At 35.3% G+C, this 144,179-nt stretch overlaps 2 protein-coding genes across 7 annotated transcripts; one reads left to right on the top strand and one right to left on the bottom strand.

Moving 5' to 3' along the window:
* Positions 1 to 28,824: 28,824 nt before the first annotated feature.
* AlkB (alpha-ketoglutarate-dependent dioxygenase AlkB) lies at positions 28,825 to 45,456 on the bottom strand. 2 transcript variants are annotated; one of them, XM_069818000.1, is made up of 6 exons: positions 45,381 to 45,456; positions 45,016 to 45,121; positions 40,243 to 40,396; positions 34,996 to 35,074; positions 33,923 to 34,116; positions 28,825 to 29,183 (listed from the first exon to the last, which is right to left on the bottom strand). In XM_069818000.1, exons 2-6 carry the CDS (start codon positions 45,083 to 45,085, stop codon positions 28,847 to 28,849), a joined length of 834 nt encoding a protein of 277 aa, XP_069674101.1. In that variant the 5' UTR covers positions 45,086 to 45,121; positions 45,381 to 45,456; the 3' UTR covers positions 28,825 to 28,846. The 2 variants fall into 2 exon arrangements, with proteins under 2 accessions (XP_069674101.1, XP_069674100.1); XM_069817999.1 differs by having other exon boundaries at positions 45,212 to 45,427.
* An 18-nt stretch (positions 45,457 to 45,474) lies between these two features.
* On the top strand, positions 45,475 to 90,772 carry Vha36-1 (V-type proton ATPase subunit Vha36-1). 5 transcript variants are annotated; one of them, XR_011330909.1, is made up of 7 exons: positions 45,475 to 45,608; positions 45,848 to 45,965; positions 53,010 to 53,157; positions 59,722 to 59,937; positions 77,058 to 77,302; positions 79,908 to 79,968; positions 80,077 to 90,772. XR_011330909.1 is itself a non-coding variant. In XM_069818004.1 (6 exons), exons 1-5 carry the CDS (start codon positions 45,568 to 45,570, stop codon positions 77,282 to 77,284), a joined length of 750 nt encoding a protein of 249 aa, XP_069674105.1. In that variant the 5' UTR covers positions 45,475 to 45,567; the 3' UTR covers positions 77,285 to 77,302; positions 80,554 to 90,772. The 5 variants fall into 5 exon arrangements, 4 of the variants coding, with proteins under 4 accessions (XP_069674105.1, XP_069674104.1, XP_069674103.1 ...); XM_069818004.1 differs by lacking the exon at positions 79,908 to 79,968 and having other exon boundaries at positions 80,554 to 90,772; XM_069818003.1 differs by lacking the exon at positions 79,908 to 79,968.
* The last annotated feature ends 53,407 nt before the right edge of the window (positions 90,773 to 144,179 follow it).

Here is a 144,179-nt window from a genome sequence, read left to right as displayed (position 1 = left end):
ACGTGGTGTGTCTAAAAAGTTCGGTGAATGGTGTCATATCTGAACGGCAACTTGGTGCATGTGCTTGCGCACCGTGTAAACATCAAGTTCTGCTACAAATTGGGGAAGACTGCAACGGAGACACATGGAATGTTGGTGCAGATGTACGAGAGGGAAGCTGTGAGCAGAAAATATGTTTACGAAAGGTTTAAACGCTTCCGTGAAGGGAAGGAAACAATTGAGAATGGGCCACGTTCAGGTCGGCCATCGACAAGCAGAACCCCAGAAATGATCGAGAAACTGCGACAAATGCTGGCACAAGATCGGCGACTGACTCTAAGATTGATTGCGGAGGAATTGGACATTAGCAAGGACACGGTGCACACCATCGTCCGCGATGATTTGGGTAAGCGGAAGATCTGCTCCCGATTTGTGCCGCACAAGCTCACAGACGAGCAGAAATCAAAACGGATGCACTCGATGTGGGTCTCTGGCGTTTCGTCAGCCCACGCGAGTTGTGTGGATATAAAGAGAAAAGTTGAGACGGTGTCGGGTGGAGTTTCCAGGTAGCTCAGTTGGCAGAGCACTGGTACGTTCAACCAGAGGTCCCTGGATCGATACCCGGCCCGGGAACAATTTTTCCCTTGAAATTATTTGTCACTGTCCGTTGTCACAGCAGTGAGTTTGAAGATGTATATCGCCTTCTGTGTCCAAACAAGCTCGATTTTTTTTGTAGCCGTGTACCTCGACAAGGCCGATTCATAGAGATACGTAGTACCAAAAGGCAGTAAGATGAATTTAACTTTTGAACTTAATATCAAAAGATCCTCCCCTAACTGAGCCCAAAATTCCACAAGTGATTTGCTTTTAAATGATGCCTGACACCATGTTTATAAGTACCTCGTATTCTGCCGCAGTGAGGGCTGCTTGTTTTGACTTTACTGGAAATGGATCTACAAACCAATCATATTTCTTTCGAATCGATTCCTGAGTGTCCCTTGGCAAGTATGAATTCATATTTTGAAGCAAATTGTCAAGGTGTTATTTTATTATTGCTATGAATGAGTCATTCATTGTTGTGTTATTTAATTCTAAGTTTGAAATCAATTATTCTCGACGCTTTGTATGTAGAACGCTATCTTTTTCTTCAGCGCGGCAATTTTGTCATTAGCATCGAATATAGTCTTCCATTTACCTTGTATGGATTTGTTGAATTAGTTAATTTAAAAAAAAAAAATGTCTGCCAAGTAACATAATTTGCACAACCATTCCTGATCATTCAAATAATCTGGTAGCAAATTATTTTGGTCATTCGAAAGTAAAGAAACTTCCGTTCAAAGTTCAAGAAAACGGGATAACGCTTTATCACGCGACAACCATCGCACTTCTATGTGTAATAACAATAACTTGTGTAGGCCTATACTTTCCATAACTTTGTACAGAATACTGAGTAGCCTACACTGGAAAGATCGTGCCTTAACAAAGTTGATAATTTTGACGACGTTGTGTAGTACTTGCTTTAATAACGCTGGCATTTTTTTTTCGTTGCGAGAGCATGTTGGTGTAGTACACAATGACTACTTGTGCAGTTTTTTTTAAACTTTCTTGATCCTTGTAACAGCGCCAGAAACAGGACTTACCATGGCCTTTGCGCCATCTGTGCACACGTCAATGCAATTGTCCCAAGGTATCAAGTCTTTAATGAAATTTCAGTACCGCTTGTAGAGGATGGCAATGGCTTGCAGAACAAAATATCTTCATGAAAGGACCTGATAATTCGTACCGCACAAACATCATTAACACAGCTAATCCGGCAACGTCTGTAGATTCGTCAAGTTGTTGCAAAAATTGCATTTGACTGATACGGGAAATTATGATATTTTTAACATCGTTTGATAGATTCTGTATTCAATTACGCACAATGTTATTTGATAAAGACACAATGAAGATCAAGTTTGCAGTTTTATCGTCCACCATGCACTTCACTACCGTCACTAATAGTGGTTTCATAAGAGTTTCAGCAAGAGTGAGGTTTACCAGCAAGAGCCAGGTCATGACTAATCAAATACGACGCTTCCAGTGCTTTCTCGTTATTTGTTTTTTACACGAGATAAAAATATTGTCTGAACTGCATGGAGTTCGTCAGTTTTTCTTTTAAAGTACCTAGTCTGTAGTTTCATTTGTGAATTCAGGATGAATTTCGAAATGCCGTCTCTAAGGTTGGCAAGGAACATAGAACTATTGGGCAAAACTTTGTTACATATCTCACACTGTGGACGTCCATCAGCTAACTCAGTGAATCCCATGTCCAAATATGAATTCCAGTAATTTCGTTTTTTAATTCCTTTCAATAGGCTTACCTCTACAATAGACATCGTAGACTCTGAAGCAGGATCATCTTCAACATATTCCGAACTCAATCTCAAGGAATTCACATTATCTGCTTTTAAAGTATGGTTACAGCATTTATTATGCCCCTTTAACTGAGCACTGGCTGATAGCTGATGATTCTCGGGTATTACGGAGCCCATCTTAAGCCACAGTTCCATTTCAAGGAAAGTTTAGCTAACACTTCTGCAAACAAATTAACATGCAGGTATATATGTTTTAGGCAACATAACAGTCAATAGATTGTAGATTCCACGTATCACGATTAACAAACGCTGCCTAATTGGTATATAAAACATAAAATAAATTTCGAGAATCATCAAGTACTTAGCAGGCAAGAAACATTGAGATAGTTCCAGTAACGAGTAGATCTATTATAGGTGCTTTCATCTAGCAAGAAAACTCAAACTATTTTCTGAGAAAGTATTTTCGCTTGATGAAAGTAGTTTGCGTTTTTCTTGCTAGAGACTAGATGGAAGCAGCAATTTTTGTCAACTTCATAACTGCCGCGGACGGAGCCCCTGAGAATCACTCGCGGAGCCCCAAGGGCTCCGCGGAGCACACTTTGGGAACTGCTGCTCTAGAGTATGCCATTAGGAAAGTCCAAGATAACAGAGAGGGCTTGGAATTGAACGGGTTACATCAGCTGCTTGTCTGTGCGGATGACGTGAATATGTTAGGAGAAAACCCACAAACGATTAGGAAAAACACTGGAATTTTGCTGGAAGCAAACAAAGAGATAGGTTTGGAAGTAAATCCCGAAAAGACAAAGTATATGATTATGTCTTGTGACGGCAATATTGTACGAAATGGAAATATAAAAATTGGAAATTTATCTTTTGAAGAGGTGGAGAATTTCAAATATCTTGGAGCAACAGTAACAAATATAAATGATATTCGGGAAGAAATTAAACAACTCTGTCAACTCTGAAAGTCTTCATAAAATAAATGATCACAATAGCGTCTTATTAGAAATCTTCTGGGAAAACACAGTAAATCCGAGGTCAAGTCCACTGTCTGTCTGGAATTTTAACAAAACCAATGTCCATGAATTACAAACGTTTCTACGACAAAAGCATGATGACTTTCTAAGGACTGAAGGAAATATGGAAAATGTGTGGCATAAATTTAAGAATATAATTTTCGAGGCATTAGTAAAATGTGTACCTTCTAAATTAATTAAGAAAAATCCGGACCCAGAATATTACACTAATTATATTTGTTACTTAAAGAAAAAGACAAGGCGCGCATTTAGCAAACGTAAACGAAGCCATGAGCATTGGGAAAAATATATCGAATTAATTAAGAAACTTGTGTGAAAAAAGGTTAGCTCAGGAAAATTTTCTAAAAACTATTTTAAAAGAAGATGAAAGTAACAATTGGAGACAGTTTTATAATTATGTACGCAGGAGAAAAGGAAAAAATGGAGTAGTGCTTTTACGAAATCAGAACGGAGAAAGTATAACTGATGACAAAGAAAAGGCCGACTTATTAAATTCCTATTTCATTTCGGTTTTCAATAATAATAATAATAATAATAATAATAATAATAATAATAATAATAATAATAATAATAATAATAATAATCCCGCTGATAGGAGTGGTTGTGTCACAGACCATGAATGTGAACCAAATTCGACTTTCAAAATAACTTCCAAAGGGGTTAGAGAGAGAATAACGAAATTAAAAAATCGGGTCTCGAGGACCAGATAGTATTGCTACAGAGATTCTTAAATTAGGTTCCGAGGCCATAATTCCATATTTAATGCGTATATTTCATGTTTCCATAAACAATGCAGCTATTCCATGTGACTGGAAATCAGCTATAGTGGTACCCATACATAAAGGTGGAAATAAATTAGATGTCGGAAACTACAGACCGATTAGCCTTACATCTGTCGTATGTTAAGTCATGGAGCATTTGATATCGGATTATATTCGTCATGTTCTAAATGCGAAAGACTGGTTTTACAACTGCCAGCATGGTTTTAGGGAAGGCTTCTCATGTGATAGTCAAATTACGTCGCTGGTTCAGGATCTAGCTGAAGAGGTAGATAGAGGCGGAAGAATCGATGCAGTTGTGATTGATTTTTCGAAAGCATTTGATTTGGTGCCACATGACATATTAATAGATAAGTTAAGTAGGCTAGGAAGAGATAAAAGAGTGGTGCTATGGATCCAAGAATTCTTAAAAGGTAGAACCCAGAGAGTTAGAGTAGGTCATGAAATATCGGAAATTGGAAATATAAGTTCAGGGGTGCCACAGGGCAGCGTTCTGGGTCCATTACTCTTTATAACATACGTAAATGACCTATGCCAGGATATTACATCAAATGTGAGGCTATTTGCAGATGACTGCATTATCTATAGAAAGATTAGAAATAATTCAGATGTAGATGCTATTCAAACAGACTTGAATAAAATTTATAACTGGGCGTTAAAGCATAGGATGAAAATAAATGGTTCTAAAAGTAAATCTATAACATTTTGTAAAATCCGAGAGGAAAAAATATAATAGAAAAAAAGATAATTTTCATTAGTTTTAATAATTTAACAAAAATATTGGTCTTGTAAACCAAAAATAAGGAACACCTTTTAAAACTTCAGAAAAAAGATTTAGTCTTAATTACGAATTCAGTGGTGTTGTAATTCTGCAAGAACAATGTTGTAAATACCTAGGAGTGTATTTAAACTCCAAACTTTCTTGGGGAGAGCATGTTGATAATGTTACGGGTAAAGCATGGAGGGCACTTCACTTTGTTATGAGAATCTTGAGAAAGGCTAGCCCCAAATCGAGGGAAATAGCATATTTAACGTTAGTGCGACCGTTAATGGAATACGGAACTACGTGTTGGGATCCCTATAGAATATATCAGATAAATTCCTTAGAAAGAACCCAGTATAGGGCAGCTAAATTTGTTAAAGGTAAAAGAGAAGATGGAAACGATACGATAAAAGAACTTAAATGGGAAACTTTGGAAAACAGACGTAGGAAAACTAGAATAACATCATTGTATAGAGCACATCTAGGTCAGAAAGCATGGGTAGACATAACGGCTCGGTTAGAAAAGCCAACATACTATGGTAGGAACGATCATGATTTTAAAATCAAATGTAGGAAACAGAAAACGGATGAAGGTAAATTCTCATTTTTAAATAGAACTATAAATGATTGGAATGACCTACCTGCAGCGGTCTTTGAGGGCTGTCCTTCCTTAAGGAGATTCAAGAATAATTTAAAAAGTTGTGTATAAAGTGAAAATTAAAATTAAGGTGACATTCAACATTTAATTTTTTAAGGTGACATGTATTTATCTAGCCTGACGAGTTTACTTCCTTGGTTTGAATTGTAAATTATTTAAAAATAGCGTGTAAGAGGGCCTTAGACTAGAAATGTTTAGTTTAAATGTAGTTCTGTTTATAAGTATGCATAAGGATGTAATTATTTGTCTTATTTGAACTGTTGTATCAGTGAAGCGAGGTGAGTCAGTGAAGTTATGGTTTTACAGTGCAGTGAACAGTTCTGATCAGTGATAATTTATAGCGTCAATGAAATGTGTTCTATAGTGTCAGTGAAATGTGTGCTAAAGTGTCAGTGAAATGCGTCATAGTGCCACTACAGGGAATGAGACGAGAGTAAAGTGAAAGACTATTGAAACTTATGTAGGACCTATACATAATTATGTAGGTTGTGTTGTAAAATTAGGTATTTTATTTTATGTTTTATTATTATTGTGTTAAATTGTATTGTGTATTCTTATTGTATTGTGTATAAAATTGTATATGTGTTGTAAATTGTATTGTGTATTGTAGATTTTATTGTGTATTGCTTATCATTTTATTGTGTATTGTTAATATTGTATATACTACTGCCACCCGGTGCTTGCCCACTTGCAGTGTAAATAAATACATACATACAAATAGGCTATGGGAAATGCCTGTTATTATTCGCTTGAGAAACTTTTATCATCTAGTCTGTGTCAAAAAATCTGAAAGTTAGAATTTATAAAACAGTTATATTACCGGTTGTTCTTTATGGTTGTGAAACTTGGACTCTCATTTTGAGAGAGGAACATAGGTTAAGGGTGTTTGAGAATAAGGTGCTTAGGAAAGTATGTTGTTGTTGTTGTTTTCTAATGCCAGGCGTTTGACAATAAAGTCATTTGACCTCTTGCACTCCAATATTTTTCAAAGCTATTATCATGACCAGCCACTGAAGCACAGATTTTGAGGTGTTCCGAATCCATTTCTTGGTTTGAGTTGCACAATGGGCAGTTAGGGGACTGATATATTCCAATTCTATGTAGGTGTTTGGCCAAACAATCATGGTCTGTTGCCAATCTAAATGCAGCTACAGACGATTTTCGTGGTAAATCGGGAATTAACTGTGGATTTTGATGCAGAGAGTTCCATTTTTTCCCTTGGGATTGTGTTATCAAATTTTGTTTGTTGAAGTTTAAGTATGTAGATTTAATAAATCTTTCACAGAGTAATACGTACATTTAGTAACAGGTCTGTAAGTAGCAGTGCTGCCCTTCTTTGCTAATGCATCCACATTCTCGTTTCCCAGGATTCCACAATGGAATACAATTCTTTTATTGAGTGATATTAATTGAGAGAGCATTTTAGTTATTTCTGCTGTTTGAGATGAAGGTGTGTGTTTAGAGACTATTGATAGAATAGCTGCTTTGGAGTCTGACAATATAACTGCATTCCTAAATTTATTGATGTGGCATAGAAGATTCCTGAGACTTTCACTTATTGCAATGATTTCACCATCAAAACTTGTTGTTCCATATCCAAGAGATCTATAAAGTGAGAAGAGACAGCACGTAACACCTGCACCGGCACCTTGTTCTCTGGAGATCAAGGATCCGTCAGTGTATAAATGAAGCCAGTTTTGTGGAGGGTACCTAATATTAATTATCTCTAAAGACAATTGTTTCAGTATTTCAGTGTTTACTTCTGATTTCAGTATTTCTTCTGTTAAATTTAGATTATATTCTATATTTAATAGAGTTAAAGGGTTTGGTTTAATTTGTAAGTTTTCTTTTAAATTCGGGATATTGATTTTCTGTTTTAATTCTTGAACAATGGATATGAAACTTTTTTGAGTTTTCAATCTAGAGAGAGGACTGTATGAATGCCAATTGTTTCCTGGTAATCTGATAAGTTTTTCATATTGAATCAGTGCTTTTTCTTCTATTGTCATTTTGATGCTGTTAATATTAGTGAGGAATCTCATAGAATCTATTGGAGTTGTTTTGATTCCACCAGTAATGAGTCTGAGAGCTTGGTTTTGAACATGTTCTATGTCGTTTATGAAAGGTGAAGTAATTAAAATTTCTCCGCAGTATGTCAGCACTGGCTGTATAAACAAATTTGTATGTAGTGTTCAAAGTATTCCTAGAGCACCCCCATTTCTTTCCTGCTAGTCTTTTTAGAAGGGAGAATCTTCTTGCGAGCTTTTTCAGAAATGTATTTCAAATGGTTGCTCCATGTTAACTTACTATCGAAAATAACTCCAAGATATTTGGATTCATAAGTCCTAGGAAGGTGTTGACCATTGTATTGGATATTGAATTCTCTTTCTTTTTTATCGAGTGAAAATATTTGGTAGTTACTTTTGCTTAAATTGAGTGTCATCAAATTTGATGTATTCCATTCATGTAGTTGATTTAGAGCTTTAAGAGCAGAATTTTGAATTTTGTCTCTATGTCTGTAAGATCCGGAAGTCCACAAAACTATATCATCTGCAAATAGTGCTGTTTTCATGTTTGATTCCTCTAATAGGGAGGGTAAGTCATTTATATAAATATTGAATAAAGTTGTGCTGAGGACAGCGCCCTGAGGTAGACTTCGATATGTTTGTCTGTAACTAGAAAGTGAGTTATTGAATTTAGTGGCAATGAATCTTTGACTAAGGAATTCTGATATCCGTCTGAACATATTGCTGGAGATACCTAATTTCTGGAGTTTTAGTAATAATTTATTTCTCCAAACAGAGTCATATGCTAACTGAAAGTCAATAAATATTGCCAAGGTATCTTCTTTCTTGTTAAAACTGTCTTTTATTTCCTGGCCGAGGCGTATGACTTGTTCATTGGTAGAGTGTAGTTGTCGAAAGCTGGCTTGTCTTGGTGATAAAAGATTTTGGGATTCTAAATACCAGGTTAATCTGTTGGAGATCATGGACTCCATGGTTTTTGCTATCATGCTTAATAGTGCTATTGGTCGATAACTATTAACATCATGAGCAGGTTTCCCTTTTTTGTGAATTGGTACAATGATTGCTTTTTTCCAAGCTGTAGGAATTGAGATGTTCCATGATAAATTGAAAATGGATAAAAGTACAAACTTGGCTTTTTCCCCCAGATATTTAAAAAATTCGGAATGAATGTTGTCGGGGCCAGGAGATTTCTTGGTTTTTAAATTTTGTATAGCTAGAGTTAATTCTTAGGAAAATATTTGGGGCTAAGAGGGGTGAAGTTACAGCGGAATGAAGTTAAACAACAGAGAACTGCACGGATTGTATTCTTCACCTGACATAATTAGGAACATTAAATCCAGACGTTTGAGATGGGCAGGGCATGTAGCACACGTATGGGCGAATCCAGAAATGCATATAGAGTGTTAGTTGGGAGGCTGGAGGGAAAAATACCTTTGGGAAGGCCGACACGTAGATGGGAAGATAATATTCAAATGGATTTGAGGGAGATGGGATATGATGATAGAGAATGGATTAATCTTGCTTAGGATAGGGACCAATGGCGGGGTTATGTGAGGGTGGCAATGAACCTCCAGGTTCCTTAAAAGCCAATAAGTAAGTAAGTAAAAATAAATTTAGTATTACTCAAAACAGTTTTGATACAGTTGCAATAAGACTTTATAATAGATTACCTTCTTATATAAAGAAATATTCTTTTCAAATATTTAAAAGGTCGAAAGGTCGCTCAAGACTAAATTGAAGGCAAATCCTCTTTATGGTCTTGAGAAATATTTTAATATTAATTGGTAGTATATTTTGTTTTTGACGTTGCTATACAATTTTTTAATGTCTCCAGCATTATCTATCTGTCTGTCTGTCTATTTATTGAAATATTTGGTAAAAAGAATTGTGAAAATTATCATTAGATATTATCTTAAATTTTCGAAGAATGTAAATAAGAAAATAAATACAATACAATATAGTACTTATAATTTTATTAATTTACTATTTATATTACTTACTTGCGTATAAATGACTTTTAAGAAACCCAGAGGTTCACTATCACCCTCACGTAAGCCCGCAATTGGTCCTTATTCTGTGCAAGATTAATCTAATCCTTATCATAACATCCCACCTTCCTCAAATCCATTTTAATATTATCCTCCCATCTACGTCAAAGATCTTTTCCCCTCAGGTCTTCCAACTAACACTCTATAATATGCATTTCTAGATTCACCCATACGTGCAACATGCCCTGCCACTATGTCGATAATTTACGAATTACTTAATTGTTAGGTATACTTTTACACTTTTGCACATGGGCACATGGATGGAACTACCTGTCAGAAGTACAAAAGCTTGTAGGATTCTAAAATAAAATTAATGAGAGCCATGTACAGTTACTGGATAGCATTAAAATGTCAAATTATGCGAAACCAGTTTCTGAAGTGTTGTCATATGTACCGTCTGCAAATGTATAACTTGCTAGAATAGCTACTTGGAGCTTTTTACATTTTCAGTTTTGTTAACTCTTGATCCCACACGGATGTTATTATTTTGTGTAATATCAATTACTAGATTCCTAAGGGTAGCAAACAGCGTTTATTGTAATGTGTTTGTGCCCAAATATATAAAGCGAAATTAAAGTAATAGCGCAGGTAATATTTCACGAAAAACAATTTTCTTTCCGCGAAATTGGGGGAAAAAAAAAAAAAAAAAAAAAAATATATATATATATATATATATATATATATATATATATATATAAAATGCGAAAAAATACGAATAATGTCTCTATTATATTATATTATATTATATTATATTATATTAGTAAAGCTTATCCTGAACACTATTAGAATTCCATTGCTTCAAGATACAGTGTTAATGCACAAGAAAGTGAAGTTAATACAGACGTAGTCTATAATTTCGCCACTGATGATTAGGAAAAAACTAATGTTGTGTATACCGGTAATAGAAAGAAAATAGAAAAGCTAAAAAGAAATTTTAATTTTTAAGAAAATATAAAGGAAGGATACAATTTATTAGCCATAATGCTTTTGAGGACTTTGAAAACAGATGCTCTGAAATCATTGATTACTTTTGGACGCGACATATTGAGAAAGCATCTCTAATGCTTCAGGATTATGCAAGCTCCAACCTGCACACTGTATCACTTCAATGGAGATATGGACTGACAACATCTCAATAAGTGTCCAGGCCTTCACTGCTTATCGGAAACCAATCGTTACTGGTAAGAACGACAGAAGTTGACTTTTCTCTAATTGTGTTGTTTGTTCTTCAGTTAATGTTTATATATTAACAGATTATGAGCCATTGGGATAAGTAAATAAATATTGAGTCCATATTTCCTTTTAAAATTCTTACCATAATGTGGACATATGTTAGGTACTTGCCAAATTTACACTTTCCATTATGATGCGAATGAAGCATCAGAATACATAATTTTATAGAAGTCATAAGTCACAATTGAATTATAGATGTCCATAAAATTAAACTAAAAAAATAAAATAATAAAAATAAAATAATAATAGTCTGTGTTCACAAAAATAAAAAAATTTCAGCAACCATTAGTCATGTTTATAAAAATACTTACAAATGGCATTTAGAGAACCCAGAGATTCATTGCCGCCCTCATATAAGCCCACCATTGGTCCCTATCCTGAGCAAGATTAATCCATGGTAGCATCATATCCCACCTTCCTCAAATACATTTTTATATTATCTTCCCATCTACGTCTCTGCCTCCGCAAAGGTCTTTTTGTGCTAAAGCCTCCCAACTAATACTCTATATGCATTTCTGTATTCGCCCATACGTACTGCATGCCCTGCCCATCTCAAACGTATGGATTTAATGTTCCAATTATTTCAGGTGAGGAATATAATGCGTGCAGTTCTGCATTGCGTAACTTTCTCCATTCTATAAAAATAAATTTAAAAATTCTATAAAAATACTGCACAGTATTAGAGCTGCCCAGAGTTCCCATGGTAACTGAGTGAGATCACTGATCAAGAAGAGTGAGATTCAAGAAAAATGAGCGATACAATAGATTTATTTAATACATCCATTTATTTCATAATAATTAATCATTAGCAAACCACAATTTTTTTATAATGCAAATTATTTTTGTGTAATATTCATCAGTTTTGTGAAAAACAACAGAACACAACATAAGTTAATATATTCCAAATGTTGCACTTAATTGTAAACAATACAAATCTCACTCTGTATATTGCAGTGTGTTTTATTGTAACGATGTTTGCTTTCTTAGCATTAGTCACCACTTATTTTGGTTGTTCGAATGCGTGGCATGGCTCAGTGATGACCATTTTCATGGTCAAAATAGATGAGAATATACCATCCACATTAAATGAAGGTCTAAAAGCTGTTTTATTTTTCCTTATCATAGAAAAAGGCATTCTTCGCCAGCATTAAAATGTGTAATTATCAAAACCAATTTTGCAACCTCAGATAGTCTCTTGTACGTTACATCTCCATTTCCTAGTTTCATCTAAGATAAATAAATTATAAATTATATCCATTCGATAAATGTACCGACTTGCTCCTCATTTTGGACTCTAGTACTTTTCCATTCATCTTCAAGGATACTGTCTTGTTTTAAAATTTTGTAATCCACAAATGCGTGAGACTTGGCAGGTTTGCAGTATATAAAAATATAGGTAGGCTACTTAAATTATAAAGGAAATAGTAATAATGTCACTAATATTCACTTATAAAACTGATATTGTAAATTTTAATTTAATTACATTACTTATTTACTGTATCAAGAAAAATTATATTAAAAAATTATCCACATCGGAGCATTACCACTCTCACGACCTCCATATTATAGTTTTTCTGTAAGAAACAAAATGTTTTAGGAAAAAGACTCATTCTTGCTCATTGTTCGTATTTTATTCCTTGAAGATTGGCTTTAATTGAAAATTAAATAATTGGAAGCTGAACAATGAGAGCATGAATAATAATTGACTGCCATCAGTGTTTTATTGCTATGATACAAGTGAAAGTTTCAAACATTCCAAATCAGTTGTAGTTGTGAGCATGATAATTATGGCATCTAACAACAAAACCCACTCACAAGAAAATGAAACCTATTTCTCCTCCAGAGCTTCTGAGAATTGGCATATAAAGGACTATACAAGAGATTTTAGGGCGAGCAACTCGAGGAAATCTACCTATGGAAGAGGAAGCTACAAAGTACGTGACATGAAGGCACCGTACACCAAGTTCCAGAGAAGTCACATTGTACCAAAACATACTTCTCCCATGTTCACTTCCAATCTGGATTTCCCTGGGCATGGAAGATCTTACACTCCTTGGGAAAATTATGCAGAAGAGAGAAAAGCGTATGAGAAACATCAGATCCCTATCAATATCATAAACCAGCAGATCCATCTGGAACAGCAACGGTTTTCGAACTTCATTAAGAGGCTTAAAATGGAGAAGTTACAGGCAAGTAATGTACCAGTATATGACCAAAACTGCCTGGAAGGAAGACTGCAACGGTGGAAAGCATTTATGGATCAGGCTAACAGCTTCACATCCAAAAGTGTTCACAACTTCCAGCCATCATTCCTTAAGGAGACACAAACAGGCCTCAATACACTGGTAGACCAACCTGAAGACAGCTTCGTTGAGCTTAAACACTTGTCTACTCCACCTCACTTGAAATGTTCTGTACTGCCCAAGTACAGACCAGCGACCCCTCCCGCATACTTGGTGAATCAGGGTATCAGCGTTGAAAATATTTTGGAGGTGGTGAAGAATAAGATGACAGCCATCCATGAAAGTCCTCCAGTTTCAGAGGAAGACAAACCAAAAAATTGGAGGTTTAAACAGAAAAGACCATACTATGCATCGGCTAATACCATCCAGAAGTGGAAAGAAAATGAGAACAAATTTAAGGTACATCATAAAGTAATATGCAAGGACAAGAAACATATCAAGGACGAGGATTTGAAGGACAAGAGCTTTCTAACATTGGTCCTCAAGAATAAGACTTACGATCAGTTGATAGTTTCTAATATCTTGCCAGGAAATCCACTCATAATTGTAAATGGACTTCACAACAAGTTAGCTTCATTAGAACAGAATTTTCGCAACACTAAATCTAAAGTATAAAACAGATAGGTCATATTTCTGTCATGAAGTGAAATTGTAAAGTGTTCAGTGTTCATATAAACATGCAATTATGAAATCTGATTTATGTTTATAATTGGCAGTTTTCTTTTAGAAAATTGCATCTTTAACAGATAAATACCGGTATGTAGATAAATCATTCAATATCCCAGAATCTGCAGAGAGACTTCTTGAAAGTGTCTCCATAAGTACTTACATAAATAATTGTCTAATATTTATGGTAGGTATGTCTAATTATAGCAACAATTTTTACACGTTAGTAAAAGGTTACTTTTCCAAAATTGAATAAACAAGGAGAGTAGGAAAAGTAGAATACAATATTTCTAGAAAAAATGAATAAATATATGAAGAGTGTATGGGATCTAGGGTGATCATAAATTCGATTTTGAAAGGGACTGTACATTATATTAATGCTATCCTGGTCATTTTTGCTGGTCGACCGGAAGTCTCATTCTCTTCTGTTTTTATTGAGAATTTGAAATTACCATGTTCTTAAAAAATAATTCATAACAATTCTTCATAATATGAAGATGACATCATATCATTAAGTGAAACTAAAAAGATGCTTCAACACTGTAAACATATTGGGTGAGAAGATTATTTCCTTATCATGAAGTGGCAAATTGAATGTTGGTCATTGTGATTCCATGCACTGGTTACACAGAGAGCATGTTACTGGTGGTTCAGCAGCCCCCAAACTATATTATTATAAGCAGGGACCGGATTTTTATGTAATATCGTTGTTGAAATATGTACATATTTATGTAAGAAAAATAAGCTGAATATGTACCAAAATATACAAAATCATGAAAATATTTAATATCAATATTTGACAGATATAGGATAGGTAAGACTCTCCAGTTGTGATTTCATAGAGCACCCGATTTTTTTTACCGCACACTTGACACATTACTATTTTTCCATCTGTAGTGAAAGCTTCGTCCATCACAATCCATGATTTCATTTTTGTCGTTAGGGTTGAAGATACAGGGGCCATTTTACTTAGTTAAAAACAGTAAATAAACTCACTTGTACTTTATACTGTAAGTACTAAAACTAGAGAATTGAGTGAAGTGAATGACACAACAGTACTCTAAGCACTGTTTCGCTTTACTGGATTAGGAAAAAATAAGAGGAGATGTGGGACATATGCATTTTAGCTGCTTCCTTAAGAAACAAAGTACTCACTAAAACCTCAAGCTATAGGCATTTACAAAATGTTGTTTAAAAAGTGACATTCCTGTCTCATTCATTATTCCTGGTGAGAACCATACTTTCTAATTGCTCGGAAAATCTCATTTCCATATAGGTCTACTAAATTTAAAGTAAAGAGGTAAGCAATAACCTGAAAAGCTGTTTATTTTAATTTTTCAACATTTTCCAGTTTTTTCCTTTTACAGCTTCTTTTCAAAAGTCGGCTACTTTATTGTGGCTCATGTCAGACTTGACACGGGTTTTCCCTGGAAGGATTAGGAAGAAAGTTGGTAAGGTTGCAAATTGCATGGGAACGGCTTGTTAAGACGTGTCCAGAACAACTATAGTTCGAGACAAATCATGTCGTCCTCGTCTTACTCCACCGCATGAAGGCAACACTACTTTCTGAGTGATTTTTACAATACAAGGTACTTGTATGAGAAAGGTTGCCTTTTGTTCATCTTTATTTATGTGGGAGGTATGGGGTAAGTGCCTCTTATTACTTCCTGGAACTAAGGACGTTATGTTTGTCCCAAAATATATCCTTTCTTGGATAGGTAAAAAGACTTTTTAAATCTGTGTATTTCAAATTGCAAACTACCCCAGCACAAGTTTTTTTTTTTTTTTTTTTTTTTTTTTCCTTTTAGAGAAGTAAAAATGAATAAAACTCCTAAACATGTAGATTTATGTAATACCAAGCCATAATATGTAATGTGGGGTAAATATGTGAAAATATGTTGTATCAAATTTTAATATATTAATGGTAATTACAAGATTCGCAAAGATTTGTTATTTATATACGGTTAGGTTGAAAGGATATAATATGTAATTACATATTATTGCTGATAGATGGCAGGACTGTGATCCATTTTCTAGTTGCACACCACTCCAGCAGGCTATGCTGTACATGGTGATTCAAAAGGTTACACACAAACTTAGGGAGCTTATAGAGGAGTCTAAATACAACTACTTTCGAATAGGAACTTATGGTCTAGGAAGTTATCTTGAGTCAGTGCGCGCTTGGGAATCTCAGGAATATTTTGCAGATATAAGCTTAGTTTGCAATGAGGCACTGGGCTCGATACATATGAAATGATGAAGACGTTCCTCTGCCACCACTTTTGAATGAATTGAGGTACAAGGTCTTTATACGAGACGTTCTTCCAGAATTGTTAGAGAATGTGCCACTTATTGTGCATCATTAGATGTGGATGCAACTAGACGGAGCACCTGCACACTTTTTTCTTCAAATATGTTACATACTAAATGACACATATCCCGGGGGTTGGATCAGAAGGGAAGTTCCAATAGATTGGCCAGCCCTCTCCCCTGATCTGACGCCTCTTGATTTCTTCTTCCGGGGCATATCAAAAGCCTCATGTACGAGACACCAGCTCCTGACCAAGAAACATTTCTCACCAGGATACTTGCAGTATCCGATGAGGTTTGTGAGATGCGTGATGTACATGGTAGGGTGTGCCAGAATTTCCTACGACGATATTATGCTTGTATTGAATGTGGTGGTCGCCAATTTGAACAACTTTTGTAAAAAAAAGTGTTGAGTAAACATTATCTTTGCTTAACTTAAATGTGTGATTGTCCATTATGTAGTTCCTGACATTTGCTGGCACTGACCCAGGATTACTTCCTAGACCATAAGTTCCTATTCTAAAGTAGTTGTATTTCAACCTCTTAAAAGCTCCTTAATTTTGTGGCAATCTTTTGAATCATCCTGTATATGATGTGTATCTGTGAAGGATTATGTCCTGTACAGCTCGATTCAGCGTTAATGGCCCCTGTCCTTGGTTGTTTGGCTAGTAAGCAAGCTGTGTGTTGCGTCATAAGAAAGAAATTTAATCACAAATGTGCATAGGAGGGGAAGAGAGAAGAGGAAGAATGAAAATAATATCTATGCTCAAAGCTGAGGGACACTCATGTCAAGAAAATATAAGTAATCATGACATTGTTTAGTCAACAGACGTAGTGGTTAGTAACAGGACATGTGGAAGAATATTGTGTTTTTAAGACGGAGTGTACCGCAACATGATAAGAAGGCAGTGTTAGGTATTATGACTATGCGACTGACCTGTGTGACCCAGCCCGCCAGTAGTGATGAGTAACTTGCTCTTAGTATATCTACTTACTTTTTACAGTGGTCAAAATCCCTGAATCAAGCTGTACTAGGGTGAGGTATGTGTAAGTGTATTGTATGGAATGAATGATGATGGAGATGAGGAAGGGAGAAGAGTCCCGAGGTAGAAATTTTAATCTGGAGGCAGACACTCTACCACAGAGTTAACTCGGCGGACCAAGTGTAAATGTCATGCTCGAACCCAGTGTTTGGTGCGAGTTGGCAGCGAGAAACCAAAGACAACTATACAAAAAAGTTTGCAAGGTAATCATTCCAGGGAAAATATTTACCATATCTTTCATCTGCTGATTTCTTTTTGGTTCAGAGGGAATGCTCGTCTTTATTTGCTGATTAAACACATTACTCATTTTAACTTGATATTTTATAACATGTACAATCATGGAAAGAAAAACTGGCCAGCCGAGCAAATATGTCTTTACAGCAGCCATGCTTTATGGCTGTATAGAAATTTGCATTGTATTATCTTCGTTTATAGCCTACTATTAACAAGTCTGTATATATGACTGGATTTAACTATTTTATGCTTATTTAATTAAAACTTGTATGAATCTAAAGTCAGATATCCATTCTAAATTTGTACAATATAGCACTTGAACAGCTTTTAAAATGTATTCGTGCTAAACCACGTCTGGTGCGCAGTGGATGCATCCATATTAATCTTTGAGATCTCTCCATGCCACTGTATCCTATCGCAATCTTAATTTCCTTGAAAGATGTTAACATGTAGATGTTTATCCAAGTTATAAACATAGAAATGGTCGAGTTTATGAGGGTGGCCAAAGTGGGTTTTTTCCCACTAAATTGAGCATTGCAGTGGCGTGCGGATCCTATTGCATTAGGGTAGGCTCTTCATGTTTGCATGCTACATAGGTATACAACTTACAATATCTCGAACATATTGATAATTTGATATTTGATATAATTTTAGTGAGTTCTGACATCAAACCAGAGCAGCAGCCAGAAGGAAGGTAAGAAAACAGAAACCTCCGGAAACTAATGATAAAATAAATTAGTAATTAAATAAATCATACCTTATTTACTTGAAGGTGAACTCCATTCTGCGTTCCTTTTTAGAAAACTCAATGACATCGCTGTGGAATGTAGGGGATTTTCGGATTTCTTTCAGCTTTTTCTCAATGGACATCAAGGCTAGACTGCTCAATCTTTCTTGCCCTTGAGTTGATCTTTGAAATGATTTAATCCGCTTAAGGGCAGAAAATGACCTCTCAGTAGATGCAGATGTGCTTGGTATGGTCAAAACCAGTAGGGTCAATTTGTACAATTCGACAAATGCTGTGTGGAGTTGTTTTGATTTTAAATGTGTTACCAGTTCATGAGGGTATTTTCCACGAAACTCCTCCATTGAATATAGGACTGTCAATTCATTTTTTAGATGGACTATGTCAAACATTGCACTGTACTTTACATTCAGTGCGTCCAGGGCGGAATTAGGAAAATTTAATTTATAAGACTGAAATTTGGTTGGATCAAGCAATGAAATAAATTCCTACTGAGGGAGATTTCCAAACCTATCTGTTTGTCACATTGTCTATTATTTAAAAAAATATTCTCCTGTATTTTATGACATTTTCCAGGCATTTTCTTTTTCGCTGCACTTCTTCACATTCGACTTCATTACAAACATCACTCCATAATGCATCAAATCTATCTCTCTCATGTAGAACAATATGTTTTGTTTCATTAACCAAATATCCAAATGCTTCGTTTGAAGAATGTTATACAGAATGTCAGTGTATGCAAAGATCTTTGATAACACATTTAGAAGAAATTTGGTCTCAAACTCTGAAAGGAAAGACAAATATCCACGCGCAAGAGCAACAGTTTCACTTTCCCATTCTGATGAGTTGCTGAGTATATTTTTTAAAAAAGTCCACCAGCAATTCACGGTTATCCTTTACAACATTGACTATTCTGGAAGAGAAATTCCATCTTGTGGGTGCATTTCTTGGAATTATTCTGTTGGAATATTCAGTAAGAGCATGCGCGCGTTTTGTAGACTTGGAAAAGAAGCTACTTAGTTCATTCAATGTTTGAAAAAAGATTCGGCACTCCTTAATACTCATAGCTGACTGAGATAAGACTAGATTTACGACATGACTGAAACAGTGAACAAATAGAGCTCTAGGATAAATGTCTTGAACTTTGGTTTTAAGTCCATTTATTTCTCCAGCCATCACTGCCGCACCGTCATATGTTTGACCAACTAATTTGTCTCTGATATAAGATCCCACTATGTCCATTACATGATTAAATAAACCATTAGCGGATCTATCTGCACTCACATCAACGAAGGAAATAAACGTTTCTTGAACCTGTGCTGTCTGGTCATGGACATACCTGAGAGTGGTGGATAGTTGTGATTTGTTGCTTACATCAGATGTTTCATCTAAAATAATTGCAACATGCTGGGTCATGGAAATGTTATTCTTAATAGATTCCATCAACACGCCACTGATAGCAGTTATCAGGTCATTTTGAATTCTGTTCGATGTGCCCTTAAATGTTGTAGACGACTCTAGATGTTCTCGAAGAGTAGTGTCAAGCTGCTCAACAAATTCATTGTGATGCGCCACATCTGATTTCAATTGTTGATCAAGTTGGGTGTCAATACGAACACTTCCAAAACAAGAAGCTGAACAACCGAACCCAAATGACACTGCGATCGTTCGTGTTTGACAATGGCATTGCTGAGATTATTTAAATTATTATAACCCTCTTTGTTCCACACACTTTGTTCGTTACAAAATAATAAGCATGGCCAACAAAATAATTTATTAAGATGACAGCATCCGGTTAGCCAATTAGTTTTCACATATTGGTTCACATTGAAATAACGTAAATATTCTCTACTCTTTTCTTTATGTAAAAACTTTAAGTTCGGAAGTGCCGGCACTGGTCTCCCCGCCACAGTTACAATTTCAACTTTTTCGCTAAATGATCTACAACCTAAAGGCTTTTTAAAAATCTGTTCAATTATACAGTGATCTTCTGCCATATTACAACAATATCGCACTAGTTATACCTCACTTTGTTCAAATAAACTCTATAACACACTCACTTTACCACCAGAAGTTCAAATAAACACTATAATACAGTAATTTCATCACCAAAAGCGCTTTCAATAGCGCCTACCAGCCTAGCGTATTAGGCAATGTACAAGACACGTAAATCAGGGCGCATGTGCCAGCTGTTCTAATGTACTGACTATGAAGGGAAACACTACGCTCAGTGCAGGGCCAGGTAGGCTGCGGTGCCGGGAGCCCAACTCTCCAGTGACGAAAGATGACGTGAGGGCAAGCATACAGCAGACAATAATTCAAATGCGACGTACAGTACCAGCCAAAAGGAAATGAAAATAGGATGCCAAGCCAAAGTTTGCTGAATATTAGTTAAGGACTCTGCAGACTTTCTTAAGTTAACAGTATTACTTTTAAATACAAATTTAATAAATTTCTTCCTGTCTGTCTGGTTAGGCGCAGGAGACCTAGCCTACCCAGAATGCACGCCACTGGAGCATTGGTACATTGGTTTCCTATCTCAAAATACTCAATTTAGACTTCTCTATCATCCATATTACAGTAAAACCTGCTTAAAGCAGAACCTGAATATAAACTGGAAACCTGCCTCAAATATAATTTTTCTCTGCTCCCCTGAAGTTACAAAGCATTTTCTACAATTTAAAATGACAAGAAATGGATTCGGAACACCTCAGAATCTGTGCTTCATTGGCTGGTCATGATAATATCTTTGAAAAATATTGGAGTGCAAGAGGTCAAATGACTTTACTGTCAAACTCCTGGCATTAGAAAACAACAACAATTTAAAATGAAAACGTATCTAATGCAGAAAGGGAACAATATTTCCAGTATCACTAGAGAATTATCATTGAATAAAACGGAATTCCTACCAGTATAATGCAATAAAATTAAGGGAGACTTGGACTGAGTTTTGAAAATTTTACAATTTTAATCCGATTTATTTCATTCTTTAACCATTTATTAGATACATTAAGAAGAAGGTGTGTGCACATTTTGAGCTCAATCAAACTGCTAGTTTCGCATTTAAATTTATTGTAATTAGTGATATAATCAAAATGTTCCATACACATTACATTCAAATATAGCAAATTCATATTTTTTTCATAGGGACTTAGATTCACTAAGCAATATTTTAACTTATTTTTAAGAATACTTAATAAATTTTACAGAAGAAAGAGTTTGTCCAAAGGGCTGGATTCGGGAAGAGTACCTAAAATGCTCATTGCATTTCTGCGTTGAATAGCAATACTTAAGCGTTGACGCAAATAAGTAATGCAGCAGCGATCACCAGTAATGGAGATCAAAATTTTGCCGATTTGAGATACCAAAACTTTAGTGTTATGGCTCCAAGAACCGAAGGTCTCCACAGCCAAGGGGATAAAGATATAATTGTCTAAAAGATGAGCATATTTATTGAATTTTTCCTTCACGGCTAATTCAGCAGCAGATGCTGCACATCTGGAGGTATTCGGCAAGTGAGATGGAGCTAGAGTGTCAACACAAGTGGAGTCTTAATTTATTTTAACATTGAGAAATTGATGATATCTAGTTTAGTTAGGGTACAATACATTTTCGAAAATAAAGCACTTATTCTTATTTTTTATTAACATAACAATTCTTTTAGTTCTCAATTCTCAAGATACTTAAAATTTCTCAATGTTATATCTTAAATAATATATGCATGGATAGTACCAATATTTTCATTGAGATTGGATAAAACTGCATGCGCATGGAGCATTTTGAACAAAAAAATGTAGTTTGGAGGAAAAGGTCAATTTGTGAAAAGAGATAGAATACTGACATATGGAGCTGGCCTATATAAAAATCGCTCTTGAAGCTCAAAGATGATGTAGAGGCAAAAAACTGCTTACTACCAACTTCCTAAGTTCCCAAGAAATATCTTCGTGCAGAACACCGAAAAATGATATTTCGGCCATTTTTTTTTTTTTTGTAAAAACTCAGTCTTAGTATCCCTTAAAACAGAATACTATAGAAACGCCACTCAATCACTGAACAGATTGTTGAGTGCGATGCAATTCTTGTTCTGTGGCGCTAGTACTGCACTGATAGCCTTGAGTTTAGACCTACCTTGCTGCAACTGTGGTCTGTTTGTGTGGTTGTGCTGAGAGTGTTATCCTTCAGACAATGTCAGGGAAGAAACATCAAAATCTTATCCTAGATGAGAAAATTAAACTCATAGAAGCAAGCGAAATTCAGAAGCAATCTGTTCCGCAACTGGAAGAATTTGCATTAAGTACAAATAATTCAGAACTGCTACTGTGTCTTCCATCAACAAAATATGTAATTGTGAAGGTTTTAGTATCCAGAAAAGTTATGAAGTAAAAGCAATAGAGAACTTTTGAAAAAAATAATGCTATACAGTTTTATAGCAATGGGGTGCATTTGATTTTTCAATAAATAGCTGTTTTCATACCGTAATGTATTTTATACTGTAATTACCTGTTTATCCTTCATTAAAGGTTCTTAAAATTTAAATTTTCAATGTGTGTACTGAAATAGCAGCACACACAGCCACCGGTGTAGCCCAGTTAGCTGAGCCACTTACTACCGATCTTGAGTTGTGCTCGGGTGTTGGTTCGATTCCCGCTTGGGCCAAATACCTGATTAGGTTTCTTCCGAGGTTTTCCACAATCATAAGGTAAATGTCAGGTAATCTATGGCGAATCCTCGGCCTCATCTAGCCAAATACCATCTCACTATCACCAATCCCATCGATGCTAAATAATTTACTAGTTGATACAGTGTCGTTAAATAAAAAAATTGCACAGAGGTGTAAAAAATCAGTCAACCTTGTATAAAACTGAAATATTCCTAAAACGGAAATTATTTCTAGTACCAAGCACTTCTGATGTAGGCAGGTTTTACTGTATTTTGACCCAAGAGGTTTCAGACACCCAGTATTAACAATAAGGATATATCAAATCAGAACTTAGCAATTTTATAATATAAGCCATCACTTTTATCAAGCAGCTATTACACAGGCTTGCCATAATATTTACCATGATTTCTGGAGACTGTTATTATTGGAGAGTCAAATTGTACAGCATTACTTTTGTTATTACTATTTAACAGATTTAAGATACAGGGTGAGTCAGGAGGAAAGGTACATGGTGTGAGGGGTGATAATATTGGTGATTCTAAACAAAAAAGTTTCTATGAACATATGTCCTGTTCTTAACAGAACCTGACATACAGCTGTTTGAAAATCACGGCTGTCAGTCTCATGTCCTTCATCGGCACTCAAATGCATGCGGACACAACCAAAATGACATTAGATTGTAGTAGGATCAATGAAACATATCCTGGGCATTGGATTTGTTGTGGTGAAGTCATTTCTTGGCCACCGTGGTCACCCAACATCACTACATTGAATTACTGTGTGTGGAGTTGGCTTAAGAGCAAAGTCTACAAGTGTGAAGTGGAAACTTCTCGCTTGCATTTTACATGCTTGTGCTCAAGTAAAGGAATGTCCGAATCAGCTCAGATCGGCAACACAGCAGCTGTCTACAAGAACTGCAAAGTGCATTGAAATTGACGGTAGACTTTTTGAACATGTTCTATAAAGAAAAGTACACAATTAAACAAAACATAAGATAACAATGTTTTAATTTACTATCAACTGCACTTTTCATATTCCTCATTGTTTCCATTAGTTTTCTCCGAAACTGTTAAGAACAGAACATATGTTCATATATACTTTTTTGTTCAGAATCGCCAATATTACCATCCCTCAAACCATGCACCTTTCTCCCTGACTCACCATGTATATGCAGTGAATGATAAAATTTTACAATACAGGCAAAATTGGAGTGAACATTTGCAGAGAATGGAAGAAACCCATATCCCGAAAATGGCCTTGAATTATCAACCTTTAGGTAGAAGAAACGTGGGAAGACCTAGAAAAAGATGGCAATGAGACTGTAACATGCCAAGGGGCTAATACTTAACAGGATGATGATGAGATGATGATGTTGGTGAGTCAAACTGTAGAGGATTATGTTTGCTCTTACTATTTAACAGATTTAAGATATGTGCTACAAAAAATATTTATTGATGAATTTTTGTTTAAAATACAGAGGTGGGTTGGCCTTTGGGAGGAGGATGGTATCTAGACTTCTTGAGCCCATCAGTGCTTTTCACCAGAAGTCATCTCTGTTTCTATAATTCTAAAATCTATTCTAATAAGACAAAATAGCATCCTGGAGTAAATAGGGAGGGATACAAGATAAAGTAGACATTTCCACCAAATCTGGAAGAGGCACCAGCTCTAGCTTAGAGGAGACTGTTGTACCTTGAAACACTTTTTATAGTTTATTATTATTATTTTTTTTTTAAATTTTGGGAAATGAAATTCTTTAAATGAAAAAGTGCTTGAAATAATTATTGAAGATTCCTTTACAACTTCCTGTACCTATTTTTCTGTTTTGCAGATCTATTAAGGATGGAAAAAATAAAATGGCGGGATATGTAATGTGTTCAAAGGTACAACAGATTCATGTACCTTGGAACATACCCTCTTGTATCTTGAAACACGTGGAATATAGGTGGGAATACAGCTGTAAAAATTCACAATCATATTTAAAATGTATTTGACATCATGAACCAGAGCAGGCTTCTCTGACTGAGATTTTATTTCCTAGAGGAGAAACTGCTTTAACACCTTTCTTCAAGGCATCCAGATCAACTGGGGGCCTCTTAATTCCACACTTACTTCGTGGCATGATCTTAAAATAAAAGAAAAACAAAAACCGATAGTACCGTGTACCTTGGAACATGTTCCATGGTACAAGATGTTTTGTGTTCAAAGGTACAAGAGGGTGCACGTTTAAACAAATATGGCTGCCAAAACTAGAGGTTCAAATGAATCACGGAAATTAACAAATGTCATTACTCACCAGATGGTAGGGAATACACTGTACTTGACTGATAGTTATAAATACAATTTGATATCATGTTAGAAAACATATAACAATGAACGAAATATTTACTTTTGGTACTAAAAAAATTGTTTTGTCTACAGAATTCACACTTTACAATAAATCAAAATGAAACTATGACCAGAGCTACTTAACGGCTTTCTCTATAACCTACTTCAGTTTGAATCCTCTAGATTGCAGCAAAAATTATAAATAAAAAATGTTCAAAGTACACTATATTCAGTTCCTTGGGGTAGGGAAGGGAGGAACGTCCTCCTCACATTTTTCTTCTTTTGAAAGTAAATACCAAATGAAATATATGCCTTGAAATTCGAGGAAGATTCGATAACTTTTAAGTTCACAGCTATAAGAAAACCTCGGTTGATGAGTTTTAAACGACGCGCACTCATGTGCTGCTAGAAAACTGTGAGAAGTATGCGAGATTGTTTGTGTGGAGAAAAGTCAATCCATTTCTCCTTTACTGCAGTTAACACACATAGACAACAGCACACTAGCGGCCAGAGAAAGAAGCAGAGTTTTAAAGCAAGTAAATGAAAGCATAGGGAGGAGATCCTCCTCTGAATCAGCGCATGGGCGGGAAATAGGAAGCGACTGGTCTTGCAGCAAGCTCGCTACCGCTGCCATCTAACGATGCTGCATTCAACCAGACTATAACACATCAAGAGGAGACACAATAAAAACAGTTTAACGCAAAGCTATGAAAGACATCATATAAACTTTTTTTTTAAATTATAAATCAAAATATATTATTCATTGCACTTTATATAAACTACTATTCATTGTTTGAAACTTTCGAGGATATCTCAAAGTTGAAGTTGGATTTATATAAAACAAAGAGGAAGTAGTTCTAAGTTTGTATCACAGATCTTTTTGGCCTCTGAAATTCACTTCCATTCATTGTCTACTAGACAGGACAACAGCCAAGTTGTCAGATTTGTACAAATATATTTGAAAGTACTGCAAACTACATTATTTTTAACATAAAAAATTAATCGGCCACTGGCAGCTTTGAACAATAATGGTAGTATGACTTTACAAGAATTGACATTCTTCAAAAGCATGTGATACTGAACTTGTAAAATGTACATGTGGCAACACAAACCACGTGGGTGGGTGCAGTGTTCTCGCATTCCTAACAGATTATGTGTCAATGATATTACATCTCTTGTAAAGCATTGTAACTACCACTTGTATGCTGACGACCTTCAATGCTACATCTCTTCCCGCTTAGACCAAATAAATGACGCTATAGATAAATTGAACGAAGACATTGACTCGATTGTGACATAGACAAAGAAATTCCATCTTAATATCAACCCTGGAAAGACACAAGCAATTATATTAGAACACAAACGGCAAACCGACGCTGTAAAGCACCTCGACATTTCCCCCGTTAAAGTAAGTACAATTCATATCCCTTTCAGTTCTTCAGTAAAAAATCTTGGCATTCACATGGATAATAATCTCAACTGGGACATGCAAATCACAGAAACCTGCAGAAAAGTATATTCTATTATCCATGTGCTAAAAAGGATAAATGTTCATCTTCCCTCTTGCTTAAAAAAGTCCCTTGTGCAGACGCTTGTATTTCCCTATTTTGACTATGCTGACATTTTACTGACTGACCTTTCCAGCGACAACAAAACGAAACTTCAACGTGCTCATAATTTGTGTGTAAGTTTTGTAAGCAATGTTCGTAAATATGATAATATTACCCCATCCCTGGAAACAAAAGGTTGGCTTAAACTAGATAAGAAAAGAAATTTACATTCACTTCTCCTTCTCTTCAAAGTCTTAAATTCTTCTATTCCTTCATACTGTCATCTCGCTTCACTTACCTTTCTTCCCACCAAAATCTGAACACATGCTCTCACCATGAAACAATACTAACAATACCATCCCATCGCACCTCCTCATACTCATCCTCTTTCACAATAGCCCTGCCAAGACTCTGGAATTCGTTACCTGCTAGCATCAGGGACTGTCGAAATAAACTTGAATTCAAACGCAAACTTACTAGGCATTTGGTCAGTAATTGAGACTCGTTCAGACATGGTTTCTTGTAAATAGTTCTCTTAATCTATCATAAAATATTTCAATATCCGGTAATTTCATCACTATAGAATTTTTTTATTGTAGGTTTAATTTGTGATTCAGTAAATACAAAAATATTCTTTGTTCTTAACTTCTATGATAAAATGTCTAGCTTTCATTAATCAGGTAATCTTGTCGTACTTTAATTTTTATTGTAATTGTAATTGTAAATTTAATATTAATTGTAATTTTATTGTTCATACTATAGTTGTAATCCCCTGGTAGAGGGGCAGAGAAGGCCTGACGGCCTTATCTCTACCAGGTTAAATAAGGGGATGCAAGCGATTATAAAAACCTCTACAAGAGAGGTCCTCTAGCCTCTGCATCTCAACTCCACTCTCACCTACTAGCGGTGGAACCTGTTAAGCTGAGTAACCCATGTCAAGGTTGTGGTATTAACCCCTTCGGCGACATGGGTCAGCGAACAAATGAGAGACGGGGGTTCTGTCAGAGCTGCTAAGGATTACCTCAACTAAGGTCTGACAGAATGATGCGAAGTGGAAGCAGGCTCCGCATCTAGATGCGCGGCGGAAGAGTTCTTAAGGACCAACGGCGACATCGGAGATCTAATTACTAGATACTGTGTAAGGAAAGGTACCCTGAAATAAAACCATGCAGGTTGGAATGCTGAAAGGTGGCAACCCCACCGTCCAACTATATCTGCACAGCCCTCGTAAGGCGGTCAGATGAAATCTCAATTACTGGTAAGCTACAGAATAATGGACCCCGATCGCATAATAATATGACGACTAAGCTATGGAAAAAGGACAATAACCCTGAAATCAAAAGCTAGAAAAGATACATTGTTAAACTTTTATAAGGTGATGTCAGTGCCCAGTTTACTATATGGAAGCGAAACATGGGTTATGAAAAAGAGAGATGCCTCTAGATTACAAACAAATGAGATGAAATTTTTGAGAAGTGTAGCAGGTTACAGGAAAATAGAACATAAAAGAAACGAAGAAATAAGAGAAGAACTTGAGATATATGAATTAAACAACAAAATAGAAGAATATAGAAATACATGGATGTCTCACATTTCAAGGATGCAGGAGGACAGGATACCATATAAGTTTTGGAAATATAAACCTCGGGGAAGAAGAGATATTGGAAGACCAGCCAAAAGATGGATGGACCAATTTCAGTAGCTGCTACAGGAATCAATTTCCTAATGCATGAAGGATGATGATGATGACTAAATAAATACTAATTATTTCTCATTCCCATTTCCGTAAAATGGTTCCGGTTACATGTTAATAGCTGGTCTCTTCCAACACATGTGATGCTGTGGTGTGCGTGAAAAATGCTGCGAGGTTGTGAATTTCCTTGTAATTGTTAATTTGTGCAATTATTCAACAATGAATGGAAGTGAAAACATATTATATTTTGGACAATTTAGGAAACTCAGTTTACAAAAACAGATTATTGCTATAAAAAAAGGGAAGGCCAACCCTAACACTACCTGGTCTTACATGTATGCATGTAGACTAATTTGTAGCATGTTTCCCTCAAGGTGTCATTTTGTGCTGTTAACTTCTTTCCTCCTCTTAAGAAGTATGCAGGATCCGCCACTGACTATATTCAAGGTACAACAGTCTCTCCTACTCCTCATCTCAACTCAAATGTAATGCAATTTTATTCACTTTGTTGTACAAGGCTTGTTACACCAGGTTTAAGAACTTGTCTCACATTCATATTGATTCTTGATGTCCGTAAATAAGATTCGAATGGTTTCCATAAAGTGCTGTCAGCACACTCAAACACCTTTTCACAAACATCGCTTCTATTCTGTTTCTCTATTATCAAGTCGTTCCAGGGGGCCTTATCTGTTGCTAGGATGCGAGGCACTCCATGGTAGCAAAGTCGACTCTGACCTGACATGATGACAATATCACCACTGCAGATCAGCATCGCTATTGGTTTCTCTTCCACACTTTTTCCACCCAACAGGAAAATTGCACTCTGACCAAAACTGTTAACAAACACATCAAGTAACTTCAATAGGTAGTATAACAAGAGGAGTTTTGTCAGGATCCGTCTGTGCTTATCTATTTAACAAATATTAGTAGTTCACAATATTTGTCACATTTATTTATTTAGTCTTTTAACGTTTTCGGCTTGAGATGGCTTACTCAAGCCGAAAACGTTAAAAGACTAAATAAATAAATGTGACAAATATTGTAAACTACTAATATTTGTTAAATAGATAAGCACAGACGGATCCTGACAAAACTCCTATTGTTATTGTATCCGCTTATTGGCCCTCACCATGCCTTTCAAATTCAATAGGTAGTGTCTACCTTGCATGGTTTCAGATCTTGCATTGTTACACACTGAGATCTTTTAGTCCCTCCACACTACAGCAGATAGAATGGCGGTCAGTCTACCAGCAGAAAAGTTGGTAGACTCTGTCAAAGGGGAGAAAACTTTACCTCCCACCCCCATTGTAATAAGGGTTGAAAATAACGGTCAGTGTTGGACTGTCTGTTCCTGTGTGTAAGTGTGTTGTGACAGAGTTGAAAATGTTTATGATAGAACAATCAATTCTGCAACCACGAGAAGCATATTCATTACTGTGAATGGTTACAGATTCGGTGTCATGGTACTGAAGTCCTTGTTGGAACATTTTTACCTTCTTATGGATGAAGCCTGGTTTCAACTGTCGTGTTACGCTAATTCTCAAAATTACAGAATTTGGTCATTTCAAAATTCGTGTGCAGTGAAAGAAATGAAACTGGATCGAGAGAAAATAGGCATGTGGCATGGATTTTGAATTAATTAATTAATTCATAGTGTTCTGCTCAGGGGAAGGTCTTTCACTGCAAACTCAGCATTCTCCAATATTTCATATTTTCCACCTTTCTCTTATTTTTGACCCTATTTTTTTTAAAGGTCCATTGTTATGAAGTTTATTGTTCCGATATTATGCTCCATTTATTGGACAGTTAAATTTAATGAAGAATAGCTGCTGAATAGTTTGATTTAACAGGGTAATGCTATGGCTCATACAGACATTTTCGGAGAGAGGATCATTTCTCAAGGACTATGGCCTATGACATCCTCTAATCTTACTCCACCTGATTATTTCTTTTGGGATGCTGCTAAGTTGGGAGTAGGTCTATATCAAGGCAACTCAAAAGAATTGATGACCTAAAATTGGTAATAAAAAATTACACAAATTCAGTGGCAAAATAAACTTTAATCAAAGTAAAACAAAATGAAATGAAATAAAATAAAATGTGTGGATCTACGCCTTAGACAGAAAGGAGACATTTTCTACATCTCATTTGAAAGGGGAAGTTCTATTATTATTGTTATTTGATATTCTCTATTTCTACTAATTTCTCTAAATTCACTTCAACCAGTCCGCCACTGTCCCAACACCAAAAGGGATTTGTAATCATTCGTGAATGGTTCTTTTTATGCTAATGCTAACACAGAGCCAGGGGTTACCACTACACTCCTCGTATCTAGCGAGTTCTCGCGTTTTCCCTACTGTAGAGGTACTTAAAGATCGGATTGTATAATCGAATTTGGATTGATAATGATGGAGACAAGAAACATAGACAATATAAAGTACATCAAATACAGTAACAGTGCACAGTCCAGTGTTGCTGCGATTAAAATGAGTTTATCTTTATTCTTTTAATATTATGTTTTATCAGTTCAGAGACTAATCTAATATCAAAATATTTGGAAGCAAGAAAGAGAATAACTTTATTGTAACACATCAGTTCAGAGACAAAGAAAAACACATTTTGAAAACTTTTTTGGGCCTGCTTTAGAAGTAATCAAGAGAGGTAATGCACAAAGCTCTGTGTAGCAGATACGTTTGAATGTCTACTGCTGAGAGTTTCTATGAACTAAACAATCTTTGCAATGTAAGAATTAAAGGATCTGTCGAGTTTCTCAGACAGACAAGTTTGATCAAAATCTAAAACTTAGAATTCTAAGCCACAAATTAATCTATTATTGATAAAAGGGAGAGACAATTCTGTGGAATGTTTTATGATAAGGAAAACTATAATAGCTGTGTTTTATCATGATTATAACAATCTGTGCTGAAGTTAGGCCTCTTAATACCTCAGTGATAAATAATAATTTTGCTCCACTACTGAATTCAATATTTGTTAAATGAATGTATATTACATTTCAGTTTATTTAGCTTATTTATGGCCAAAATTAAAAGTATCGATTTTTACCATTTTCTATACTAAGAATGTTGAAATTAGAACTGTTCATCACTTCAAAGGCTATAATTCTCAATATTTCTGATCATTAGAGACTTCTTTCTAAAACATAATTTTATGGATAAAAGGAAGAAGGAAAAATCTGGCTTTATGAAGAATGAAGGTAAATCAATAAAAACATGTGTATTCTTTACATAACAGACACATCTCGGTTTAGATAACCAATAACATCATACTAATTATATTAATACAAGCTTATTCATACAATTAGTTCCAATAAATTCATAAACCGGTACTAAAAGAAGATACTATTTCAAATCAATTAATACAATCGTATTAATATTCATCATCATGTCCACACCTGTGGAGTAATGGTTAGAGCGTCTAGCCGCGAAACCAGGTGGCCCAGGTTCGATTCCCGGTCGGGGCAAGTTACCTGGTTGAGGTTTTTTCCGGGGTTTTCCCTCAACCCAATATGAGCAAATGCTGGGTAACTTTCGGTGTTGGACCCCAAACCCATTTCACCGGCATTATCACCTTCATATCATTCAGACGCTAAATAACCTAAGCTGTTGATAAAGCGTCGTAAAATAACCTAATAAAATGAATAAATTCATCATCATCATCTTCAAACAAGTATTAGGCCTCTTGAATGGCCTGTTACGTCTCCTCACAACTGATCTTGCCATCTCTTTCTAGGTCTTCCCAGCGTTCTTCTTTCTCTAGGCATGTACTGTAGAGCAGCTTTTGTTATGCGTGTTTCAGGCAATTGGTCTACATGTTGTATCCAGTTAGTTCTATAATTGTTAATCATCTCGATTAATCTTTCCATTTTTAACTCCTTCCTTATATCTTCATTTCTCTTCTTATCTATCAAGGTGTAACCTGCCACATATCTTAAGAACTTCATTTCGCTGGCTACAATTCTACATTCTTGATCTTTTCTTAATGTCCAACTCTCACTGCCATAAAGGAATGCTGGTAGAACCATAACTTTCTAAAATTTTAATGAAGTTTCCTTCCTCACTGTGCTGCCCAATGTTCGTCATATAGTTCCGCAAAAATGATTAAAAACATTGATTTTAGTTTCAATCTCTGAGTTTGGCTTGTAAGTCACATTGCAGCCTAAGCATTTAAATGTATTTACTTGTTTACAATTATATTATTTAATTCAATTTTCACCGGTAATGGTTGTGATCCTACAAATGCCATAGTTTTTGTTTTTTCTGCTGAGATTTTCATATTAAAATCACTGGCTACTTTATTCAATCTGAAAATTGCTTTCTGTAGTTCATTTTCACTGCCACTAATTATCACTTGATCGTCTGCATAAAATAAGTTGTAAAATTTAGCTTATTAATGGTAAAATGTTCAATCTTAGTCATCCATATTTGTATGATTTCGTCCATGTATATATTAAACATAGTGGGTGAAAGGGGACACCCTTGTCGCACTCCTTGATTTATTTCTACCATCTCGTTTGTACTGTTTGGTATTTTAATCGCACTCCTTGATTTATTTCTACCATCTCGTTTGTACTGTTTGGTATTTTAATCATTATTTTATTGTTTTTGTAAAGACTCTGTATAGCACTAATTAGATGAGATGGGATGCCACGATTAATCAGTACTTTCCATAGTATGTTACGATCAACTCTATCAAAAGCCTTTTCGTAGTCTATAAAGGCAAAATATGTAGGAAGATTGAATTCTCGTCGCTTTTCAATTTGTATCATACCACGTGCATTCCATGTAGTCAGTTCAAAAAATTCTTTCAATTCCAAATCGTTTATTCCATTTCTGAGCCGTAGTCGTCATAGAATGAGCTGTCCGGCCAGTATCTGTTTGGAGAATCTAGTAACATTGGTGTTCCCCAGAGAGGTTACGAACCTCTTGCAGGGTAAGATTATGATGGGGCTGCCATCTTTAATATTCATAAAGATACAAAAATTGCTATCAAAATAAATGGAGAAATCATAGATTTTAAATTCATAAATGCAAGTGTTCAATAAAGTTGTCCTCTTCCTCTACTACTTTTTGTAATATATATGAATTCTATGGTAAATAAATGATAAAACTGATGTCCAAATAGAGGATACATACCCATTAATAGATACACTAAAATCGATACAATTCTTTTTGCAGATGATCAGGTATTATTAGCCACAAATGAAGATGATCTCCAAAAACCAATACATTTTTTAAATGTTGTTGCAAAAGACTTTAACATGGAAATTTCTGTGGAAAAATCTATGATGTGACGTAAATCTATGACATGGATCCATCAGCTTTATTTCTTAAACTAGCCATGCTAAGACTGTTACTGTGGTTAGCAACCATCTATATTTTTCTGATCATAAAATATGCAAGAAGTCTCGAAATTCTAAATTAAGTTCCACAAATAAAAGCACCATCATAGCAAACCTTATTATACGTAATGTATAACCAGGCATTTAGAAGCCCAAGGGACTAAAATTCCAATGTATCATAGAAAACAGCATTGTCTACAGCCAATTGCTTACCTGAAAGAAAACAAGGGCGCGTCCTTATCGATTTCAGAGTGGTCTGTGTGTCCTGAAAGAGTGGAGTCCAGGTGATAATAGTTCACAATAGCAGCCTGAGCAGAGAAATTGTGAAATCCAACAGCTTTGGCTACTAATTCACAAAGTTCTGCCAAGTCCTCAGGAAAAAGATCATGTGCATCTTCACTATACACCTGAAGAACAGGAGCAAAAAAAAATATCAGAAACAAGTGAACACTTAACAAATAACAACTAAAGGACATTGAAAGATACAAATAACCTTAAAAATCAATTACAGAACATTCAAGAAAAACTATTAAAGGATATTAACGAAAAACAATGAATGTAATAAGAAACTATACAGTTCAAATTCAAAACAATTAAAAGAAAAGTCTATGTAAGATTGAAGTAGGGAAAAAAAACTTCTCATCTACCGGTATTTTGTTTGCTACATATAGGTGGTAGAGGGTTATTTTACGACACTGTATCAACATCTAGGTTATTTAGCGTCTGAATGATATGAAGGTGATAATGCCGGTGAAATGAGTCCGGGGTCCAGCACCGAAAGTTACCCAGCATTTGCTCGTATTGGGTTGAGGGAAAACCCCGGAAAAAACCTCTACCAGGTAACTTGCCCCTACCGGGATTCGAACCCGGGCCACCTGGTTTCGCAGCCAGACGCGCTGACCGTTACTCCACAGGTGTGGACTAGCTGGTAGAAAGAAGTCATCAGCTGACTATATTAACACAGTCTAGTATATACAGTCATGAAGCTCAATACGTAGTAAATATGCATCCATAGATAGTTGCTAATACTAGGATTGCTACTATCGCCTCATTACAGACAATGCGAAATAGTGCCTCATAAACTCAAGCTTCGTGACTGTATATACTATACTGTGATATTATGTTAGGGTTCCAATTGACGATGTCATCATAGTTTTTCTCTCAAATGCGCCACAGTTGAAAAAATTTAATCACTAACTTCCATGTTTCAAATTATTATCACTCATCAAAACAAAAAAAAGTCGAGTTTCTTTCGCGAACCTCAGATTTGAGTATTTCTGACTTGCCTTTGTGTCCCAGTTATGATGGTAACCCAAAGTCGCCCATCTTAATTTCTGAAGAAGTGTTCTGCCTCTTTCTGGATCTCTGTAGCAAATAATAATAGACATTAACCTGATATACTGTACTGTTTCATTTTCATTTCTACACTATTCTTTGTGGCACCCAATCGTAATAATAAAGTCGTCACAATGTATAAAAATAAGGGATATTTGAGGATGTACTATTATTCACTCAGACAATAAATATAATTTTACACAAAGGAATGACATAATTTTACATTATATTTGAAGACCCTAGTGCAAGAACGAGATAATAACCACATTTGGTGAAATTGAGATTTTTACATAAACTTGTAGCCACTTCTGCCCTCTATCAGTCAGCGAAGCTATTTTTAACAAATAGTACTTATTTTGCTCCGTAGATAGAGTTTAATTTTCAACTGTTTTCTTCTTGAGTGCAAGATCTAGATAATAACCAGAAATATCCAGTTCTTGCATTCAGTACACGGACATTCATTCATGTCCTGTGAGCATACCTTCACACAGATTGAGAAGATCAAGCGCAAGAAGGAGTATGTCTTTGTGCCCGAAGAATGGTTTGATATAACATCATCAGCTTAAAAAAAAAAATCACTGTAGTGAAAGTGAACGAGGAAATGGTATTTGACTTGAAAGTATCATTTAAGAAAATAATAAAGAACGGAACACAATCATTTACAATCAATTGAGAAGATCAAGCGCAAGAAGGAGTATGTCTTTGTGCCCGAAGAATGGTTTGATATAACATTATCAGCTTCAAAAAAATTCAATGTAATGAAAGTGAACAAGGAAATGGTATTTGACTTGAAAGTATCATTTAAGAAAATAATAAAGAACGGAACACAATCATTTACAATCAGTAAATATCATAAATTCATTTATGAAGGGAGAGAAGTGTCTGCTTCTGTTGATCAGGACACTCTGATTCAATAAAAATTTTTGTTGATTTAAAATGAAACAGATATCTACATTAATTGCACCCAAGTAGTACCATGCTCCATTGCCATTGAAGAGAAAGAAGTACAATGACGTGATGACTTTGGCATGTAAGTACATTCCTCCTGTACATATGAAATGGTACAATGACCTCATTTGTGAAAGCAAGGATGAAGATTCTGGATCTGAACGTGAGATATCTTACTACGAGATTTAAAGACTGTTTTAAGGAACATTATTTCTTGATTTTTTTCGTAAATGTGATTAGTTTTCACGTTCTTACGTTTTAAGATAATTTATATGAATGACAAATAAAATTAGTACATATAAAAGCATTAATTTCTTATATTACACTCATTGCTACATTCTTTAAAACAACTGAGAGCAAGAAATGGATAATTCCAACACATATTTCTCCCTTTTCCTCATATTTCTGGATGAGCTACAAGCCAGAAAATTGAAAGGAAAGTGCACATTCATTTATACTTTCACACTAAATTCAAATAATCTACGAAGTGCAAATTTAATGTAGTGTAAAAACATTTTTCTCAGAACTTTACTTTTGGTCATTATCTAGTTCTTGCACTCATGTCTTCAATTGTAACTGCACAATTTAATTTACAATATAAAGAAGACATCTGATCAACAGGAATTTTAATGTCTGACACATGTCTGCAATTAAGTAAACATTTTTTTATTCGTCCATACTATAATATGTTAATTACATGTGACGAAACTGTACCTTAATAACACACATTAAAGTACTGCTATTCATTATGTTATAGCAACTATCGATTTCCAACTAAGCATATGCGATATTGATTAATATTGTAAGTGCAACAACCCGCAAGCCTTGAAAGCAGCAATCCAAAATGACAGGCATGAGCTTTACTCAATTGATAAACAAAACACTCAAATAAACATTAACCCAACATCAAACATTCCATTGGGAGCCAGTCTCCAGATAAATTTCACAAACTGCACAATCAACAACATGACGTATTTCCCTGCAAAAAATCAATAAAATACTGCATAGACGCAAAAGTGCTCTGTGCCTGCCATCTATTGCAATAGTCGAGAAACACTGAAAATACACTCATGGTCACCACTTCATTATCAGTAAAACAAGGTAAGATATTTGTAAAAACTCAAAACTCCAGTTTCTTTGAGAAGACCAAACAGATCGAAAGGCCTAATCCCTGAAGTTGATGATGATGATGACTCAAAACTCAGATATTTAATTATGGTCGAACAGAAACAGTCATATGCGTCTTGCCTATAATGGTACTTAAGATGCTATATGAAAATTATGAAACTCACGCTCATTTCATAAACATACTCGCATCTTAATATTATAACCACTACAGGCTCGTTACATAATACACTAATATATTATTATATTCTGGACCTCAGAACAAAATGGTTGGAAGTCACAAAAACGTAACTTTTCAAAAAAGCAAAAAAACCCCAAAGCAAGTAAATGAAGACCAATGGTCCCCCCATTCTTTGACATCTGAATTTAAAGAGAATACGGATTTTGTGCACTTCAATCTTTTTCCAGCTGATAGTGAAAAAAATTCTAATCAAAATGATGTGCTTATCTCAAAATCAGTAAGATTGGACTTCCATTCTTTTTGCACTGAGGTACAGATATTACATTATGTTCTTTTGATATAAGTATGTTTCTAATCAAATCAGTTACCAGTAATTATTATCATTTACATCATTCTATGACCACATATTACAAACTCCTCATTCATTAGGTCTTCCACATAATCTCTATGTTGTGATCAAAGCTTTATTAATTGAAAACATCATCCAGATAGAAGCGAATTTTAAGAAAACAATACCAATCATTGTTGTCTCCCATATTGTTCAACTTAGCCTCATGTGGTGTACTTCAAAATCTAACAGATCCTGACATCTCAAAAACATATGGATACAGACTATCCAAAGAACTTCCTAATTTATCTGCCCTTACATTTGCGGATGACTTCGCATTAATAAGTTCTTCTGAAAACCATTCTACCTTAACTAAGCTGAAAACAGTCTTGCCACTATTGGTCTTCAAATGAATCCTGATAAAAGCAAATGTATTATTCTACGAAGAGGCCAGTGAACAAATAGTCTCTCTACAGGATTCAGCTATTTCACCACTACAAAATAAACAAGAGCAAATACGATATTTAGATGTAGACTTTAATGATTAAATCTGTTTTGATAAAAGGTAAGTATTTTCATCTCTAGTTTCAGATCTGCATTCTTTAACACACTCACAGTTACTTAAGGCAGAACAAAAGATCAAGATTTTTAACGAATTTATATGGCCAAGACTCGTCTATCCCCTACAGTGTGCTCCTCTGACTCAGATCTCTAAAACATTTTAAAGAGAAGTGCTGTTAAGGAAATAGTGATGCTTCTTGATGACACGCCTAATGCTATGATCTACACTTCTGGAAAACTTCGAGATTTTGGGATCATTCGAGCAGAGTGGGAAGCTAGCATTCAACATTTAATATAATGCACTCAACTGTTACATGTAAATGACATCTATTTAAATTTTGTCAGAGATTTTAACAAAGAAAGACAATATGCTTTTTCTAATCTTAATATCTCTGAAGATGAATTTCTGAACTTAAAGAAAGAACAGCAACAGAAAGAAATCCTAAGAAAAAGATCTTTATCTTCATGGTGTCAACTGCCACACAAGGGTAAAGGAGTCAGTTTTTATGTGGAATGTCCTAAGACCAATTCCTGGATATTCAATAAAAAGGCCTGTCATCATCTGAATATATTAATGGAGTGGAGATGTCATGCAACCTTTCTAAAGTACAGTCGTCCCAGGTAGAGCATTCAACACAACCTGTTGCCGCCACCCAGGCTATGACAAGACCGAAACATTTGGACATGTGTTGGGTTTCTGCCGAAAGACTGAGTTACTACGGAACAACCTCCATCACTGAGTAAGAACAATGCTTGCTGATATCCTAAGACAACAGAAATTAGAAATCCATTAAGAAGTGCATTGTATCTTGGAAGATGATTCAACAAGATGAGCAGATATTGCTGTCATTAATAGGTAAAACAATACATGAACAATATTAGACCCGACTATCAGGTTTGAAAGAGATGCACAACAGTCAAAACTTGAAAAATGAATTATCACTGAAACATGCATTCCTTATTTTAGCAAGCAGTATAACATCATGGCTAATTGCCTGTCAGAACACGGACTTATTTTTTGGAGTTCGTGATACCAACTCCAAATACTTCTAGAACCTGTTAAAATCAATGGGATTCACATTTTACAACACTGAAAAAATCCTTAAAGAAATTTTGAAGGATTCAATTCAAATTTTGCAATTTCATCTTCATTTCAAGTAATATAATTTCATCTTCTCTCTAATTTTCTTTTGAAAATTATTGTGTGTACATCTTGATTATACATCTTGATTGTATGTATTTTCATTGTTTCACTGCGAACTTCTATGTATGTGTTTGTTTTCTGGATCCTTATGGTCACCCTTATTGAAGGGCAGATGGTTTTATTTAATAAATATGATATATATATATATATATATATATATATATATATATTTTAAAAAATGTTGCATTGCGCATTGATATGCAAACAGACTGACAAATCATGCCTGTTACAATATTGTAGGCCTAGTGTTCTTTGGAACAAGAATTTAATTACAAAATCGTGAATTTGAGATACACAGCATCAGCATTTTAGATCTAGTATAACAGCATTGCACAGAACGACGTTAAAATGTTTCTAGAGGGCGTTGTGTTTGTTGGAAGTAAATAATATTTTGTCAGGAGAGAGATGTGTTATTAAGGATTCAATATATGCTGGAAATGGAAAAACGACGTAACGTACATTAAGTTGTTATTCCAGAGAACGCCTAAATTCTGAATTACAACAAGGATTTTTAGGGATAAACCAAAATGTTATAGGGCTGCTGCTGCCGTTTGCTGCCACTGCCACCATTCATGACTACCACTAACATTACTACTATTACTATTTTGCCTGGTGCAAATAATGGAGACAGATCAAAATAAAAGTCAATGAAGAAGATCCCAGAAATATGGGAGAGTTGATGAACTAAACAGTAGGATTTAATACATGTAGGAAAAGAAAAAAGAAAGCAAAAACGAATAAGTTAATCACTATGGTTATAATTATTATTGTAGTTGTTATTATTAGTCTAAACTCATTACCTATATAACAATTTCAGAATACAGATGAATCAGTTTTTGTAAAATACTTACTTCGTACATATTTCCCACCATTTTTCTCCTTCTTTCAAATATCCATGGGGATCAATGTTTAGTTTTTGTGGTTTGCAGGTAAAATCCCTCATACATCGACAGACCCAGTATCTCTGTCCAAGGGCAGTGAAAGGATTGGGAATAAACAACAGACCTAGTAGAAATAAAAATAAGTTCATTAAATTCCCTAGTATACAGTTGTCAAATATTACTGACACAAGGAGAACCAATTGCTCTCAGTTGTCAAATGCTATATGAACCAATTGTTCCACTTTCCAATATAAATGGAAATTATTTAGCCATTTGTCGAAATAAGAAATAGACTGAAAGTAATAGTAGTAGTTGGTAAGGAGATGATAGAACTATTATACGAGGCGAGTTCTTAAAGTAATTTCCAAAAGGGTGTAGTAAGTAAACGGGAAGATATTTAGAAACCATTTTTGTTGCATTGTATTCCCCACACTTCAATTACTTCTCAACATAGTCTCCACCATTATTGTGGTATTTATCGAGTCATGGCTCAAGTCTTTCTATCCCCTCATTGTAGAATTGTGATGTGAACCACTACCGCACTGCTGTTTTCACTTCATCATCGCCATCAAAAAGTTGACCACCGAGGAACTTCTTGAGGTGCAGGAGAAATGAAAGTCACTCGGATCCAAATCTGGGCTGTTGGTCAATTTGTTCCCAGCCAAATTTCGACATGAGATTTTGGGTGTCACAAGCTGTGTGTGGCCAAGTGTTGTCATGAAGCAACACAACTCCATCAGTCAGCATGCCACATCTCTTGTTCTGCATTGCACGACAGAGCTTCTTCAAGGTCTGACAATAGGTTTCTCTATTAATGGTTTCACCCCGAGGCAAGAATTCGATGAGTAGGACTCCTTTTCTGTCCCAAAAACAGTACACATGATCTTGCGTGTTGACATGGTTTGTTTGAATTTCTTTTTCCTTAGCAATGCAGTGTGCCTCCATTCCATGGACTGCTGATTTAATTCAGGTGTCATGTGAGACACCCAAGTCTCGTCACCTGTCACGATATGGTCAAGAAACTCATCACCTTGCTCACTGTAACGTGTGAGAAAGCTCAATGCACGGAAGCTCGTTTGGTTTTGTGTTCCTCAGTGAGCATCTTGGGTACAATTTTCGATATCGTAATCGATCTGTTACAATTTTGTAGAGAACACTCCGCGACATTTGTGGAAAATTCAAGGAAAGCGAAGAAATTGTGAACCTCCTGTCCTCATGAATTTTTTCATCGACAGCACACACCAAATCGTCATTTATCAAAGATGGCGACTGGTACGCTGCTCGTCATGCACAGAGATGCGGCCCTCGTTGAACTTCCTAACCCCTCTGCTGACCATTCCATCACTAATGGCATCATCACCATATACCTCACAAAATTGACGATGAATGTCAGCTGGTTCGATGTTCCTCGCATTCAAGAAATGGATAACAGACCGCATCTCACAGTCAGCGGGGTGCTTGATCACTTTAAACATTTCAACTGATCACAACTAACTACACACACGGACTGAAGCTCTGAAACTGCATGCACAGCTTGCCTGAGGACTGAAGAAGAAAACACGCATACACAAAATAACGATTGCAGCGATGTGACGGCTATAATTGAAAACGGAACTTACTTTAAGAACACACCTTGTACTATATTATACAGCAGCAATGTCATCTTTTTCTATTACATGCTGTTCTTCAATTTCGTTCCAGCAACAGCACGCATTCAAACCTTGCCTTCCAGGATATCCCTTTATGCAAGACGTCACAGAGAAGTACAAATTTAAAACAGTTCATCACTCGATCTCATGCTAAAGAGTAAAGAACATTGAAGTCATCATTACAATATCCTTAATTACTTCAATTTTTACTTTTTATTTGAATAATAAAATAAAAAATATTGTCTCAGAAATAATATCAGTGTTCAGAAGCACGTAGGTATAGAGCAAGCAGTTTTTTTTTCTTTCATGAAACTTAACAAATCTAGGCTAAGGAGTCGACTAATAGACAATCATTTATGTTCAGTTTTAAGGACTGCAACTGCTAACGTAATATTACCTGATATAGAAAAATGTAATATCTAAAAAATAAACGTCATACGTCTGCAGCAGGTCCTTCAAGTGAGAAAAATGAACTCTTGTAATTTAAGAAAATGTGTTTCGACATTGCAATTGCAAGAAATCAGCAAATGGAATAAAAGTTTAGAAAATAACTACGTTTCTGTTTTTCAGTTCATATATGTATTTACGTACCAACATTTGTTTCTTTCTTTCAATGCTTCGTGACACAATATAATTTAATTACAGTACATACTGTTTTCCCTTAGAAGAAGTGAAGTACCGGTACTGTTAATTTATAAATAAACAGTCATGAATCATAACTGTATTTTACAAATAGGCTACTTCAATTTTTAAATAATGTTTATGCCTTTGTCCTTTGTCTTTTGTAGAAGTTGTTCTATAAATTCATTACAATTTATTTATTGCTGCTGCTGATCATTATTGTGCATGATGTATCTCAGGCACTTATAAATTGTCGCATTTGTATGATTGTGATTTTCCCTACAATTACAATCCCTTACTTACTGTAACACTTTCTACACCTTTCCCTGAATACTATGTAGTCGTATATGCAATCGTTTACAGAGGAGCATGTGGCATTCCCGGAACTTCAAAATCACAAGTTGCCGAGCTGATTTCGTGACACCACTGGTATATAAGATGGAAGGCCTTTTAAGGGCGAATTCTTAGCATAGTATGAATGGAAAATCCCTGTACTATTTTATTTCTTTGAGGTTATATTCCACAGAAATACCAAATGGTAACTTTTGATGCCATTATCTTTTAAACACATTTAGGATTCTCAGCTGCTACAAATATTTTGAGTAATATTTCTGTCACATTTGCAGTTTAAGAGTATCTTGATACTTTATTTATTAATAAATTACTTTAAGTAGCCCTGTCCCGCACAGTGGTGTCGCGGTCCAAGGCATCCTGCCTAGGACTCGCGTTACGGAATGCGCGCTGGTTAGAGTCCTCATGGGGGAAGAAATTTTCTCATGAAATTTCGACCAATGTATGGGACTGGTGCTCACCCAGCATCGTGATGCACTTGGGAGCTACGATAGGTAGCGAAATCCAGTTGCGAATACCAGCTATAACGGCTGGGGGGATCATCGTGCTAACCACATGATATCTCCATTCTGGTTGGATGATCGTCCACCTCTGCTTCGGAATGTGGGCGTGAGGCCAGCAGCCGGCTGGTCGGTCTAGGCCCTTCACGGGCTGTAGCGCCACGGATTCGGATTCTTTAAGTAGCCCTAATGAATGTTTGGCAATGCTGTTACCAAAATGTAGACACATCCTTCACCTTAAGACCTGAGTTCCACAGGACATAGGTAAATTTGTCAAACAGAATGTGCAGCAGGCAGTGTTTATTTACATCTGTTCCCTTCACTGCTGCAGAGAAGTTGTCACGATGTTGCAATTTTACATGCATGCATGCAAATACATGTGCATAGAGAATGCCCCAAAATTCGCTCACATGAAACCTGGATGAAAATGGAGACAAAAATGTTAATAAGAAAGTTTCGTCCGAAGAATGTTTAATTGCACAAGGTGGAAAAATGTACTGCCTTTACCGACAATGGTCACAGTTGTCCTATGCTGCTGCCCTAGATGCAGTTATGAGGATTCTGAGCAGTTTTCCTGGATTCAAGTAGGTTTAGATCAAGAATTACAATGGAGCAGTGTTGAGAAATCAGCTGAGTTTATACATTCACTCATTACTAATCCTAATGCTTTCATTAATATTGACAAATCTTTTGATGAGGTTGTGTTCGTGTATCTTGTAATTTATTAAAAAAAAATTTTAATGTGGAGAAAGTGAATAGTAAAGGAAATACTCGAACAAAGAATTGAAAGATGTAAATCTGTGTGTTGAAGTTTACAAAAGTGAAACGAAATGTAACAATTTTGAGAGAGTTTTAGAATTTGTGTATTGTCTATGACAATTGTTTGGACATCGGATAGAAATAGACTCCAAATAAATAAGGTAAAAGCATTCCTCCAGATTAAAGTCACTTCAGACCTAGTGTTTTCATGCTTGGATTTCTATAACTTCATCAGAGAAAGTAGGCCTATGAATATAATTATTGATGAATGACATAGTTGATACAATATATGTTTAAATGAGACTAGCCTATCGTTTGTAACTATCAAGGTATTAATGTTAGGAGAACAGAAATTATGATCCATTCAGTTTCGCTGTTAACTTTCATGTATAGGTGCAGTATAGTAGAAACCTTGTTTAATGATAAGTAATATTAACAATTTTGGGAAAACAAAAATGTCCGTATTTTTGTATCCAGTATTATGGCAACCCTAGCTCTCATTGTACGTTTCATAACCGAAAGCTATGCCGCACTGGACTGAAGGAAAGGTCTACTCTTCACTGTCATGCAGTCAGCTTACAAGCTGTTACAAAGCTAAGTAAATGTAAACTGTTGTATATATGACACTTAGCACATGAAAAGGTCGTTAAGGAGTAACTACAGCTGTAATCTAAGTATGGTTAGATGAGGGGATAGCTAAGTGACAGGAGACTGAGAATTGTGACAAGGTTAGAATAGGTTAGATGATGGATATCTAAATGATGAGACCGAGAACTGTGACAAGGTTGTTCTGAATAAATTTTGTCGAGAAGACGCGCGATCAACTAAAGTAAAAAATTACCTCGTATTTAATTACTTAATACCTGGTTTATTAGTTAGCTCATAAATTCTCCACTCATCGATTGGTTTTAATCCCATATACTTGCTCACCATTTGGTCACATTTTGGGCTTGCAGTTTTACCAATAACCTGTAAGAGAAATAAATTCCACAATTTTAATTGTAGTAATTTGTAGTAAATTTCATTATAACCTAAATCACTACTTTGCATGTCACTTACAAAGTCACTTTCATTGTTTTCAAAATGTTGACTAAAATCTATAATGTCTGATAGATCTGGAGGAGGACATTTCCTCTTATAAAACTTAAAATCACTCTTAAACATCTATTTATAGATACTTTTAAATCTCTATTTACACAAACTTTACTTGAACAATTATAGACATAACCTCAAATATGAATCACGAACAATCATACCAACATTCAGTAAAGTTTTACTCTCTTTACCGTAAGCAACGCTCTTTACACATAAAAGTTCCTCCCGGACTTTGCCGAATGTTGCCGAAACATTACGGTAGCCACCGAGTGGAGAAATGAGTAGTCAGCTGACTTGAACTTGTATAATTTAAAGGAAAAATGTCGGGGAAAGACAGGCTGCCGATATTTCCTTCGAGAGGGTATATATTTTGTAATTTTGTATCATTTGTTTTAGTCACGATACTCCATAAAGCCGAATGATGTTATAGTGTACATGGTGAATGTGTAATGTGTGTAGATTATCTAAACGTATGGGCGTACCTAGCCATGTCTGAATGTGCAACTGAAAGTAGGTCTTATGTTAAGGGTGAGTGTAGTCAGTCTGACAACAATATTTCGATTTTGTAAAGGTAAATGTGTTTGCCTTATTTTACCTTAGAGCCCAGATGATTATGAAGGCCAGGCTGAAAGGGGCCCAGAAAGGTCACAGCCTGCTCAAGAAGAAAGCTGATGCTTTACAAATGAGATTTCGACAGATTCTGGGAAAGATAATAGAGGTGAGATAACTGTGAAAAATATATAAAGTTTGCCGATGTCATTTTAAAGCATTGTGTAAATATATTTTCTTTTAATTTGGTTCATGATAAATGTAACTCAATAGGGATGTTGTCCGACAGTAACTGAAGTTATCCGGTGTTGGGATATTTTTGTTCTGAAACTAGAGTCCTTTCTCTGTGTCACTTACAATTACATTGTATGATCGTGGGACCAAATTTCCAGAATTGGGCGATGCATTTTGAAAGAAGAACTGTGGCAAGGAAAAGTGGGACAGTATTCACTCTAGTCTTTCACTAACTTACTTCTTTCACTGTGATTATAATAACCTAAACGTTTCTTGCTAATCTTGCGTCACCGATATAAGTTATGTTTCTTTCATTGATTTCATTGTTATTTGGGTAATTATCCAGGAAAACACCCAAGATGGCACAATTTTATTTTTTTTTTCCCCACTGACTTCTGTGAGATGTAGGCTGTATATATTGATAAATAGCCTACGTAGTTTTAATTTTCAGCTACAAATACTTTCAACATATAAGTCACTTTATACTTACCAGTATATGGTAGTGCAAGGTAATTATTTATTTTAACTGACTGCGCGTTTTCTCGACGAAAAATGTATTCGTGATTTAATTTGGGGAATACGTAGAAACTACTAAACTTGAGCGGAAAGTCATTTTATCTAAATGAAAATAACAACAGAATGGAGTATTACATTTTGTAAAATAGGCCTATTTAAAATTGTATCATTTTCAGAATGTAAAAGTTACTCAAAATGCGCGCAAAACACTATTTTTAATTTACAAGGAACCTGACACTTAGCTATCCCCTCAGCTAATACATTCTAACCTTGTCATAGTCCTCGGTCTCCTGTCACTTAGCTATCCCCTCATCAAACCCACTCTAACCTTGTCACAGTCCTTCCAAAATGTCCATTTTATATAGACAATATATAAAAGCTAACAAGATATATAGGAAATAAGTAATGTTCAATACATAGTAAAATCAATGCAACTACTCACCTACTAAACATCATATTAGATAATAGCCCTACACCATGCACAAGTAAAAATTCTCATAACTTCTTAATTATAGAAACAAATTTAATCACACAAAAAGTACACTTTGCACAAGAATCAAATCACCGTTCATCTGATGTACTAGCTGACATGCTGCCTAACATTGACTGAATGACATACACTCACCAAATGACACCATCTTCTATTGGGTTCGTACATTTCATTAATACTAGGGCATTCGAAAAGTAATGGCACCATCGTTACTGTTTCACACTAAATTTATTTAGGTCACTTTTTGCATGACATACTTCAGGTATAGTCTCCTGCCATGTCAACAATACGTTGCCAAATTCTTGGAAGACAGCGGACTCCATCTGCAGCAGCATTAGTCTAAAGCTCTTTGAATGTCAACTCTTTTGAAAATGAACACTTCACTTCCACCCTACTTGCAATAGTTCAGTATGGTAGGACTTCTCCCACAGGTTTCTTGTAATCCCCCAAAGCATTGAGTTGCATGTTTTTCTCTATCAACTTGGATTTTTAAGCACCTTCGTTCGTATCTTTAGGGTTGTATTGTTTACTACAAATCAGAAACAGCCACTGTATTTACAAAATATGGCTACTTCGAGACTTTCAGTATTGCAAATTTATTAAACAATCGCTGCTCAATTACATAGTACATGATTTCAATGGTCACTGCTAGGAGCACTGATTTACAGCATTGTTGCGATTACTTATCGAATGTCCTAGTATTTTAATATTTCATTTCTCATTTGTTTTCCTCTCGATTTCATTATTTTGTACATTATTCTCAAATCAAATTTACGAGTTCTGAAGTAGTTAAGAAACTCGCTGTCAGCTACAGTAATAATTATATCACTGGTCAACAAAATTAAACATATTTTTTGTTAAAAGATAAAGAATGGGTAACTCTTGTAGAATTTTTCGTGCTGATTTCAGATCTGTTTTCAGAATTTTTGAATCACCGATGGTTTTTGAGTAATTATATGAAATTTACTTCTGACTTTTATAGTATTGATAACTTGTAACATTTTACCTGAAATTATATTTATTTACCTAAAATGTGTATGAAATAGATTTTAGGCTATACTTCGCTTGAGAAATATCTCTTTTGAGTGTCCAGCAGTAGTCTGACAGAATATTAGAGCTCCATTTTCTGGTTATTGCCTTTCCATTTCAGAAAAGTTCTGGTGAAAATGCTTCCTATGTTTTTCGCTCACTACCCGAAGGTTTTAAGGAAAGAAAAAATAGATGAAAAATCCAAGAAGTTATTTTGAGAGATAGGGCCTACATGACACCCCATCACTTTATAGTTATGAATGAGCTCGCTGACAAGTTCTCTGTAATCTTCTGATCTGTGGTTCCTAGATAGAGACAGTCTGTTGACATATCATTGGAACTGGAAAAGGCATATGACGGGATCCTTTTAGCCAACCAGTTAAACTAATAAAATTACATGGAGCACAACAGATTTCGGGGGCCCAGTTCCTGTTCTTATCTATTTTGCAATCAAAAGAACACTCATAAGCTATTTTAACTAGTGTAATAAAATTCACCTGTGTACCTTCAAAGTTAATTAACCACAAACATTACAAAAATTGTTTGTAATTTACACAGTATTTCGGGGTATGTTTCACTTTATAAGATACTTTTACCACATTTAAAATTAGGACAGAGAAAACATGGGTTATGAAACTTGTTTTATGATTGTAAGTTCCAACTCAACTGAGAATTAATACTAACTCTCGTAGTCTTATGAGGAATAAAATTCATTTTTATGAGTTCTGACTTCACAGGCAACAATCGTCTAAAATTATAGGTCAATTGTTAAAGCAGTAAAATGAAATATTTGAAATATATTTTTTTCCATTAGCATGTTAAGGACTGTAGCTATATAGGTAGCAATAAAAAAATCAATTTTTCTAAAATTACAAAAAAATGGTGGGTAGTAGAAAAATTCTGACTTCATTTTTGGAATCAGCAGATGACATTACATAAGAAACAGTAGAAATTGTACATTTAAAAAAATCATTGTTGACCTGTTACGTAATGCACTGTTGTAGCTCTCCTCTACTTGCTACAAATTTAATATTCGAGAAATCCAGGACGCAATAGTAATTCGTCCTGGACCTCTCTTATGTCATGTTGGCAATCAGTAACAATTAGAGGGGAGCTACAACAGTGCATTAGAATACTAAGTAATCAAACGATTTTTATGTTGAAAATATTTGTGGCTGCAGACTAAAAACACATGCTTATCACTAGGTATATACATCTCACAGAAAAACCTGCGAAGCAACTTTTCTGGAGAATTACCATTATAATGTATTCTAAATAGTTCAATGCATTTGTGCAAAAAGCATTTGACTTCCATTCCACTATCATTTATACGAAATATATTTCGAGATACTGTATCTTCATGGAAATACAAGTTTTCACAAACCCTGTTACTGAATATTTTTGCATCCCATCTTTCTGTGCACACCTATATTATTAGATGACTTTTGTTCGTCACCTATTCACTACATCTCGATATGACACACATGACATATGTGGCATTCCAAATGATTCGCTAAGAGTAATAACATGGCCATGTAAATGAAACCATGCTTCGTCAGTGAAAAATATTAGTTCTGGATTCACTACACTATCAGCAACGTTTTGTGTAACCCAAATACAAAAGTTCATGAGACTCACAGTATCTCTTGGTAACAGTTCATGCACTATAGACCATGTTCCACTTATAGGGATTGAGAAATAAGTGATAATTTCAAGTGTAAATAATAGTTTTATAACATAACTTGATGTAAAAACTCTCCGAGTTTCAGAGAATGGTCAGTGCAACTCAATATATGCACTTTGAGTTACTCTGGTACTCAGCCTCCTGCCAAGTGTTCCATAACATTTGTGGAGTGACTAGCACAGCTGCATTTGTAATGTGTTGCCTCAGTTCTTCCAGAGCAGTGATCGCCAAAAGCTGTGTCGCGACACATGCCCCTGCCTCCACTCAAGCGTTACCATGGCATCATACCTCTACCCTCTGTTTACAGCCTTCACTTCGATATAAGTAAAGACATTTATCAGCAGCGAATGTACGTATGTAATGTTACAAGTGTGTAGGATAATATGTTTCGATGTGTTTTCTAAAAGAGAAAACAGATAATATGTAAAAACTTAATTTTAAGGAGCATGGGAGGAAAAGTGTTTATTTTGTGCAGATCGCAAAAATACGAGATACTTAATTTGTTGTAAAATTTTAAATGAAGTATAAAAGAACAAGGTACGTTGTCATTATTCTTCTTGATATAAAGACTACCACACCCGTATCTGTAACTTGAATATTTTATTAATAAGTGAACAATAAAAAGTATTGGCCTCTATGTCTTAATCGGGGTAAAATACTTCGACTTTTTTTCGACGTATGTAGTGTAATTTGAATATTTAATTAATAAATAAACAAGGCCTCTATGTCTTAATTGGTGTAAAATACTTCCACATTTTTTTCGACGTATGTAGTGTAATTTGAGTATTTCATTAATAAATAAACAATAAAAATATCGGCTTCTATGTCTTAATCGTAGTAAAATGCTTCGACGTTTTTTTTTTCAAATATGTAGTGTAATTTACAACTTCGTGACCAGCCTGGTACGTTTTTCTAATTTCAAATATCTGCTGATGTAAAGTACACGTTCTTTCTATGGTAAATAAGACAATTTATTTCATTTTATTAATGCTACGAAAATAAATGACTAGAAAGATAAAAAATTAATATAAAAAAGTGTGTATAGTTAATAAGTAGAAGAATATTATATTGATTTCGTTTTTTGGTCACAGTCCATCTCTGCACTGATATTCACTGCATTACCTGAGGAGATACTCACTTCACCCCTTTCCCTGCGATAGTGGTGTGCGGGTTGCATTTCTATTATGTTACAATTTCGTGGTGTTTGGCAACCACTGTTCCAGAGTGTCAACTCTACCACACTAGTACACAACACCCTTCACAAAGTCCCAGAAAAAAGTCAAAGGGGGTTCAGGTCAGGCGATCCTCCTCTTCCGATCAACCTATCAGGAAAGTTTGCATCTAAGAAGTCACGCTCTGAATGGGATGGAGCCACATGTTGCTGAAAAACCAATCCGATGTTAACTGGTCAACAACAAAAGTTGTGCAACATGTCCAGATACATATTCTCTGTGACTGTCGCCTTGATGAAGAAGAATGTGATGCGTTCGGGCACGGGTTCGATTCTCCCTTAGGCTGAGTATCTTTTTGAGTTTTTTCCGAGCCATTCTCCAATTATAAGGCAAATGTCAGGTAATCTATGGCGAACTCTCGGCCTCATCTCGCCAAATACCATCTCCCTATCACATATTCCATCGATGCTGAATGACCGAACAGTTGATACAGCGTCATTAAATAACTAACTAAAAAAATGACGGAATATTCTACAGAATGAACCAGGCTTGTTTCCACATTAAACATTGGTGCACATGTGCATGAATATTTAGCTGTTGTTAAACCATTGTTGCATGAACTTGGACAGTTTCTGCATCTTTTCAGATGTAAATTACAACATCTTCATCTGATCTTAAGTGGTGAGTATTTATTTCTCGATCCCTCTAAGCGGAACATAGTGTATTGTCGCTCTGTAAGGTTTCTGTAAGAATTTTAATGGCTCTAACGACTGAGGTTTCAGAGATGCCTGTTCCCTGTGTATGTTCTAAACTTTTTTCTATTTCGAGTTTTTCCTCTGTAAAATCATTACGTTTCTTATTTGTCCTTTTATTTAATACCTATCCTGTTTTCTTGATCTTTTTAAGGATTTATTTAATACCAAACCTGTTTTCTTGAACTTTTTAATGATGTTTAATGTTATGGTTTTATGCAGAACAGGAATGCCTGGAGATTTTATAGTAGGTAAATCTCGTCCTTTCCTACGAGCACTTTTGGAGTGTAAACTTTTTTTGGTGCAATTTGTATAAGCTATACTGTCATTAATCATAAAAATATAAATTTGTACCCAAATGCTTATTTAGGCCTACTTATGACTTTTAGAGAACCTGGAGGTTCATTGCCGCCCTCACATAAGCCCGCCATCGGTCCCTATCCTGATCAAGATTAATCCAGTCCCTATCGTCATGTCCCACCTCCCTCAAATCCATTTTAATATTATCCTCCCATCTACATCTCGGCCTCCCCAAAGGTCTTTATCTCTTCGGCCTCCCAACTAACACTATATACATTTTTGGATTTACCCATACATGCTACATGCCCTGTCCATCTCAAACATCTGCATTTAATGTTCCTAATTATGTCAGGTGAAGAACATACTGCATGCAGTTCTGCATTGTATAACTTCCTCCATTCTCCTGTAACTTCATCCCACTTAGCCCCAAATATTTTCCTAAGCACCTTATCAAACATCCTTAACCTCTGTTCCTCTCTCAAAGTGAGAGTCCAAGTTTCACAACCATACAAAACAACCAGTAATATAACTGTTTTATATATTCTAACGTTCAGCTTTTTTGAGAGCAGACTGGATGACAAAAGCTTCTCAACCGAATAATAACAGACATTTATACATTCTAAAGTTATATCGAAAATTATTCACACCATTATCCTTAATACTAAATTTTATTGCTTGAGTAAAATATACATTTATATTTTCATAGCGCTGTTTATTTTTTCGCCCTTCTCTCTCTCTCTCTCTCTCTCCCTCTCCCTCTCCCCCCCCTCTCTCTCTCTGACTCTCATGTAGAATCCAAATTTCAGAACCATAATAATGTGCAATTGAATGTAATGATGTGTATCCCTAATAATAATTTATTAAATCCAATTTTGAAGTTAGTAAGAGAGACGTGGAAAAATAATTGCAATATGACTTTAAATCAGGGCTTTATTGTTATTGAAGTTAAGTAAGTTTTCATTTCAATGTTATGATGTGTAAGGACTGTTTATGCCTAAAGGACATGCAGTAATATACACTTCTTTCTTTCATCTAGACAAAGACCCTGATGGGTGAGGTGATGAAGGAAGCAGCTTTCTCCCTAGCTGAGGCGAAGTTTGCAACTGGAGACTTCAACCAAGTAGTGTTGCAGAATGTCACAAAGGCACAAATAAAGATCAGGACGAAGAAGGACAACGTTGCAGGTTAGTCATGATGTGAGATTAAATAGGTTTTATCTGCATTTTCTATAATTATTTTAAGAGAAAGGCTTGAAGTTTATCAAAGACACTTGAAATATTTAATTCAATTTTTCTGAAATAAATTTTATCATGTCCTTTCATTTCTAATTTGTATATTATTATAATAATGAACTGAACAGAATCTTCATTAATTGATTAAAAACCATCAAGGTTTTTGTAGTACTATATTTTCTCTTAAAAACAACTTTCTCCAAATGTTGGTGATGTCATTATTGTCACAAAAATTAGCATCAGTGATTGTAAGAGAGATTGCAGCTTGCAGTGCACAGCATCACTTGATTCATGCAGCTTACTTGCCATGCACCACTGTTGGTGTTTCATATTGTATTCAGTATGTACATAGACTGAAGTTATGGCTCGCTATGACAATCATCGCCGAGCGAATAACACAACTCGATTAGCTGTAGGTGTAAATAAATGGAGCTGGTTTCTTCCCAATGTTCAGTGTGGGCTGCAACGCATGCCGATAAGAAAATATGGCTATAAAACATAATGTATTTAGCAATTTCTAACAAATAAATGATGAAACTTTAATTAATCATGTTTCCAATCATCCTGCCCTGTACAATACGCGTTCCAAAAAATACAGAGATACCCATAAAAAAGAAATATTGTAGAAGGAAGTTGGTGAAATTGTAGGCAAGATTGGTAAAGTATCTGTATTTCAGTACAGGTTAATTCTATTTATATTACAAAATGTTAGAGAAAGAATAATTTCAACACCTACTTGGAGGATTTATTAAAGAACTGTTTTCAGAACATGAAAGGAGTGATAGTAGGAGAAAGAAGAATAAAGTGCATAAGATTTGCTGATGATATGGCGTTGTTAGCAGAAGAGGAGATGATACTAAAGGATATGCTACTGGAGCTAAATGACAGCTGTGAGCAGTATGGAATGAAGGTAAATATAAATAAGACGAAGAGCATGGTCATAGGAAGAAGAATACAAAAGATAAACTTGAAAATTCTAAATGAGGCAGTAGAGCAAGTGGACAGTTTCAAATATTTGGGGTGTACTTTAAGTAGTAACATAAGCTGCTGCCAGGAAGTCAAAATGAGGAAAGCAATGGCCAAGGAAGCTTTTAATAGGAAAAGGAGCATCTTCTGCGGACCTCAGGAAAAAGAACTAAAGACGAGACTAGTGAAGTGCTTTGTATGGAGTATGGCATTTCATGGGGCGGAAACATGGACATTAAGACGAGGTGAAGAAGAGAAACGAAATGTAGATATGGAGAAGAATGGAATGTGTGAAGTGAACAGACAGAATAAGAAATGAAGTTGTGTTGAAAAGAGTGAGTAAAGAAAGAATGATGAGGAAAAGGAGTTGGTTGGGTTATTGGCTGAGAAGAAACTGCCTACTGAAAGATGCACTGGAAGGAATGGTGAACGGGAGAAGAGTTCAGGAGAAAAGAAGATATTAGATGATGGACATTAAGATATTTTTAAAGACAGTGTTTATGAAAAAACTGAATTTAGTGTTGTTAGAGCAGGGATGTATATAGCCTATAGAGTGTTAAGGCTTCCACCATAAATTGTCCATATGTTAAAATGTCCATGTGACAAAATGTCTACGAAATTAAAATGGCCATGACGTTAAAATGTCCATGAGATAAATGTCCAGGACCAAAATTTAATTTCTTAAAATTTATTATGTATATTACATTATTGCTCCTCTGGTACTTGAAGAGGAGCCCCATTTTCCAGGCAATCTCCAATCCCCCCTCAGATATATGAGAATTTCATCATTTTACTTGAAGATTTGGTTATTATTGACCATCCAGAGAATTTGTTGCTGATTAGTCAAATATGTTTTATTTACTGGCTCTTTTATTTGCATATGGCCTCCTCTTGCTTGTGATATTTGTGTCCACACTTTACAAAGTTACAAATTCGCCGTTCTTTACAAAGACAATAAATTTTAGTTCTGTTCTTATTACAGTCATGATGCTGGTATAGAAATCCTTTAAAAGCAAGAAGGGGTTTATCCTTTGGGAAGTTGTCACTTTAGGGTCCCTTTCCACTTCGCTTATAATTTATAATTACCACATTTACCATGAACAATTAATACGAAATTTATTGTTGAACTATTAACCTCATAAACACATTTATGCTATAGACTTCTCATGGACATTCTGTCCACATTCTGATGGACATTTTAGCAACCATGACATTGCAGAACCATGGACATTATGACTCAGGACATTTTGGTGTGATCATTTTGGATATGGACATATTTTTATGGACATTTTAATCATGGACCCTATTTCTGGTAACCGGTGTCAAGGGAATATTTTCCCCGAAATTCCAACCTTTAATAATGACGATTAATGTAACCAATTACTTGAGGTGATTTTAAAATCCTAATGAAGTGTGTTTTCATCATCATCATCAGCAGCAGCAGCACAACAGCCCACTATGAGCCTCGCCTTTCCTGAAGTGTGTTTTAAAACTAGTTTTAAGTTGATTTTATCTTGGACAAAAGCTTGAATATTCTAACCACTATAATTTATAATGAATGATGTAATTCATTTTGACACATCGCTTGCTCAGAAAATTATTTAAATATACTGCCCGTCTCTGTTTAAAACTTGACATAAATACAACAATGCATATTGTTGATATCATTTAGCTCTTCTTTACTAGAAAAATGAGACTTAAACTAGACTCCAACGCTAAATGATTCATCAAAATTATTGCCTGCAGTCTAATTTTCTGATTGGCATAATACTGTACTTTCGACAGGAAAGATGACTATGTTTACTGTAAAGGAAACAGCTCAGATGATGATCGCCAACATTGTACACTGGATGATGATCACCATAACAGAATCATAACATTAGATTAGTGCCAGCAAATTGTTAATCTCAAGCTACCAGTAGCTCGTGGGGATATTTTTGTTGACTCAAGCAAGATTGTCTGCACTGTAACACCTCTTGATTCTGTTCTGTTATGATGTATTTGGTTTGCTGTACATTCCAGTATGATCGGGGTAATGTAACTCCGCCTTCCAGGCGCCCCAACCTCACAAGTGGGTTACAATTAAGCCACGGCCAGGAGAGAAGACCAGAAATGTCGAAAGACAACCTGGTGGCATTGGATTAAAAAAAAAAGAAACATTCCAGTATGACTGACTGACTTAGTTTCATTGTTTAGAAGTCAAACATTTTGTTCTCATGTAAGGTTTGCAATAATGATGAGTACAAGTAAAATACAAGACTTATCATTTTCATTCAGAATGGAAAGAGGTTATTTCTTTACATTCATATGGGTAATAGTGTATGTTTGTTGTGAAATGCAAGTGTAGCTATGGGAAAGTAAGGAAACATAGAATGACACTACAAAACTCTTCATTTGGTGGCTGAAAAATCTTTTCATTCAAATCTTACTGTGAGAAAAAAAAGTGAGGCAGCCAAAATCCAAATTACTTGGACAACTACAATTTTATTAAAAAGAACATACAAGAATAAAGGATCAGCTGAGACATCATTCATACTATGTCACAAAGATCATAGCTTATAAAAAGAGAAATGATTAAGGAGATGTTTCTAGAAGCTTCTAATGCATTGTTTGACTTTTAAAAAATAAAGATGAGATGAGATAATATAGGGTGCGACAGTGGGATATGACTGTTTTTAGAATGCACTCATTGCTAGCGATTTAGAGTGAAGGAATCAGCAAAATCAGAGAAGTCATTTTGAATAATCGAAGATGGCTCAGTAGTTAAAAATTGTGTGTAGAAAAGATTTGTCATTTGAAGTGAGTCACAGAAGGAAACTATTGCTTCTTTTTATGAAAGCGGCTAGGGCAAAAGGACATTTTGCAAAACTATATGAAGATAAGTTGAAAGTAAATGGAAAATTCTACGGTGTGGAGTATTGCTTGGAAAATGAAGATCATCCAGAATTCGGAATACAGGTATACACGAAAAGTAAGGAAGAATGCAGCATGCAGACCAATAGTTAAAATAGGCAGGCAAAAAGGTTTTATAAATAGCTAAAATACGCAATAAAAGGCAATTACAAAAACCTTGCACTAGACCCACAACCTTGCATTTACCACAAAGGGATTTCGTCAGCAAGAAAAGCTTTACATAAGTCGAATGCATATTGAGATTTTCGACTTGATGTTGCAATTACTGTTGGAAACAAAGAAATCTTCCCAGTAGCCTTGGAAAGTGCATTTTTGTGTTTGGTTGTACTGATTTGTTGCGATATGAAATATTTCTTTTCGTAGTTCACTGACTGCTAACATATTTTGTATGTAGTACTGTACTGTCAGTACAAAATTCGTCAGATCCAGAAGTATTAACGTAACTTTGCAATTTACTGCGTAAAGGAACACTGAATTTCAGCATCTTGCTGCTAGTTACAACGATGTCGCAATGAAAACTGAAAGAAAAATAACCGTTAAAAATAATGTTAGACCCGCACTCATTCTTGCCTTGTTAAATAAACACAAGCGATAATTAAAACGCTTACTGTTATACATTTTTGCACGGCAGCACTCATTGTTGCAAAGAGAATATGAACTGACTGAAAGACAATAATATACATTCCGTGAAGTCACTTTCATTGTAGCGGTTATAGAAATGAATTAAAATATACCTGTAGGCAATTTTTAATAATAAATAATAGATAAATAATCAAATAAAGGCAAAAAAAACATTTATTTTGTAAATTAGGCATTTATATTAAAAAAAAAAAAGCAGAAAAGGGCAACATAAAACTGTGACATTTCATTCACAAAGGTCTAATTCGTAAAGATTTACTTTCAAAATGAAGCTGGATTTAACACATTTAAAAAGGCATTCTGCCAAAGTTCTGGTCTCTGGTGATGACATTAAGTTTCTACCATCAAAATTTCTAGTTACAAAATGCAACATTATTCCCAAGAAACTAGTTCAGTTAATTAAAATGTGTCTCAATGAAATGTACAGTGGAGTCCGTATAGGGCAGTTTCTGTCTGATGCTTTTCCAATTCACTGCTGGCTAAAGTAATGAGATGCACTATCACCTTTACTTTTTAACTTTGCTCTAGCCATTAGGAAAGTCCAGGGTAACAGAGAGGTTTTGGAATTGAATGGGCTACATCAAATGCTTGTCTATGCAAATGACGTGAATATGTTAGGACATAAGTCACAAACTATTATGGAAAACACGGGAATTTTACTTGAAGTAAGTAAAGAGATAAATGTTGAAGTAAATCCCGAAAAGATAAAGTATATGATTATGTCTCGTGATCAGAACATAGTATGAAATGGAAATATAAAAATTGGAAATTTATCTTTTGAAGAGGTGGAAAAATTCAAATATCTTGGAGCAACAGTAACAAATATAAATGACACTTGAGAGGAAATTAAACACAGAATAAATATGGGAAATGGCTGTTATTATTCGATTGAGAAGCTTTTGTCATCCAGTCTGCTCTCGAGAAAGCTGAAAGTTAGAATTTATAAAACAGTTACATTAGGGTTGTTCTGTATGGTTGTGAAACTTGGACTCTCACCTTGAGAGATAACAGAGGTTAAAGGTGTTCGAGAATAAGGTGCCTAAGAAAATATTTGGAGCTAAGAAGGATTAAGTTACAGGAGAATGGAGAAAGTTACACAATGCAGAACTGCAAGCATTGTATTCTTCACCTGACATAATTAGAAACATTAGATCCAGATGTTTGAGATGGGCAGGGCATGTAGCATGTATGGGCAAATCCAGAAATGCATATAGAGTGTTAGTTGGGAGGCTGGAGGGAAAAAGACCTTTGGGGAGGCCGAGATGTAGGTGGAAGGATAATATAAAAATGGATTTGAGGGAGGTGGGATATGACGATAGGGACTGGATTAATCTAGCTCAGGATAGGGATTGATGGAGGGCTTTTGTGAGGGTGGCAATGAAGCTCTGGGTTCTCTAAAAGCCTTAAGTAAGTACAACATGCTATAGTCGCAATGCTGTTATTCCTGGCGTGACTCCTCCTCTTTGCTTACGTCTTAGGAAGTCAAGGCTCTATAAAGGCTAGGTAGGTAGTATCGTTCGCACTTTTTGTTCTTTCGTTATCGAGCTACCAGACGAGGGATCTATTTGCCACACCGTTAAATATTATCATGTCGTAGCTCCTATGATAATAAATCAAACACACTGTAATTCAGCAAATAATTGAGTGGCAAATAACGTCCTCGTGTGCTTTCTGCGAACGCCAACGAAAGAGCCAAAATGGCGGGCGATTATATATTAAGTATTTATCCAGCCCTAGGAAATGCTTAACATCTTCATCAGTGAATCACAAGACGCAAATGTAGCCGACCTGCAACGTGATTGGCTGCCGGAAATTAGAGCAATAGGACTATAAATTCTACCATGAAAATTCTAATAAAATGCTAAATTTGATTATTGCTAAAATCTATCATCTGCATCTTTTTCACTCAGTTGGCTTTGAACTTAAGATAACTAGCTCGACCCATGAGGCTGACCAATCCAGTCTTTATTCCTTCTTGTCATGTTTTGTGCCTTGCAGGTGTGACTTTGCCAGTATTCGAGAGCTACCAGGATGGGACTGATACGTACGAACTGGCTGGCTTGGCTCGTGGTGGGCAGCAGCTGGCAAAGCTGAAGAAGAACTACCAGAGTGCTGTGAAGTTATTGGTTGAGTTGGCGTCACTGCAGACGTCCTTTGTCACATTAGACGAAGTGATAAAAATCACCAATAGGAGAGTCAACGCTATAGAGCATGGTAAGTGATGCAACTAACAAGGTGAGGTTGCCAATGGGAAATGCGTTAGTTTAATGTAACCTGTACCAAGTTGTAAGATTCAAAAAGTAGACTCCAACGCATAATAATGTAGGCTATAATTAGTTATCGGACATCATTGCTTTTGACTTTAGGTTATATGAACTCTTACTATATAGATTGCCTGTTTAAAAAGTGAGAGATAATAGGTTTGTTCGTACAGCAAGTTTGTGATGGTTTGAGAACTGTATGCAAACTGTCCCAACTTCACCTAATGTGCATGATCGGTTTGAAAAGCAATTTCAAACCATCTGTGATTTGAGCTGTATGAATGCATTTCCAAACTGGTAGGAACCACTGCCGTCTAAATGCGTATTTGAACTTGTGACAGCAGAATCAATTAATTAAAATAATGTGATACTTCAAATTGTTGAGGGAGATTCTCTGCTACATGGCAGGTTACACGGAAATAATAAATTCGCTGTTATTGTACCTAGGGATAATATGTTGAAAATAAGTTTCATTTTAGGGCCTGTCTCTTTCCTCAGATAATTTCACGAAGTCTAACTTATCCCCATTGGATATATATTCCATATCGTTATCACTATAAGTGTTTGAATCAGACATCTGAAAGAACAATTACAGGCCTAAATTAGCCTAACTTCTATTTTAAAACACTTCCGGAAAATAATTTTGTTACAATTAATCTGGATACGACTTCAGAATAATACCACATAAGTACATAACCTATATGTCGTTATTTCATCATTGGTGCAAGATATCTTTTTTATGCGCTTATTTATGTATCTACCCTTGTACCATCAATAAAAAAAAACACGTTTTTAAATTATTTTCAATTTGCACAGTCTTGCTCCATAAGTACTTACGCGGTATTCTGAAGTATAAATTGACAGTCATTGTACATACATGACTACTTACACAGTATTCTGAAGTATAACGTTAATATTTATCAAGAGCATACTCATAATTACAAACTGTGGCTTTTGTTTTAAAAATGAACTAAATTAAAAACATTAACTTCGTTCATACTATATATATTGGTTTTATAAATTAAATAAAAATAGTTTGACATGACATATCAAGAGAATTAAATATTACAACTATTGAATAAAAAATAATAGTACGCTTATAACTTATGCTGTAAAACTTTAGAATAGTACCTATGCATGCTTATATATAGTATTACCCTCCTCAAAAATGGCAATTATACGAAAAACAACAATACTAAAGTACACATCTTGATTACACAACTTTTAACACTGTATCACTTCGGAATATGTGTGATAAGACTTTCTTGTGTTAAATTCTAACGTACCTTGTTTACATGTTTCAACCTATTTATGGGTCATCCTCAGAACTGTGATGTGTTCTCTGTAACGTGTTTGAAATGATCTGCCTGTCTGTCCTATGTAGAAGTTGTTGCAGGTGTTACATTTGAGTTTGTATATGCCTGTGTGGTTGTATTTGTTTGTCACAGCCATAAAAAAATTACAAAACACCTCCACATATGCAGAACACATCACAAATGCTAACCATACCCACAGAGACATCAACACAGACATGGAAATACTACACATCCAACCAAAAAGTCAGAAACTTAACACACTAGAACAATATGAAATATACAGACACACGAAAACACACCCCAACGAAATTCTCAACACACAACTCAATTTCAGAACACACACACTCTTTGACTCTACATTATACCATACGAACACACCCTCACAGGAAACAAAACAAGAGGCGCCAAGACCAACAACGACCAGTTCTGAGGATGATCCATAAAAAGGTCGAAACATGTAAATAAGGTAAGTAAGAATTTAACACAAGAAAATCTTATCATACATATTCCGAACTAAAATACAATTGATTATTTATTTATGGCATATTCGTATAGGTTATGTTGTAAATAACATGCAGAAAACAATGGCAAAACTATCTTGATGTGCATGCGCCATCTGTGATTTGAGATTAGTTTGCACTTGATTCGCAAATCAATTCTGATTGTCAGGAATCGATTTGAGTTCAGTTTGGCATGCTGTATGAACGTGTGACTATTAGTCAGAAACAGTTTGAGTTTGAAGTTTGTGCTGTGCAAACAGTAAAATCCATGTGCGATGACCAGAACTGTTCAAACCAGTTTGGAACTGCTGTGCGAACAAATCTAATAAGAGCTGTAATCTTTGTCACCTGACATAATTAGGAACGTTAAATCCAGACGTTTGAGTTGGGCAGTGCATGTAGAACATATGGGCGAATCCAGAAATACATACAGAGTGTTAGTTGGGAGGCTGGAGGGAAAAAGACCTTTGGAGAGGCCGAGACGTAGATGGGAGGATAATATTAAAATGGATTTAAAGGAGGTGGGATATGATTGTAGAGACTGGATAGGGACCGATGGCGAGCTTATGTGAGGGTGGCAATGAACCTCTGGGTTCCTTAAAAACCATAATAAGTAAGTCTCTACTGCTACATGGTTTGTGTTGTTTTGAGCACAGGTACAGGTGGGCATGGAAAGAAAATAGCCATGTGAATTCAGTACAAGTTATATTGTGTGCAGCAATTTTCTCTGTATAACTTAAAAGAAAGAGTTACTATTAATAAAATAATGTATGTGTACAGTAACAAATCTGTGTTATTTATGGCTTAATTACTATATTTAGAGCTGTCACAACGAATAACAATGTACTTTTGAAAAATATAAAAATAAAAACTTCGAATATTACCCAAACTAAGTTTGCATTGTGAAAAACTCCGTTACTGGTGCCAAAAACGAAAGTAACCTATTTTACAGGTATCTGGCATATTAGAGTTACAGTTACATGTCGTTTCTTTAATCACATTATACTCCATATATGTATTAGAATTTGCTGAATATCAAAGGTTTTTTTTCTAAAACACTTACTGATACCTTGTCACTGTCGATAACATTGCAAAACAGGCAACATATTTGCAACCAAGATCTCTTCAAGTAATACCTCTATCCAGTGCCTTTGCTTCAGTGAACTCTCTTCTGACAAAGGAAAAATTGTACAGTCTGTACAAAAGAAACCAAATGACCTGGAAATGTACAAAATCTTGCCCAGACATGTTCAAACATTTTTAACAAGAACCAGAACAGGTCACTTGTCACACAATTTTACCTACACCGATTTCACCTTTCTGATGCTCCTACTTGTCTGTGGTATAATAATCATGATGAAGATCTGGAACACATTCTTCTATACTGTCCATCCATAAACCACAAAAGAAGTAAATTAAAATTATCAGTACCAGTTACAGAAGACACAGATCTGTAATATATATTGATTACACCCCAACTCTGGCTACTAGGAACAGTGCTGGGTAACTTTCGGTGCTGGACCCCGGACTCATTTCACCTTCATATCATTCAGGCGCTAAATAACCTAGATGTTGATATAGCGTCGTAAAATAACCCAGTAAAATAAAAAAATAAATAAAAAAACTAGGAACATTCGTCAATAATGAACACCAATCAAAATACACCTCATTTCTCATGGAAAACAAGGACTGAAAAGACTACAGTGACCTATAGTGGACCCTATGTTGTCAGCAAATAGCTGGATACAGTAAGGAGATAGATTGATTGACTTGTTCTTTCAGCTGCCATATTTTTTTATATTTCAGTAAAATGTCGCGATAAATTTTTCACAAGGTTTAAGGAAATTAGACAGTGCCATATTGACAATTTTGTTTTATTGTTAAAGACACATGACTGATTAATTTCAAATTTTCATAAAACTGCTGTGATATCAACGATTTTGCTAGCAGCCTTACATTTTCAGTATATGTTTTAGAGTTGCAATAAACTTCTTCTCTCCCCTTTTAGTTTTACATGACATAATTTATAAAATATCTTGTCTCTTTAAATCGAAATACATTTGTATTCATGTACAAATGAAGCCATCTTTCTAGTACCTGTTTTCGGCATGTTTGATCAGATGACAGTGGCCGGTCTTCAAAATTTCAGTTCATATGGTACTTGTACTTGCAAATCTAGCTTTCAGGTATAAATTCAAGGGAAAAATTGTTTCAGGTCCAGATATCGAACACAGGACCTTTTGCCTAAACGCAACATGGCTAGCCTTCGATACCCGGCCCCGGAACAATTTTTCACTTGAAATTATTCAAATCAGCTTCACAGGGAGCTACAGTAGCGTGCAAATTAATCCGAACAACGTAATTACTTATGCAAAAACACTCAAACGGGATAAAAAAAAGGATCTAAGACATACCTCAGTAATCTATGTGGCCTCCCTTGTTCCTAATAACAGCTCTGAGACGATTTGGCATGGATTCCACTGATTTCCCACAAATATTCTTCATTTCTTCATCGCGAACCATACACCAATGAGGGCAGAAATCATCTTCTCCTTTGTAGAACAATCCATTTTTTGCATTCTTCTTTTGCAAATTGACCACAAGTTCTCAATGGGGTTGATGTTGGGTGAGTTGCATGGCCAGGGGAGTACCTGAATATTCTTCTTGTTGAAGAATTCTGTAGTTTTTCGAGACGTATGGCATGGTGCCAGGTCTTGTTGGAACACACCTCTGCCATCCGGAAATGATTTTTGCAGCTGGGGTACGATTCTGGTTTCCAATAAGTGAATATATTTGTCAGAATTCATCATTCCCTTGATAGGTATTAATGCTCCAGGCTCTTCATGTGTAAAACAACCCCAAAACATTACTTTAGGGGGTATTTGGGTGCCTGTTGGAGATGAGCTGCTGTTACTTTTTCGGATCCTTTCCGTACGTAAAAAACATGGTGGCCGTGGACCTCGAAATGAGACTCATCGGAAAAAGGTACATTCTTCCAGTCATTCACTGTCCAGTGTTGATGTAATTTTGCCCACATTAAGCGTTTTTTTGCACATAACAGGGGTTAGCAGTTGCTTCTTAATAGGCTTACAAGCCCTTCGTTCAGCTTCCAAAAGCCTGCGCCGCACTGTTGTGACGTGAATATTCGCCCCAGTGGTAGGCATTAACTCGCGGGTTAAGTCGACAGCAGTTAGTCTAGGATTTAATTTACTTTTCCTGACAATTAAACGATCATCTGCAGGTGAAGTCTTCCTTTTCCGGCCACGGTTTCCTTTTTTCTGGGGTGTGATGGATCCAGTCTCCCTGTATCGTTTTATCATCGAATTAACAGTAGCCAAACCGATGTGACATTCTGCAGCAATTTGCCTCTGTGTCATAGAAGAATGCTCTGCTAATGTTATAATTTTAGACCGTTTTCGTGGAGTTGTATCCATTTGTGAAGACGACAGAATGTACACAGGATTGCAGTATTAAGTCTTCAACACAAGTGAAATGCTTATAAGTACAAAACGACAGGCAAAATGTCACATATTATAAAAAAAATCATAATGACAGACCTTCAACAATGGAATTACACGTACCACAGATGTCAAAGCGGTATGAGCAGCTGTGAGGCCAACAATGACAGAAAATGTAAAAATATGTCGTGTTCGGATTAATTTGCATGCTACTGTATACCTGAAAGCTATATTTGCATAATACAAGTCACTGTTCGTTAACAGAACACCACAATTCTAGTCACACAGAGTTTGTGTGCACTAAATGTTGGTTCCCTGACTTTGAGGTCTGTGGATATAAAGGGAGAATTGAATTGTGATGTGGTAGAGTTCCTGGGTAGCTCAGTTGGTAGAGCCTTGGTGCGGGTTCGATATCTGGCCCCGGAACAATTTTTCCCCTTGAAATTATTCACGTATTTCACTTGTTTACAGACTTGATGACTGATTAATTTACAATTCATTTTTATGTATGAATATGCCTGGTAAATTATTAATAAGTATTTAATGAATTTCAATCTTAAGGCATATAAACTTGCAAATGTTTATTTGCTATTTAATAACAATATATGAACGTTTTCGCCGTTTAGGGCATCTTCAGATATAGCAAAACATATTATCTGGACCTAGTCTCTGGATTGAACAAATTGAAATCACTTTCTCATTTAAAATTAATAATCCACAACTCATTTTGTAAACTCTCTACAACCTGTAAATGCCCTTGCCTGAAAGAATCTGTAGATGTGAAATACCTGGGAATTATTGTTGATCAGCACTTGAAATGGGATAGACAAATCACCTTTTTATGTAACAGAATACGTAAAACAATTTACAAATTTGTAAACCTTCGCCATTACTTGCCTACTCACGTATTACGTTTGGTTTATTTGGCTCTAGTTGAATCTGTTATCCAATATGGTATAATTGGATGGGGAGGCATTACAAAAACTGCTCTTTTTCCTCTAATTATGTTGCAAAAACGTATAATCAAAATTTGTTTGAAAAGGCGACTGGATTATCCAACAAATTTGATCCATTCTGAATTGAATGTTTTTAGAATTGACCAAATTTATGAATACTCTTTAATGAAATTCTATCATAAAAATAGAACGAAATTTGTAGCTCAGCCACATGCTCATAATACGAGACGAAATGAAATTCTTAAATTAGTTGAACCTAAATATTTCACATCTGCTGCTTTACTACACAGTACAAATTATGGTCCACGGCTATATAATTCGATAATAAAATTTCATCCAGAATTGACTACTTTAAGCAATGAAATTTTCAGATCCAGAATTAAAAAATTTATATGACAGACTTCCCTGTATATATATTATGTACCATGTATTGTAAAACAAGTTTATTTCTATCCTAAGTGTATTTTTCTATTTTATCTTGGTTACTATGTCAACATGACCTGCACTAATTATACTACTAATAATAATTTAATATTAATCCATCAATCTAAACATCGTCTCTTTTTTCACTCAGTTATTATTAGTATTATTATTTACTAATTTTATTACAATCTTTATGTGAGCTTTTTTCTTAAGTATTTTGTCTACAAAGTATGTGTATCTATGTAACGGAACTGTCCCCGAACACGAGCTTTGCTCTTTCGGGGTATTTTAATGTAACGTTTTTATGTATATGTTATTATTAAATAAATAAATAAATAAATAAATAAAATAAAATAATCATGGCTGAAAGTTGTCGTAAGTTACAAGATAGTATGCGTAGTTAATGTTCTTGTGTTTTGTAATTATTTCGCTTAGAGAGGCCGTTGGCATTTGAATGAATGTTGTTTGACGTTGATGACTATTTTACAATTGATATACAGTGATTAAATTAGTCAATGTTAAAATTTAAATTTTATAATGAAGATAATAAAATATTTAGAGTAATCATGGCTGAGAATTGTCGTAAGTTCAAGATCATAATTTATGAGAACACTACAATAGACAATTCCATTCTTGATTCATTTAATAAACTACATAAAAATCTAAAATTTACAGTTGAACATGAAACAAACAACTCGATTCCATTTTTAGATTTAAAAATAATAAAACATAAATTTGAATTGAAATACGATATCTATAGAAAACCAACACACACAACACATAGTATACCCGCAGATTCAATACATCCCCAAAACCAAAAACAAAGTATGTTTAATTACCTAATAAATAGATTAACACAAATACCATTATCCAAAAATAAATATAAAAAAGGAGTACAAAGAATTTTAGACATTGCAAATGATAACGGATACAGTAAAACCCTTATTCGAAAATTAATTCGGAAAAAAGAAAACAATAGACAACGACAGACAAACACTACCTTAACAAAAACAAATAATAATAAATCAAAATTTTGGTCAACACTCACTTACAATAAATACATATCTAACAAATTAAAAAACTTCTTTAATAAAGAAAACATAAACATAGCATTCAAAACAAATAATAAGTTAAACAATAATATCCATAACACAATAAATCCTATAGATAAATTAAATAGCAAAGGCATATATATGCTTAAATGTCACACATGCAGTAAGAAATACATAGGCCAAACTAAACGCAATATTAAAACAAGATATAAGGAACATGTCAACGATTTCAAAAATAATAGAGAAAAATCAAAATATGCAACACACTTAATTAATACTGGACATGAATTAGGTCATCACCAGAACACATTAAGTATCCTAAAAACATACAATGACAATAAATTCATAAATGCAGCAGAAGAATTCTTCATTGCCTATTACCATAATAAAGATCAAAATATAATCAACGAAAATTTATTAAACTTTAAAAATCCACTGTATGCAATTTAAAACATACCTATTCACATTGATCTTAATACGCCATTCAAATAGTTCCTTTCATATTCTTGCGCCGTTACATGCCTCAATACACACGATTATCTAGGCCTCAGTTCTCTTAAAACCTCCAACACATCAACACCAGTACATACAAATGTAAGTATTCGAATGCCGTCAAAATTCATTAAAACAATTATATCCCCATATCAAAATTGAAAGTAAATTAATAGTTAATATTCTTTCAGTTATAGAACTTCTTCATTTATATACTTCATAAACCTGAGAACACGTAATAGGATGTCATCACGTCAGAGTAGCCATTTCAAAGTCAATGACCTCTAAGTAAGTAATCTTATAATAATTATTACTGCTGCCGTAAAATCTTTTACATATATTTGATATTATAGCTCATCTAATTATTACGAATTATAATATTGATCTTTCTATTAATTTTCAATGAATGATTAAAAATCATACCCAACTCATGATTTATCTATTACGAAATTTATCGTACATTCCACTACATTCACAATTAACGAGCATTTATTCAATATCGCAACTAATTACACCCAACACTAATTCTTTAACATAAACAACAATTTTAACAAGTAATCTTATAATAATAATTATCTGCGTCTCTATATAATAACTTGTCTATATTTTGCATTTATTATTATCTCCTCATCTCTATTTTCAGGTGAAACAATTACAAAACACACAACATCAACTACGAAAACTATCTTGAACTTACGACAATTCTCAGCCATGATTACTCTAAATATTTTATTATCTTCATTATAAAATTTAAATTTTAACATTGACTAATTTAATCACTGTATATCAATTGTAAAATAGTCATCAACGTCAAACAACATTCATTCAAATGCCAACGGCCTCTCTAAGCGAAATAATTACAAAACACAAGAACATTAACTACGCATACTATCTTGTAACTTACGACAACTTTCAGCCATGATTACTTTAAATATTTTATTATCATCATTGTAAATTTTAAAATTAACATCATTGACAAATTTTAAACATTGTATATTAATTGTAACATGAGCTATATGTATAAAATAAAATATTCGTCCAGTCTAAGTTCAAATTCAAAGATTATCTCAATATTCATCCTGTATCATGTTATATCTACATAAAGCTCATGAATTTCATGTATCACATATATTGTTCTCTATTTTCCTTGTTATTTGCATAATATGTTATTATAGGTCCAGATAATATGTTTTGTTATATCTGAAGATGCCCTAAACGGCGAAAACGTTCATATATTGTTATTAAATAGCAAATAAACATTTGCAAGTTTATATGCCTTAAGATTGAAATTCATTAAATACTTATTAATAATTGATGACTGATGCATTGCTCAGGGTAGGGAGGGGGTCCTATCTATACTCTGTGCATTCAACTATTTTCAATCACATAGCAATGAAATGGCATTGATGTCCAAGGACTAGTTATAATCGATCAGCCATTTTCAACTGGTGTACTATAAATGATTCAGATAACATTTTGAAAGATAACACATTTATTATTGTTGTTAGTATCCACATGTTCATTTTCAAGTAGCCGTTGTAGAATATGTTTTTTTTTTTTAATTGCTGCCCATTAATGGGTAGTGTTTTTATATTGTTGAGAATGACTCGATAACTTTTATTTAACATTTTTAAGTCTGCAACAATCATATGAATGTCTAGTATAGCAATGTTTTAATTCAATCCTTTGTAGTATAATTGATTATGAGTGAAGTAATTTTACTTCATCATTGATTCATGGGTGCTGCATCTATGATTAAATATAAAATTATTATGCACCATTATCATGAAATCTTATTATCATTTGGTTTCACATTGTCTAGAGGGGACATCTGCACCTTCAGTGTGTAATGTGTGGGAAACAGTTTTGAAGATATGTGTGCGTTTGTGTGCATGCATATGTTTGTGTGTGCGAAGGACATATGCATGTGATATGCATCTGTTCTCAGGCTTGTTGTCTTGGTGTTCATCAGCTCTTTTTTTGCATCCTTAGTTTTCTTATTATTAATTCGTTATATTTATGAGTTATCCAATAGCATTTGCTGTCTTGGAAGATACGGCATTTGTTAAGAAGGCAGCTATTGTTGACTCTTGTATAATGCACACAGCATGCCAAACTGCCAGTTGTCAAATTCCTTACACTTGAAGTCTGTGTGCTCAGAATTTTATAACATCGTAATTGTCCTCCATCCTTCCAAATGTTTAATCATATCTGAATGGATCTTTAACGCTGGACAAGATCTGTTGTGTTCTATGTCCATATTTTCCTTTTTTGAACACTTCAAGTATCATAATTATGGCAATAGACTAAGTTTATGAATATAAAGAATATTTAATTTTCACTCATATGACTTAACACTATAATTTTTACATTAACACGTGTTAATAGAAGTAAAATGTTGAAATGGTATTTGTATTAACATTTTCGCATTATTAGGGAATCTTTAGATACATTGTCATGCGATATCTACATATCCTAAATCATATTATAAATACGAAGTTTGTAGTGCAACATAATATAAATGTGATAGTCTTGTCAAATATCTTAAAATGTTAAAAACCTTCCGCAACCAGTACTACATACATAAATACAGAAGTGTTCTGCTCATGGGCAGGCCTTTCATTGCAAACTCAGCATTCTCCAATCTTTCCTATTTTGTGCCTTCCTCTTAGTCTCTGCATATGATCCACATATCTTAATGTCGTCTACTATCATCTGATATCTTCTTCTGCTCCGAACTCTTCTCTTGTTCACCATTCCTTCAAGTGTATCCTTCAGTAGGCAGTTTCTTCTCAGCCAGTGACCCAACCAATTCCTTTTTTTCTTATGATCAATTTCAGCATCATTGTTTCTTCACCCACTCTTTCCAACACAACTTCATTTCTTATTCTGTCTGTCCACTTCACACGCTCCATTCTTCTCCATATCCACATTTCAAATGCTTCTATTCGTTTCTCTTCATAATTCCATGTTTCTGCCCCATACAATGCCACAAAGCACTTCATTAGTCTTTTTCTTAGTTCTTTTTCCAGAGGTCCACAGAAGATGCTCGTTTTTCTATTAAAAGCTTCCTTTGTCATTGCTGTCCTCCTTTTGACTTCCTGGCTGCAGCTCATGGTACTGCTTATAGTACATCCCAAGTATTTGAAGCTGTTCACTTGTTCTAATGCCTCATTTAGAATTCGTAAGTTTACCTTCTTTATTTTTCTTGCGACAACCATGGTTTCCGTTTTGTTTGCATTTATTTTCGTCCCATACTGCTCACAGCTGTCATTTAACTCCAATAGCATATTCCTTAGTATTGTCTCCTCTTCTGCTAATAACGCCATATCATAAAACTTTCCAGTACTAATTGCTAAAATATTAATTTCTCGTCCCCAAGGATAATCACATTTGTATTTCCTTTTCCAGTATCCATGATCCCCAGATATAATGCTATCTTCCTTCCTCCCTTGCAGCCCCATTATAAGACTATTTGTTTATTTATTTATATATCTATTCATTTATATACTTATTTATTTTGTATTTATATATTTATTTATTCTGGGCCAAATCAGACTTGCCATAATGACACAGTATAACTTACAATTTTTTAATTAATATAAAAATGTGGGAGACAGAATAATTCACAAAGTTTGATTTTGATAAATACAGATTGTGAAATACATAATAAATTTCTTCTCTAAGTTTCGCCTAAGAATCTCGGATACCTTATAAGTGATTTCTTAATATAGCATTTTCAGTAGTTATAATGCATATTACAGTGTTGTAAACTTTTTTTTATAAGTTTCTCTCCATTCAAAAAAAAAATTTCGGAATGGTACTATGCAAACCAAAAAAGACTGTCACTTTGATAAAATTTAGATTATACTTGTCTAAAAGGTATGGTAGGCTTGTTTATGTCCTTTTTCTTTTTGTCGACTTCTGCTGGTTGTCCACTTGATATTTCGAACCGAATAGTAGGATTGATTCCTCAAACTGAGGTTCTGGCTGATATGTACATCTATTCTTATCAGGCAGTATATCTTACTTGGTATGTGTCAGAGGAAGAACAATTGAATGAGAGAAAAGAGATAGTCCAAAACCGTGCAAGTTAATTTCTTACACATATGAGGAAACTACTAGTAAAATATTATAAAAATTACTCAACAAACGACATAAGTATATACCGAAGAACTTATGATACTCCACTTAATAGCATTGGACTCTAAACCTTTAATACACTCTCCTGTAAAATTTTGTCTGTGTGGCTTAGAACTATATCATTCTCACCCCTTCAATTGTTTGTATACCGTACGTCTGAAGTGTGATTAGTGTAATATGTTATTAGTCAGTGATGTAAGCAATGGAAGGGGGAAAACTGGCCAACCTATTCCATTATCTCCTGGCTTAGTTGCCTCATGTTATGCCCTGTTGGTATCACATATGAGGTTCAGACCTGTCTTCGGACAGTTGATTAAGCAACAGTAGGATTGATAAATTCAGCTTCAGCTTTTGGTTGATTAATTGGGATAATGTCAAATCAACGATTGCTACCATTATCTGCACGGCAGTGGATCTTCTCGTGAACTTCTACTCCTTTAGCTTGAAGCGTGTTGGCCAGTGTCATACATATAATGTTATGTCTCTTGATTCTCAGCAGTTCTTCCCTAGGACAACTTCCAAGCACCTATTCGAAAAAAAAATGTCAATTACTATTTCTGTAACACGTTACACACATCTTGCTCCTTTGTGGGAGCATGCTAGTGCAATCCACAGAATATCATTTCTCATTAGCGGCAATGGGCTAATGCAACCTAGAAGGTTACAAATAAAATAACTCGTAATAATGCAACATGCATAATGATTTTTTATTAGACCATACTATAATACATTAATTACATTGACATAACTGTACCTGAATGACATACATTAAAGTATTGCTATTCATTATGTCATTACATCTATCGATTTCCAACTAAGCATATGTGATATTGATTAATATTGTACGCTCAACAACCTACAAGCCTTGAAAGAGCAATCCAAAATGGCAGACACAAACTGCACAGTCAACAACATGTATTTAAAATAAAATTTCTGTTCATGTTAATTTTAATATTCTAATAAACTGAGTCTATGTATTGTCGGTCCCTATCACCATGGCATTGCGTGTCCTCAGGTTGTGGATAGAGGAGACGGCCTCCAGATATGGAGGGTAACTGCTTATATATTGAATAAGCAGTTGCGGACAGTCAATAAAGGTGGTTCTCCAGCTTGTGGGTTGGGTGAAGGGCTAACAACCCATCACGGTAAAAAACAGCTTGTCATGAAACCCCAAAATAGGCTTCGGAATGGGACTGATTCTCTGGCATGGCCACAGCATGGGCGAATCCAGAAATGCATATAGAGTGTTAGTTGGGATGCCGGAGGGAAAAATACCTTTGGGGAAGCCGAGATGTAGATGGGAGTATAATATTAAAATGGCTTTGAGGGAGGTGGGATATGATGGTAAGGACTGAATTAATCTTGCTCAGGGTAGGGACTGATGGCTGGCTTATGTGAGGGTGGCAATGAACCTCTGGGTTCCTTAAAAGCTATTTGTAAGTAAGTAATAAATTGAGTTCATTTCCTGTGTTTTAATGTGTATTGCTTTGAGGCTAAAATCTTCAAATCAAATTCCTGCAAAAACTCGGTAAATACTGCTTCGACACACAAGGGCTCTGTGCCTGCCATCTATTGCACTACTTGGGAACATGCTGAAAAGACACAAATTTACATTTCTAAAAAAAAAATGGTCCGTGGATGCCATCTGTTGCAATAGTTGAGAATGCGCTGAAAATACACTCATGATCACCATTTCATTATCAGTAAAGTTACGAGGTAAGATATTTGTAAAAACTCAAAACTTAGACATTTAATTATTGTCGAACAAAAACAGTCATATGCATCTTGCCAATAATGGTAATTTAGACACTCGTATAAAAAATTATGAAACTCGCTTGCTCCCATTTCATAAACATGCTCGTGTCTTAATTTCTGCCATTATAGGCTCGTTGCATAATGTACTATTAAATTTATTTAAAGAATTTTGTATTCTTTTTTTTTAGTTTAATGTTGCCATAATTGCAAATGTTCTTTTTTGTGTAATTGAACATGGCCTGAACTCCACCAGAATACATAATAAATAAATAAATAAATAAATAAGAATTCCCAGCCATCTTTTTGACATGTTCTAGGATATTGATTTTACTAGTGTAAATAGAAATAGGCATAATAGCAATGCACTGTAAGAGAAATTTAATTCAATGCGATTATTGCTTGCTGAGTTATGAGTCTTGCATTTGATGTTTTCAATATAAGTAGCATAAAGATAGTGACTCTCCTTAATGGAAATTCAGGCGGAGTTACATAGAAAAACAGCACCTGTTGTTGCTTTGTTTCCGTGTTTCCCTTTCAGAGCATAAGTTTCCCCTCAGATTTATATTGGCCAAGAACAATAACCAAGAGACCTAGAATTTGTAACAACGAATTGAACAGATATCCTTTCCCTGCCGATTTAGTGATGAAGTAGATATGTAGTCTTTGAATGTTGGGTGATTCTCCATATCACAGTGCAACAACCAAAAATCTGGCACCATCATTTTATAAACTTTACACATTTTAACCAAAATTTGGTCGATAACATCTTTTTCATTATCATTCAACTTTTCAACAGTTTTTGTCATCAAATTTCAAGAAAGTCTACTTTATAGTAATTGTTGATAACATTCAAAAGTAGCATTTAATTACTTACACACAGGGTGCGAATTAACGATGGAGGGGGGGATGGAGGGATCCCCCCCATTGGAAACTTATCCTCCTCTCATAAATTCATATTAACATCCCTGTCAGGGATAACTCCTACCCCCCCTCACAAAATATAATTGTTTTAATACGAGTATAATTTATAAAGTATAAAGTAAGCAAAGAAAATAATATTGATGTATTGTATGTATGTTTGTTCCAATGCCTACCCGCTTCACTTTACGTGATTCGGGTTCCGCATATTGTGGATAGATGGCAGGACTGTGACCCATTTTCTAATTGCATATATTGATGTATTATCATCACCGGCAAGCTGACAACAATCAATAACTTAGGAATTACACATCTTATCTCTTAAGCCTGCTCATCTATATAATTATTATTATTATTATTATTATTATTATTATTATTATTATGATCAAGATCAAGATGCAAGACAAGCAACTCAGTGCGACCGAGCGTTGAGCCGTATCGAATGCAGTTGAGGTTACCTCTGTCACTCTGTTGTCATCAGTTTGTGTGTATTAAGATAAGAGGATACGTAAATACGTTTAGTTCGGAGAAATTTCAAGAGGGTTGGATGCTTGTAGTGTTCAGCATGCTGCACTTTGAACTTAACCCAGGCTGTTATATGCATGATGATGAATTGATATGTGAATTAATGATGGCAAAATGAGTTCGAAGTCTAAACTAAAGAGGTATTGTCTGTCCCCCCCTCATCAGAAATCTTAATTCGCACCTTGCTTACACAGTTAGTTAAATGATATTTTTGCATAATTAAGGTATCCATTATTGAACTTAACTTTTATTTTTTTAATTATCAGAGATGTCTAGTTAATGTTATACATTTTTTGCTTTCTCCTAAACCCATAAATTTCCCTGAAATACATATGAAATGATAAACATTTCCCTTTTCCCCCTTTCTTTTAAAATTGATAATTTATTTTCTCCAAAAAAGGAAAATTTCTCTCGACTTACCCTCACTGGTAGGTTGATGTGAAATAGTAGAGGAAGCACAAAGAAAGCTTGCCCATTTGACTGATGCTCAGAGAACGATATTCGGTCCTCGTGTTGCATTGCTTGTTACAGGGCTGCTATGAAACACCTAATGCTGATTACAGGGCACATTCGAAAGTGCAGTCTTGAGCTGTTTGTATCGTGGAATGTATTGTGCAGAGCGGATAGAAGTCAGCGTATACATGCATATTCTGCGTTTTATCCCTGATATCAGGAATTTTATATAGTTCAAAGTGTGTTTGTTAAATAACAGAGTTCTGTATAACATTCTATGTTCTTAACAATGCCCCCCGTTTGGCTCTAAATTAGGAAGTGCTAATAAAACGTTACACAGTCAAACTAGGGAATTGTTTATAACATTCATAAATTTATGAAAAACGAAACAGGCTCTGCTCATAACATAAGGAGTATATACAGATTAAAATTAACCGACCATAGTACCCTGGTTATCGGAACATTTTAATAAAATCACATAGTATTAGTGTTTTATTACAACGTCAAATATCAATTATTACACGATTACATATTTCTTATAACATCTTTGTCATTTCATTCAGTCATTTTATATGTAAAAAAATATGTGCTTCTGTATTTCAACAATTACATATTTCTTATAACATCTTTGTCATTTCATTTAGTGATTTTATATGTAAAAAAATCGTGCTTCTGTATTTTCAACAATGTTATGTTATTAGTTACTCTGCAACTAGGTTTAGGTTACGTTACATGCGCTGTGATAAATCCCACTTGAAACATCAAGCTAGCAGACGACTGAGAACTATCGACAGTTTGCGAATCGAAGCGAGGTCGAGTGTACCCGAACATTTCCAAAAGTTCGCGCAGCTTTCCGTAGCAAGCTCTTCTTGCGTCTACTCTACTTGAGCAGGATTTGAATAAGATGACGAAGGAAGCTACTGATAGGAATGGGCAGAAATTTTTTTGTTGGGAAAGATTCTTTAAGGACTTTAGGCTATCATTAAGCAGTAATAATGTATTTATAATTTAAATCATTCGATTTTAATAAAGCTGCTTTAAAATCTACCTTGCACGGCTTTACTGTTATTTATTGCTTACAGTGATCATACCACGTATTGAAAAGACATTGGCCTACATCATCTCAGAACTGGATGAGCTGGAGAGAGAAGAGTTCTACCGGCTGAAGAAGATTCAGGACAAGAAACGCATTGCTCGCCAGAAGGCTGAACTGAAGGCAGAAGAGTTGAAACAGGCGGCACTGCAGAAGGGTTTGGAAGTCCATGCACCCAACATGCTGGACGAGGGTGATGAGGATCTGCTCTTCTAAGCACATCCTTGTACTTAGGTAACTGCAAGAATGGCACAGAGCAAATGCAGGGGTTTTGTTTACAATGTTTTTACTGCACTTGCTCGAATAACATACACATACAAATTTTGAGAGAGAATTTCTCGAGGGAGAAAAAAGAAAAAGAAATCATGAAACATGTCTGTACATTTATTTATAGCATGGGTGGGGAAATGTCTTTGTGTCCACTAAAAAAAAAAGTTAGACCTTAAAGGGACCAGATTGTAAATCCTGTGAATTCCGATATTATACATAATTGCGGGAAATCAGTGATTTTTTTTTAGGCTGTGGTAAGGAATTTTTGTTAAAGAATATACTTAAGCTCATGTTTTAAAGAGATGGAAAGCTGAATATTCCTGGAAATTTAGTCAAAATTTGGTTCTGTATTGGATGTTGGCACAGTGTCAATTCATTCACCATTTTTGTTTGAAATCTTTGTAAAACAAAACTGTGAACTACCTATAATCAGAACTACATATGTTACGACCAAATTACAACGGCCACATTATTGGATGTTTCATGTTCAAGACTGTTGTATGAGATGTGTTCCATAGAACGTGCCAATGTTAATAAACCTATAATCTGCATTCTATTACTAATACTGTATTAAAACTGAGGCTGTTAGTTATTCCATCATAAAGATCTATCACTATGTGGTGGTAGTTCGTTGTTTGGGAGTAAGCATTGGATTGAGTGACAATGATAAATGCAGCATAAATGTAAGCAAAGATAGCTTCATAGAAGCAAAAAAATTCTATTTATGCGTAAGATACTCTTAGTATTATAGCATGGTAAGACAAGTTATATTAATAAACATTTTCGCCACATGATTATATGCAAAGCATAGACATCCTGACCTCTTATCTCAACCGATTCCGAGAAACAACAAACAGTTCACTGCAACAAAGACGCAGAAGAGTTGCCACTACATAGCGAAACATCTATACTTCCTGTCTAGATGGAGGACATATATAATGACACTTCTAAAATTGAAAGGAATCCCTCAATTTTATAAGGCGTTTCTGCTTTTCTTGATTATGATTAATGACATTCTTAACTTAGTAAAGGGTCCAACAAATCTCATGTGTCCTAAATGGCCTTTGGACCAGAGTTTCCCCATCCCTGATTTCTAGCAGTGAGAAGAAAATTAGGCATACCACTTTAGCAAAGAGGAGATAATAGAACTGAGAGGCAATTTGAAGCAGTCATTTGATTCAAAGTGTTAATGATTTACTGGGTAATGGCAGCAGACCATGTGGATATCCAGTATTATTTCCCAATATGAAAATTAAATTTTGGAATTGAATTTTGGATTTTCTTGTTCCTAGTTCACTCAAGTGATTGGATGTTTGTTACTTGTACTTTTTTTTTTCAGTCTCTACCGTATTTCTTTCCATTTTGTAGAAGTTTGCTCTCTTAACACTTAACTGTCATAAGAAGTTTTATATATGCTGCAATAATTTACAGTTTTCCCACCAGATTGCTATATCTTGTAATTCATATCACAGCTTCAGAGTGGCCAGCTGATTCATAACAATAAATCATTATGTGAGAACTTGTAACATTACATTCGACCAGTAAGGACTACTTCGTAAAATTTTGAATTAAATTATGAAAATTCTCCACTTTTACATAGTTACATTTGTGATATGAAACTGCATGTTCTTGAATACTTATTCATATATTGGCATTGCTGAACATGATTCATAAACCATTAGCCAAACAGCTAGAAAATCAGCTCTCCTGTTTCCCCTGCCAGCATTCCACCATTACTCCATTAATCATCATGCATTACTATGTAGTTCGCCTCCCCCTATGGCAACATAAAGAATTACTGCTTCAGCACATCACCCATATGTAAGGACACTTGGATAAATGATACAGATACTGGCCATTAGATAAAAAGAGTTCATTCCACATATTATTTACATGATTCGTAGAAATGGCTGCCTTTGCTGTCTTCAGTTCTATATGTTTTCCTATATAAGAAAGGCTGGGTGGGCCACAGCTTTCATGCAGTAAACATTGCCTTTCGTAAGCTCTCTGCTTGATTTAAAAACAAAATTGTTTCTGAGATCCCTTATAAAAAGTGAATGTAACAAACTTCGATCACCATTGAACAAGTATTTGGCACTCAGTGGCCTGTGACAGAGTAACGAACTTCCTATTTCCCCCCCTCCCCCCTATGTTGGATGTGTAACTTGGCAACTTTACTAGTAGCTTATTTACAAAATGTATAGGAACAAGCAGATCTCAAAAGCTTTCTTGTAAGACAGTATTATGAACATATAAGCATGTAAGCAGGGGGAGATGTGTATTGGCAGCAGAAGAGTTGTTAGAATCACAGTAGCTTGGTTGTGGGGATTATTGCAGTTATGTTGAAGTAATTTTGTAGGTGGGAACTCAAAGGCTTTCAGATTGATTTATTCACACAATATCACTGCATGAGAGTGAAATGTTGATGTAAATAAACTGTATATTTTGTAACTGTATGTAATGTATGGCATAAAAATCGTTAACAGAACTACATCATTCCATTAATTTTGTTCATGTTGAGCGTTAACTATATGTAATTTTTTTTTTTTTTTTTTTTTTTGTTTCCTAGGTAGAACCCGGGAAAAAAATGCAAAATGTATGTTGCATAAATGTCTACAGCATTTGCAAAGGTGATATGCATTGATAGTTACATATTAACCAGTGGTTTTACATGTACTTTATTTTGCATATAAGTTGTTTTGTAAACATTTTGCAACCAAATTCTCTTATTTTTGCAGGAAAATGTATAGTTTTACTAGAGTAAATTACAGGAATGAAGATGAAAACCTGCGCATAGTGAAGGGACAATGTTACGAAGTTGCCAGATGTGCATTGTATGCTCAACACACTTTTTACCATAGGTGCTGACTTCTTTGAAATATTGGGTGCGCAAGACTGTGCACAGAAATTCGAAAAAACTTTAATTGCTATTTCTAAAAAATTTCGTTACATATAGGGTGCGGCAGTGGGATATGATGGTTTTTATAGCCCTGTTGTGGGACACTCAGAACGAATTAAAAAAAAAACACACATACTGGAAGTAATCTAGTACAATGGAATTTATTAATGTCTGATTACTTTTTAAAAACTACATTTCGTAAGTAGCCTCCACGGCAACGAATACATTCCTGCAATCTGCTATGAAAGTTCTGCATAACTCTCCCCAACAAAACAGGTTCGATGGCACTAATTTCGTTCCTTATGTTTTGTTTCAGCTGGATGATGGTCCGAGGCTTGTTGCGATACACCCTACTTTTGAGATAACCCCATAGGAAGTAATCAGCGCACACTGCTCATGGTTCAATGAACTGTCAGAGAAACATGTTTCCAGGACGAATAATTCCACGATTTGGAGACATTGCCTGGCCGCCAAGATCTCCTGACCTGATTGCATCTGATTACTTCCTATGGGGTTATCTCAAAAGTAGGGTGTATCGCAACAAGCCTCCAGCTGAAACAAAACATAAGGAACGAACCTGTTTTGTTTGGGCGAGATATGCAGAACTTTCATAGCAGATTGCAGGAATGTATTCGTTGCCATGGAGGCTACGACAAAATGTAGTTTTTAAAAAGTAATTGGACATTAATAAATTGCATTGTACTAGATTACTTGCAGTAGATGTGTTTTCTTTTAATTTGTCCTGAGTGTCCTACAACAGGGCTATAAAAACCGTTATATCCCACTGTCGCACCCTATATTTTACAGAAAATAACGTCTTCTGATTTTTCATATAATAATCATGGAAATTGCTAAAATCAAAATGGTTGCAAACTACGGCCCTTTCACTGCTTTGTTCACCCTTGCAGCATTTATGAACACGAGCTATTAGTTTCACAGCCACGACTATAACCCAATTTATCATTCTGTTCCCCTTGATTGCAGTTTTATTTTGGACAAGTTTCCTTTATTAAAAATTTATCCATTATAAATAATTACATTGCAATCACTGATCACTTAAGAAGCACACACCTGTGATGGTGATCATCGCAAGAAATGATCACTGAAACTGAATGTTGTGACTTTTAAATTTCGTAACAAATTTAATTGTTTGTGAAAAAATCTTCAACATTAATAATAATTTGTAAAATGTTAGGAAAAATAAAGTCAGATACACTGTTAATTGTACTGTTACTAGTCCGTATTATTATTATTTTTGTTTGGTAATACTTATGACAGTTACTGTTCAATTACAATAGTTGTTAGATTTGAACTGAACTAAAAGAATATGGATGATAGACAAAGAAATGGAGTCACCATTGCATCATGTGTGGAGATTCACCGATCTCATATGCAATAGGAAAGAAAGGAAGGGGACAGGGCTCTCTGTTAATTTTGTTGGAGGGCAATGCCCTTGGCTCTATAAATTGAGAGGCAAAAAGTGCCTTGCCTCCCCCTCCCCCCAAAGTCTGCACATTTGCTTTCTACTACTACTGCTGTCAGTATCAGCCCTGGCTTTTGCATTGTTGTTATCCGCTGGACAGCTATCACTTGAATTAATAGAAAAACTTTCCGTCACTCATTGTTATCTGTACATTGCAGAGATCCTGATATCCAACTGGACTTTCTTTGCTTTGACAGTTCGTACTTCTGATAGAGAGAACTGGAACACCTTTCTTTTTTTTTTTTTTATAAAATACATAACCTGCACAGTATTACTTATCTTCCATGATAAAAATGTAGTAGAAAAATTACTGAACTGCACACCAGTACTCAACAAAAACTGACTGAAATACTGAAATGAAACTTCAACACAAACAAAGAGAACATCCATATGCAAGTACGAGAGTGTATTTAATGAAGCTGATTGGCCGCAACTCACATGACCTACAAATCTTCTGAAAATCATCTTCATTCCTGCAGTGACCTTAATATTACCCCACTTGAAAATTCAGTCTTATTAAAGAAAAGGCTACATTTTGTTTTACAGTAATGACTAATAAAAAAAGTTTAGTACTTGATCGTTACATGTACATTAATTTGGCAATACCAAAAGGGCACTCTTTTCCATTTTTGTAGTGTTTGGATAGCAGAAATGTGATGTACTCATATAAAGTAATATTTTCATTATATAAAACATTTTCCAGCAACAAAAGAAGTTTCACTGAAGAAAATGTCAGAATAATCTTCATCACATGCTACAATAGCAGAAAAAAATAAATTTGCGTGATGTTTAGCCTGTTATAATTATTGGATTTAATTATGTTTTGTGGTGCGTATTTTCGTACATTTTTATACAAATTTACATGTAAATATTTCAGTATGTTTTTTTTTTTTGCATAAATATTCGGGCTCAATAAGTAATTAAAATATAATAAATAGTGTGGTATTATGCAATGTGCCAGATTTAAACCCTACTGATAAGCAGCCTTTTATTGCTCACAGCTATGCTACCAGCTTCAGCTTCCATCATGAGGCCTGCAAGTTAGTTGTAAAAGAGTCTCTTGTTATTAAATTAAAAGTACAGTTAAAATATGTTGCCTTATTAGGAACGTCCTGCAACCAGCTTTACATCGTTTAAGGTTTCCTGAGTAAAAATAGTCGTCTTTATGCTTTTGTGTTATCCAGTTTCAGTATCTAAATTTTCTAACAGGATCACTCTTATTCTTGGACGACCAGGAACTTTGACATCCTGGAAAATTTTCTGCAATCCTTTGCTCTCATCAGGGAGAGTGGGTATGTAAGAAACTTAAATACATACTGTCGGCCTGGTTGGCAAGTTGGTATAGCGCTGGCCTTCTATGCCCGAGGTTGCGGGTTCGATCCCGGGCCAGGTCGATGACATTTAAGTGTGCTTAAAATGTGACAGGCTCATGTCAGTAGATTTACTGTCATGTAAAAGAACTCCTGCAGGACAAAAATTCCGGCGACGCTGTTATAACCTTGGCAGTTGCGAACATTGTTAAATAAAACAACATGTTGTGTTGTTGTATAGCAAACTGAGAAACTTTAATTTCAGTCAAAAGATCACCACAAAAGAAATTATTGCTCATGCCAACTGCCAGACTCAGCAGGAAACAGTCCATAGGGTGAGTCCAATTGTCTTGTGTTTGTCCTTTGTTATTTTATTGTCATCGGAGGCCTTGATCTTAAGAGAAAAGGATGGTTTTTATATGGTGGAAAACCAGTGTATTTTCAAAAATAATTTTTTTGGCTTTAAAATACACTTCGATATGTGGGAAATATATTACATAGAATTTAATGTGCATCTCTGCCTCTGTCAGCTGTTGTGACACTATTTTTAAGCCTCTGGTGCACATGGTTTTCAAGTTGAAAGGATGGTTAAATATGGTAGGAAACTAGTAAATAATAATAATAATCATATCATCATCATCATCATCATGTAGCTTTCAAGGAGTTGGGCCACAGATTGGCCCCTTCTGGGCTCATGTTAGAGGTCGAGAAATCTGTTCACTAGTCTTCCAGAGTTTCTTGTACCTGTCAGGGTGTAATTTTTTAATAATCTAGGATATCTGCATCCTATTGACATGTTGTATATCAGTAAATTAAAAAAAAAAATGCTTTAAAATAATATTTCATATATTGAAAAATATATTATACAATTTAATGGAGATTTTTTAGCCCTGTTAGTTGCTGTGACGCCATTTTTAAAGTTCTGGTGCGCAGGACTTTTAAATAACACTAAATTGTGAATGCAATTTCCTGTGACTTAAATTTTTTGCTTTCTTCTCATATAAAAAAATTATACTCTTATATCTTCGGAACTATTAATGGCACATGCATGATATTTGGAACACGTATTCTTTAAGGTATTAGGAAACTTTTCTCTGTAATAGAAATTGGTTATTTTGTTGCATTTGAAAAATATCCTTCCATATTTCCATAAAAGTACCCCTAAACTTCATTCTTAAAATGTTAATTGTTTATCTTATAATTATCAATTATGCTCCAGACATTTTAAAGAATAAGCTTTTAAGAGTAAAATGTCAAAAAAATTTTGAATTTATGGTAAAAATGGGTGAGATATATCCATTTTAGTGAATTACTGTATCTTGTCACTTTTTTTTTTCTTTTTCCAAAATTTGGGCACCAAATTTTTTTTTCAAAAAATAATTTCAAATTTAAGTTGTTGCAGCAATGATACAAAAGTGAAAAATATGCATCAATTACGAAAAACATTTCAGATTATATCACCCTCTCTCCTTAACAAGCATATAATGCACGAGGTACTTAAAGGAAACTTATAACACTGCTGTGGGCAGTAAAGTGTAGCTTAGCTGTAAGGTTTTGAAACAGGCACTTTTATTAAAAAAAAAAAATTGTATTTATTAGGAATTTGTCTTATATAAACTCATTTTTGCTGAAAGATATCATTGTAGAATATACATAAAAGATTATAATATAATCCTTAATTACCTTTCCATGAATGATAGACAAGTTATCAGTTGATATTCAACAAATGAAAAAATAGAGTCGAGTTTGCTTCATTGGTTCGTGTGTATATATTCTCATAGACTCAAACTCATGTTGAGAAGATGGCTGAATGCAGCTATTTTAAAATGTTTTTCCATGCTGATTCGAGCTCTTATCATAGAAAAAATACGGAGTTCTTCGGCAGTTAATATATTTGCACTGTCACTTGTTATTTTTAACGAGTATGATGGATATATGTAGGTCTTTCATTTCAGTTCGTCATATCAGTGAACGCTACAATCATTGCTGCATTTGAAGGACTCTGCCTATATAATGTCTTCATAATACAAAGAATTGCATTTATAAACTATTCAGAATGGTTGTTAAAAGTAACATAAATATTTTGGAGTAGTGCAGAAATTTCCTGCTTGTAATGAGGCGCTCTCGGGCCTTCTCTTCTTTTTTTTTTTTTTTATCCAAACGTCTAAACTTGTTAGATGGAAAACAAGACATTTAAATAATAAACTAACCCTGCCATGAATCGTAGTGATCAGGATGGTAATCTGGGTGCCAAGGTAGCCAAGTGATAACACACACTCACTATAAAATACAACTATTTATTAGAACATGCAAAATAAATTCGTAACACATAACACATCTTGCTAACAGTGTGTCGTAGACCAAATCCCACTAATTACCTTACATAGGTAGTTTGTTTGCCCACGCTGGCATCCATCTTGTCATACTACTTTGACATAACTATCACTCAGCACACACATAGCCGTTACATACACATTATTCACCCTTCAAACGTCACACAACAATGGGTGCCTTCGTCGTGGATTCCATACTGTTTAAATTCGTTCTACTGCAAAAACTTGATTAAACATAAGCCGAAACCAACTCACTGAACTGATAATATATAGAGGCAGGCTTTTAGGTATTTCACAACTAGAGAAACGATCCACCAAAAATACAAATACCGACCAGTATTTCACCAGAGTTGACTGAACGCAAATCCATCTGGAAAATGATAGCAGCTCAAACTAATAAGTACATCCCAAAACTCGCCGCCAAACTCCACCCGAATACCTTGTACAATTCACTCGTAGATTCCCACACACCGATTACTATTCAGCTTCAGGTAGGCTTATCGAACCTGGACCCAGCCTACGTAGAAGCTCGTACTCTGTTACGTGTCTCACCTCCACGAGCCCAACCACTAGACTGACGTACATCCCAAAACTCGCTGCTAAATTCCACCCGAATACCTTCTACAATACACTTGTAGGTTCCCGCACACCGACCACCATTCTGCCTCAGGCAGACCTATCGAACCCGGTCCCTGCCCGCGCAGCAGCTTGCACTCTGCTACGCGTCCGACTTCCACGAGCCCAACGACTAGACTGACGCTACTTTTCGAGATGAAACTCGCTTCACAGACCAAATCAAAATCACGCCATCGTCTTAACCAATCAGCAAGCGCTATTATAAAATAATAAATTCTCCCCGGATCAAAAAATTACTGGCCCCCGGGCTCAACTCATCATAGGTTAATAGGAACAGAAACAGAGCAAAAAAGAAAAAATTGAGAGGAAAGCCATCTACGAGAAGTAAGAAGAACTAGATCAGAAAGAAAAAACTACGAGCCATCTATGAAGAGTTAGAATAATTAAAACTAACAGAGAAAATATGAAGATAGAAAAAACTAAAAGAAATAGAAAGGAAAAGAAAGATGTGCCGAAATATAAACGGCACAGACTCCCCCCCCCCCCAAAATTGGCGCAGTTCCTGAACAGCGCCAACACCAGTCCGAAGATGCTGCGAGGATTAGGTGGCTACCAAAAAGGAAACTCATCCTCAGCCATGTCCCATAACAAGCCACTAGGTACAGTATCTTCCAAGTGCACAATCAGCACTGACGCCACTGCTGCAACCATCCAGACAGTCGAACATGTAAATCGTCTGGTAACCAAGTGTCCACGGGTAGAGACGGTATCCTCACCATGCTCCCCCGTGACCCACTTAGCCCTTCGGAATGACCGCAGTCCATCGCAGTCACCCCAATCAACCAATTCCCTCGATCCACTGACCTCTGGGTATAGTCACAGTGCGCTTCCACCCTTGGCGCACTCAGAGAATAATCCACTACAACATGATCGATGCAACAATGCCAAAACTAAACAGCAACATCTTAAAGTGAAAGAAAAGAAGAGGAGAAACTCCAAGTAGAGAAAGGAAGGAAGCTACAGAAGAGAAAGGGACACGAAAGAGAAGAAGATAAGACAAATGAAGTGAGGAGAGGAAACGGAAAAGATAAATTCCGCGAATAAACGACCCCAAAATAATTAGTCCGAGCTGTGATGATACGTAAAAGCCAACCTAAATTTAAAAACACACACATGGTAATACACAACTCAAAAACATAGAAATACATAATAATACAACAATGTTGAATTGAATAAGATTAACTTAAAAAAAAGGAATCCCTTGAAAAATACAAACTTTTAGATAATGTCTGTAACTTGCTTCACATATGACCATTTCTGGTATGATAGTCTTTTCAGGCGTATTGTCACTTCCTCTTGATGATACACCAAACTACATCCGTTTTCATAGTCCATTCATGAATATGAAAATTAGCACACTCCTTCGTGATACAACAGTTTAGCATACAGTACTCATCGCATCACCCACTCATAATACAATCCAGTACAAACTTTTACTGGGTAGTTTTAGTAAGTACCACCGTTTGGTGCAATGTACCTTACTATGAAAACCACCTTTCGCTCACTAAATGCTCAAATGAGACATCTAGGCATACAGCTCTGTAATAACAGAGTTATCAGAACCTGACTCAGTTCTGATCTGGTCACCAAATACCGTCTGCAGTGTCGTTTGGCTATCCTTCACAATAAAGACCCTGGGACGGCCAAACTGAGCAGACCAAACTCACACAACCTAAACTAACCTTTTCTCCTTTTTACGTTCCCTAATGGGGAAAAGGTGCCCATTTTAGAAGACTTCTACTTCATGCATGGGCTGCAGTAGTGGTATTCTGACCCGCCAAACCACACAGGTATAACACTACACACCATAACCTATCCTAAGCTAACCTAAACTAACCTTTTCCCCTTTTTTCATTCCCTTAGGGGGGAAAGGTGCCCATTTTAAAAGACTTCTACTTCATGCATGGGCTGCAGTGGTGGTATTCTGACCCGCCAAACCACACAGGTACTACCCAGGGTAAAAACCCCTAACCACTTGGCTGGTGGCGCTTCCCCACCACCGCTTTCTTCAACTGAGACACGTGGGCACGGAGAGGGTCACCTTTAGGCCCATTTAATTTCACAGTGACCGGTGAGTCAAAAGACAAAACACGGAAAGGTCCTTTATACCTGTATGCCAATTTGCTGGAAAATCCTTTTCCCGGCTACTAATAGGATGGTCAAGCAAAAACACCTCATCCCCAACACTGAATGGGACTGCCAAACGCGACCGATTTTCATATAGCAACTCATCTTTACGGAGGGCGCACCAGTCCACCATTCCAGCATCCATCTAACAAACATAAAAAACAACAAAACAACACAAACCCGAATACCTTGGCTTTGAGATTCCAAGCGCTGATCATAACCGTGCTCTCGCTACCACTGAGGCGCTCTCAGGCCTTCTCTTCTTTTTTTTTTCTTTTTTTTTTTTTATCCAAACGTCTAAACTTGTTAGATGGAAAACAAGACATTTAAATAATAAACTAACCCTGCCATGAATCTTTATGATCAGGATGGTAATCTGGGTGTCGAGGTAGTCAAGTGATAACACACACTCACTATAAAATACAACTATTTATTAGAACATGCAAAATAAATTCGTAACACATAACACATCTTGCTAACAGTGTGTCGTAGACCAAATCCCACTAATTACCTTACATAGGTAGTTTGTTTGCCCATGCTGGCATCCATCTTGTCATACTACTTTGACATAACTATCACTCAGCACACACATAGCCGTTACATACAGATTATTCACCCTTCAAACGTCACACAACAATGGGCGCCTTCGTCGTGGATTCCATACTGTTTAAATTCGTTCTACTGCAAAAACTTGATTAAACATAAGCCGAAACCAACTCACTGAACTGATAATATATAGAGGCAGGCTTTTAGGTATTTCACAACTAGAGAAACGATCCACCAAAAATACAAATACCGACCAGTATTTCACCAGAGTTGACTGAACGCAAATCCGTCTGGAAAATGATAGCAGCTCAAACTAATAAGTACATCCCAAAACTCGCCGCCAAACTCCACCCGAATACCTTGTACAATTCACTCGTAGGTTCCCGCACACCGATTACTATTCAGCTTCAGGTAGGCTTATCGAACCTGGACCCAGCCTACGTAGAAGCTCGTACTCTGTTACGCGTCTCACCTCCACGAGCCCAACCACTAGACTGACGTACATCCCAAAACTCGCCGCTAAATTCCACCCGAATACCTTCTACAATACACTTGTAGGTTCCCGCACACTGACCACCATTCTGCCTCAGGCAGACCTGTCGAACCCGGTCCCTGCCCGCGCAGCAGCTCGCACTCTGCCACGCGTCTGACCTCCACGAGCCCAACGACTAGACTGACGCTACTTTTCGAGATGAAACTCGCTTCACAGACCAAATCAAAATCACGCCATCGTTTTAACCAATCAGCAAGTGCTATTATAAAATAATAAATTCTCCCCGGATCAAAAAATTACTGGCCCCCCGGGCTCAACTCATCATAGGTTAATAGGAACAGAAACAGAGCAAAAAAGAAAAAATTGAGAGGAAAGCCATCTACGAGAAGTAAGAAGAACTAGATCAGAAAGAAAAAACTACGAGCCATCTATGAAGAGTTAGAATAATTAAAACTAACAGAGAAAATATGAAGACAGAAAAAAACTAAAAGAAATAGAAAGGAAAAGAAAGATGTGCCGAAATATAAACGGCACAGTAATCAACAATATTGTCCTGAAAGCCAGACATTTCCGACGAAAGTGCTAACTGGAATTATACGTTTATTAGGTTCTGTGGTGAAAAATATAATGCATTAAATGGCAACTGAAGTCCCTAACTAATTTCTTTAACCACAAGTAAAACTCTATAAAACACTTAAATACAAGTAACAATCTGTCACCTTGTAGGAAGTAAAATACTTAAAATATTGCTTCCTGTTGACTATGATGTTTAATAAAGAGATGCTTTGTTGATGGTAGCACGTACAGTTTAAATGACCATCATAACACCAAGAATCAATGTCACACAATGGTACAAAAGTTAATCACAGAGAAGCTTAAGCCCACAAAGTTTACAGTGTTACAGTTAACTTCAAAATGGAGTTATAGGAACCATCAACATTTTATTTCTGTCAGAACCACAAAATAAGATATCATACATTGTTAAATTTAATTTGAGGTTAGTCATATAATACTGTAAAGTTTGTTGAAAATTTTTGCTGTTCATAAATTGAAATGTTAATTGCACTCTCGTGCCAATATATTTGGCTGCCAGGAACATAACAAAATGCGGAAAATTGCCTACAAAATGTTAATTTTCTCCTGAAGTTTGGGTAATGTAAAACCTGTCCAAATCAACATTCAACAATTTTTCATATTCAGTGATATTTTAAAATTGTAACTTGAATATAATACTAATGATAGTATCATATTATAAAAATTGACATAGTGTACTTTTTGGAATGATTAGATTTGTCTTGGAAAGTTCGTGATAACAATGGTAGCAAGTAATACTGAAGCCAGAGAAGGATTTAGAATTCCATACGAATTATTTTGTTCTGTAAATACTCAAATTGTTTGGTTTTATATTTACCTTAGTAACGGGCGTAACATTCCAGTATTAATTTAAGTTTCATTATTTTATTGTGGTTCATGCAATATCTTGTACAGGCGTAGTTTTAAAAACATTGTCGTTTTAGGTTAAATGTTGCAAACTGGTTTTATTCTTAGTAAGTTGTAAAAAATGTATGAGAAAGAGATTCATAGTAATAAATATAGAAAGAAACATGTTTTGTTTATTTTATCCATTTATTTTCTCTCACGAGTTTTCAGAGCACGTTATTATCCATATATTCTTGTCTGTCTGAAAGAGGCAATTACATCACATTCCTGATCCGAGTCTGCACTTGGGCATGGGTTCGAATCCTGCTTGGGCTAATTATCTAGATTTCCCCAGTTCTAAAGCGAATGTCAGATTATCTATGATGAATATCTCGGTCTCTTGTAGTACCATCTTGCTGTCACCAATTCCAATGTTAGATTTGTTTTTCAAGTCATTAATAATAACTATTAATTATATCATGTGTTTATGTCTTTCTTGACTAACATTTTGACGTGATATCCACTGATATGTACGGAATGAAATTTTTTTGTTTAAGCAAAGTATCTGCATTGCAGCATAATGAGGGTGACCAGATAAAAAATGATAATTGCCAGCAGTATTTTCTTTAATTATGTTCCAGTTTCCTTTCCTCGTGCCAGTAAAGAAGCACTGTGACATGAAGTTTATCCATCACAGACATTAATATTTTGTATTTTGCAGTCATGATTCCTTTGATCTTTCCTTGATTCTTTTCAGGTCTATCTCCTTTAGCCATGAGGAAGCATGTGCAATATTAATTGTTTCCGTCACTTTAGATGCCAATTTGTGTATGAAAACTACAGTTGTCAAGAAAATATGTTTTGCTTAAAAATTATTTTGTCGTAATTGAGTTTAGTAAAGTTTATTTTAATATGACGCAGTTAATTCATTTTGTAGTTCATCATCATTGTTTTCGTGTGGTAGAGCTGTATGTTAACACAGTAAAATCATCATAACGAAATTGGGACCAAATTTTCCATACTTTGTCATAAGTAGGACCGTGACAAACATACCAGCATAGTGGAAATGCGCCCTATGCGGTTCTTGCTTCGATCCTTGGTCACCATCTAGTTCAATTCCCGAGAGAGACTGTGCACTATTAGCTATTAGTGTTTACAGATGGAGGAAACAAATCATCGCTATTTGCACCAACAGGATAAAAGTCTTCAGTACAAACAAAGATCGAGTACAATTCAGTTACAAAATGTGTTTCAAAATGCCGAAATGAACCGGCAGTCTCTTCAGCAAAGTGGTTCAGGTAGGGTTCCCAGACGTCCCGTAAAATACAGGATCGTTCCGTTTTTTGCTAATGCGTCCTGTTGTCCCGAGAAAAGTCTTTGGGACAGTTTTGCATCCTGTATTTTAGAGTTCTAAACTGAGAAAACACGGAAAAGTTATTATGTCTATTCTATATTACAAATTACAAACACTGCACTTCATCATTGCAGGCGACTGTAGGTGGACTATTATGAAACAATATTATTGTGAGTTATTAATTTCTCAAGGCGAGTGATGGCAACACCAAACATTTAGATTGTCTGGGTAGATCATTTTAAAAGTACTAAAGGAGAAGTCTCAAATTTGAAGAGGGTTGTGCAGTTCATTATGTATATCCCTGGTACAAATGCATGTGTCGAAAGATAATTTTCACGCATGAACGCTGTATGGACTGATGAGAAAAATAAATTGCCTGTAAAAACAGTAAAATCAATGCTTGTAAAATCAGTCTTCAGTGAGGATTGTGTTACTTTTCATGACATGATTCTTCAAAATAAGCAATTGTTAAGTGAAATTCATTCTTTAGAAAAATATTGCAAGGCCAAGGCGGATTGATTTATAAGAATATTGTCATGTGAGTAACTTATTGTATTTTGTAGCTATTTCTGTAGTAACTTAGTAAAAACAACTTGAAGGCAACTTACCCATCCTTCACCAACTTACCCATGCAGAATCCGTGCATGGAAATATCATATGTATCTACTTCGGTACATTATAGTAATAATATATAAAGAAGCTTAAACTTAATGCAGATATGCTCCATAACAATTTTGTTTACTACTTGTTTACTTACTCTTTGTTTGTAAAGTGTTTGTGTAGTAAACTTTATTTTGCAAAACTTCAATTTCATGCAAATGAATATGTAGTGTTACACAGCACGTAAACACAGAAAAACACAAGCGAATTCATGAAAGAGTGCAACAAAATCAGTTAGGAACCGAACACCACACTGTTCAAATATGTGTGAGGCATTTGCATCTGCCAACACCCCTCTAACAAACTGCTCAATGGGAAATTACGAGAATTTTTAGTAAATATACACAAAGGCCAATCACAGAGCGCTCAATTTTGTATAATACAACATAGTACTAATGTTCGTTAGTGATGCAGCATCTTACATGGTTGAGGCATGACACAAGGTTAAAACAAAATACAGAAAAATGATTCACGTTACTTGCCTCGCCCACGCTTATCACAGAATTGCAGAAGTACAGTCTCATTTTCCAGATGTTGACTGGCTGATTTCCAACATTGATCTTTCTTAGGGAAATAAAATGAAATATTACTTACTTACGTGCTTGCTTTTAAGGAACCCGGAGGTTCATTGCCGCCCTCACATAAGCCCGCCATTGGTCCCTATCCTGAGCAAGATTAATCCATTCTTGATCATCATATCCCACCTCCCTTAAATCCATTTTAATATTATCTTCCCATCTAAGTCTCGGCCTCCCTAAAGGCCTTTTTCCCTCCCGCCTCCCAACTAACACTATATGCATTTCTGGACTCGCCCATACGTGCTACATGCCCTGCCCATCTCAAACATCTGGATTTAATGTTCCTAATTATGTCAGGTGAAGAATACAATGCGTGCAGTTCTGTGTTGTGTAACTTTCTCCATTCTCCTGTAACTTCATCCCTCTTAGCCCCAAATATTTTCCTAAGCACCTTATTCTCAAAGACCCTTAACCTATGTTCCTCTCTCAAAGTGAGAGTCCAAGTTTCACAACTGTACAGAACAACCGGTAATATAACTGTTTTATAAATTCTAACTTTCAGATTTTTCGACAGCAGACTGGATGATAAAAGTTTCTCAACCGAATAATAACAGGCATTTCCCATATTTATTCTGTGTGTAATTTCCTCCCGAGTATCATTTACATTTGTTACTGTTGCTCCCAGATATTTGAACTTCTCCACCTCTTCAAAAGATAAATTTCCAATTTTTATATTTCCATTTCGTACAATATTCTCGTCACGAGACATAATCATATACTTTGTCTTTTCGGGATTTACTTCCAAACCTATCTCTTTACTTGCTTCCAGTAAAATTCCCGTGTTTTCCCTAATCGTTTGTGGATTTTCTCCTAACATATTCGCATCATCCGCATAGACAAGCAGCTGATGTAACCCGTTCAATTCCAAACCCTCTCTGTTATCGTGGACTTTCCTAATAGCATACTCTAGAGCAAAGTTAAAAAGTAAAGGTGATAGTGCATCTCCTTGCTTCAGCCCACAGTGAATTGGAAACACATCTGACAGAAACTGACCTATACGAACTCTGCTGTACGTTTCACTGAGACACATTTTAATTAATCGAACTAGTTTCTTGGGAATACCAAATTCAATAAGAATATCATATAAAACTTCTCTCTTAACCGAGTCACATGCCTTTTTGAAATCTATGAATAACTGATGCACTGTACCCTTATACTCCCATTTTTTCTCCATTATCTGTCGAATGCAAAATATCTACTCCTCTTGTACTACAAGGCCTATTATTACCACTACTACTAGGTCTATTATTACCACTACTACTAGGCCTACTATTATCACTACTACTAGGCCTACTATTACCACTACTCCTAGGCCTACTATTACCGCTACTAATTGTATTAAAAAGTCTGTACTGACCTCTAACTTGGTGGTCATCAACTACACAATGAATAGATTGTTTTATTATAAAATTTATTCTCATTATATTTTAAATCAGTTTCCAGAATTTTTATGATTTCATATTTCACCACTAAATATTTTCTAAGCACCATATACCTTTCTCTTCCTTTGCATGAAAGGACTGAAATATAGATCATTTTAAATATTACAGTAAATATCCATTATTATGTCCTTAAAACAATATTAGTAATATTGAAAATTAATGTTGACATTGTCATTATTCAGTATTTCACATACTTATGCCGAGCGTATATGGTGATTTAATTTATTTTTTAGAATATCGCCAAAGATGAATCGTTATAATACTTTAATAAATATAGCGCTCCTCTGCCATTCATGTTTATTTCATCACGACTCATCCTTTGTAAAAGATGTTTAAAACAGTGTATATCATCAGGCTACATCAATGTATTGTGGTACTGTTTTCGAATTTCGCGCCGCAAACACTCCCTTTAATGGCGGATGCTAGCCGAATCAATTTGTGACATTTTTCTTGCCTGCCACTCACGGGTATGTGTCTAGTAAGTATTACAAACTCTTTGGTCGCGCTTACTGTTCAAGGCGATTAAAACATAGTGCGAATTCGATCAGATTATCCAAGCCTGGACTCAAAAAGTTAGTAAATTAGATACCGACAATATGAGCGAGGTGTGGAAAATCACAAAATTCTTCACTAAGCCATATAGTAATATCCCTCCCATCCAGCACAATGGGAGAATATATAATAGTCCAGAAGAGAAAGCTACGGTTTTTGCGGAAGTCCTCGAGAACTCCTTCAATCCACATGGTGACTTGTATGACAGACAAATACATGACCAAATAACACAAGACATAACTACGTACTTACTTAACGTGAACCTCAACAATAACTAAGCACCACAGATCCGTCCTGCTAATGTTCACGAGGTAAAATGACAAGTTAGACACTTGCCAAATAAAAAAGCTCCTGGCCCCAGGCTGAAGTACTGAAAGAGCTATCACAAAAATCGTTTAAATTGCTTACGAATATCATAAATACTATCTTTCGGATAGGATATTTTCCTAACATTTGGAAACACTCGAACATTATTCAAATTCCTAAGCCAGGAAAGAATAAATCTGATCCACGTAGGCCTAATTATCGCCCCATTAGTTTACTAAATGTTTTAGGTAAAATTGCGGAAAAGATCATACAAAAAAGATTGAAATCCGAACTCGGAAACAATGATCTAATCCGAAACGAACAGTTTGGATTCCGTTCAGGTCATTCGTGCACACAGCAATTGCTTCGCACGACGGAGTTCATTACTACCGCATTCAATTTAAACCGAACTGTAGCGGCTATATTTTTAGACTACACACAAGCCTTTGACAGAGTTTGGCATGCGGGCTTGATACAGAAATTAATTAACAATAATTTAAATTGCCGCCTAGTAAAACTGTTAGACAATTATATTCGGGACAGAACGTTCCAGGTTAAACTGAACGACGTGCACTCCACGTCGCGAGGTATTAACGCTGGTGTGGCATTCTGGCACCGATACTTTTCCAAGTCTATATTAATGACCTGCCTTTTAATCAAAATTTCAATAATAGTATTTTAGCACTATACGCTGACGATTCGGCATTTCTCACGGCATCGTGGAAGCCAACTGTCGCCATTACCAGGCTACAAGGTCACCTACGTGACATTGAACCATGGCTCCTCAGATGGAGAATCAAATTAAATATATCTAAAACACAAGCCATCTTATTTAGCAGAAGAAATAAATTCAATAGACCGGGTATAAATCACACGAAGTTAGCTATAAATGGATCACAAATCGAATGGAAAACTTCAGTTAAATATCTCGGAGTAACACTAGACAGACGGCTCACTTTTTCTGATCATATACTACAAAAACTCAGACTTGCCAATGTTAGAATGGTGGAGCTCTACCCAGTATTAAATAGAAGCAGACACTTAAACATACATACAACATTAATTCTGTATAAAGCATTAATTAGGTCGGTATTATTATATGCTTGTCCTGCTTGGGGACATGCACCTATTACAGTCCTTAAAAAATTACAGATTTTCGAAAACAAACTTTTAAGATTCATTACAGGACTACCTAGAGTAACTCCTGTTGCATTAATTCACAAAGAACTAGAAATTTGTACAATTCAAGAATATATCTCTAGTCAAGCATTCTGCACGTACACTAAGTCGTACAGCAGCACAAACCCATTAATTTCTTCACTAGGTAACTACAACCCAGCTTTAGATAAATATAAACGCCCTAAAAGTGTACTCCACATTCTAGCTTGGAACGATAACGTACAAGACGTAAACCAAATTGAACATTAAACAGCACGACTCGAAAGACAATCATGTGTATACCACTGCACTAATAATGATAATTCTCTGTTTCAGGGACATCATGTTATGGGATGCAAGGAAGATATTATTGTAACTACTTATCTGGTTGATTATGTATGTGTATTTTAAATTATGATTAAAATTGAACCTTCCTCCTGAATATATGAACATCCCAATGAGGCCAAATTTGGCTTGTCAGTACGACACCTCATCCTGCTCAAGGTTTTCCGTGGTTTCCCTTGAGTAATAAGGCAAATGTCGGGATGAGCCCTAAAGAAATGGGCCACGGACCACTTCCCTTCCCCCCTTGAGACGGTTCCTCGTATAGGATAAGGCGGTTTTCATCGGATTAATATTTCGTGTTAATACTCTTATATGATAGGAAGCGTGGGAGTGTAAGAAAGTCCCAGAATGTGAGACGGAAGTAACAGCTGGGCAGAAATGACGAAGCCACGCTACGCGGACAGGAAACATGTGTCCAGGCGTTGAATTGATCGCTGGGAGGATACGTGGACTTTGCCTGCGGGTGGTCAGCAAGATGACGCCAAGCCAGGTTCGAAAAGGAGATGATCTGGTATATGTTAGAGAGTGTCAGAAAACACCGGAAGTAGGGGAGGATCTAGTTAACGAACAATTTTTGAAGAGCGCGTCTTAAGTGACGTAAGAGTAATTATGGCCAATCAGGATTCATAATAGAGACACGTGATTTATAGATAGAAAGGCGAAATTGTATGTTTGGTGGTTGCAAGTAGAGGATAGATTTGGCAGATAGACAGAGGGCAGATAGAAAGCGTACGGTGAGGACGCACTCCACATATTCTCGGCGAACCCAACTCGGAAGGATAACAATTTACGGACTTAGAATTTTTTAGTGGGTATAGGAAGAAGTCGTGTGTTGTATCATTCTTGTAAGTCTGAATTCTTTTCTCGTCATTATTATTACATTAGGAATAAACTGTCATCACGTTATCAACTCTCCGTTATATTACCGGTGTTTATAGTACAAAACATATAATTACGTGAATCCAGAAATTAGTCTACCAACTTGTAGGAAGTGAGAGCAGTATATTATACACTTGGACACGCATTTCTGCTAATCCGAAACCAACACTTTATAATAATAAACGTTCTCATAGAGATTTCTTACCAACAACTTCTGGTGTGCGCTTACATCATTTCAATCAACGAGCACGTCTCCCAAACCCCATGTCCCAACCGTTTGCAGCTGAGCTGGGAACCTCATACTCTACCGGAGTAATCTCGAGGAGGCTGGCGCCCAAATTAATTAGTGTACATCTTTAATTATTGACATCAAAGTGCCACCTTGAGTTACTCTCCATAAACGACGGAACTGGCAGCCGAGGGCAAGGAAAGGCGTCGTGGGCAACGACGACCGACGACCGCCGCACGCTTTTTCTCTTCTACTATCACAAAGAACTTGCTAATTTCTTAGATAACAACCTTGTATAATGATAATAGGGGAAATAATTTTACTGTAAGTTCACAGGGCTAACGGCTTCGAAGCTGGGTACCTGGTTCTAATGAAGTGCACTGGTAGCAATTTAAAACATGGGGGCATGAGATAGTTACTCTGCCTGCCATTAAACAATTCACTTCAATTAAATCCCCAAGGTAAAAAAAAAAAAACATTCTGGGAAAACTTGATCTGTCCGAAAACGATTATATGTTACAATATTATAATTCATAATTCAGAGTCACTTTGAAAGAAATTGCAGGGTATGTAACACATCTCCCACATCCATGGACGCTACGCCCCTGCTCTGTTGTTATGGTTGAACTATTAACTGATAAACCAATAACTTCAGATACGTCTTCTTTGTTTACTGATGACGTCGAAGCGGTAGCTTTAGTTTCCGTCGTATTGCTGGATATATTATTGTTGCTAACATCCACTTCCAGTTGTTGAGAAATATTATGTTCTCTTTCTGCAGGATCGTGGTTATTTACATCCATCTGAAGCACAGATCGTCTCGCCGGCAGCGTCCCAGCTACCAACTTAGACCAAGCAGGTTGATCACTTTTATTACGAGAAATCATATTCGCGAGGTCTTTTTTGTTAGGACAGTTGTTTCGCAAATGATAAGTTTGATGACAGTATGAACAAGAAGGCTTTAAATCCACAAACATCAATATATCAAGGGATATGCGTTTTCAGACCCATTTTATGTGTACGCACTCCATTCTTAATCAATGAATCTCTGGGTTCCTTAAAAGCTATTCGTAAATAAGTTACCCAGCATTTAGCGACCACGTTTGATGTCCATATATCGCTTCTGTACAGGAAAATGTTTTAGGCTATTAGTAAGACTCCCACAGTATAATTATAGCCTACACTATTTTACAAGTAAACAGAAACATGTATGAGAGATTTAAACGGAAATAGTAACTGAAAAGGAATGAGATAATTGCCATACTTTTTATTAGTAAAAATTTATATCATTAAGCAGTTCTAAATACCTTCTACCCAATTATAACAATTTGATGTCCCCTCCATATAAGTTACTTCGTACGACTCCGTTTCCCAGTCATTCATCTAAATTTAGATTGTTTCCTATCTTTTTAACTCTGGTTTTCATATTGACAGTTTTTAAATTAATTATCCCGTATTTATTGGCACCCAAACCATTTTTTGGTACCTCTAATATCTGCAAATGCGGCCAACAATTCGGTAACATTGACTTCTGAAATTTCCCTTTTCCTGAACATCAGCCTCGGTCTATCAATAATAATTGTTCGAAATACACATGACGGTACGGTATGGCTCGTTGCACGTCGCTAAGCAACGTCTAAACAAGTTTGGACACCAAATTTTTAGTTAATAAAATCGTAAATTTTAGCGCCTAAATTAAAAAGTAAGAAAAATGTATTTAATGTTCCGGCTACTATAATGGATGAATAATTAGTAAAGTACAGAGCGATAAAGCGAATCGTAATAAGAATTTTGAATGATTACTATCAATACAGAGACAGATTCACTTTCAACCGACTGTGGGACAGAGTAAAAGCAGAACTTGAACGTCAAAGAAACTCTATCCGTAAAAAAGAAGCCAAGCAGATCACACAATCTATCGTAAACGAAGAGGTGAACAAAAAGTATCTACGAAACATAGGGGACTATTATTACTTCGTATGATAATTTTAATTGGGTATGTATAACCTTCCTATTATGTTCGAAACTTTGTCACATATGTTGTGAATGAGTCAGTTTGACCTAGGATTTGCCAACAATTCAGTAAGATTGACTTCTGAAATTTCCCTTTTCCTGAACATCAGCCTCGGTCTATCAATAATAATTGCTCGAAATACACATGACGGTTCGGTATGGCTTGTTGCACTTCGCTGAGCTACGACTAAACAAGTTTGGACTCCAAATTTTTAGTTAATAACATCGTAAATTTTAGCGCCTAAATTAAAAAGTAACAAAAGTGTATTTAATGTTCCGGCTAATATAATGGATGAATATTTAGCTAAGTACAGAGCGATAAAACGAATAGTAATAAGAATTTTGAATGATTACTATCAATACCGAGACAGATTCTCCTTCAACCGACTGTGGGATAGAGTAGAAGCAGAACTTGAAGTCAAAGAAACTCTATACGTAAAAAAGAAGCCAAGTAGATCACACAAACTATCGTAAACGAAGGGGTGAACAAAAAGTATCTACGAAAAGTAGGGGACTATAATTACTTCGTACGATAAGTTTAATTGGGTATGTATAACCTTCCTATTATGTTCGAAACATTGTCACATATGTTGTGAATGAGTCAGTTTGACCCAGGATTCCCCACCAATTCGGTAACATTGACTTCTGAAAATTCCCTTTTCCTGATCATCAGCCTCGGTCTATCAATAATAATTGTTCGAAATACACATGACGGTACGGTATGGCTTGTTGCACTTCGCTAAGCAACGTCTAAACAAGTCTGATTCGAAAGTCTTAGTTAATAACTTCGTAAATTTTAGCGCCTAGATTATAAAGTAAAAAAAACTATTTAATGATCCGGCGACTATAATGGATCAATATTTAGTATAGTACAGAGCGATAAAGCGAATCATAATAAGTATTATGAATGATTACTATCAATACAAAGACAGATTCACTCTTCAACCGACTGAGGGACAGAGTAAAAGCAGAACTTGAACGTCAAAGAAACTCTATCCGTAAAAAAGAAGCCAAGTAGATCACACAAACTATCGTAAACGAAGAGGTGAACAAAAAGTATCTACGAAAAGTAGGGGACTATTATTACTTTGTACGATAAGTTTAATTGGGTATGTATAACCTTCCTATTATGTTCGAAACTTTGTCACATATGTTGTGAATGAGTCAGTTTGACCCAGCATTTGCCACCAATTCGGTAAGATTGACTTCTGAAATTTCAATTTTCCTGAACATCAGCCTCGGTCTAACAATACTAATTGTTCGAAATACACATGACGGTAAGGTATGTCTTGTTGCACGTCTCTAAGCAACATCTAAACAAGTTTGGATTCCAAATTTTTAGTTAATAACATCGTAAATTTTAGCGCCTGAATTAAAAAGTAAGAAAAATGTATTTAATGTTCGGGCTACGATAATGGATGTATATTTAGTAAAGTACAGATCTATAAAGCGAATCGTAATAAGAATTTTGAATGATTACTATCAACACAGAAACAGATTCCCCTTCTACCGACTGAGGGATAGAGTAAAGCAGAACTTGAACGTCAAAGGAACTCTATCCGTAAAAAAGAAGCCAAGCAGATCACACAAACTATCGTAAACGAAGAGGTGAACAAAAAGTATCTACGAAAAGTAGGGGACTATTATTACTTCGTACGATAAGTTTAATTGGGTTGGTATAACCTTCCTATTATGTTCGAAACTTTGTCTCATATGTTGTGAATGAGTCAGTTTGACCCAGCATTTGCCGCCAATTCGGTAACATTGACTTCTGAAATTTCCCTTTTCCTGAACATTACCTCGGTCTATGAATAATAATTGTTCGAAATACACATGACGGTACGGTATGGCTTGTTGCACGTCGCTAAGCTACGTCTAAACAGGTTTGGACTCCAAATTTTTAGTTAATAACGTCGTAAATTTTAGCGCCTAAATTAAAAAGTAAGAAAAATGTATTTAATGTTCCGGCTACTATAATGGATGAATATTTAGTAAAGTACAGAGCGATAAAATGAATCGTAATAAGAATTTTGAATGATTACTATCAATACAGAGACAGATTCACTTTCAACAGAATGTTGGATAGAGTAAAAGCAGAACTTGAACGGCAAAGAAATTCTATCCGTAGAAAAGAAGCCAAGCAGATCACACAAACTATCGTAAACGAAGAGGTGAACAAAAAATATCTACGAAAATTAGGGGATTATTATTACTTCGTACGATAAGTTTAATTGGGTAAGTATAACCTTCCTATTATGTTCGAAACTTTGTCACATATGTTGTGAATGAGTCAGTTTGACCCAGGATTCGCCTCCAAATCGGTAACATTGACTTCTGAAAATTGCCTTTTCCTGAACATCAGCCTCGGTCTATCAATAATAATTGTTCGAAATACACATGACGGTACGGTATGTCTTGTTGCACTTCGCTAAGCAACGTCTAAGCAAGTTTGGATTCGAAAGTCTAAGTTAATAACTTCGTAAATTTTAGCGCCTAGATTATAATGTACGAAAAATCTATTTAATGTTCCGGCGACAATAATGGATGAATATTTAGTATTGTACAGAGCGATAAAGCGAATCGTAATAAGTATTTTGAATGATTACTATCAATACAAAGACAGATTCACTCTTCAACCGACTGAGGGACAGAGTAAAAGCAGAACTTGAACGTCAAAGAAACTCTATCCGCAAAAAAAAAAAAAAAAAAGCCAAGCAGATCACACAAACTATTGTAAACGAAGAGGTGAACAAAAAGTATCTACGAAAAGTAGGGGACTATTATTACTTTCTTACGATAAATTTAATTGGGTATGTATAACCTTCCTATTATGTTCGAAAGTTTGTCACATATGTCGTGAATGAGTCAGTTTGACCCATGAATTGCCACCAATTCTGTAACATTTACATCTGAAATTTTCCTTTTCCTGAACATCAGCCTCGGTCTATCAATAATAATTGTTCTAAATACATATGACGGTACGGTATGGCTTGTTGCACTTCGCTAAGCAACGTCTAAACGAGTTTGGATTACAAATTATTAGTTAATAACATCGTAAATTTTAGCGCCTAAATTAAAAAGTAAGAAAAGTGTATTTAATGTTCCGGCTACTATAATGGTTGAATATTTAGCTAAGTACAGAGCGATAAAACGAATAGTAATAAGAATTTTGAATGATTACTCTCAATACAGACACAGATTCAGTTTCAACCGACTGTGGCACAGAGTAAAAGCAGAACTTGAAAGTCAAAGAAACTCTATCAGTAAAAAAGAAGCCAAGCAGATCACAAACAATCGTAAACGAAGACATGAACAAAAAGTATCTACGAAAAGTAGGTAACTATTATTACTTCGTACGATAAGTTGAATTGGGTATGTATAACCTTTCCATTATATTCGAAACTTTGCCAAATATGTTGTGAATGAATCAGATTGACCCATGTTTTGCCACCAATTCGGTAACATTGACTTCCGGAGTTTCCCTTTTCCTGAACATCAGCCTCGGTCTATCAATAATAATTGTTCGAAATACACATGACGGTTCGGTATGGCTTGTTGCACGTCGCTAAGCTACGTCTAAACACGTTTGGACTCCAAATTTTTAGTTAATAACATCGTAAATTTTAGCGCCTAAATTAAAAAAGTAAGAAAAGTGTATTTAATGTTCCGGCTACTATAATGGATGAATATTTAGCTAAGTACAGAGCGATAAAAGGAATAGTAATAAGAATTTTGAATGATTACTATCAATACCGAGACAGATTCTCCTTCAACCGACTGTGGGATAGAGTAGAAGCAGAACTTGAAGTCAAAGAAACTCTATACGTAAAAAAGAAGCCAAGTAGATCACACAAACTATCGTAAACGAAGGGGTGAACAAAAAGTATCTACGAAAATTAGGGGACTATAATTACTTCGTAAGATAAGTTTAATTGGGTATGTATAACCTTCCTATTATGTTCGAAACATTGTCACATATGTTGTGAATGAGTCAGTTTGAACCAGGATTCCCCACCAATTCGGTAACATTGACTTCTGAAAATTCCCTTTTCCTGATCATCAGCCTCGGTCTATCAATAATAATTGTTCGAAATACACATGACGGTACGGTATGGCTTGTTGCACTTCGCTAAGCAACGTCTAAACAAGTCTGATTCGAAAGTCTTAGTTAATAACTTCGTAAATTTTAGCGCCTAGATTATAAAGTAAGAAAAATCTATTTAATGTTCCGGCGACTATAATGGATGAATATATAGTATAGTACAGAGCGATAAAGCGAATCGTAATAAGTATGTTGAATGATTACTATCAATACAAAGACAGATTCACTCTTCAACCGACTGAGGGACAGAGTAAAAGCAGAACTTGAACGTCAAAGAAACTCTATCCGCAAAAAAGAAGCCAAGCAGATCACACAAACTATCGTAAACGAAGAGAAGAACAAAAAGTATCTGCGAAAAGTAGGGGACTATTATTACTTCGTACGATAAGTTTAATTGGGTATGTATAACCTTCCTATTATGTTCGAAACTTTGTCACATATGTTGTGAATGAGTCAGTTTGACCCAAGATTCGCCACCAATTCGGTAACATTGTCTTCTGAAAATTCCCTTTTCCTGAAAATCAGCCTCGGTCTATCAATAATAATTGTTCCAAATACACATGACGATACGGTATGTCTTGTTGCACGTCGCTAAGCAACGTCTAAACAAGTTTGGATTCGAAATTTTTAGTTAATAATATCGTAAATTTTAGTGCCTGAATTAAAAAGTAAGAAAAATGTATTTAATGATCCGGCTACGATAATGGATGAATATTTAATAAAGTACAGATCTATAAAGCGAATCGTAATAAGAATTTTGAACGATTCCTATCAACACAGAGACATATTCTCCTACAACCGACTGAGGGATAGAGTAAAGCAGAACTTGAACGTCAAAGAAACTCTATCCGTAAAAAAGAAGCCAAGCAGTTCACACAAACTATCGTAAACGAAGAGGTGAACAAAAAGTATCTACGAAAAGTAGGGGACTATTATTACTTCGTACGATAAGTTTAATTGGATCTGTATAACCTTCCTATTATGTTCGAAACTTTGTCTCATATGTTGTGAATGAGTCAGTTTGACCCAGCATTTGCCACCAATTCGGTAACATTGACTTCTGAAATTTCCCTTTTCCTGAACAGCACCTCGGTCTAACAATAATAATTGTTCGAAATACACATGACGGTACGGTATGGCTTGTTGCACGTCGCTAAGCTACGTCTAAACAGGTTTGGACTCCAAATTTTTAGTTAATAACATCGTAAATTTTAGCGCCTAAATTAAAAATTAAGAAAAATGTATTTAATGTTCCGGCTAATATAATGGATGAATATTTAGTAAAGTGCACAGCGACAAAGCGAATCGTAATAAGAATTTTGAATGATTACTATCAATACAGAGACAGATTCACGTTCAGCAGACTGTGGGATAGAGTAAAAACAGAACTTGAACGTCAAAGAAATTCTATCCGTAGAAAAGAAGCCAGGCATATCACACAAACTATCGTAAACGAAGAGGTGAACAAAAAGTATCTACGAAAATTAGGGGACTATTATTACTTCGTACGATAAGTTTTATTGGGTATGTATAACCTTCCTATTATGTTCGAAACATTGTCACATATGTTGTGAATGAGTCAGATTGACCCAGGATTCGCCACCAATTCGGTAACATTGACTTCTGAAAATTCCATTTTCCTGAACATCAGTCTCGGTCTATCAATAATAATTGTTCGAAATACATATGACGGTACGGTATGTCTTGTTGCACTTCGCTAAGCAACGTCTAAACAAGTTTGGATGCGAAAGTTTTAGTTAATAACTTCGTAAATTTTAGCGCCTAGATTATAAAGTAAGAAAAATCTATTCAATGTTCCGACGAATACAATGGATGAATATTTAGTATAGTACAGAGCGATAAAGCGAATCGTAATAAGTATTTTGAATGATTACTATCAATACAAAGACAGATTCACTCCTCAACCGACTGAGGGACAAAGTAAAAGCAGAACTTGAACGTCAAAGAAACTCTATCCGTAAGAAAGAAGGCAAGCAGATCACACAAACTATCGTAAACGAAGAGGTGAACAAAAAGTATCTACGAAAAGTAGGGGACTATTATTACTTTCTTAAAAGTTTAATTGGGTATGTATAACGTTCCTATTATGTTCGAAACTTTGTCACATATGTTGTGAATGAGTCAGTTTGACCCATGATTTGCCACCAATTCCGTAACATTTACTTTTGAAATTTCCCTTTTCCTCAACATCAGCCTCGGTCTATCAATAATAATTGTTCTAAATACACATGACGGTACGGTATGGCTTGTTGCACTTCGCTAAGCAACGTCTAAACGAGTTTGGATTCCAAATTATTAGTTAATAACATCGTAAATTTTAGCGCCTAAATTAAAAAGTAACAAAAGTATATTTAATGTTCCGGCTATTATAATGGATGAATATTTAGTAAAGTACAGAGCGACAAAGCGAATCGTAATAAGAATTTTGAATGATTACTCTCAATACAGAGACAGATTCTCTTTCAAGCGACTGTGGGATAGAGTAAAAGCAGAACTTGAACGTCAAGGAAACTCTATTCGTAAAAAAGAAGCCAAGCAGATCAGAAACTATCGTAAACGAATACATAAACGAAAAGTATCTACGAAAAGTAGGTGACTATTATTACTTCGTACGATAAGTTTAATTGGGTATGTATAACCTTTCTATTATGCTCGAAACTTTGTCACATATGATGTGAATGAGTCAGTTTGACCCAGGATTTGCCACCAATCCGGTAACATTGACTTCTAAAATTTCCCTTTTCCTGAATATCAGCCTCGGTCTATCAATAATAATTGTTCGAAATCCTCATGACGTTTCGGTTTGTCTTGTTGCACGTCGCTAAGCAACGTCTAAACAAGTTAGGATTCGAAATTTTTAGTTAATAACATCGTAAATTTTAGCGCCTCAATTAAAAAGTAAGAAAAATGTATTTAATGTTACGGCTACTGTAATGGATGAATATTTAGTTAAGTACAGAGCGACAAAGCGAATCGTAATAAGAATTTTGAATGATTACTCTCAATACAGAGACAGATTCTCTTTCAAGCGACTGTGGGATAGAGTAAAAGCAGAACTTAAACGTCAAAGAAACTCTATCCGTAAAAACGAAGCCAAGCAGATCACACAAACTATCGTAAACGAAGAGGAGAACAAAAAGTATCTACGAAAAGTAGGGGACTAATATTACTTCGTACGATAAGTTTAATTGGGTATGTATAACCTTCCTATTATGTTCGAAACTTTGTCACATATGTTGTGAATGAGTCAGTTTGACCCAGGATTCGCCACCAATTCGGTAACATTGACTTCTGATAATTCCCTTTTGCTGAAAATCAGCCTCGGTCTATCAATAATAATTGTTCGAAATACTCATGACGTTTCGGTTTGTCTTGTTGCACGTCGCTAAGCAACGTCTAAACAAGTTAGGATTAGAAATTTTTAGTTAATAACATCGTAAATTTTAGCGACTCAATTAAAAAGTAATAAAAATGTATTTAATGTTCCGGCTACTGTAATGGATGAATATTTAGTAAAGTACAGAGCGACAAAGCGAATCGTAATAAGAATTTTGAATGATTACTCTCAATACAGAGACAGATTCTCTTTCAAGCGACTGTGGGATAGAGTATAAGCAGAACTTAAACGTCAAAGAAACTCTATCCGTAAAAACGAAGCCAAGCAGATCACACAAACTATCGTAAACGAAGAGGAGAACAAAAAGTATCTACGAAAAGTTGGGGACTATTATTACTTCGTACGATAAGTTTAATTGGGTATGTATAACTTTCCTATTATGTTCGAAACTTTGTCACTTATGTTGTGAATGAGTCAGTTTGACCCAGGATTCGCCACCAATTCGGTAACATTGTCTTCTGAAAATTCCCTCTTCCTGAATATCAGCCTCAGTCTATCAATAATAATTGTTCGAAAAACACATGACGGTACGGTATGGCTTGTTGCACTTCGCTAAGCTACGTCTAAACAAGTTTGGATTCGAAAGTCTTAGTTAATAACTTCGTAACTTTTAGCGCCTAGATTATAAAGTAAGAAAAATCTATTTAACGTTGCGGCGACTATAATGGATGAATACAGAGCGATAAAGCGAATCGTAATAAGTATTTTGAATGATTACTATCAATACAAAGACAGATTCACTCTTCAACCGACTGAGGGACATAGTAAAAGCAGAACTAGAACGGCAAAGAAACTCTATCCGCAAAAAAGAAGCCAAGCAGATCACACAAACTATTGTAAACGAAGAGGTGAACAAAAAGTATCTACGAAAAGTAGGGGACTATTATTACTATCTTACGATAAGCTTAATTGGGTATGTATAACCTTCCTATTATGTTCGAAACTTTGTCACATATGTTGTGAATGATTCAGTTTGACCCATGGTTTGCCACCAATTAGGTAACATGTACTTCTGAAATTTCCCTTTTCCTGAATATCAGCCTCGGTCTATCAATAATAATTGTTCTAAATACACATGACGGTACGGTATGGCTTGTTGCACTTCGCTGAGGAACGTCTAAACCAGTTTGGATTCCACATTATTAGTTAATAACATCGTAAATTTTAGCGCCAAAATTAAAAACTAAGAAAAATGTATTTAATGTTCCGGCTACTATAAGGGATGAATATTTAGGTAAGTACAGAGCGATAAAACGAATAGTAATAAGAATTTAGAATGATTACTCTCAATACAGACACAGATTCAGTTTCAACCGACTGAGGCACAGAGTAAAAGCAGCACTTGAACGTCAAAAAACTCTATCCGTAAAAAGGAAGCCAAGCAGATCACAAACTATCGTAAACGAATACATGAACAAAAAGTATCTACGAAAAGTAGGTGACTATTATTACTTCGTACAATAAGATTAATTGGGTATGTATAACCTTTACATTATATTCGAAACTTTGCCAAATATGTTGTGAATGAGTCAGTTTGACCCAAGTTTTGCCACCAATTCGGTAACATTGACTTCTGAAATTTCCCTTTTCCTGAACATCAGCCTCGTTCTATCAATAATAATTGTTCGAAATATACACAAGACTGTACGGTATGCCTTGTTGCACGTCGCTAAGCAACGTCTAAACGAGTTTGGATTTGAAATTTTTAGTTAATAACATCGTAAATTTTACCGCATAAATTAAAAAGTAAGAAAAATGTATTTAATGATCCGGCTAGTATAATGGATGAATATTTAGTAAAGTGCAGAACTGTAAAGCGAATCGTAGTAAGAATTTTGAATGATTACTATCAATACAGAGACAGATTCTCTCTCAACCGACTGTGGGATAGATTAAAAGCAGAACTTGAACGTCAAAGAAACTCTATCCGTAAAAACGAAGCAAAGCAGATTACACAAACTATCGTAAACGAAGCGGAGAACAAAAAGTATCTACGAAAAGTAGGGGACTATTATTACTTCGTACGATAAGTTTAATTGGGTATGTATAACCTTTACATTATATTCGAAACTTTGCCAAATATGTTGGAATGAGTCAGTTTGACCGAAGTTTTGCCACCAATTCGGTAACATTGACTTCTGAAATTTCCCTTTTCCTGAACATCAGCCTCGGTCTATCAATAATAATTGTTCGAAATACACATGACGGTTCGGTATGTCTTGTTGCACGTCGCTAACCAACGTCTAAACAAGTTAGGATTGGAAATTTTTAGTTAATAACATCGAAAAATTTTAGAGCCTAAATTAAAAAGTAAGAAAAATGTAATTAATGATCCGGCTACTATAATGGATGAATATTTAGTAAAGTACAGAACTATAAAGCGAATCGTAATGAGAATTTTGAATGATTACTAACAATACAGAGACAGATTCTCTTTGAGTCGACTGTGGGATAGATTAAAAGCAGAAATTGAAAGTCAAAGAATCTCTATCCTTAAAAACGAAGGCAAGCAGATCACACAAACTACCGTAAACGAAGTGGAGAACAAAAAGTATCTACGAAAAGTAGGGGACTATTATTACTTCGTACGATAAGTTTAAGTGGGTATGTATAACGTTCCTATTATGTTCGAAACTTTGTCACATATGTTGTGAATGAGTCAGTTTGACCCAGGATTTGCCACCAATTCGGTAACATTGACTTCTGAAATTTTCCTTTTCCTGAACATCAGCCTCGGTCTATCAATAATAATTGTTTGAAATACACATGACGGTACGGTATAGCTTGTTGCACGTCGCTGAGCTACGTCTAAACAAGTTTGGACTCCAAATTTTTAGTTAATATCATTGTAAATTTTTGCGCCGAAATTAAAAAGTAAGAAAAATGCATTTAATGATCCGGTACTATAATGGATGAATATTTAGTAAAGTACAGAAGTATAAAGCGAATCGTAATAAGTATTTTGAATGATTACTATCAACACAAAGACAGATTCACTTTTCAACCGGCTGAGGGACTGAGTAAAAGCAGAACTTGAACGTCAAAGAAACGCTATCCGTAAAAAAGAAGCCAAGCAGATCACACAAACTAGTGTAAAGGAAGAGGTGAACAAAAAGTATTTACGAAAAGTAGGTTACTATTATTACTTCGTACGATAAGTTTAATTGGGTATGTATAACCTTCCTATTATGTTCGAAACTTTGTCTCATATGTTGTGAATGAGTCAGTTTGACCCAGGATTTCCAACAATTCGGTAACATTGACTTCTGAAATATCCCTTATCCTGAACATCAGCTTCGGTCTATCGATAATAATTGTTCGAAATACACATGACGGTACGGTATGGCTTTTTGTACGTCGCTAAGCTACGTCTAAACAAGTTTGGACTCCAAATTTTTAGTTAATAACATCGTAAATTTTAGCGCCTCAATCAAAAAGTAAGAAAAATGTATTTAATGATCCGGCTACTGTAATGGATGAATATTTAGTAAAGTACAGAGCGACAAAGCGAATCGTAATAGAATTTTGAATGATTACTATCAATACAGTGACACATTCTGTTTCAACCGACTGTGGGATAGAGTAAAAGCAGAACTTGAACGTCAAAGAAACTCTATCCGTAAAAACGAAGCCAAGCAGATCACGCAAACTATCTAAAGGAAGAGGAGAACAAAAATTATCTACGAGAAGTAGGGGACTATGATTACTTCGTACGATAAGTTTAATTGGGTTTGTATAACCTTCCTATTATGTTCGAAACTTTGTCACATATTTTGCGAATGAGTCAGTTTGACCCAGGATATGCCACCAATTCGTCAAGATTGACTTCTGAAATTTTCATTTTCCTGAACATCAGCCTCGGTCTATCAATAATAATTGTTCTAAATACACATGACGGTACGGAATGGCTTGTTGCACTTCGCTAGCGTCTAAACGAGTTTGGATTCGAAATTATTAGTTAATAACATCGTAAATTTTAGCGCCTAAATTAAAAAGTAACAAAAGTGTATTTCATTTTCCGGCTACTATAATTGATGAATATTCGGCTAAGTACAGAGCGATAAAACGAATAGTAATAAGAATTTTGAATGATTACTCTCAATACAGACACAGATTCAGTTTCAACCGACTGTGGCACAGAGTAAAAGCAGAACTTGAACGTCAGAGAAACTCTATCCGTAAAAAAGAAGCCAAGCAGATCACAAACTATCGAAAACGAAGACATAAACAAAAAGGATCTACGAAAATTAGGTGACTATTATTACTTCGAAGGATAAGTTTAATTGGGTATGTATAACCTTTCCATTATATTCGAAACTTTGCCAAATATGTTGTGAATGAGTCAGTTTGAAACATGTTTTGCGAACAATTCGGTAACATTGACTTCTGAAATTTTCCTTTTCCTGAACATCAGCCTCGTTCTATCAATAATATTTGTTCGAAATACACAAGACGGTACGGTATGGCTTTTTGTACGTCGCTAAGCTACGTCTAAACAAGTTTGGACTCCAAATTTTTAGTTAATAACATCGTAAATTTTAGCGCCTCTATCAAAAAGTAAGAAAAATGTATTTAATGATCCGGCTACTGTAATGGATGAATATTTAGTAAAGTACAGAGCGACAAAGCGAATCGTAATAGAATTTTGAATGATTACTATCAATACAGTGACACATTCTGTTTCAACCGACTGTGGGATAGAGTAAAAGCAGAACTTGAACGTCAAAGAAACTCTATCCGTAAAAACGAAGCCAAGCAGATCACGCAAACTATCGTAAAGGAAGAGGAGAACAAAAATTATCTACGAGAAGTAGGGGACTATGATTACTTCGTACGATAAGTTTAATTGGGTTTGTATAACCTTCATATTATGTTCGAAACTTTGTCACATATTTTGCGAATGAGTCAGTTTGACCCAGGATATGCCACCAATTCGTCAAGATTGACTTCTGAAATTTTCATTTTCCTGAACATCAGCCTCGGTCTATCAATAATAATTGTTCTAAATACACATGACGGTACGGAATGGCTTGTTGCACTTCGCTAGCGTCTAAACGAGTTTGGATTCGAAATTATTAGTTAATAACATCGTAAATTTTAGCGCCTAAATTAAAAAGTAACAAAAGTGTATTTCATTTTCCGGCTACTATAATTGATGAATATTCGGCTAAGTACAGAGCGATAAAACGAATAGTAATAAGAATTTTGAATGATTACTCTCAATACAGACACAGATTCAGTTTCAACCGACTGTGGCACAGAGTAAAAGCAGAACTTGAACGTCAGAGAAACTCTATCCGTAAAAAAGAAGCCAAGCAGATCACAAACTATCGAAAACGAAGACATAAACAAAAAGGATCTACGAAAATTAGGTGACTATTATTACTTCGAAGGATAAGTTTAATTGGGTATGTATAACCTTTCCATTATATTCGAAACTTTGCCAAATATGTTGTGAATGAGTCAGTTTGAAACATGTTTTGCGAACAATTCGGTAACATTGACTTCTGAAATTTTCCTTTTCCTGAACATCAGCCTCGTTCTATCAATAATATTTGTTCGAAATACACAAGACGGTACGGTATGCCTTGTTGCACGTCGCTAAGCAACGTCTAAACGAGTTTGGATTTGAAATTTTTAGTTAATAACATCGTAAATTTTAGCGCCTAAATTAAAAAGTAAGAAAATTGTATTTAATGATCCGGCTAGTATAATGGATGAATATTTAGTAAAGTACAGAACTATAAAGCGAATCGTAGTAAGAATTTTGAATGATTACTATCAAAGCAGAGACAGATTCTTTTTCAACAGACTGTGGGATAGATTAAAGGCAGAACTTGAACGCCAAATAAACTCTTCCGTAAAAACGAAGCCAAGCAGATCACACAAAATATCGTAAACGAAGAGGAGAACAAAAAGTATCTACGAAAAGTAGGGGACTATTATTACTTCGCACGATAAGTTTAACTGAGTATGTATAACCTTCCTATGATGTTCGAAAATTTGTCACATATGTTGTGAATGAGTCAGTTTGACACAGGATCTGCCACCAATTCGGTAACATTGACTTCTGAAACTTCCCTTTTCCTGAACATCAGCCTCGGTCTATCTTATAATAATTGTTCGATATACATATGACGGTTCGCTATGTCTTGTTGCACGTCGCTAAGCAACGTCTAAACAAGTTAGGATTCGAAATTTTCAGTTAATATCATAGCAAATTTTAGCGCCTGAATTAAAATGTAAGAAAAATGTATTTAATGTTCCGGCTACAATAATGGATGAATATTCAGTAAAGTACAGAGCTATAAAGCGAATCGTAATAAGAATTTTGAATGATTACTATCAACACAGAGACAGATTCTCCTTCAACCGACTGTGGGATAGAGTAAAGCAGAACTTGAACGTCAAACAAACCCTATCCGTAAAAAAGAATCCAAGCAGATCACACAAACTATCGTAAAGGAAGAGGTGAACAAAAAGTATCTACGAAAAGTAGGGGACTATTATTTCTTCGTAGGATAAGTCTAATTGGGTTTGTATAACCTATCCATTATAATCGAAACTTTGCCAAATATGTTGTGAATGAGTCAGTTTGACCCATGTTTTGCCACCAATTCGGTAACATTGCCTTCTAAAATTTCCCTTTTCCTGAACATCAGCCTCGTTCTATCAGTAATAATTGTTCGAAATACACATGACAGTACGGTATGCCTTGTGGCACGTCGATAAGCAACGTCTAAACGAGTTTGGATTTGAAATTTTTAGTTCATAACATCGTAAATTTTAGCGCCTAAATTAAAAAGTAACAAAAATGTATTTAATGATCCGGCTACTATAATGGATGAATATTTAGTAAATTACAGAACTATAAAGCGAATCGTAAAAAGAATTTGGAAGGTTACCAACAATACAGAGACAGATTCTCTTTCAGCCGACTGTGGGATAGATTAAAAGCAGAACTTGAACGTCAAAGAAACTCTATCCGTAAAAACGATGCCAAGCAGATCTCACAAACTATCGTAAACGAAGAGGAGAACAAAAAGTATCTACGAAAAGTAGGGGACTATTATTACTTCGTGCGATAAGTTTAATTGGGTATGTATAACATGCCTATTATGTTCGAAACTTTGTCACATATGTTGTGAAAGAATCAGTTTGACCCAGGATCTGCCACCAATTCGATAATATTGACTTCTGAAATTTCCCTTTTCCTGAACATCAGCCTCGGTCTATCAATAATAATTGTTCGAAATACACATGACGGTACGGTATAGCTTGTTGCACGTCGCTGAGCTACGTCTAAACAAATTTGGACTCCAAATTTTTAGTTAATATCATTGTGAATTTTTGCGCCGAAATTAAATAGTAAGAAAAATGAATTTAATGTTCCGGTACTATAATGGATGAATATTTAGTAAAGTAGAGAGCTATTAAGCGAATCGTACTAAGTATTTTGAATGATTACTATCAATACAAAGACGGATTCACTTTTCAATCGACTGAGGGACAGAGTAAAAGAAGAACTTGAACGTCAAAGACACTCTATCCGTAAAAAAGAAGCCAAGCAGATCACACAAACTATCGTAAACGAAGAGGTGAACAAAAAGTATCTACGAAAATTAGGGGACTATTATTACTTCGTACGGTAAGTTTAATTGGGTATGTATAACCTTCCTCTTATGTTCGAAACATTGTCACATATGTTGTGAATGAGTCAGTTTGACCCAGGATTCGCCACCAATTCGGTAACATTGACTTCAGAAAATTCCCTTTTCCTGAACATCAGCGTCGGTCTATCAATAATAATTGTTCTAAATACGCATGTCGGTACGGTATGTCTTGTTGCACTTTGCTAAGCAACGTCTAAACAAATTTGGATTCGGAAGTCTTAGTTACTAACTTCGTAAATTTTAGCGCCTAGATTATAAAGCAAGAAAAATGTATTTAATGTTCCGGCGACTGTAATGGATGAATATTAATATAGTACAGAGCGATAAAGCGAATCGTAATAAGTATTTTGAATTATTACTATCAATACAGAGACAGATTCACTCTTCAACCGACTGAGGGACAGAGTAAAAGCAGAACTTCAACGTCAAAGAAAATCTATCCGTAGAAAAGAAGCCAAGCAGATCACACTAACTATCGTAAACGAAGAGGTGAACAAAAAGTATCTACGAAAAGTAAGGGACGTATATTACTTTGTTACGATAAGTTTAATTGGGTATGTATAACCTTCCGATTATGTTCGAAACTTTGTCACATATGTTGTGAATGAGTCAGTTTGACCCGTGACTTGCCACCAATTCGGTAACATTTACTTCTTAAATTTCCCTTTTCCTGAACATCAGCCTCTGTCTATCAATAATAATTGTTCTAAATGCACATGACGTTACGGTATGGCTTGTTGCACTTCGCTAAGCAACGTCTAAACGAGTTTGGATTCCAAATTATTAGTTAATAACATCGTAAATATTAGCGCCTAAATTAAAAAGTAAGAAAAATGAATTTAATGTTCCGGCTACTATAATGGATGAATATTTAGTAAAGTACATAATGATAAAGCGAATCGTAATAAGAATTTTGAATGATTACTACAAATACAGAGACAGATTCACTTTCAACAGACTGTGGGATAGAGTAAAAGCAGAACTTGAACGTCAAAGACACTCTATCCGTAAAAAAGAAGCCAAGCAGATCACACAAACTATCGTAAACGAAGAGGTGAACAAAAAGTATCTACGAAAAGTAGGGGACTATTATTACTTCGTACGATAAGTTTAATTGGGTTGGTATAACCTTCCTATTATGTTCGAAACATTGTCACATATGTTGTGAATGAGTCAGTTTGACCCAGGATTCGCCACCAATTCGGTAACATTGATTTCTGAAAATTCCCTTTTCCTGAACATCAGCCTCGGTCTATCAATAATAATTGTTCTAAATACACATGACGGTACGGTATGTCTTATTGCACTTTGCTAAGCAACGTCTAAACAAATTTGGATTCGAAAGTCTTAGTTAATAACTTCGTAAATTTTAGCGCCTTGATTATAAAGTAAGAAAAATCTGTTTAATGTTCCGGCGACTGTAGTGGATGAATATTAATATAGTACAGAGCGATAAAGCGAATCGTAATAAGTATTTTGAATTATTACTATCAATACAGAGACAGATTCACTCTTCAACCGACTGAGGGACAGAGTAAAAGCAGAACTTGAACGTCAAAGAAAATCTATCCGTAGAAAAGAAGCCAAGCAGATCACACTAACTACCGTAAATGAAGAGGTGAACAAAAAGTATCTACGAAATGTAGGGGACTATTATTACTTTCTTACGATAAGTTTAATTGGGTATTTATAACCTTCCTATTATGTTCGAAACTTTGTCACATATGTTGTGAATGAGTCAGTTTGACCCGAGACTTGCCACCAATTCGGTAACATTTACTTCTGAAATTTCCCTTTTCCTGAACATCAGCCTCGGTCTATCAATAATAATTGTTCTAAATACACATGACGGTACGCTATAGCCTGTTGCACGTCGCTGAGCTACGTCTAAACAAGTTTGGACTCCAAATTTTTAGTTAATATCATTGTAAACTTTGCGCCGAAATTAAAAAGTAATAAAAATGTATTTGATGTTCCGGTACTATAATGGATGAATATTTAGTAAAGTACAGAGCGATAAAGCGAATCGTAATAAGAATTTTGAATGATTACTATCAACACAGAGATAGATTCGCCTTCAACCGACTGTGGAATAGAGTAAAAGCAGAACTTGAACGTCAAAGAAACTCTATCCTTAAAGAAGAAGCCAAGCAGATCACACAAACTATCGTAAAGGAAGAGGTGAACAAAAAGTACCTACGAAAAGTAGGGGACTATTATGACTTCGTACGATAAGTTTAATTGGGTATGTATAACCTTCCTATTATGTCCGAAACTTTGTCTCATAAGTTGTGAATGAGTCAGTTTGACCCAGGATTTGCCACCAATTCAGTAACATTGACTTGTGAAATTTCCCTTTTCCTGAACATCAGCTTCGGTCTATCAATAATAATTGTTCGAAATACACATGACGGTACGGTATGGCTTGTTGCATGTCGCTAAGCTACGTCTAAACATGTTTCGACTCCAAATTTTTAGTTAATAACATCGTAAATTTTAGCGCCTAAGTTAAAAAGTAAGAAAAATGTTTTTAATGTTCCGGTACTATAATGGATGTTTATTTAGTAAAGTACAGAGCGATAAAGCGAATCGTAATACGAATTTTGAATGATTACTATCAATACAGAGACAGATTCACTTTCAACCGACTGTTGGACAGAGTAAAAGCAGAATTTGATCGTCAAAGAAACTCTATCCGTATAAAAGAAGCCAAGCAGATCACACAAACTATCGTAAACGAAGAGATTAACAAGAAATATCTACGAAAAGTAGGGGAATATTATTGCTTCGTACGATAAGATTAATTGGGTTTATGTAATCTTCCTATTTTGTTCGAATCTTTGTCACATATGTTGTGAATGAGACAGTTTGACCCAGGATTTGCCACCAATTCGGTAACATTGTCTTCCGGAATTTCCCTTTCCTGAACATCAGCCTCAGTCTATCTATACTTGGCTCGAAAACATGATGGCCTCTCTTCTTGGAATTGGTAATCCCTCATAAACCCCCATCCTCTACTCAACCCCTGGCCGCGTGGCAGAAATACAATGGATTCCAGCATTGCCAAATATAGCAGTCATTGCCTCTACCTGTTCGGTTTCACCCGTTCTCAGTGTCTTTTTAAGGTGCGTACACACTTAGCGAACGAACAACGAACGAATGATGAAGCAAAACTTCGTTGTTCGTTCGCTGTTTGAAGCGACGTACAAATCATCAGCAAATTGTCAGAAAACATTCACATTCGCTGATTATCCGCTATAAAGGCAGACGAAAATATAATTATAGCAAGTGCAGGCCTGTTTCATAAATACAGTAATAATATTAAGTAATAGTATTACAGTCATGAAAACAATTTTATTAACCGACTAAATTCTGTCTCATAAACGTTTTGCACGAGTCATAAAATACGTACAGTAGCCAGATGATTTGAGGTTAAGGCTGACAAACATAACCAAGTCGGTCTGCACTCTACAGCTATTTATATTATTCTCTCTGTTAACAGTTGTTGAATGAAATAAGTTTTGAAGTACTATCTTTAATAGCAACAACAGAGTAAATCGTAATATGTGTGAAGGTTTGGGAGACAATTTATTTCAGATAAGATTGTAAATCACTGCAACTCGAAGTTATTGTTTCTGTTATTTGATTCAGTTGATTTACGAGTAAAAGAAACAATATGATATATCTAAAATATTGTGAACAGATATTTATCATTCCTAATTGTTCACGTCTCTGCTGTTGTAAAGTTTGCAATTCCAAAAACAGTGTATCAGTGACAGAAGCGTGTGTGTGCGCGCGCGTGTGTAAAACTTGGACCTCGTTATCTAAAGAAGTACCATATGAAAATGTTAAGCAGTGAAAACTTTTGATGACAATATTGTAGCAGCCTTAAAGACAGTGTTAACGACAGGGTTAGTAGAATTTGTAAGATATTTGAAGTTCCGTTATAATTCGGAATACTGCGCAAGTACTTATATAAAAAAAAAATAAAAATTATTGGTGCAAGCGTAAATAAATACACATAAAAATTACTCTTTTACCAAAAATAAATAAGTAATGCAATAACGACATAAGTACTTACGCGGTGAAGTCGTTCCTAGAAAATATCGTGTTTGAGTTTGAAGGTGTGGATGTTGTAGAAGATTAATGTTATGACGAAATTAATAAAAATACTGAAATTGTCTTAATGGGTTTTTATTGCTGATTATGTTTAAGTAGTATTTTCAAGAAGTTACCTGACTATACAAAATGCAAATACATATGTTCTAATTAGAGATTGTGATGTGGAATTATGGATACGGTACCTATAAATCTCGTAAGTTAATTTTAGTTTATGCCCTCAATAGGGGTGGTTTAAAGTAGTCCACATATTTTGTAATAGATCTACTTGTTGATATATGTCTGCAAAAGATTTTGGCTCACCAAGATCTTCACAATGTTAATTAGTGAAGAGTATATAGATTCAGGTTGTCACAAGTATACATTGAAAAAACATTTCAATAGGTACAGAAAATATTAATATTACTGTATTTTGTGATGTAGATGTCCCATAGGCATATATTTCTGAACAATTATTATAATTTAAAAAATGACGAGAAAGGAGGGAAAAACGTAAAGTTCAATCATTCAAATAACTTAAATAATGTAAAATATACAGTAATTACTTTCTAACAGTTCTATACTGTAATTGAATTTAATTTAGGTTTCACCCTTTCCAATTGTTCCTCTTTTACAATTAGATAAGATAGTTTTCAATTTCAGCCTGGTCCACCTACATTGGCGCCTATGACAGTTTGTAAGTATTTGTAAGTATGGAGAGGGACTTTGTTAGTCATTCATTTTGTCTCTGATGCTTTTTAAAATGGGGAAAAGAAGAAACAGAGTTTTTTGCGAAAAATTTTCGAATTGAAAGGTCAACTATTTCATTATATTCGTAACTTTCTTGCATATGGTTATAGGATATTCGTTGTCTAAAATTTCTTGGACGTCGGACAAACACTCCCTCTTCATCACTATTTGAGTCAGAATTATCCATTTCAAATGGTTTCATGGTTTTATCTTCAAAATCTAACCCTACATTGGCATTTACTTTTTACAAATTATTAAACTATTACTTAAAATACAGTCATGAAACTAACGTTAATATTATTAATAAATTTAATTATCTTTGCTGCTTTATGAAACACTTTAGTAATATTATTTATTTTAGTAATAATATGAGCGTTTACAGTAATAAATAATATTATTAAATATTACTTTTATGAAACAGAACAGTAATAATATTACTTAATGTTATTACCTTTCTAGTAATGGTATTAAATTATTACTTTTATGAAATAGGCCCCAGGGGAAAGTTTCAGTACACGGATACCTCACTGACAATAATTATCTTAAAATATTAAAAAGAGAGATTTGTCTGTGTTTGTCGTATGCGCATCATGCTTACGAAAAGACACTTTTCAGTGCCAATAATTTATTTTGTGTGCACAAGGTTGGAACTTTGTTTTTCCTGGGCGTGAATTTGTCCTAAAGGAACGACATACGCGAACCAAGTTGACTCGTACACTTCATCACTCCCCATTCCAGAACTTTTTATGGAATTCTGTCTTTCACTCCAGAATTATGTCAGTAGGGATTCAATTTTCAATTTTATTTTTGACTTCTGCCCCTACAATAAACAAAAAACATATATCCACTGAAAATAAATAAACAAAAATAATTTTCAAATTTTGCACGTGTTTGACTCGCCTATCTTGCAGCTAAACATCTTTCCAATAGATTCCCAAACATCATGTTTTCTTATTTTATTGTGGTAAGTAGGATACTTGGGATTCCATGAAGTTTCCTGCTCCCTATATGCATTAATAAGATTTATAACAGCGTCTTCCGTCCACTCCAGTTTCGACATCCTGTTAGTGAAATTGAACTAAGCGCTGCGTTCTGCTACGAACTACAAGCTAGTGGCAAATCCCGTCCACAACGAATACCAACTTCCTTTGATGTACCGACAAGCGACGGATCACTTCCGAAGGCAAACCAAACGATCGGTTTGCCTTTGCTGCGACGTACACACGTACCGATTTCAGTCACCGAATGCAATCATTTGTCGTTCGTTCGTTGTTCGTTCGCTAAGTGTGTACGCACCTTTAGACATTTGCCGACGTGTTGTTTTATACCGTTGTGCGCTTCAATATGTCTAATTCATTCTGGCCATGATTAAAGAGTGTTGGAGCAGTCAGGCCTCCTGATTCACCTGAAGATCATGACAAGAACAAATAACACCGTCGAAGAAAACAGAATATGTTATTTGCAGAGGAGCGTAGCTAAGAAAACGAAGTGTTAAAATTATGTCTAACGTTAGAAATTCTATCCATAGAGTAATCGAAAGTTGAGGCCGTTTGATAAGTACAAATCTTAATCACTTAACATCGGACGCAACCGGCGGAGTTGGTGAAAAAATATATAGACTATATGGGGCATAGAAATTAAGAATTACGGTTCACCAACTGAAGAGAAAATAAATTAAAACAGAATTCGGTAAGATGATTTTATGCGTGAATTACTTCGTCGAACAGTATGTGAACTGTACGCGAAAGAGATATCGCCAACAGCAAATAAACTTGCGGAAATATTTTGACCTGATTTGTACATTATGTTTAAGAATACAGAAAAAATTTCATTCGATTCTATCCAGCACTTTCGGAATTACCAGGAAAAGGGTTTTTAAGGAATATAGTTTGCGAAGAAAAAAAAAAAAGCTTATGCCGTATTCCACGTAACAGCTATTATAGCCAATGCCGCACTTTACATTAAAAATCATAATTTCAGAACTAATACAGAGCCACTGGCGTAGCTCAGTTGGCTGAGTTGACTGCCGATCCGAAGTTACACTCGGGCGTGGGTTGAGTTCCCGCTTTGGCTGATTTATCTGATTGGGTTTTTTCCGAGGTTTTTCTCAACAGTAAGGCGAATGTCAGGTAATCTATAGCGAATCCTCGGCCTCATCTTGTCAAATATCATTTTGCTATCACCAATCCCATCGATATTAAATAACCTAGTAATTGATAGAGTGTCGTTAAATAACTAAAAAAAACTATTACAGGTTGTTTTACCTGAATAAACTTCAATAGTTGGTGTAGAAATTTAAATTTTATATTAGGCCTATATATATTACATAACAGAATTTTAAGGTATAAAAAGTGTACATGCCCCCTTAATTAATTCAATCATATTTCTTATCTTATAACGTTCCTTAGACCTACAGAAAATTTGCATCGAATCGGCAACTAAACTGGCAGAGAAACAAATATATTCTTTTGTGCTTTAATATGATTTTCGTGTTATGAAATAATGATGTAAAAGGAATACATTTATCCATGACTGGTATCTAAACTGGTCTTTATTTCACCGTCCTTAGCAACCTAAATAATGACGTTATTCACAGCAGTGCTTAAAAGTTTTCTAACTTACAGCAGTGAATTAAATGTTTTTAAATCACTCTCTACATGACAACCAACATATTAGCAATAATAAAATGAATATATATGAACTTCTTTTCCAACAACACATTACAAAGAAAAGACCTACAATTTAAAATTAAATTTACATACCAGTAATGAATAAAATATTGTATAGCACACTAGAGTAAACAGATTTGATGCGCTCGTGGAAATTGTCTGTAGTAATGTCACGAGAGGCCTGAGATCTGCCGATAAATCCACGAGCGAAGCGAGTGGATTTATCTGGGAAATCTCAGACCTCGAGTGACATTTATTAGGACTATTTCGTGAATAAAATAAAAATTTAAATAATATATCCCTAAATTCGATCACAAAATGTTAATAATTGTATATTAACGAATACTTAACCTATTCAGACATTGTGAAGTTTAAATACTCGTAGATGAATATAGATTATTGCAATAAGGAAATTCGATGTTATTATTCAGTAATGCCAATTGCGAAAAGCGAAATACAGGTTTAACATTATTAATTACATGTACTGCACTTTTCTCTTATTATTATAACAAATACATTTTTATTATCTGCTGAAATCATAATTTAATTTAACAGTAACAGTGGGGACAGCTATATACCAATGCTTATGTATTCACAGCGAGACATGTTGCTACACAGTGAAGCTATGTCTGTATAGATAGGCCTAATTAAAACACGAATTTTATTACGCCATACGGAAGGCAGTTTGATCAAAGACATTATTATTATGCAAGGTCTTTGAGTTTGATATGCGATGATGTTACATAAATTTGAACGTCTATTAATTGTTTAATTTCAATACAAATGTTATAGGCTACAATTTTATAGGTTACGTTAGGCCTACCTGTGGAAGCAGGACCAATGTCAGCTGTGCCTTGTTTCGACCGTTACTTACAATGAGTGCTACACGAATGCATTTTTTATAGCTCGACAAACGCATTCTCGCTATAGAATGTAACGGAACTAAAGCTGAATCTACACAGTTCAATATTCCAATCGCGTATGCGTGCAATCTGGGAAGAATAGAATCAAGCTTAAAAGGTACGTTCAATTAAGATGCATAAAGATTTTGTGTCTACATGGGGCGCCGTTTTGAACGTGGTCTTCACTGCGTAAATATATTAATTAATATTAAATATCAATCTTGCATTCATTGCTTTAAAGTTGAAAGAAAAGTTAAACCGTGTAGTTGCATCTTAATGTATTCATGTTCATCAATTTACGGGGAAACAGTTGGCGACAACGACTAAACAAAAGAATGACCATGCGATAAATTGATAGCGATAAATCTAACTGCAGAAATTATCGCAAAGTCTGACTGTGATTGGTTGGAATTCAAAATTTCATTACACTTCATTGGTCGAAAATGGAATGACGTCATATAAACGAAATAGTCACCAAAATCTAATTTTACTCTCTTGTACTACAAATTGCTATTCAATTATCACAGTTTTCGAAAATTTTACCAGCGCAACATCCTTAAGTATAAAATTCTGGAACTTCAATAACATGAGAATTTAACACTTATTATATAATTCTGCATTTCCTTGTTTATTTAGGCAAAACATGCTAGTGAAAATATAAAGTGTTTTAAAAATAAGCTTGTTCATTTTTATACCAATTTTGTTTTAGTAATTGTGAATTAAGCTATATTTACAAAGATAATATAGTGTCGCTGAAAATCGCGGTTTCACGGAACACAGTTTGAAAAACGTTCGCAAACCACAATGACTTCAAGAATTGGCAACTCGGCTAAGGGTTTATCCCTTGCGCGTGCCTGCAGTTAACTGGTGAAGGGTATGAGGGAGGGTCCTCATGTTTTCGTGCAAAGTATATAACAATTTTTCGAAATACACATGACGGTACGGTATGGCTTGTTGCACGTCGCTAAGCTACGTCTAAACAAGTTTGGACTCCAAATTTTTAGTTAGTAACATCGTAATATTTAGCGCCTAAATTAAAAAGTAAGAAAAATGTATTTAATGATCCGGCAACTATAATGGTTGAATATTTAGTAAAGTACTGAGCGATAAAGCGAATCGTAATAAGAATTTTTAATGATTATTGTCAATACAGCGACAGATTCTCTTTCAACAGACCGTGGGATAGAGTAAAAGCAGAACTTGAACGTCAAAGAAACTCTATCCGTAAAAAAGAAGCCAAGCAGATCACACAAACTATCGAAAACGAAGAGGTGAACAAAAAGTATCTACGAAAATTAGGGGACTATTATTACTTCGTACGATAAGTTTAATTGGGTATGTATAACCTTCCTATTATGTTCGAAACATTGTCACATATGTTGTGAAAGAGTCAGTTTGACCCAGGATTCGCCACCTATTCGGTAACATTGAATTCTGAAAACTCCCTTTTCCTGAACATCAGCCTCGGTCTATCAATAATTATTGTTCGAAATACACATGACGGTACGGTATGTCTAGTTGCACTTCGCGAAGCAACGTCTAAACAAGTTTGGATTCGAAAGTCTTAGTTAATAACTTCGTAAATTTTAGCGCCTGGATTATAAAGTAAGAAAAATCTACTTAATGTTCCTGCGACTATAATGGATGAATATTTAGTATAGTACAGAGCGATAAAGCGAATCGTAGTAAGTATTTTGAATGATTATTATCAATACAAAGACAGATTCACCCTTCAACCGACTGAGGGACAGAGTAAAAGCAGAACTTGAACGTCAAAGAAACTCTATCCGTAAAAAAGAAGCCAAGCAGATGACACAAACTATCGTAAACGAAGAGGTGAAGAAAAAGTATCTACGATAAGTATTGCACTATTATTACATTTTTATGATAAGTTTAATTGGGTATGTATAACTTTCCGATTATGTTCAAAACTTTGTCACATATGTTGTGAATGAGTCAGTTAGACCCATGATTTGCCACAAATTCGGTAATATTTACTTCTGAAATTTCCTTTTTCCTGAACATCAGCCTCGGTCTATCAATAATAATTGTTCTAAATACACATGACGGTACGGTATGGCTTGTTGCACTTCGCTGAGCAGCGTCTAAATGAGTTTGGATTCCAAATTATTAGTAAATAACATCGTAAATTTTAGCGCCTAAATTAAAAAATAAGAAAAGTGTATTTAATGTTCCGGCTGCTATAATGGATGAATATTTAGCAAAGTACAGAGCGATAAATCGAATAGTAATAAGAATTTCGAATGATTACTATCAATACAGAGACAGATAAACATTCAACCGACTGTGGAATAGAGTAAAAGCTGAACTTGAACGTCAAAGAAACTCTATCCGTAAAATAAGAAGCCAACCAGATCACACAACCTATCGTAAACTAAGAGGTGAACAGAAAGTATCTACAAAAAGTAGGGGACTATTACTTCGTACGATAAGTTTCATTGGGTATGTATAACCTTCCTATAATGTTCGAAACTTAGTCACATATGTTGTGAATGAGTCAGTTTGACCGAGGATTTGCCACCAATTCGGTAACATTGAATTCTGTAATTTCCCTTTTCCTGAACATCAGCCTCGGTCTATCAATAATAATTGTTCGAAATACACATGACGGTACGGTATGTCTTGTTGCACGTCGCTAACCAACGTCTAAACAAGTTTGGATTCGAAAGTCTTAGTTAATAACAACGTAAATTTTAGCGCCTAAATTAAAAGGTAAGAAAAATGTATTTAATGTTCCGCCTACTACATTGGATGAACATTTTGTAAAGTACAGAGCGATAAAGCGAATCGTTATAAGTGTTTTGAATGATTATTATCAATACAAAGACAGATTCACTTTTCAACCGACTGAGGGACAGAGTAAAAGCAGAACTTGAACGTCAAAGAAACTTTATCCGTAAAAAAGGAGCCAAGCGGATCACACAAACTATCGTAAACGAAGAGGTGAACAAAAAGTATCTACGAAAAGTAGGGGACAATTATTACTTTCTTACGATAGGTTTAATTGGGTATGTATAACCTGCCTATTATGTTCGAAACCTTGTCTCATATGTTGTGAATGAGTCAGATTGAACCAGGATTTGCTACCAATTCGGTAACATTGACTTCTGAAATTTCCCTTTTCCTGAACATCAGCCTCGGTCTATCAATAATAATTGTTCGAAATACACATGACGGTACGGTATGGCTTGTTGCACGTCGCTAAGCAACGTCTAAACAAGTTTGGATTCCAAATTTTGTTAATAACAACGTAAATTTTAGCGCCTGAATTAAAAAGTAAGAAAAATGTATTTAATGTTCCGGCTACTATAATGGATGAATATTTAGTAAAGTACAGAACTATAAAGCGAATCGTAATAAGAATTTTGAATGATTACCATCAACACAGAGATAGATTCTCCTTCAACCGACTGCGGGATAGAGTAAAAGCAGAACTTGAACGTCAAAAATACTCTATCCGTAAAAAAGAAGCCAAGCAGATCATACAAACTACCGTAAACGAAGAGGTGAACAAGAAGTATCTACGAAAAGTAGGGGACTATTATTACTTCGTACGATAAGTATAATTCGGTATGTATAACCTTCCCATTATATTCGAAACTTTGTCACATATGTTGTGAATGAGTCAGATTGACCCAGGATTTGCCACCAATTCGGTAACATTTACTTCTGAAATTTCCCTTTTTATGAACATCAGCCTCGATCTATCAATAATAATTGTTCGAAATACACATGACGGTACGGTATGGCTTGTTGCACGTCGCTAAGCAACGTCTAAACTAGTTTGGACTCCAAATTTTTAGTTAATAACATTGTAAAATTTAGCGCCTAAATTAAAAAATAAGAAAAATCTATTTAATATTCCGGCTACTATAATGGATGTATATTTAGTATAGTACAGAGCGATAAAGCGAATCGTAATAAGAATTTTGAATGATTGCTATTAATACAAAGACAGATTCACTTTTCCACCGACTGAGGGACAGAGTAAAAGCAGAACTTGAACGTCAAAGAAACTCTATCCGTAAAAAAAAAAAAGCCAAGCAGATCAAACAAACTATCGTAAACGAAGAGGTGAACAAAAAGTATCTACGAAAAGTATGCGAATATTATTACATTCTTACGATAACTTTAAATGGGTATCTATAACCTTCCTGTTATGTTCGAAACTTTGTCACATTTGTGGTGAATGAGTCATTTTGACCCATGATTTACCACCAATTCGGTAACATTTACTTCTGAAATTTCCCTTTTCCTGAACTTCAGCCTCGTTCTATCAACAATAATTGTTCTAAATACACATGATGGTACGGTATGTCTTGCTGCACGTCGCTAAGCAACGTCTAAACAAGTTTGGATTCGAAAGTCTTAGTTAATAACGTCGTAAATTTTAGCGCCTAAAATAAAAAGTTAGAAAAATGTATTTAATGATCCGGCTACTATAATGGATGAATATTTAGTAAAGTACAAATCAATAAAGGGAATCGTAATAAGTATTTTGAATGATTACTATCAATACAAAGACAGATTCACTTTTCAACCGACTGAGGGACAGAGTAAAAGCAGAACTTGAACGTCAAAGAAACTCTATCCGTAAAAAAGAAGCCAAGCAGATCACACAAACTATCGTAAACGAAGAGGTGAACAAAAAGTATCTACGAAAAGTAGGGGACTATTATTACTTTCTTACGATAAGTTTAATTGGGTATCTATAACCTTCCTATTATGTTCGAAACTTTGTCACATATGTTGTGAATGGGTCAGTTTGACCCATGTTTTGCCACCAATTCGGTAACATTTACTTCTGAAATTTCCCTTTTCCTGAACATCAGCCTCGTTCTATCAATGATAATCGTTCGAAATACACATGACGGTACGGTATGCCTTGTTGCACGTCGCTAAGCAACGGCTAAACGAGTTTGGACTCCAAATTTTTAGTTAATAACATGGTAAATTTTAGCGCGTAAATTAAAATTTAAGAAAAAATGTATTTAATGATCCGGCAACTATAATGGTTGAATATTTAGTAAAGTACTGAGCGATAAAGCGAATCGTAATAAGAATTTTTAATGATTATTGTCAATACAGCGACAGATTCTCTTTCAACAGACCGTGGGATAGAGTAAAAGCAGAACTTGAACGTCAAAGAAACTCTATCCGTAAAAAAGAAGCCAAGCAGATCACACAAACTATCGAAAACGAAGAGGTGAACAAAAAGTATCTACGAAAATTAGGGGACTATTATTACTTCGTACGATAAGTTTAATTGGGTATGTATAACCTTCCTATTATGTTCGAAACATTGTCACATATGTTGTGAAAGAGTCAGTTTGACCCAGGATTCGCCACCTATTCGGTAACATTGAATTCTGAAAACTCCCTTTTCCTGAACATCAGCCTCGGTCTATCAATAATTATTGTTCGAAATACACATGACGGTACGGTATGTCTAGTTGCACTTCGCGAAGCAACGTCTAAACAAGTTTGGATTCGAAAGTCTTAGTTAATAACTTCGTAAATTTTAGCGCCTGGATTATAAAGTAAGAAAAATCTACTTAATGTTCCGGCGACTATAATGGATGAATATTTAGTATAGTACAGAGCGATAAAGCGAATCGTAGTAAGTATTTTGAATGATTATTATCAATACAAAGACAGATTCACCCTTCAACCGACTGAGGGACAGAGTAAAAGCAGAACTTGAACGTCAAAGAAACTCTATCCGTAAAAAAGAAGCCAAGCAGATGACACAAACTATCGTAAACGAAGAGGTGAAGAAAAAGTATCTACGATAAGTATTGCACTATTATTACATTTTTATGATAAGTTTAATTGGGTATGTATAACTTTCCGATTATGTTCAAAACTTTGTCACATATGTTGTGAATGAGTCAGTTAGACCCATGATTTGCCACAAATTCGGTAATATTTACTTCTGAAATTTCCTTTTTCCTGAACATCAGCCTCGGTCTATCAATAATAATTGTTCTAAATACACATGACGGTACGGTATGGCTTGTTGCACTTCGCTGAGCAGCGTCTAAATGAGTTTGGATTCCAAATTATTAGTAAATAACATCGTAAATTTTAGCGCCTAAATTAAAAAATAAGAAAAGTGTATTTAATGTTCCGGCTGCTATAATGGATGAATATTTAGCAAAGTACAGAGCGATAAATCGAATAGTAATAAGAATTTCGAATGATTACTATCAATACAGAGACAGATAAACATTCAACCGACTGTGGAATAGAGTAAAAGCTGAACTTGAACGTCAAAGAAACTCTATCCGTAAAATAAGAAGCCAACCAGATCACACAACCTATCGTAAACTAAGAGGTGAACAGAAAGTATCTACAAAAAGTAGGGGACTATTACTTCGTACGATAAGTTTCATTGGGTATGTATAACCTTCCTATAATGTTCGAAACTTAGTCACATATGTTGTGAATGAGTCAGTTTGACCGAGGATTTGCCACCAATTCGGTAACATTGAATTCTGTAATTTCCCTTTTCCTGAACATCAGCCTCGGTCTATCAATAATAATTGTTCGAAATACACATGACGGTACGGTATGTCTTGTTGCACGTCGCTAACCAACGTCTAAACAAGTTTGGATTCGAAAGTCTTAGTTAATAACAACGTAAATTTTAGCGCCTAAATTAAAAGGTAAGAAAAATGTATTTAATGTTCCGCCTACTACATTGGATGAACATTTTGTAAAGTACAGAGCGATAAAGCGAATCGTTATAAGTGTTTTGAATGATTATTATCAATACAAAGACAGATTCACTTTTCAACCGACTGAGGGACAGAGTAAAAGCAGAACTTGAACGTCAAAGAAACTTTATCCGTAAAAAAGGAGCCAAGCGGATCACACAAACTATCGTAAACGAAGAGGTGAACAAAAAGTATCTACGAAAAGTAGGGGACAATTATTACTTTCTTACGATAGGTTTAATTGGGTATGTATAACCTGCCTATTATGTTCGAAACCTTGTCTCATATGTTGTGAATGAGTCAGATTGAACCAGGATTTGCTACCAATTCGGTAACATTGACTTCTGAAATTTCCCTTTTCCTGAACATCAGCCTCGGTCTATCAATAATAATTGTTCGAAATACACATGACGGTACGGTATGGCTTGTTGCACGTCGCTAAGCAACGTCTAAACAAGTTTGGATTCCAAATTTTGTTAATAACAACGTAAATTTTAGCGCCTGAATTAAAAAGTAAGAAAAATGTATTTAATGTTCCGGCTACTATAATGGATGAATATTTAGTAAAGTACAGAACTATAAAGCGAATCGTAATAAGAATTTTGAATGATTACCATCAACACAGAGATAGATTCTCCTTCAACCGACTGCGGGATAGAGTAAAAGCAGAACTTGAACGTCAAAAATACTCTATCCGTAAAAAAGAAGCCAAGCAGATCATACAAACTACCGTAAACGAAGAGGTGAACAAGAAGTATCTACGAAAAGTAGGGGACTATTATTACTTCGTACGATAAGTATAATTCGGTATGTATAACCTTCCCATTATATTCGAAACTTTGTCACATATGTTGTGAATGAGTCAGATTGACCCAGGATTTGCCACCAATTCGGTAACATTTACTTCTGAAATTTCCCTTTTTATGAACATCAGCCTCGATCTATCAATAATAATTGTTCGAAATACACATGACGGTACGGTATGGCTTGTTGCACGTCGCTAAGCAACGTCTAAACTAGTTTGGACTCCAAATTTTTAGTTAATAACATTGTAAAATTTAGCGCCTAAATTAAAAAATAAGAAAAATCTATTTAATATTCCGGCTACTATAATGGATGTATATTTAGTATAGTACAGAGCGATAAAGCGAATCGTAATAAGAATTTTGAATGATTGCTATTAATACAAAGACAGATTCACTTTTCCACCGACTGAGGGACAGAGTAAAAGCAGAACTTGAACGTCAAAGAAACTCTATCCGTAAAAAAAAAAAAGCCAAGCAGATCAAACAAACTATCGTAAACGAAGAGGTGAACAAAAAGTATCTACGAAAAGTATGCGAATATTATTACATTCTTACGATAACTTTAAATGGGTATCTATAACCTTCCTGTTATGTTCGAAACTTTGTCACATTTGTGGTGAATGAGTCATTTTGACCCATGATTTACCACCAATTCGGTAACATTTACTTCTGAAATTTCCCTTTTCCTGAACTTCAGCCTCGTTCTATCAACAATAATTGTTCTAAATACACATGATGGTACGGTATGTCTTGCTGCACGTCGCTAAGCAACGTCTAAACAAGTTTGGATTCGAAAGTCTTAGTTAATAACGTCGTAAATTTTAGCGCCTAAAATAAAAAGTTAGAAAAATGTATTTAATGATCCGGCTACTATAATGGATGAATATTTAGTAAAGTACAAATCAATAAAGGGAATCGTAATAAGTATTTTGAATGATTACTATCAATACAAAGACAGATTCACTTTTCAACCGACTGAGGGACAGAGTAAAAGCAGAACTTGAACGTCAAAGAAACTCTATCCGTAAAAAAGAAGCCAAGCAGATCACACAAACTATCGTAAACGAAGAGGTGAACAAAAAGTATCTACGAAAAGTAGGGGACTATTATTACTTTCTTACGATAAGTTTAATTGGGTATCTATAACCTTCCTATTATGTTCGAAACTTTGTCACATATGTTGTGAATGGGTCAGTTTGACCCATGTTTTGCCACCAATTCGGTAACATTTACTTCTGAAATTTCCCTTTTCCTGAACATCAGCCTCGTTCTATCAATGATAATCGTTCGAAATACACATGACGGTACGGTATGCCTTGTTGCACGTCGCTAAGCAACGGCTAAACGAGTTTGGACTCCAAATTTTTAGTTAATAACATGGTAAATTTTAGCGCGTAAATTAAAATTTAAGAAAAAATGTATTTAATGATCCGGCAACTATAATGGTTGAATATTTAGTAAAGTACTGAGCGATAAAGCGAATCGTAATAAGAATTTTTAATGATTATTGTCAATACAGCGACAGATTCTCTTTCAACAGACCGTGGGATAGAGTAAAAGCAGAACTTGAACGTCAAAGAAACTCTATCCGTAAAAAAGAAGCCAAGCAGATCACACAAACTATCGAAAACGAAGAGGTGAACAAAAAGTATCTACGAAAGGTAGGGGACTATTATTACTTCGTACGATAAGTTTAATTGGGTATGTATAACCTTCCTATTATGTTCGAAACTTTGCCACATATGTTGTGAAAGAGTCAGTTTGACCCAGGATTTGCCACTAATTCGGTAACATTGACTTCTGAAAATTCCTTTTTATAGAACAACAGCCTCGGTCTATCAAAATAATTGTTCGAAATACACATGACGGTACGGTATGGCTTGTTGCACGTCTCTAAGCTACGTCTAAACAAGTTTGGACTCCAAATTTTTAGTTAATAACATCGTAAATTTTAGCGCCTAAATTAAAAAGTAAGAAAAATGTATTTAATGTTCCGGCTACTATAATGGATGAATATTTAGTAAAGTACAGAGCGATAAAGCGAATCGTAATAAGAATTTTGAATGATTACTATCAATACAGAGACAGATTCTCTTTCAGCCGACTGTGGGACAGAGTAAAAGCAGAACTTGAAGGTCAAAGAAACTCTATCCGTAAAAACGAAGCCAAGCAGATCACACAAACTATCGTAAAAGAAGAGGAGAACAAAAAGTATCTACAAAAAATAGGGGACTATTATTACTTCGTACGATAAGTTTAATTGGGTATGCATAACCTTCCTATTATGTTCGAAACTTTGTCACTTATGTTGTGAATGAGTCAGTTTGACCCAGGATTTGCCACCAATTCGGTAAGATTGACTTCTGAAATTTCCCTTTTCCTCAACATCAGCCTCGGTCTATCAATAATAATTGTTCGTAATACACATGACGGTACGGTATGGCTTGTTGCACGTCGCTAAGGAACGTCTAAACAAGTTTTGATTCGAAAATTTTGGTTAATAACATCGTAAATTTAGCGCCTAAATTAAAAAGTGACAAAAATGTATTTAATGTTCCGGCTACTATAATGGATGAATATTTAGTAAAGTACAGAGCGATAAAGCGAATCGTTATAAGAAATTTGAATTATTGCTATCAATACAGAGACAGATTCACTTTCAACCGACTGTGGGACAGATTAAAAGCAGAACTTGAAACTCTATCCGTAAAAAAGAAGCCAAGCAGATCACACACACTATCGTAAACGAAGAGGTGAACAAAAAGTATCTACGAAAAGTAGGGGTCTATTATTACTTCGTAAGATAAGTTTAATTGGGTATGTATAACCTTCCTATTATGTTCGAAACTTTGTCACATATGTTGTGAATGAGTCAGTTTTTGATCCAGGATTTGCCACCAATTCGGTAACATTGACTTCTGAAATTTCCCTTTTGCTGAACATCAGCCTCGGTCTATCAATAATAATTGTTCGAAATACACATGACGGTACGGTATGGCTTGTTGCACGTCGCTAAGCTACGTCTAAACAAATTTGGACTCCAAATTTTTAGTTAATAACATCGTAAATTTTAGCGCCTAAATTAAAAAGTAAGAAAAAATGTATGTAATGTTCCGGCTACTATAATGGTTGAATATTTAGTAAAGTACAGAGCGATAAACCGAATCGTAATAAGACTTTTGAATGATTACTATCAATACAGAGAAGATGGTTGCATGGTAGTAGAAAGAAGGAAACAGGCAAAATTGAAATTCTTACAGGACCCAGTTGAGGAGAAGAGAGATAATTATTTCAATGAAAGACGGGAAGCAAGTCGTACGTTTAGGAATAAAAAGAGAGGTTACTTGAAGGAAAAACTGAATGACTTAGAAAAAAATAATAAGAATAAAAACATTCGAGATTTATATAAGGGTATAAAGGAATTTAAGAACGGATATCAGCCAAGGGTAAACGTGATCAAGGATGAGAATGGTGACTTGCTTGCAGACTCTCCCTCAATCCTAAACAGATGGAAAAACTATTTTGCGCAACTACTAAATGTACATAGGCCAAATAGAAATGATCGGGACGAAATTGAAATACAAACTGCTGAGCCATTTATACCCGAACCCACGCTTTCAGAAGTCGAAATTGCGATAGAAAATCTGAAAAAGTACAAGTCTCCAGGTATCGATCAAATTCCAGCAGAATTAATACAAGAGGGTGGGAGTGCATTATATAGCGAAATTTATAAACTTGTACTTGCTATTTGGGAAAAGGAAATTGTACCAGAACAATGGAAGGAGTCCATAATTGTACCTATTTTTAAAAAGGGGGACAAAACCAACTGTGGTAACTTTCGAGGAATATCACTTTTGTTGACGTCGTACAAAATGTTGTCCAATATTCTTTTGAGAAGATTAACTCCGTACGTAGATGAAATTATTGGGGATCATCAGTGCGGTTTTCGGCGTAATAGATCGACTATTGATCAGATTTTTTGTATTCGACAGATAATGGAGAAAAAATGGGAGTATAAGGGTACAGTACATCAGTTATTCATAGATTTCAAAATGGCATATGACTCGGTTAAGAGGGAAGTATTATATGATATTCTTATTGAATTTGGTATTCCCAAGAAACTAGTTCGATTAATTAAAATGTGTCTCAGTGAAACATACAGCAGAGTCCGTATAGGTCAGTTTCTATCTGATGCTTTTCCAATTCACTGCGGGCTAAAGCAGGGAGATGCACTATCACCTTTACTTTTTAACTTCGCTCTAGAATATGCCATTAGGAAAGTTCAGCATAACAGGCAGGGTTTGGAATTGAACGGGTTACATCAGCTTCTTGTCTATGCGGATGACGTGAATATGTTAGGAGAAAATACACAAACGATTAGGGAAAACACGGAAATTTTACTTGAAGCAAGTAGAGCGATCGGTTTGGAAGTAAATCCCGAAAAGACAAAGTATATGATTATGTCTCGTGACCAGAATATTGTACGAAATGGAAATATAAAAATTGGAGATTTATCCTTCGAAGAGGTGGAAAAATTCAAATATCTTGGAGCAACAGTAGCAAATATAAATGATACTCGGGAGGAAATTAAACGCAGAATAAATATGGGAAATGCGTGTTATTATTCGGTTGAGAAGCTCTTATCATCCAGTCTGCTGTCCAAAAATGTGAAAGTTAGCATTTATAAAACAGTTATATTACCGGTTCTTCTGTATGGTTGTGAAACTTGGACTCTCACTCTGAGAGAGGAACATAGGTTCAGGGTGTTTGAGAATAAGGTGCTAAGGAAAATATTTGGGGCTAAGCGGGATGAAGTTACAGGAGAATGGAGAAAGTTACACAACACAGAACTGCACGCATTGTATTCTTCACCTGACATAATTAGGAACATAAAATCGAGACGTTTGAGATGGGCAGGGCATGTAGCACGTATGGGTGAATCCAGAAATGCATATAGAGTGTTTGTTGGGAGACCGGAGGGAAAAAGACCTTTAGGGAGGCCGAGACGTAGATGGGAGGATAATATTAAAATGGATTTGAGGGAGGTGGGGTATGATGATAGAGACTGGATTAATCTTGCACAGGATAGGGACCGCTGGCGGGCTTATGTGAGGGCGGCAATGAACCTTCGGGTTCCTTAAAAGCCATTTGTAAGTAAGTACTATCAATACAGAGACAGATTCACTTTCAACCGACTGTGGGACAGAGTAAAAGCAGAACTTGAACGTCAAAGTAACTCTATCCGTAAAAAAGAAGCCAAGCAGATCACACAAACTATCGTAAACGAAGAGGTGAACAAAAAGTATCTACGAAAAGTAGGGGTGATAACTCAATCCCAAGGGAAAAAAATGGAACTCTCTGCATCAAAATCCACAGTTAATTCCCGATTTACCACGAAAATCGTCTGTAGCTGCATTTAGATTGGCAACAGGCCATGACTGTTTGGCCAAACACCTGCATAGAATTGGAATATATCAGTCTCCTATCTGCCCATTGTGCAACTCAAACCAAGAAATGGATTCGGAACACCTCAAAATCTGTGCTTCATTGGCTGGTCATGATAATATCTTTGAAAAATATTGGCGTGCAAGAGGTCAAATGACTTTATTGTCAAACGCCTGGGATTAGAAAACAACAACAACATATTAGAAATGTTAGTAAAAATAAAATGATGTCCCTGTACTTAACTTGTGCATTACAAAAGAGCTTGGAACCGATGTCCCCTTTCTTGTAAACTATACTGGCATTGCCGAAACATTGACTGCCACATCCGTTCAAATACTCGTATGCCAGGTGTAGAACGTATGGTATTACAGGTGTCCAAAGTCCGTATAATAATTCATCTACCTGGTGGCGTACACTAAGGTCTTCAGATGTCCCCACAAGAATTCAGGCGGATTAAGTTTTAAGAATTTTACACCAGCTTTTTTTATAGGCTTCGTTTTAGTGAACTTTTATCAAGATATCCAAATTATTCTTTGGTTTTTACTGACGGATCCCGGATAAATGGTTGTGTTGGTTGATCATTTGTTGCAAATGGACAGATATTTAAATAAAAATTGAACCAATACACTAATGTTTTTACAGTTTAACTATATGCTTTTTACAGGGCTTTATTGTTTTTAATTAGAGAACCCCGGGGCAGATATCTTATTTGCTCCGACTCTTTAAGCACCATTCAGACCCTGCAATGTCTGAATTCTGATCATCCAGGAACTTTTCCAGACTCTCCTAACCTCCGATTGTATGATTGGAGTAGTGTAGATTTCGTGTCATGTTGACATCCCTGGTAACGAGGCAGCGGATGCTGCAGCAAGGGACGGTCAAGAGGAGTAGAATTTCTACGGTGTATTGGCGTGAGAGGTGGCAAGATATTCAAAGTTACTTGAAACATACGTTATGGGCTAGATCATATATAAAACAGATCAGCCAAGCTTATATTAAATTTGGACGCAAATGGAAAATAACGGACGCTATGCGTCGCTAGTGTCGAGAAATGAGCTTGCGATAACAAACACTAGATGGCAGAGTACCTGAAAAGTACATAGAGTAATACGACTGTGGGATGACTTTTTTACGTCATGCCACTCCAAATTTCTTTCTCATTGTAATGTGAGGTTATGAGAGAGAGAGAGAGAAACTCATCCGGCCTTAATTAAGGATGACCACGAGGATCCGGAAATCAATAGCAAATAAATACAATCAATTAAATATGAATATAGTTATAAAAACAAAGTGTAATAATTAAGCACCAGTGACTATCAATTATAAAATAAATAAAATTCTAGAAGATGACTATAAAATTATACTGACAAATAAAAGATTTATGTAAAATTAGCATATCCTTAATTAAGGCCTTCTGAGTGGTATAAATGAAATTGTATAATCTGCAGGGAATCTTTGAGAATTTGCGAGATGATTTTTTGAATCTCAAAAGATGATATTGATAATTGTTTTAAAAAATTATATGTAAATTTTGGTAAAGAACTCCGAGCACCAAAAAATAAACCTGTCACTGACCAATTGAAGAGAGGAATGTTATACTTGGCACTAAGGTAGGGAATACAAGGTTCATAAATGGCCCTCTTTTCCTGATCAACCTGATGAGCTTGGTTTAGATCTCTCTCCATGCGTATAGTTGGATCTATGATAATAACCTTTTGTTGTTGCCTGTTTATTGCTATTATATCCGCTCTTCTGTGAGAGTCGTCTACAGAAATGCAGTGAACCTCTTCATGAACCTCCCAACCCTTGTTCCGAAGAAGACAGGCGATAGCTCCATGGACTCTATGATGCCTGTTGTTACGCAATAACTCTCCTTTCCGATAAAAGCCCAACACGTGGCCAAGAGTTTCTGTCTCGTTGCAGCCAGGTTGACGGCAACGGGTCGTGCTGAAAGCTCTGCCAGGAACGGAGTGTACTGCAGTAAGGTTGCAGGACATCTTGATTGCATTAATATATTCTGAAGATGACAAATTCTTTTTGGTGCTGACCCATGAATTGGCTCTTGGATATTCTTCATAGATGACTACACCTTTCCCCTTATGAGGTAACTGACACCAGGATTCAAACGATCTCTTTCGCAATTCATCACGTAGATGTATTCCAGTTGTTCAAGGTGTTATGCTGGCTTCAGGAATTTTCAGGCGCTTGAGAGCAGTTTTCTTCTCCTCTTCAAGATTCCTGACAAGAAGGAGATGATCATCACTGACTTGTGAGAGTCGTTTACAGATGTTAAAATGCTGAATATTAGCTTCCCATTCAGCCTTAATAAGTCCTAGGCCAAGTACTTTTTTTAGAAGAATATAGCATGTCATTGGGTGTATCATCAGGAAGAGATATCATTTCTTTGACAGCACTTCTAATTACTTTATCTAGATCTTTAAGGAAGCTGTCAGGGAGCTGATCAAGTGGAGCACATTGCAAAGGATAGATGAGCCCAGGCCATATATATTCATTCACAATCTTCAATTTCTGATCAGGCTTCAGTAATGAAGTTTGTGTAAGATTGTTAAGATCACGTGTTAAATTTGTTATAATTTTCTTTTTATCTAAGTATATTTTGTCGCGAAAATCAACTCCCAGATATCGAATTGTTTCAGATTTATCATCAGTACTATGTATAGCTGATCCATGAAGTGAAATGAGAGCTCCTTTAGTTAAAACACCTCTTTCGAGAATTATACACTTGATTTTAATAGTGTTAATTTCAAGACCTAGTTCATCTAATTTACTTTCAGCCATATCAATAAGAGCTGTTGCTGACTTTTCATCTTTTCCAACGAGAGCCAAATCATCAGCAAATGCGAAAGCACTTAGGTTTTGAAGATCATTGGAAAGTGTAAAACCATATTGGTTGCTTATTTCATGATCTGTTAAATTTTCAAGAAAGTACTGGAGACAATGGAGATTCTTGAGCAACGCCTCGTTTTACGCTTATTGGCTTGGTTTTTGTGTGGTTAGTTTCTATTTGAATTGTATTATTAGTTAATAAGGAACCAATAAGTCTGAACAAGTTCTGCGGAACGCCAGATGATTTAAGGGCTGTAAGAATATGTTCATGGCCAACAGAATCAAAGGCTTTAGACACGTCCAGAAACACGACACAACAGTTTTTCTTATTAAGCTTAGATGATTGAAGACAGCCATTTATTAAAGATGCATTGATATGAGTTCCAGGTATATTAATAAAACCTCTCTGATGAGCATTTAATACAATATAAGACCGAAGCTTAATGTCAAGGGCTCTTTCAATGACTCTTCGAATGACGGAGTGAATAGTAATTGGCCTCCAATGTTTTAAATCGTTCACGTCGTCTCCTTTATGTATTAAAATTGTACGCGCTAATTTCATGAATTTTGGAACATGATTAAAATTAAGCATAGTGTTTGCAAGCAGTGTAAGAAATTTGGTAGCTTTGAGATGCCTTAAAACGCGTACTTTTATTCTATCTGGTCCTGGGGAAGTGTCAACTTTAATACCAAATAACGCTTTATGAATATCACTCTCAGTAATCACTATATCTTCAGGAAATTGTATGGAATCTTCATCCTCATCAGAAAGAGGGGAGCTATTATTTGTAGTACTAAAAACATGTTCAAAATTTTCCGTTATCAGACGTGTCGAGATTTTACACGTAGCTTTGTGATTTAAATTATGTAAAACTTTTCTTGCTACTTTACATCTTTGATTGTAAAATTGATACTGGGTTAGTTCATACTCATATTTTTGCCTATTTTTCATTCGCTGTCTCTTAGATTTCTTTTGTGGATTGGATGTTGTTTTATAATTCCATTTACTGTTAATTTTACTTACTTTACGAGCTTGATAATGCTTCACAGCTGGGTGTTGGGGTCCTGGCAATTCAGTCATTTGCTGTGTAAAAAAATGCCTAACATCTTCCATTAGAGCTTCAAAATCTTCACTCGTTCCTACAGACTGGATATGGCATAGCTTTTCTTCCCACTCTTTCATTGGATGAAAACTTATATGATCACTTTGTGTATTTTCTGGATAAGATATTTCATCTTCACTCTGTTGGAAAACTTGAACAGGATCCTGATTGTTAACTACTACAGAATTTTGATTTGTTGTTTCGAGGGGTTTTTGCAAACTCTGTTGATAAGTAGCTGAGGTGTCAGTAATGTTTTTGTTGGGTGAAATATTGCTTGCATTATTAAAATCTGATGAATGAGAAAATGCTGTAGTATACCTATGTGCCAGTCTTTTTCTTCTCTCTTCTGGATGGGCTTTACCCATATGTATATTTATTCCTGCATTGGATTTACATAATTTTCTGCAATTTAGACAAGTGCTGCTTCTTCATTTGTACTATCTTGTGACATTATATATCAAACAAAATATTCGTATTTCACTATTGTGATTGACGCATTTCAACATTTAAATTTATAAAAGACGTAGTTCGATAATAATATGCACCAAAAAATGTATAGACTATAAATTGTTTGTTCAGAAGTAAAAATTTCGTAAGTTATTTATAATATGTCCTTAGCAACCATGTATCAAATCCACAAAATATATATAAAAGTAAATTTCATCTGAAGGAATGAAAAATAACTGTCACTAACATTCACCTATATAAATAAAACTGTATTCTTCAATATTATCACTTCGAACAATAAATACTTAATGATATTACCAAGAAAGACTATATTAAATTATAACTCCAGATCAAAACAATACCATTCAGTTCACAGCCTTCTATTCTCAATTGTCGCTAAATTGTAGCATACAGGAGCTTGTTTTACCCAAATTCATCAACACACATAGATGACATTTTGGTACATGGCTGATATAATGTTGTTTGCGTTCAATATATAATCTGTCATCATTTGATGTACGATATCTAATTGTTTTTACGATGATAAATAATAAATATATATAATTGTTTTTAATTTTCAGTATACAATACCTCCCTAGCAACAATTATCACAAAATACAAAAAAGAGCAGATTTGTCTGCGTTTGTTGAATGCACATCATGATGCTCACGAAAAGACACTAATTTATTTTGTGTGAACAAGATTACAATTTTTGAATATGAAGGAAAAGCAGATATCCCTCTTCTGAAATTTATCCGAAAGGGGAAGAATTACAACTCCCTCCCCGCAAACGTGTTTCCTCTTTTCTAGGCCTACATGTTTTCATTTTACAGGTATATTATATGATGCAGATAAATAATAACTGTACGTTTCTCGTCCACATTAAATTCAATGTGTTCATAACGTAGACCTGATATATTGCTTCTTGTAGGCTACACAGCTGGCAGTGTTCTTTTTACGAATAAGCGGTCGTACTAATCATTTTCTTTTCATCTGAACTATTGCTAGAATATGCGTTTGTGTTTTTATTTGCTCTGTATGTTGTTAAATAACTACTGAACATCGTCTTTGGTTAACAAATTGTTCTAGTATTCGTTTCATATCAGTCTTACAGTATTGAATTATGTCCATAACGTGGGCGAGATATTATCAGGCTGGAAAATTCGCTCTGAATGCATTTTTTACACAATTTTCTAATTTTCAACAGATTTACGATACCCTGTGCGGTTTCTCTGCCAATGCAGAGTTAATTGCAATATACGGTAATTCTGTTATTTTCCTGACACTTTTATATCCGTTCTCATAAACGTACTGATTTAGATTCTTTACCCTACTGTAGGTATTTTGCTCTCTACAAATCATCGTTAGTCAAATGAAATAGCCCATAATAGTTGTTTGTAACGAATTAGTAGACAACCTCAATCCCTCCTGACCGCCTCCCTTACGAATTTCTTTCTCACTTTAATTAAATTTACTTTATACTGGTCCTTAAATTACTGAAACTAGTGCTGAGGTAGTTACGGTGATTTCTGAAGTGAAAATCGTTCAATTTATAAGGGTGAAATCAAAAATAATTTTTGTAGCCTTTCCTTGTCCTTAATTGGAAATTTGAGTAACTTCATATGACAACAATATTTCTTCCTTCTTCTGCAGTTAACATAATCGCAGAAGGACATTTCTAAATGAAGTTTGTTACACAGAAACCTTTGAGACAATATTGACACTTGAAGTTCTTTATATAGTTCATCTATAAGAGTTAAACTAGCGCTGAGGTAGTTTCCTTCATACTCAGCTTATTCACCTTGCATACATGAGTCTGTAACAGGTTAGGTTTGGTCAGTGCTGTCATGGTAATTTTTTTCTTGGCCATACACCCCACCCCTTGTTTTCTCCCTTGAAATATATTTTACTCTCCTCTCTCTATCTCTCTAATTGTCATTTAAATATTTCTTTTAATATTAAAGAAGAAGTAAATAAATTGTTTTGCTTTACAATTTAATTGTACAAGTTTGATTTAAAGAATACACCATGTAGCACCACCATAGATGCACACTTGTCTTGATGAATCTTGGAGTGTGTATTTGCAGCACTTCTTGTTTTTCAACCATTATTTTATATAATTCTGGGTTCCAGTGCTGAAGAGGTGGATAATTTTTGTTTATGAACATCAAACAAAATAGGCCGGTAGGTACAGTAGGAACAGGAAGAGATGATCTAAGATCTGTATAGATCTCCACGCACAAAACTTAGGCACCCATATGCCGTATGGCTCCTTACAGACATAATTTTCATTTCCCCATACAATTAATTAAAAAAAATTGTAGCTTCCATACGATATATGGCCTCGTGTGGCCTCCATGACAGCACTGGGGTCAGTTAGTTTAGGCACTTTTACACCTTGCATACACAATCAACTGCATCTCCACAAAAAAAATTCCTTGTAAATTGAACGGTTTTCACTTCAGAAATCACAGGAACAGCTTCACCCAGGTAAGTAGTTAGCAGTTAATCATTTCAAAGCTCTTGTTATATTATGAAATAGCATCAACAATGCTGCCAAAATAAATGTTCCCAGTGTTAAAATTACAGAGTGTAAATTTCGCTTAGGACAGTTTTTGCTCTGGAAAATTAAAGGAAACAAACAGTATATCAAACCAGCAGCTGAGACACAAAGCACCTGAAATTCGAAAGTGGTTAAAAATTTTTATATTTCGTTCTTTCTTATTTACCAGCAACAGAAGTACCGGTATCAGATTTTTTGCAGAGTTAATATCAGAGGCCCCTCCTATTAGAGAATGTTTTGAATATTATTATATTCTGGAAAACTACATTGACACATCAAACTCCCCTCCCCCCGCCTGAATTCTGGGCTGAAGCACGAAAATTTCGAAATGTACAAACTACAGATGCAGCAGAATATTACCACAATGGTCTTCAGCAAGAATTTTGTAAGACATATCCAAATATCTTCATGGTCATTACATGTATTAAAATAAAACATATACTACATGTGAAGTACCTGCTAAAAATGAGAGAAATAGAAATGGGAAGGACAATAAAAAAAGTGGAGTGGACAAAC

The sequence above is a fragment of the Periplaneta americana genome, chromosome 2 (assembly GCF_040183065.1).
Source record: "Periplaneta americana isolate PAMFEO1 chromosome 2, P.americana_PAMFEO1_priV1, whole genome shotgun sequence".
Lineage (NCBI taxonomy): Eukaryota > Metazoa > Arthropoda > Insecta > Blattodea > Blattidae > Periplaneta > Periplaneta americana.
The sequence above is the reverse complement of the archived record's forward strand: the minus strand, read 5'-3'. Positions and strand labels throughout refer to the sequence as shown.

Excerpts from the sequence above, each read along its gene's own strand:
- AlkB (XM_069817999.1), bottom strand. The coding sequence starts at position 45,316 with ATGTTTAAGAGTGATTTTAAGTTTTATAAGAGGAAATGTCCTCCTCCA. Across the intron at positions 40,397-45,015 it reads TGAGCTAACTAATAAACCAG|GTCTGTTGTTTATTCCCAAT; the intron begins GTATTAAGTAAT and ends TATTTCTACTAG. Across the intron at positions 29,184-33,922 it reads GCGCCCTTGTTTTCTTTCAG|TTTTGGTCAGAGTGCAATTT; the intron begins GTAAGCAATTGG and ends GTTTGTTAACAG.
- Vha36-1 (XM_069818004.1), top strand. The coding sequence starts at position 45,568 with ATGTCGGGGAAAGACAGGCTGCCGATATTTCCTTCGAGAGG. Across the intron at positions 45,966-53,009 it reads TTCTGGGAAAGATAATAGAG|ACAAAGACCCTGATGGGTGA; the intron begins GTGAGATAACTG and ends TCTTTCATCTAG. Across the intron at positions 59,938-77,057 it reads AGTCAACGCTATAGAGCATG|TGATCATACCACGTATTGAA; the intron begins GTAAGTGATGCA and ends TATTGCTTACAG.